General features: G+C 41.7%; 1 protein-coding gene and 1 non-coding gene across 4 annotated transcripts; both read left to right on the top strand.

Moving 5' to 3' along the window:
- Nucleotides 1-64534: 64534 nt before the first annotated feature.
- SLC28A3 (solute carrier family 28 member 3) lies at nucleotides 64535-123509 on the top strand. 3 transcript variants are annotated; one of them, XM_073880672.1, is made up of 19 exons: nucleotides 64594-64715; nucleotides 78649-78788; nucleotides 84456-84551; nucleotides 93627-93709; nucleotides 96290-96381; nucleotides 97192-97381; nucleotides 98472-98616; nucleotides 99864-99977; nucleotides 100570-100647; nucleotides 102748-102828; nucleotides 104480-104560; nucleotides 107017-107142; nucleotides 108756-108886; nucleotides 110038-110206; nucleotides 110622-110819; nucleotides 115011-115092; nucleotides 115776-115874; nucleotides 116117-116237; nucleotides 117323-123509. In XM_073880672.1, the coding sequence occupies exons 2-19, from the start codon at nucleotides 78786-78788 to the stop codon at nucleotides 117447-117449; spliced, it is 2016 nt and encodes a 671-aa protein (XP_073736773.1). In that variant the 5' UTR covers nucleotides 64594-64715; nucleotides 78649-78785; the 3' UTR covers nucleotides 117450-123509. The 3 variants fall into 3 exon arrangements, with proteins under 3 accessions (XP_025707434.1, XP_073736774.1, XP_073736773.1); XM_025851649.2 differs by lacking the exon at nucleotides 78649-78788 and having other exon boundaries at nucleotides 64535-64715; XM_073880673.1 differs by lacking the exons at nucleotides 78649-78788; nucleotides 110622-110819 and having other exon boundaries at nucleotides 64535-64715.
- Nucleotides 85798-85904, top strand: LOC112808592 (U6 spliceosomal RNA). The gene has a single exon (XR_003204399.1). It is a non-coding gene; the product is annotated as a U6 spliceosomal RNA (small nuclear RNA).
- Nucleotides 123510-144179: the final 20670 nt, after the last annotated feature.

Here is a 144179-nt window from a genome sequence, read left to right as displayed (position 1 = left end):
AAAATAAAAATTATACAACACTTGGTAGAAATGTGACCCAGGAGTTGTATACCTGGACAGTCTGTCCTTTGAGTATGATGCTAAGAGGCAAATCAGAGACTAAAATTCCTATAAGTCCTTCTTGAAAATATTACTAGGCAACAAATCCAACTCAATAAGAGAGGAACAAAAACTTAAAAAAAAAAAACCAGAAATGAAGAAACCTTGATTAAAAGAAAAATGGTGGTAGGCATTAGCCCATCTACTGAAACATCTAAGACCAAAGGACCCCCAGGTCATTGTGGTGATGGAATAGAATGTAAATCATTGGCCTTGACAATTTAAAAATCAATCAAATGAGCAAAGGGAATTCAGACAGGAGAAGTGGAAGAACACTTATTTACTTATCTGTCAGAGTAGGAAGTCAACTGCTCCATCCAAAATTGAAAACTGGACTTTAAAAAGCAAAAAGATGCCCAAACTTTTCATCATTTTCCCCCCCTAATTTCGGAGGAACTATTTTAGGAACTATTATCACCCGTGGTGAAGAAATGTGTGTCTGAACTTCAGTAGCTCCTGCAATCTTATTTCAGTTCATTCCTTCTGTCAAATTCAAATAAAATTGAATTTACTATATTTTTAAATATAGCTTTCATTTTTATAAAAATGCTTTCATCTATATAAAATTAGCTCTCTCTTTTTTCCTCTATGGATATATTTCCAAAGACACAAGTGAGAAGGAAAGAAAGAAAAAAAAAGGTTTGGGAAATGATGTGCACCTAATATAAATGAGGGTTACTCTTCATCAAGGGTTAGCAAACCACAGCCTGCTGGCCAAATCTGGTCCTAAATAAAGTTTTATTGAAATGGCCACACCTGTTCATTCATTTACCTTTTGTCAATGGCTGCTTTCCTGCTACAACTGCAGAATTCAATCATAGTGATAGAGACCAAAGGCAAAGATATTTACTACTCTAGACATTTGCAGAAAGCTTGGTGACTCCCACATAAGTGGTGGGATTTGGGGGTTTAGGGTGTTTGAGTTTTTACTTTCTTTTTATTATTTGTTATATTGCATAGAATTTTTAATGAATGTTATAATTTTTAATAAAGCAATGAACACACTTTCATATTTAAAAAAAGCGACCCTCCTCATGTGGGATTTAGACTAAGTGACCCTCTGGCTCACCTACAGCTTCACACACTCCTTTCTAGAGCAGCGCCTTCCTGCCCGAGAGGCTGGTGTTTCTGTGGAGAAGATTCAACACAAAGCTGGCTGTGGAAATCTGGGCCAGTTTGTCAGGTGCCTGTCTGAAAAAGGCAGTTGTGTCACTGACTTTGGCAAACAATTTGAGAACCCTATCTAAGGAAGAAGAGGATGAGTGGGGGAAGGCAGTGGGGGGAGAACATTTTTTCTTCTATTTAGCAGTTGCCAAAATCACAACCTTCAGCAAATATCACATAACTCATTAAAAGATTCCTCATTTACTGAAACTAAAATGGAAGTGGCCCAAGAATCAAAAGAAAAGAAAAGCTAATCACTCTTGCTTATGCATTTAAAATCTATTTCTCAACTGCATGTGAATTTTCCCATGTCCAAATAAAGGCCTTTTCTCAACAATTCAAGTTGGAAAATGTTTCAGAGTCCGCAGAATTCAAGGGATAGTCAGAGTCTGTGAAATACCTTCTGATGGATTTTAAGAGACCTTGTCATATCCACAGCTGTTAGAAGAAGAGGCTGCCCAAAGGCGTCCCCCACCATGAGCCCTTGCCCTTCAGTCTCTGGGCCACACTCTGCAGAGTCTATCTGCCAGGAAAACCTCTCTGACGATTTAAGCAGCCAAAGCAATCCCAGCAAGGGATGAACGCCCGTCCCTGTACTGTGTATCACTTCCCCCAGCATAAATTATTAATTAATTACAGAGCATTCCAAGGGCACAGAGGCATAATTCTGCAGGATGAGTTATCAGCCATTAGAAACAAGGAGAAAGATTAAGACCCATGAATTAAAGGTTTCATGATTCAAGATGTTTTCTGTCTTAAAATAATTAATAATGTTGATTTTATTCCCTATTGAATAAATGTACTTATTCCAAGAACAGTAAATCTCCCAAGTTCAATAGCAACCAGAATGAAAAGGTCTCCAACAGAAACCTTCTGCTTCCTTCCTGATTAGAAAGCAACTTTATTTTTTAGGGAAAGGAAAAATCTCTATTAAAGACTGTTTTTAATAAAGATGCTAACTGATCAACTAATTATATCTAAAAACAGAAATTGCAAAAATTTTTCTTCATGCTTCTTCAGGTTTCTTATATAATTAAAAGTTTAAAAATCAGCTTTTCTAGGTAAAAATTGAATTAGTTGAGCACAAAAGACAAGTTGAAGTTGTCTAAGAAAAATGCTTATAAGTTCTTGTCATGAATGAGAAAACTAGAAGATATTTTTTCCAAAAATTTTACAATTTTTGCTCAGATTTTACAGTTCCTCATTTTATTAGTAGTCATTCAGATGCTCGGTGAAATCTAGGAAATTCTCCCAAATACATAAAATTCTCTGCCCTGCCCTGCACCACTCCTCATCCCAACCCCCCCAAATCCCTCATTGACAAACAGCCCAGACCAACATGATAATTAATATTTTTAAAAAGAAAGAGTTGAGGGGCACCTGGCTGGTTCAGTTGATTAAGCATCTGACTCTTGATTTTGGCTCAGGTCATGATTTTATGGTCATGAGATAGAGTCCCACATCGGGCTCCAGGCTCAGCATAGAGTTGGGATTCTTTCTCTCCCTCTCCCTCTGTGTGCCCCCTCCTAAATAAATAAATAAATAATTTTTTTAAAAAAATAAAAAAAGAAAGTGTTGAAACTCAGATATGTTTCAAAATATCACCCCTCAACTGAACCACAAAATGCTGAGATCTAGTTAAGGAGGCCTCTGTCTAGAGGCACATTTCTCCATAAATGGGCAGGATAGATATCAGCCAAGACATTAAAAGCAATTCAAGAACATGCTCTCTCTCTCTCTCTAATAAATAAATAAAATCTTAAAAGAAAAAAAAAGGAGGTGCCTGGGTGGCTCCGTCAGTTAAGCATCTACATTCGGCTCAGGTCATGATTCCAGGGTCCTGGGATCAAGCTCCGCATTAGGCTCCCTGTTCAGCAGGCAGCCTGTTTCTCCCTCTCCCTCTGCCCCTCTCTGCTGCTTGTGCACTCTCTCTCTCTTTCTCTCTCTCTTTCAATAAGTAAATAAAATCTCTTTTTAAAAAAAGAGCAATTCAAAAACAATTCATGATTTTAGATCAGAAATCCAGTCCTGGGAAGTGGGAGAAATGTGTGAAAGGGGTCAAAAGTACAAACTTTCAGTTATAAAATAAATAGTCCTGGGGATCTAACGTACAGTGTGGTGAGTATAGTTAACAATTTGATATTACATATTTGAAAGTTAAGAGAGTAGATCTTAAGAGTTTTCGTCATAAGAAAAAATTATAACTTATTGTGGTGATCATTTCACAATATACACATATATCAAATCATTATGTTGTATGCATGAAATTAATATAATGTTATAGGTCAATTATACCTTAATTTAAAAAAAAAATCCAATTTAATTGTCAAAGCCCAAACATTCTATGTTCCATTAATCATTAAGTCAGACTAAAGCACTCCCAAAGAAAAAAGAGCCAACTGAGAGAGTGTCTGGAGTTTCAAATTATAGGGAAGGTCTAACATATTGAACTTTATTCTTTGCATGTCTAGACATATTTATTATATGCTGAACATTTTGAATGACACATTGTAGAGATTCTGGATTTTGTTGTATTCTTCTAAGAAATGTGACATTTTGTTCTAACAAACAGTTGAATTACTAACAGGTCATCTTGATCCTACTGAGTCTTAGGTTTTGGCTTTGTTAAGGCAGATATGTTTCATCTTTGTTCTCAATGCTATGGCATGTCCCTTATTCCTAGGACATAGTCCTTCCTCCTGAGGCAGGCCTTTCCAGAGTCTCAAATAAGCATCCAGCTCCACTTTGGCTGGATCAGAACTCCAATAGCTCTCTTGCATGGCAACTTTTCAAATCACTATCACCTCGCAGTCCTCTAGAAACTGTTCTCAGCTGACTGCAGAGTCTCATTCAGTGCATACACAACTACAGATCTGGCAAATAATCTGAAAGAAACCCTTACACAGATTTCTGGAGCTATTTCTCTTCAGCTTCCTTCTCTCTGGTACACAACTCTGCAAGTTCCAGCAGCCTTAGCAACTCCAACCTTCTACCTTAGTGTCCTTTCCCCAACCAGACTGCTGCTTTCTGCTTGGGCTCCACTTCCCTACAGTTTGGAAAATGCCTCAGGCAAAAAGTCAGCATGGAAGTGAACCTCACCTTGTGTGTTTCTCTTCCCTCAAGAACTGCAGCCATGGGATGCTTGGGACTAGTTGTTCATCTGTTGTGCCCAATTTTATAGCTGTTAATAGTAGAAAAATAAACCTGTTACTCTGTCTTGGCAAGAGCTGGAAGTTCTATGTATTTTAACACATCAATAATTTCCATTATTCTAAGAATAACAAAGACCTCTATAAGGTAAAATCATCAACACCAGTTTAAAGCCTGGGCTGGGAGTGAGAAAACCCAGTCACTCTCCCAGTTCCTTCTCTGCCTGGCTGTCATTTAAGCTCCCTAACCTTCAATTTTCAACTCTCTAAAACAAGCCAAGCTACATGATCACTGATGTCTCTTTTAGCTCTAGCACATGAAGGTCCTTCTAATCCCATTATGTAATTGGGTTAATGAGAAGTACTACTTCAGGGATTAAATCAGCAGTTCTTTGTAAAGCCCTCTCTGAAGCTCTTGGGCCACAGGAAACTCACTGGGGCTCCAAGCCCCCAGCAGTTCCTCCACACTTGAACGATGGTGCAGCGAGCTCCAGGTCAATACAGAGGGCAAGAGCCTGTGAGCCACACAGAGGAGCACAGCGTGATGGACCAAGTCAGACTTCAGGCCCCAACCGACCCAATGTCCAAACTCCTTACTTCACTTCTCTGAACCTGCCTCCTCATCTGTGAAATGGCTAAAATGATGCTACCTTGCAGGGCTATTCTGGGGATCAAATTAGATGAGGTATGTGTTTTGGTGTAACCCACAGAAGACTTTTTCCCTCTGATATTTAAAGATGCACAGTGGCCTCTAAGAAATGGCAACTCAAACATTAAGTTTTGAAATTTCTTCCCCACCACCCTATCTTGCCCATCCCCCTTGCACTTACTGCTATGAACACCACTACCCCGATGCTACAGGCATGGAGAGCAATCAGGGTCAGCAGCACCCTCTAAGGTGGCACCTCATCACCTATCCCCTTCCTTACAAAATACTCCAAATTTTTTCACCTTAAATGAAAAAAATTGGGAAGGCTTTGATCAATTAACGTTATCTCAAGAAGAGAATAGAATAATTTTTTTTAGATTTTGAGGATTGCAAAGGAAAAACATCTCAGCCGTGGTCTCGATGTTTCCACCTATCTACCCAAAATATTCTCAAAATGAAAGAAAGGCAGGGTTTCAGGTTCTAGGAGGAGGTCCCCCAAGCCACCCACAGAGCACCAACCCCGGAGGAGAATGACTGAGAACTGCTCCAGAGAACCCACTGAAGGGCACTCTGAACTGAGTGAGGCCCAGACTAAGTAAAATCGCCCTCCTCTGAAAGGCACCAGCTTGTACTGGGCAGAGCAGGTACCACAGGGTCAACTGGAAAAGGGGTTGGGGGGAGGGTAGCGGGATAAGACACAATCTGTTCATCAGTGCCTCCAAGTGGCAAGGAACAGCCACTACAGAGGGCTGACCAACCTGAAGATTTTTTCCCACCTGTGAACGGAAGTTTGGAGAAATTTCCTTTTAGACTGCAAAACTTTCGAAAGGTTCATGAATGATCCAGAAAGGAGAGGGGGGCCCCCAAGAGTGTGATAATAAGCTTTTTGCCAATCTAGTGGGTGGACATTGAGCTTATTTGTTCTATATCAGCTGCCACCTATTATGTGCCTGAAGACCAAAAACAAGTCTCAACACATACCACCTCAACAAATTATCATCATGAATAAGTGTGAGCTGAATTAAATAAAGATCCCTAGTACATATTATGGTGGCAAGACTTACTAGCCAAAATGACATCCACTAAAATGTAAGCTTTATAAAGATGGAATTTTTATTTGTTTTGTCCACTGCCGTATCCCCAGCATTTAGAACAATGTGTGCACAGGTTAACAAATATTGGTTGAATTGAAAGGTAAGTGAACTGAATGGAGGGAAGGACTTCTTATAATGTGTAACATGGCTGTCTCCCAATCCCTTTACTGTCCAATATATTTACTAGCAACTTGAGGAAAGACCTAGAAGGCCCCCCTTACCAAATTAGCCAACAACATCAAGGTAGGGAAAATAGTTGATTCATGGATGACTTGCATCAAAATACACCCCCCCAAAAAAAGGACTCAAGTTAGAAAACTGGAACTAACAGGATGAAGTGTAATTCAAAGAAATTCCTGCATATAGGCTGAAAAAAAAAATCAAATGTACAGTTTCAGGATGAAGAAGGCCTGGCCTCACAGCAGTCCCTAAGGAAAGGACTTGTAAGTTTTAATCAGCAGCAAGGCCTGTATCTGCAACATTGGACACTGTCAAAACACTCAGGCAGAGGCAGATGGCCCCGTTGGAAGAGAGTGTCCAGAACAAAGGCAACGTGGTGGAGTAGCTCTAGGGCGCCACGTATAGAAAGTCACATACATCTGGGGTATAACATGAGTTGTGTGAAGTGAGCCCAGAGAGAAATGGGCAAAACAATGAGTGGGGAATCTTGAAAAAGTATCATATGAGGGACAGTTAAAAACAAAAAATCTTGGGGCGCCTGGCTGGCTCAGTCAGTTAGGTGTCTGACTTTGGCTCAGGTCATGATCTCAGGGTCCTGGGATGGAGCCCCACACTGGGCTCCTTGCTCAGTGGGGATTCTGCTTCTTCCTTTGAACCACCCCCCACTCGTACTCTTTCTCTCTCTCTCTCTTTCTCAAATTAAATAAATAAATCAAATCAAATCAAATCAAATCTTAGGGGGAAAAAAAAAAGAAACTTGGGTTGGGTATAGAGAAGAAAATGCTCCTGGAGGGACAAGATGATTGTCTTCAAATACAGGGAGATGGCCTTGGTTCTGTGTACACCCAAAAGACAAAACCATGGCTAACAGAAATTATAAGGAGGCTTTAGAAGAGCTTCTCACAATCCAGAGCGGTTTGGAAATAGAATCAGCTGTCTTGGAAGTTGTGGCTCCTTACCACTGGAAGGAAAGAGAGGAGAATGAGGATTTGTATTTAGAGGGCCTGCTGTGTGCCAGACACTGGAATAGAAAATTTGTGTGATCTCATTTCTTCCTCACATTTGTCCTCTGAGATAAGCATTTATTATTAATACAGAATCCTTATATCTAGCATTCTCCCCTGTAGATGGGTGGTTAATTGAAAAAAAAAATAAGTTAAAGCAGAGAATCATAAAACATGGTACATACATACCATAAATATTTAATTCCAACTTAATACATATGTTTTTTCATTCCCCAATGCTTGTGTTGACCCAAGGCCTTTCTTTGAAGAAATCTACTGATTAGATCTACATGGTCTGTCGTTCATAAACTCTACCTCTGTGAGTTGATATTGATTTCCAGTTTCCATTTCTTTCAAGCAGAGCAAGAACTTAAACTCCCTTAAGAAGCAATCTGAATTGGAGAGTTTTTCCACATTTTTGTAACTTTCCCCAGGTCTTACAACCATCTCCTCTACACCTGATACTGAAGCCTTTTAACATATGATCCAGCAATTCCATTTCTGGCTGTCTAGCCAGAGTAAATGAAACCACTTGAAGAGATAACTGTATCCCCATATTTATTGCAGCATTACTCACAATAGCTAAGACATGGCAACAATCTGGGTCCATTGATGGATGAATGGATAAAGAGAATGAGATAGATGGACAGACAGGTAGATAGATAGCCAGAATGGAATATTATTCAGCCATAAAAAAGGGAAATTTTCCCATTTGTGACAACATGGATGAACTGTAAGGACATTATGTTGAGTGAAACAAATCAGACAAAGAAAGACAAACACTGTATGATATCACTCATATGCGGAATCTAAAAAAGTCAAACTCACAAAAGCAGAGAGTAGAATGGTGATTGCCAGGGAGCTGGGGTGGGGGGTGGGAGAAATGGGAAGATGTTGGTCAAAGTGTACAAACTTCCAGTTATAAAATGAATAAGTTCTGGAGATCTAATGTACAGCATGGTGACTACGGTTAATACCCTACAGTACATTTGAAAGTTGCTAAGAGAAGAGATCTTAAAATTTCTCAACACACACACCAAAAAAACCATAACTGAGTGAGATGATGTATGTTAATTAAACTTATTGTGGTAATTATTTCAAATGCATATATCAGATCTTCACACTGTACATCTTATGCTTACATGGTGTTATATGTCGGTTATAGCCCAATGAAGTTGGGGGTCAGGGGGAAGCCAGTTTTTTATCAGCTTGTCTGCTCCAAGTCTTTACATCACATTCAACCATTGCAGAGGAGATGGAAACACCTCTATTTCTTTTTGACATCCATATTTCATCAATTTTCATGGTGTTTGATTAAATTATGTGAGGATAATATGAAGGAAAGCTGGCATGGACAGGTTTGGGGGAGAACATGTCTGCCTGTGGGAGGGCCTGCCTCTCAAGCTGGATGTGTCCCTGGAGAGCTCCATGAGTGTCTCCAGCTGAGCATGCCATGGGCATCTGTCAGCCCAGGGAGTGGACAGAGAGTGGACAGGCTGGAGAGATGGTTAAATGGAGATCTGTTCAGCAAGCTTCTTCTCTGCCTTTCAGCGATGGAATGTTCTGGCTTCAGAGAAGGTAAGTAGTTCACCCAGGGTCAGACAGCTCATAAGTTTCTCATTTCAAGTCCACACTCTGGCCACTGGAGGATCCTGGAAGAGTCTGTGGGAATGCTGAATGCACAGCAGTGCTTCACCTGTCAAGGGACTCCAATACTGGGGAGAGGGGGGAACTGAATGATCTCCACAACCATGGTGCTGTATTTCAAACACCCCTGTCAGCGTCCCTCTGCGGCTGTACATTTAAGAAGATACTAGGACATAACCTCAAAAGCCTAGACCTCAAACTAAATGTAAAAAGACATTTTTGAGACAATTTTGGAGAAATTTGAGTATGGACTGGGAATTAGGTAACACCTAGAAGATATTATTAGTTTGTGATCATGGCATAGAAATTATGATGAAAATGCCCCATACAGGGGAGAAAGGATGAAATGCTTGGATTTTGCCTGAAAATATCTTATAAAAGACAAAGACCAAAAAAAATGACTAGGTAAAACAATATAGCAAAATCTTAACTGTTGAATCTAGATAATAGATACATAAGGACTCATTATACTATTTGCTTTACTTTTGTATATGTTTACATTTTTTTCCATAATAAAAAGAACTTAAAGTCTACAGCTGAAACACACACACCCCCCCCCCCCGCCCCGGGTTATGAGGTCAGAGCCAGAGGCCCTCCTGAGGGCCATCACCCTCTGTCACTGGAAAAGCCGGGACTGGAGGAAGGCCAGGCCTCACCAGGCACAGAATCGGCTTCCTGCCCGGGGAAGGTCCCACGGCATCTTGAGGATATGAATGCAGACAAACCTCAGCAGCTTTAAGAAGTGGATTTCAGGGCCAGGTCCTCCGCATGGAGCCATCACGTCCATAACCACACATTTCCCCCTGGAAGGAAATGAAAAGCATTCCTGGACATTGGACACCAGGCCCCCGTGGGCTCTCCTGGGAGCTTATTAAACTCCCACACTCCTGGGCTCCAACCCAGACCCACAGAACAACTAAGCAATAGCAGGGCTCCAGAATCTGGGTGCTTATTCATTTCCCCAGTGATCCTGGAGCAGCCTTGAACTGGGGGGCCCAGAACCTCCAAAGTGAATCAGCACACCAACCTCACCAAAGAGGAACTTGGCAGACAACGGTCTGGTAACCTGCCCAAGGACCTCATCCCTGCGACCTTCCCCTCTTCAAGTCTCCTGTGGAAGAAGCTGCCCCCCAGTCCCCTCAGAAAGAATGGGCCCTGGGGCTCTGGCTGGTAGGTAAAAGAAAAAAGCCAAGCTCTCCATGAAAGCCCGTCACTTCCTTAGGTTCTGGGGGACTCACACCGCCCTTGGCCTCCTTGCCCGGTTGATGCATCCTGGCTCTTTTGCTTGCCCATGCCTTAGGCACAAATCAGCCCCACATCTCTCTCTCTTGGATTCTTCTCCGCAGCACTAACCCCCTGCCTGCGGCTAAGGGGCTCTTAGTTGGGAGATGTTCTAATAGAAGACAGGGAGGAGCCAGGGGATATCTGTTACAGCCATTATTTTCCACTCAGAATACTATTTTACATCTTCACTTGAGGCCCATAAAAGCCTAGAGGGAGGAGCTCAGAAATCCGCAGTGGGGAGTTCATTAAAGAGGGGGCGGGCGGCCTTGAGCCGATCAAAGTGAAATACTGCCACCACGTGGCCGCTCCGGGTCATCACAGGCTCTCGCCCCCTTCCCCGGCGCCGTCTGCACCGGCGTGAGACCCAGGCGGCACGATGGAGCACATAGCCCTTCTCTTCTTCTTAAAACGATTTTATTTATATTAATGGAAATACACTCACATGGCGCAAAGCTCAGAGGGTCCACAGGCTCTACAATGGAACGTCAATCTCCCTACCCTTGGCCCCGGAGGCATGAATTATCTGAGCGTTCCTCGTGTCGCCTGCGGGAGGTGCTCTAAGCACACACACAGATACTCTCATTGTCTCTACACAATATGGGCACGTTTGCCCATTGTGTTCACTGCTGTATCCCGGGGCGCCGCAACACTGTAGATAAACACGGCCCGTCTGCAGCTTGATTTTTTTCACCTACTGTAGCTCACCCACAGTCCCTCTCTCTTGCAGTTGACAAAATACCATCTCTCACAAACACAACAGGAAAAACAGTAAATAATAGATCAGAGACATGATTTTAACCGAATGGCCATTCCTTCCCACAAAAAAATCAACGCAGACCACCCTGAGTGAAAGTCTTAGAAACTCCCTAGTCCAACCTCTTCTTACAGATGAGAAAACAGGGAAGGAATGGGCCTTCCTGAGATCACACAGTGCTGGCTTCGCTTCCTGGGCTCACATAGATTGTAGCCTGAATGCTTAGTTAGGGATCTGTACCTTGTCATTAACCCCCAAGCCTGCTGTCTCACCAGCACTGCTCCCTGACCCTGCCCTGAGGGACCTGTTCTCAAGTGCCTAGCTCTGTTCCTGCCAGCATTTCTCAGAAATCTGGGCTGATTCCACAGCACCCAAGGCCTACTGCTAAATGCTGCAATTCAAAGGACACTCTCTGGTCCTGAACAGCCCTGGACACAGGCCACGGGGTGAGCCAGACTGAATTATTTAGCCTCCGCTACTCTGAGAGCCCAGGTGGTCCTGCACTGTGAGAAATTTAGGCTTCACAGACCCAAAAAAGACCTTCTATGGGCCAAGTGGTGATTAATCCTGAAATGGGTGGCCAAGGGAACTAACAGAATCTCTCCCAGAGATCCTTACGGACCGTTACAAAAGAATGCTGTGTAGAATAATGAATCTGTAATACCATAAAACACAAGGTAGAACATCGTAAGAGACTCTGAGGACTGCCTTGAATTTGAAACTCTCCAACATGCACTGACTATATGTGCCACATTTCAAGCTGCTCTTAACATGCTAACTTGAAGATTATCAGACAAAATATTTACACTTACATTTCATGAGAAAGGAACCCAAATATTAGTTGTCTTTGCCTTGATTGATAGTTTCATAATTAACTGGGTACATTGCAAATTTTAACTTTTTGGCTTATTATACAATGAATCATTTTGAAATCGCCCAACAAATGATCCTTTTTTTTAATGATGTGCAATTAGAAGTAATGCTAGTTGGCAGTTGGTTTTAAGGAATCGATCGAATAATTGTTCTTTACGAAGATGGAAAGTGGAAAAGCCAGAATGTGTCGAGGAAGGAATGCGGGATCGTGGAATCTGGTATCTGAGAGATGTCTGGAAGCCTTGCACAACACCCTTTTTTATCATGGGGAAACCGAGGCACAGAGAGTTAAATGGCTTGCCCCCAGCCCCTCACTCATGTCACCACTCCACCACACACCCTCTCTTGGGGGTAGCAGCTGGGAGCACCCGCCCAGGATGGGGGGGCCTCTGGGTTCCCGTTCTCACTCAGCAGCTACCTGGCTGCAAAATCCCAAGACCCGGTCTACTCTCTCTAAGCTTCAGTTCCCCATCAGCAAAATGAGGACGCTGGACGACAGGGCATTTCTGATGTAACGTCTACCCCCCACACCTCCCTCCCAGGTTTGACCACCAGCCCCATCTCCAGTGATTTTTCTGCTCGCCTGGCTAATGAAGAGCTGAGAGCCCTCAGTGTCAGCTCCTATTCATCAGTGCCTAAAGGACGTGGGCTGAGGAAAGCAACTGGCAAATAGGAAATACAGGATGCTTTGGGAGGAACCCACTTTCTGGCACCAGAGGTATCCAGGGCCTCCGGCTTCCTTGGGGGAGCAGGTACTTAAAGGCACTGAGTCTTCCCCAAGGTCTGAACAGGCCCTGAATGACACCTGGGATCCTGCTTAAGGCAGGAAGCTGGTCCTGGCCGCCCACAGACTTTTGTCAGAGGTGGGATGGCCAGCTGGGAGGTGGAGAACAGAAAGAGAAGTGTGCCATCGAGCATGGGTATGCAGGGTGTGAGGGATGCGCTACCAGCCCCCACTCTGCTCCAAGCCCTATGCCCTAGCCAGGAGAGCACACCATTCAGGGGCGGGCAGGCAGCAACTTCTCCCTGCACAAAAGTGACTTCTGCTCCAGAGTTGCACATCCCAGGACTGTAGTTGCCCTTTCAAATGTGTCCAACCCAGAAAGGACACTTTCTTCCAACTTTGCACACAGAGGCCAGCAGTGGCCTCCCCCCTCTGGAGCCCTCCTTCCCCAAAACCCAGGACGTAACTCCCTCTGTCCTCCCTGCAGGCCCTGGAGGGAGCACATTCAGCACCAAGCATCTGCTGTCCCTTGCAGACTGTGCAAGGGTGGGGGCGCTCCTGCCCTTCTTGCAGACCTGGGCCAGTGCACTGACATGACAGCCTTGACTGGGAGACGTGTTTACTGCAGGTCCAGCAGCCCTTCCCTGTAGGAATGGTACCTGAGCTTGTTCCATAAATGGTCCTATATCCCATCCTTGGTTAGAGGATTCTAGTTGCATGATGCATAGAAAATTCGTTCAGTTGAACTCTACACTATTCGGACATCAGTGCCTCTGAACCCAGGTTTGGAGAGCAGGGGCTTCATTGAGCACACAGAGAATGAAGCAATCCGTGCCTGCTCTCTAACAAATGTGTGGGTTCTTTGGGGGGTTTCTTTGTTTGTTTGTTTGTTTTTAAGATTTTATTTATTTATTTGAGAGAGAGAGAGAGAGAGAGAGCACAGAGGGAGAATGAGAGGTAGAAGCAGACTCCTGCTGAGCGGGGAGCCCGACGGGGGACTCCATCCCAGGACCCTGGGATCATGACCTGAGCCGAAGGCAGACGCTTAACGACTGAGCCACCCAGGGGACCCCATATGTGTGTTTACTACACATCTACATGGGCAACATTTGATCTGAGTCCATGTCATGTCATCTACCTCTAACTACTGGCGCCTATCAAGATATGCCAAAAAAGAATATAATCCTTGTACATGACCACGCAAAGGGTCACATCTTCAACAGAAGAAAGATGGGGGGCCAGGAGAAGGTGGAGGGGCCCCAGGAAAACCCTGCTGCCCATAAGCCTGCAGATCTGGGGGGCAATTCTATTGGGTAAGAAACCCCCAAGATTTGAAGTTTCCAGGACTCCAGGAAAAATCAGTTATGTCTTACCCACACTTTCTGAATGCTTAAAAACTCCCCAGGGAGTACAGACTGTGAAAATGATGCCACTTCCTGCCTGTCCCTCTGGTTCATCCATCCAACACATGTACACATACAGAGTCACTACCAGGTGCCAGGCACAGGTGGAAGAACTGAGGATTCAGCAGTGAACAGAACAGACCGAGTCTGATGGATTCTACAGGGATGGTCCCAAGCATACCCTTAACTGCACTCCTCTACAATTCTGGCTACAGCGCAGGGCTCAGCGTCAGCATTGGACAATGTTGGTGCTCTACCCAGACCCACCCGACCCTTTGTACCATTTCTGTGCTCCCCGCCCTCCCCATGGGAGACCATTAACCAGTGACCATGGGAGGTGGGCTTTAAATCCCAGCTCCCTCATTTTCAGGTCTAGTTTTGCACATGGATGTCACTTCCCCTGCAGAGCTGGCCCCCAGACCAGGCTGAAGCCACCCCAGCAGGATTTGATGGGACCTCACTAGTCACATGGCTTCCTCCCTCCCCTGGCTTGCATCCTGGGTTCCTCACTGATCTTCCCAGGAGCACTTTCCTAATATGTCACTTTAGACACAAATCCTCATCTCTGGCCTGAGAGTCACTGAAGGCGTCGATCACAACCCCACGTGTGCTTACAGCAGATGCCCTCACCGGGTCACTGCCCAGCATTGCTGAGCACCATAAGCCCTGCGGGGTTTGAGCAGCACCCATTGAACGTGAGCCACACACTGTGCTCAGAGAAGTGGTGTCGGGTGTGAGGACGGGCTGCAGAGGCCCTCCTTCCTCCGACCCTCAGCCCTCTGTGCCTTTTACCCTCTCCCAGGGAAGTGCTTTAACCTGCTTGCTCATCTGTGTCACTTCCCATTCCCATTCCCACTTCCTTCAGTCTATCCTTGACAAAACTCACCCTGGAGGCCAAATCCTGCCTCCCAACTAGACTCAGAGCATCCCGACATGCTTTCGGGGAGGTTATAGTCCTCCCGAAGGGGTGAAAGCAGGAAGCCTTCATGTGGGAAGACCCTGAAAGTTGGGTGGGGTTTTTGTATGGACCCCCAGGGAAAACGAAGTCCCAGTGACGAGAAGTCAGGAGCAGGAAGGGACCGGGTGGGAGGGGGGGGGGGGGGAGGCCATGGCTTTGGCCCAGGAGGGCGCAGGGCCAGGAAGGGGTGCTGGGGGAGACAGAGAGAGGATGTGGGCCTGAACGTGCAGGACCTGGCGCACCGTGCACAGGGGAGTGGCTACCATCAGCAGGTGGCATGCAGGTGGTGATGGCAGGTGGAAGGAACCAGGGGTGGGTGGTGAGGGACAGACCTCTGAAAGAAAGGTTGTTGGGTGTGGAGGTTGATTCAGTCTGACAAGGGCAGGGAATCAGAGCCCTCGAAGAGAGCTGGGAGGATTTGAGCCCACGGATAATTGTAGCGTCACATGAGGGGGCCCTGGGGCTATGTGACCTCAGGCTTGTGGCTGCCATACCCTGAGCCTCCATTTCCTCCTCTGGAAAATGGAAATTACAATAATCCATACTGTGATGGTTCACTTTATGTGTCAGCTTGACTGAGCACAGAGTGCCCAAACATCTGGTCAAACATTTTTCTGGGTGTTTCTGCTAAGATGTTTTTAGATGAGGTTAACTTCTTTTTTTTTTTTTTTTTTAAGAGAAAGAGTGCAAGCGGGGGCAGAGGGGCAGAGTGAGAATCTTCAGCAGGCTCCATGCTCAGTGTGGAGCCAGACGTGGGGCTCAGTCTCACAAACGTGAGATCATGACCTGAGCCAAAATCAAGAGTCAGACACTTAAGTGACTGCACCACCGAGGCGCCCCAGAGATTAACATTTTAATAGAAGAGTAAAGCAGATCACACTCCCTAGTGTGGGTGGGCCTTGTCCAATCAGTTGAAGGCCTGCATAGAACAAAAAAGACCAACCCCTCCCCCATCCACCCAAGTAAGAAAAAATTCTCCAGGAGACTGACTTTGGACTTCATCTGCACTATAAGCTCTTCTGGGTCTCAAGTCCTCCAGCCCACACTGCAGATATGAACATGCCAGCCTCCATAATCACAAACCAATTCCTTGTAATGAATCTTTTTTTCTATATATACATTCCTATTGGTTCTATTTCTCTGGAGAACCTTAATACACATACTTCATAGCACTGTTGTACAAGTTAAGTGAAATTATACTTGCAAAAGGCTTAGAAGGATGCCTAGCACATACTAAGCATTAGTCTGAGGGGCATAGATATATGTAAATCAAGGTTATTCTTTATCTAGGAAGGGTGGTCATCATTTGAAAACCCCACATCAGGAATCCACAAAGCAGAGGTGTTCAATTAGAGATAATCAGAAGAGCAGCAATCACAAATACATACTCTTGTTAAAGAAAAACCATGCACCAAGCTTGTGAAAAGTAGAGGGATAATTGCTTCACATTTTATGTCATCCTGGAGCATTGCCCAGTAAGCCTGCCTGACCCTCACCTGACACCCCCAGGGGCTGTCACCGTGTATTTGGCTAACAATCCACAATAAGACTGCAGGCGGTTGTTAGGTCTGTCAGGTTAGAAGTTAACCTGCAGAAACTGGTAAGTTGTTCTGACATTATGACCTGGTAGAAAAGTGAGCCCCAAAGCTGTTGCAGTTTCCCCGGGCTCTAGAAAGTTACAAAGTCATATATCTAACCTGGCCGCCTGATTGGGCACCCATTTCCCTAAAGACCACAAATCCTTCCCCTTGAAATGCTCTGAGCCAGCACTTTGGTGTCCCTGCTGGTTCCCTCATTAAAGAATTAAATCAAATCTTGACGCCTGGTTTCTATCTATTTGTAGGAAAATTATGTTTATAACACTCCAGAGGAAGGCAGATCTGCACCAGGGGGTTCATGATTTCACACAAGATGCTTGAAATGTTTCCATGGATGAAAAAATGCTGGCAAGAAATGTGATTGTCACTGTGCTCCTCAACCTTTTTTTTTTTTGTCTTACTGTCCCCCTAAAGGAATGTTTTTAGACATTTTTTCCCCTGATCATCCCCTTCCTGTGAAACTTTTGTACAACGCATATAATTATATCTGTTTGTACACTGTGACCCTTTGGAGAGCCCCAAACCACTGTGATAGCTAATATCTTTTCATCCCCCCTGAAGGACCCATGTGCTCTCAATGGGGCAATACGGCCTCCAAGGGGGTGGATTTTAAGCTCTACCCTACCATCCATTTGATCTTAAGGAAGTGACTTCCTTTCTCGTAAGACAGTTGTGGGACACAGAGGTGGCAGGAGAGAGAAGGATCGCTGTTCCCCGATATATGTGTCTGGGCAGAGCAATTAGACTCTAACCCCCCTCCCGATCACCACTCCACTCCCTTATATATAGACACACCCACCTCGCTTTAGTGTTTTGGGTTTGGGGCTTTTTTGTTCATTTGGTAGGTTAGTAGGTTGGCTGGTTGGTTGGTCAGTTGGTTGGTTTTGGTCTTTCAGGTCACAGAGTCTTGAAGCTCCCCCTTTTCTTCTCTCTCCCTCTATTAAAAATATTGCTAACTACATATTATTTGCTATTTATTTCAATTTAATTCCATGCGCCTTATAAATGTGAAGCACAAATAACCAGCCCCTCCAGTCATGCAGCTTCTGTGGGCATCCCATTAACGCTTGCTGCGAGTGATCATTTCTGAGGGAGAGACCATTTCTGTCCCAGGAGAATATGCTAGAAAGACTAGAAGACTGACCAAAGCAATACTTCTACTCAATGCATCTCCTAGTATGATAGTGGTGGCTATAAAGTCACAGCCTGAGAGACAATCTTCACGGAGCTCACAGGTATTTCCCAGTCACGTGATTTGGTCCTTGAAATTTAACAGGCTCTCTCATTCCAGAGTCTGAGAACTCTGGCTTCCCCTGGCTGAGCAAAACAAGAGGCCCTGAGAGATTCAGGTCTGCTGCTCTGTGGAGACCCAGCCAGGGCCAAGATCTAAAGGTGATGCCATCCCGAGAAGGACCCTTTGCTGGGAATCCAAAAATGAGCCCAGGGTGACATCAGCCGAAGGAAGGAGGAGATGCAGGAGAGAACTCGCTTCTTACCCCCAGTCCCATGAAATCATCTCTTACTAGAGACTGAACCTCAAAAGTTTGGTTAAAAAAAAAACAAGGCAAGACTTTCCAACAGGCCATGAATCAATACTTACGCAACCAGAAAGGAATGAGAACAGGACTAGTATAGCCAACAGGGTGGTCTAAATGACACTGGAAGAGAAAACGTGGGGAGAAGTGTTTTTTCTTGAAGTTTCAAGCTAACCCAAGGAGTAAAGGACAAAGAAGTCAACCCTAGGCTCCTCAGACCAGCCTAGTTGGTTTTCTTCCCACTTCTTTGGTCCTTCCCACCCAGGTATCTTCCAAATGCTTTTGCGATGCATTTGTGCCTTTTTCTACATGATTGAATTTAAATAAGATCACTTTAATGCTGGGAATGAAACCCACCAGGAATCTACAAGCACATCAGCACAAAGAGGAAATTGAGATCAGATTTCCATCATCAGTAGAATTTTCCTCCTAAGTGTGAGCAAAAGAAAATACGCAATGAGGGAAAACTTACAACGACTCTCTGGGGTCAAATGAAATAAAATCTTCCTGATGTCCTAGAAAGAAATATTTTCTAAGTCATCTAGTGTAACAAAGTAAAATTAATCCTATGTATTTATTAAACTCACAAAGATGCACTGGATTTATCAGCACACTTTCCCTATGGTGCAATATGTTTTGTAAGCCTCCTCCTACTGCCACTGAAAAAAATGTATATTTTTAGGTCCAGCTTTAGGCTGAATACAGTCTAGGCTGTAGGCTTTAGGCTGAATACAGTTGATTCTTGTTATTCACGTAATTATGTTATAAATTCACTGTAAACCCTGAATTAGCGAGCGCTGAATCATTGTTTCTAGGGAAAATGCAGGGTTTGGTTCCTGTGAACCTCTGGTCACATTTTTGTCAACAGATCAATACATAGTTTCGTTTTGTGTGTGTTTCTGTTAAAGACGCCTTACTGGATATATATTGCTGGCCCATTACCAAGGGCGCTGTAACTCATGCCAGAACACAGCTTATCTAATGCACATATTCTCTCTGTAAGGTGCATCCCAGCCTTCTTGCCATAGGGAACACCAGAACACATTTCAGCACCCTGCTTGAAGGACTATTTTAAGTAGTGAAATCGCCAACAATAAGCACAAAAAAATGCAAAAAGAATGTGGCACGAGCTAGATTGCGAAAAGGACACTTATTTACACCACGAGGGCTAAAACAAGAAGGCAGTGTGGCACCTCATCCGACCTCAGCGGGAAACATGTGACTCAAACTTTGCTCCAATCTGCACATGTCCACAAATGACTGCAAAAGGCACCATGAGCACTGATTTTGGAGATTACAAATAAATTTTAGGAAACGGATTTGCATGCAGATCTGTGAATAATGAGATCAATTGTATTTCTGTCTTTAGCTCCTACTGCACAGATTACCGAAGCTGAATTTAGGGAGTCCTTCAAATTTATACAGACTTTACACCCAATAAAAGAACACTTTCAATTCCATTCAGACTTTCTGCTTGCAAGAGTTCAGTCCTCTTTTTGGCAGTGAAGAGGAACTGAATAGGGCCACCCCAAACTATGCCACTTTGGCAGATTGATTATTTTGAATTAAAGGTACTTGAGATACAGCTGGTACAAGGATACCGTGACCATCCTTTGTCCCCCTGAAAGCAGGAGCTAAATCTCTCATGTGAAAGGTACCCTCCCTGTCCCAGGAGAGTAGAAGGCATCCTCATCACCAGACATAGGAAATCCAGAGTCAAGAAGGTGTATCAACAAATCTTGTTACTTTTTCACCAATTTACTACCCCAAGCCCAAACCACTTTGTCTTGTCAATTCATCACAATAAATACAACAAATATATTGTCATAAAAGCTTCCTGCGTTAATCACTTCTTTGAGTCTCATATTTTTATGGGGTTCCCATTGTACAGAATTATGTTGTTCTCTTGTTAATCTGTTTTATGTCAATTTAACTATTCGACCAAAGAATTTAGGGAAGAAGAGAATACTTTTCTGCCCCGATAGCAGCCAATTATATCTGTTAGAAAGTTCCTCTTCCAGGAGTGCCTGGGTGGCTCAGCTGGTTAAGCTTCGGACTCTTGATTTTGGCTCAGGTCATGATCTCAGGGTCATGAGATCGAGCCCTGTGTTAGGCTCCATGCTCAGTAAGGATGGGGAGTCTGCTTAGGATTCTCTCTCTCCCTCTCCCTCTGCCCCTGCCCCCCCAAAATAAATAAATAAATCTTTTTTTTTTTTAAAAAGAAAGAAAGAAAAGTTTCTCCTCCCTTGGTAAGCCACAGAACCTCGTGGTTAAGAGTGGACTCTGGAGCCTGATGTCTGAATTTGAACCCAGACCCATCATTATAAGGCTTGGCCTTGGGCAACCCAACCTCATTAAGCTTCAATTTCCTTAATTTTAAAAGGGGAATGATAACAGTACCTACCTCACTGGGTTGTTATAACACTTAAATGCTACAATAAGTTTAAAGCACTTAGCCCCATGCCTGCCATGTTCATGAGTCCTCAGTAAGGGCATATTATATTGAGTTGAACAGAACACCCTTCCCACAGTAGTCACACAGAAGGTAATGTGTGAAGCACCACTTTCCTATGTTTTTCAGAGCCAGGAGCTGCATTGCCACTGTTAGAGAGAAAATAAAATAGTGTCCTTAAAAAGTTCGTTTTAACAGCATGTCCTCTTTAACTCTTCAAGTGGATTTAATCTCAGAAAAGGGGAAAAAACAAAAGATAGTCCATGAAACTTCTCCAGTGTTTTCCAGACCACAAGGTCTGCCTTGGCAAATGGTCCACCTCTCTGTAAAGTGAGGGTTTAACCAGTGATCTCCATGGACCAATCCTGGACAGTAATAATGTTCCAGCCCAGTCTGACTTGTGACTCTTTTCCCTTCTTTTTCCCGACACTCGAGCTAAAACAGTCTTCCCAACAACAATATTAGAAACAAGATTTCATAAGATGTTATTGTATCTTGAATCTTTGTTCACTGCTGTGGTTCTCAACCAGCAGTGATCTTGCTTCTGAGGGGACATTTAGCAGCAATGCCTGCAGATGTTTCTCATTGTCACAAAGTGGGGCAAGGGAGGTGCTATTGGCATCGAGTGGGGAGAGACCAGAGATGCTGCCAACATGCTACAAGGCACAGGACAGCCCCCACAACACAGAATTATCTAGCCCAAAGTGTTACTAGTGCTGAGGCAGAGAAAGCCCGGTTTCTCTTGAAAGCACAGTTCCCATGGCTGACTTGATCTCCCTTGGCATTGAGATCCAGGGGTGCGGGAGTGAAGGGGCTACCTGTTTTGCATGGTGTTCTGACTGTGACCTGTGATTTCCTGCCAACTTTGAGGGTATGTGATTGGTGGCATTACTGGCTAGTTACACTCCCACAGAGTTTAATCCTGTCCTAAACCTATGTTCCAGTGACCTGACTTTTTCCTAGGGTAAGATCCAATTGAGTGACTTTTTAAAATCTCAAAGTATAAGCTAGAAACACTTTGTGGATTTGGTTAAGTCACAGATCATCAATTTCAGTGGAGATAATCACATGGAATTACTTTATCCTGATAAGGAATTAGCATCTGGTGGGGGTAGAAATGTTGGTGGCTGGGACAGCTTTGAACTATGAACATCTGTCTCACCCCATTGCACTTACTCTTTCTGCCTTTGAGGAAAGCATAACTTAGATACCTAATGATACTTTTAAAGCCCAGAATTCTTTTCAGCTGATTGCCTTTCTTCTATTCCTTGATCCTCCTGCTCCTCAGAAACTTACAGAATCACCACGTGCTCTGACACCATTCCCTGGACTGTTTCTGACCAACTTGCAGTGAGCATAGTCTCTGAACACCCCACACCAAGCAACAATAATAAGACAAGAGTTTGTGCTTGAACATCACTGGCTGCTTCAGCAACACTGAAACCCATCAGGAAATTTCCCAAGAGGAAGAGATTTGGCACAAGGGTGTGTGAAGTAGTCTCACTCAGATGAACTCTTCCAGTCCAGGCTGAGTGAAGACCATTAGAAAAAAGAAAAGGAGAGAAGGGCTGGTGTGGCCCTTCAAGTGGACCCACACCTTACCAGGAGGCTGTTACAATGGGACACCAGTGGGAAGGCACCACCAGGGTTCTCCGATTCGCTCCTCAGATAGGCCTGCAAACAACAGTCTGGGATCACAATTTGGAATCACTCGTCCCATTTTTTTTGTTTTGTATTCATCATCTCATCAATAACAATGATAGAGATTATTATCCCCATCTTACGGACAAGGAAAATTGAGCTACAAATTCCATGTCTCACCCCAAGTCGATCACATGATTAATGCAGGCACCAGAGTGCAGTCCCCCACTCTCCTGACTGGCTGGCAAGACCATTACAGGAACACAAACAGACAAGAAAGAATTGCACCTCCTTTTCACCAACAAAACCATTTTTGATGGTATGTAATGGAAATGTCCCTGCTAAACTATATCCCCCCAATCCTGGCTTTAGTAATAATCTAGGCAAAGAAAAATTGGCTCCTTTACAAGTTATTGAATTCTTAATCTTAAGATTTGCTAAACTTTACATATAACCACAAAATAGAAGCTATAATACCCATTTTATAAGTGAGAAAACTGAGGTCTGAGGTAAACTGAGGTATACTCTTACTACATGATCAAGTGTAATCATGCTCCTTGGTATTGACTCAATGCAGTTGAAAACTTATGTCCGCACCAAAACCTCCACGTGGATATTTATAGCTGCTTTATTCATAATTGCCAATACTTACAAGTAGCCAAGATGTCCTTCAGTAGGTGAATAGGTTAATTCAGCACTAAAAACAAATGAGCTATTAAGTGTGAAAAGATATGAAGGAAACTTAAGCACATATTACTAAGTGAAAGAAGCCAACCTGAAAAGGCTGCATATGATTCCAACTGCATGATATTCTAGAAAAGGCAAAACTATGGAGATAGTAAAAACATTAGTGGTTTCCAAGGAGAGAGGGATGAATAGGCAGAATACAAAGGATTTTTAGGTCAGTGAAACTACTCCGTATGATACCATAATGGTGGATATTTGTCAATATACATTTGTCCAAACCCATAGAACATAAAACACCAAGAGTGAATCCTAATGTAAATTATAGACTTTGGGTGATAATGATGTGTCAATGTAGATTCATCATTTGTAACAAATGTGCCACTCTGGTGAGGGATGTATATAACGGGGAAGGCTCTGCATGTGTCGGGGCAGGTGATATATGGAAAAATCTCTGTACTTTCCACTCAATTTTGCTTTGAACCTAAAACTGTGCTAAAAATAAGGTCTATCTTCTTTAAAAAGGAAAAAAAAATTCAGCTCCTCTCAGATTCAGATATTGTTGCCCTGGGGGGCTCCCCTATCCCCCAGTAAGGGTCCCTATTACACCCATGTTTAGAAACCATTTGCTTAAGTGAACTACTGCCTGCCATTTAATAGCTCTGTGACCCTGTGACCTCGGGCAAATTCCTTCACCTCTGGCTTCAGTTTATTACCCATGAAATAAGGATAATCACTTCCTCATGAGATCCTGGGAAGGACTAAAGGAAGATTCAGTGTAGGAAAAATACCTGAACATTATAATTCCTTTCCGTATTTCTAAGAAGTTTGAGTTTGGTCTAAGGGCATTTAGGCACTCACCGAGAATATTAAGGAGGGGAATGAGTGATTAGATTAGTTTAGAAAAATCGTTGATTAAAAAAATCATTTAGGGGCGCCTGGGTGGCTCAGTTGGTTAAGCGACTGCCTTCGGCTCAGGTCATGATCCTGGAGTCCCGGGATCGAGTCCCGCATCGGGCTCCCTGCTCAGCAGGGAGTCTGCTTCTCCCTCTGACCCTCTTCCCTCTCGTGCTCTCTATCTCTCATTCTCTCTCAAATAAATAAATAAAATCTTTAAAAAAAAAAATCATTTAGTCAACAGTGTGAAGATGGATGGAAGAGTTTGTTGACAGCTTCTTGCAGTACTCAATGAAAGATAATTAAATCCGAGAGAGTGGGATGGACAGAGAAGGGATACACACATTCACAAAGAAGTCGGAGGTAGACTGGACAAACTTTGGGGATTCAAGAGCCCGTCTTGACCCCTGCCTTTCTTCACAGCCCACAGCTGCTCCAGTAGCACGTCCCGCCTTCTCTACCATGGGGTAACCAGACCGTCCAGGCTCTCCCACCTACGCTGTGACTACTACCATCTCCACTGCTCAGTCCCTGGTCTTGGAATATTATCATAGGCTTCTAGTGTTCTTCCTGCATCCAACCCCAAGCCATTCTCTATAAAGCAGCCAGAATGTTACTTAGAAACATAAATCAAATCTCTTTCACTCCTCACTTTAAAATCCTCTAGTCAGTTTCCATGACATTGAACAAAATAAAATTCTTTAACCTTGGCTTTTAGGATCAGGCTGATGTCTTCTCCTACTTCATTGGCGATTTCCCTTCCCCTCTCCGTGGCAGCTTTGTTTTCCACCAGTTGAATTCAAGCCCACATAAGAGTGTGTGCAGTTTTCTGTTCCCTCTGTCTAGCATGCTCTCCCTGCCTTCCATCTACCTACCCCCACCTGCCCACTCCACCCCCTCCATTCTTGCACCTCTTTTGTGCATCAACCTCTCCCATCCCCTTTCAGGCTAGGGAACATTTTCTTAATTATCTTTGCTTTCCCAACATCTTACTCAACATCTGACACATGGTAACCCTTCAGCAGTTATTTGTAAAATGAATGAATAAGTGAATGAATATTTCTCAGTTGAGGTTTTACTTCTTATTGAGCCAACCTTCCCTTTCTCATATATTTGCTTCCTGAATTATTCCCCCTGGCATTGCTTTAAACTCTATCTCCTCTCCTCATACTTGCAGTTGAGACCGGCTCACATTCAACATTCAGCTGTCCTCACATTGGACTAGACTATGCCCTCTAACCTCGGCTATCCAAACTTCTCTCCTTTTCACCACAGAATTTCTCTGAATTCTCTCACTTCCTCTTTCTTCCACTCTTGCCCAATTTTACCTCCCCAGGGCTCCCTTATATGCCCTCAGAAGCTATGTTTCCTCAAGGACAGTCAGAATCAATTCCATCGATGGCTATAAACACAGAGTGCTGTGTCCTACCTCAGATATAATGAATTGGCCTCTCTAGAGTGGAGATCAGAAAATACCGTTAAGCTTTGAACAACACAGATTTGAACTGCACAGGTTTACTTAAACACAGATTTTTTTTTCAGTAAGAACAGTACTATAAATGCATGATTTATGATTGCCTTATTATTTTTAATAACATTCTTTTCTCTAGCTTGCTTTATTGTAAGAATATAGTATGTAATATAGATAACATACAAAATATGTGTTAATCATCTGTTTATGCTATTAGCAAGGCTTCCAGTCAACAGCAGTCTATTCGTAGTTAAGTCTGAAAAGCCAAAAGTTATACTCGTATTTTTGACTATGCAGGGGATTTAAGGGTTTACTGTATGCATTTTTAACTTTCCAGATGATTCGGAAGAAAACCAGAATATGTCACCCCAAAATATGCCTCTTTGACATAAAAATTATTTTTAACTAAAGGCTATTGAGAACACAATTAATAAACACAGAAAAAGCTTCCCCATTTCTGCCTAAAGGGCAGGAAATAAATTCTCCTTCCACTGGAGATAGACATATATCAGCCCAGAGCTGGCACCAAAGGAATCTGCAAACAAACCTTGTTAAACTAACCCTTCTCTTCCCAGTTGAGAAAAGACAAACTATGTAGCCCTAGTTGAACTGCCCTTAGCCCAAACCCCTTTGTCTTGTCAGTGCTTCACAAATATATTGTTTCCTTGCCTAAAAGGTAAAAAGCTTCCTGCTCTAGTCACTTCCTGACATCTTCATTCTTTTATTAACATGTAAAAATTCAATAAAATGTTTATGCCTTTCTTCTGTTAATCTTTGTCAATTTAATTTTTAGCCCCAGCTAGGGACCCTAAGAGGATTGAGAAAGATTTATTCCTCTCCTATAATTCTTGAGTGCACCAACACTTAAGACTTCTAGTAAGCTATTTTTAATTTTTTTAAATAGTTAATACCCTCACAATGCAAAAAAATTCTAATAATGCCACAGGATTTTGGTGGCTTTCCACATGTAACTATAGAATTCCTACTATTTAATAAGATGACCAACAATCCAATAGAAAAATGGGCAAGAGACATGAAGAGGCATTTCTCAGAATTGCCAACAAGCATATGAAAAGATACACCTTCTTGACAAAATAAACATTCATATCTATATCTATATCCCCTCAGAATTCCTGCACTAAAATAAGCCAAGAATGCTCTCAGCCACATTGTTTGTGATATAAAGAAATGGAATGACTCAAATGTCCATCAACAGAAGACTAAATAAGTAAATGCTTATTTACTATATTGAGTCAAAGGAATACTATACAACAATGAAAATAAGTAAACCATAGCTCTAAGCTTCAACATAGATGAATCTTAGAAAATAATGTGGAGGGGATTGCCTGGCTGGTTCAGTCGGTAGAGCATGTGACTCTTGATTTTGGGGTTATGGGTTCAAGCCCCACACTGGATATAGAGATTACTTAAAAATAAAATCTTTTTAAAGAAAAAAGAAGAAAAGAGGGGTGCCTGGGTGGCTCAGTTGGTTAAGTGTCTGACTCTTGATCTCAGCTCAGGTCTTGATCTCTGGGTGGTGAGTTCAAGCCCTGCATTGGGCTCCATGCCCAGCTTAAAAAGAAAAGAAAGAAAAGAAAAGAAAAGAAAAAAGAAAAAGAATGTGGAGAGATGTAAGGGGGAAAGTAATTTTTTTCTACCCTTCTGAATTCTTAACTGAGACCCTCATGTAATTAAAGACAGATTTACAAGAGGAAAACAAACAGAAGTTTATTAACATATATAACTTCCCGGGGCACCTGGGTGGCTCAGTCAATTAAGCCTTGGACTTGGACTCAGGTCATGATTTTAGGGTTCTGGGATGGAGCCCCTAGTGGGGGGGGTCCATGCTCAGCAGGGAGTCTGCTTCTCCCTCTCCCTCTGCCCTTCCCCCGCTCATGCTCATGCTCTCTCCCTCTCTCTCAAATAAATACATAAAATATTTAAATATATATATATAACTTCCAACTATATGGGTAACTCTCCCAGAGATGGCCCAAGCCAGCACCTTAAATACCATCTTCAGCTAAAGACAAAAGAAAGACCCTGAGGAGGGAGGCAGTCATGGGTAGTTACCAGGAAAACATAGTAAACAATGAAGGTTTGCTATGCAAGTTTAAGTCAGTGCCTCCACCATTGACAAGAGTTCCTAGAGATTTAGTCTACAATATAGTAATTCAGTAATTCTCTACATTACTCACTGCTCATCATGATAAGAGCACTCTTTTTTTTAATTTTATTATGTTATGTTAATCACCACACATTACATCATTAGTTTTTGATATAGTGTTCCATGATTCATTGTTTGCCCATAACACCCATGCTCCATGCAGTACATGGGTTAGCCTGGTGATGGGTATTAAAGAGGGCACGTATTGAACGGAGCACTGGGTGTTATATGCAAACAATGAATCATGGAACACTACATCAAAAATAAAAAATTAAAAAAAAGGATTTATTCTTTCATATTCCTGTGAATTGCATTCCTTCCCTTTGAAGTCCCATACCCCTACCCCCTTCTCCTTAGCTCTGGATGACATATGAGCCTTATTTGCCTGACTGCCTGTGGGCCTCATATTCTTATAGAGCCACTGTACATACATAATTAAATTTAATTTTCTTCTGTTAACATGTCTCATGTTAGTTTAATTCTTAGACCAGCCAAAAAAAAAAAATTTAAGGGTAGAGGCATATTTTTCGTCCCTAATATCAGAGAATTCCAGACTGATTGGTTTAAAATTCCACTCCTATAGAGGCTGAAACTGTGATCAGGTTAGGTATTCTTGCTGTGGCTTAGCACAAATGACTCCATTTTAGGTACGTTGTTTCTTTTTAACAGATAGAAAAAGTAAAATTGGGATCTCACTTTTTTTTTTCTAAATGGTCATATGTTTTTCCAGCACCATGTCTTAAGTAAGTCGTCTTTTCCCTACTAATTTGATATGCCACCTTTTTCAAGTAATAAATTCCTGTATGTATCCAGATCTGATGAACCCATGCTTTCTCATCTGCGGGACCTCATCTACTATCAAGGGCAACTTGTATCCTTGGAACACAGAGCAAAGAAAGCTTGCATACCTTAGGTCCTCATTAGCTCATTAACATGGAGCTGCTAAGACAACTAGTAACAACTGCTTATAAACGTGAAGTGCAAAAGACATCTAGATATGGCCCAGCCTTCTCCAGGTCCAGTCTGTAACAATCAAAAAAGCCCTTCCCAGGTTGGGTTCCAGTCATTCGCAGCACAGCCTGATACCGGATTAACAAAGCATACCCTCTCCAGGCGACCAATTTGCTGCTGATTCTCAGGATTAACAGCATGTTAATCTATAAATGGGGATCTTGATCTCAACCTGGTGAGAACGGGACTTCACAGAATTCTGCTTTGAATCAGTTGTAATAGAACCTTTCCTGAGGTACCTCTACCCACAGGCGCATTTTCTCCTTCCCTTGCCATGTGACTTAGCCTTAGAACCAACCTGAAAATTTTTTTCTGATTACTTGGCAAATTTTGCTTTCAGTTAAGTTCTCTCACAATTAGTATTAAAATACTCTTCTTCACTGATGAAGGACGTGAATAACCTTGAGAATTCCAAGTGTGATATTAAGCATCTTGAGTATCATGGACTCCATCACACAGTTAGTGTGCCCCTACTATGTAGAAGGTGTTGTACCAGGAGCTATGGAAAAGATAAAAACAAACGTAATAGTTCCTTATTCCTCAAGGAGGTTATAACCCACCAGGTAGACAAGTAACAATAGTACAAATTATAATCATGATCATGATTATGATCATAATCATGATCATGCAGGGGTGAGAAGTTTGGCTGGGGAGTCTTTCTGTATAAACGTTAGCATGTGACTTAGTCTTTCTGGGTGCCCCTTTTCTCATCTGAAAAATGCAACAAACTCATACTTCTATTGTCAATGAGAGAAACAACTGAAACATCCATGTAGAGAGTATGCTACGGTGCCTGGTGCACTTGTGAGCACTCTCTCCAGGAACCGTCCTCAACATTCTGAAGTGCTATGGGAACACACTGAGGGACCCAATCATTACATCTTACGCATTCCAGGATGAATAGCTTTCACAAAATTAGAGGCTTAGAATTCAGGTAAAGGCAACAATTTGGAGAGAGAGGCTAGTTAGGTGCCTGAGGCATTCCCTGTTTCCCAAGATCAGTCTGCAAAGGGAGGAGAGGACCAGGGAGGATCGAGAAGAATGTAGTTAGGAAGTCAGCCGTGAATCTGCAGACAAGACTTAGCTCCTGGATCCAGCCAGAGAGCTCCACAACCAGCCTGTGCTAAGTAAGGACGAGCATTCTCTTTTTCCTATGTAACCTATTCCCTCTGGCACTTTATCTCTTGTACTTGAAACAGAAACATCTCCCAGGCTCTGCCAGTCACTACTCCTCCTTCCACGTGGATGATGCTAACCAGGTTCTCATTAGAAGACCATTTACTGTCTTTCCACTTTATTTCACTAAATACTAATATCCCCCTCCATCCCGACATAACAAACAAATCACTGTCACCTTGTTCTTCCAGCTGCATAAATTCTATTTTGCTTCCTCTTTGAGTGACAGAGGTTAAGAAAACACAATAAAAGTATGCCTTAATTATGCTATCAGAATGAAGCTTATCTAAGGTATTTATCAGGTCTACAGGGGTGGAAGAGAACAAACATGGGGGAAGCTGTGTTTCCAAAGATTTAAAGATGCATGAAATTCACATTTAATAAGAAACAGATGTACTGTAACTAACTGAATGAAAGTTTTTTGAAAACAACAGGCCCTAACTGGAACCTACCAAAAATGCCAAGTTTAAAGCTGAGGGTGACAGGAGCAAAAATAAAGATAAATGGCAGCTACCAGGGAAAAATAAAGTTCTGACATCACCTCTAACCAGGCCAGACAGGACCAGTATTTAGAACTCATTCAATTTGCTGAACCTAATCAAAACCAGAAGGTGGCCCTCGAACCACATCAACTCAGAGGGGATGGGTTCAGGGAGTCTACTCTCCATAGCAGCCACAGCAATTTATTTTAAAAGGTAAATCAGATCATGTCACACCCTCTAGGACCCTCCTCAGACCCTATTCATCTTTCTGACCTCACCTTCGATCCCGTTCTCCACAGCTCCACCACCCCGGCCAATCTGCAGATCTCCTGACAAACCACCACACTTTTGCGTAGGCTCAGTGCCCTGACCACTCTTCTGCCAGACACCTGCTTGCACCATTCTCAGTGAGGTTACCCCGTGAACACTGAAGCCAGCCCTCCTGCCCCTGGAGCCCCAATGTCCCCACTCTACTCCATTTTCCCATATCACTGATCACTATCTAGCATAATATAATGACCATATTTTATTATAGTTGTTCTTTCTTTTCTATCTGCACCTCTTAGAATGTAAGAACACAAAGACAAGGAATTTTGTTGCTCATTGGTTTACACCCAGAATAGTACATAGCATATAGTTGGTCCTCAATAAATATTGTGAGATGAATAAATGACATTTATACCAGTAAAAGTATTGCTGTTTGTTTCTAAATAAGAACCAAATTACAGTTGACCCTTGAACAATACAGGGGTTTGAGGTGCCGGCCCCTGCACAGTCAAAAATCCAAATATAACTTTCAACTCCCCAGAAACAACTACTAATAGCCTATTCAATAATAGGCTAATAGACCAAAAGCCTTACCCATGACATAAACAGTCAATGAACACATATTTTGTATGTTATATGTATTACATACTGTATTCCTATAATAAAGTAAGCTACAGAGAATATGTTATTAAGAAAATCATTAGGGGGCACCTGGGTGGCTCAGTTGGGTAAGCATCTACCTTTGGCTTAGGTCATGATCTCTGGGTCCTGGGATCGAGCTCCGCATCACTCTCCCTGCTCAGTGGGAAGCCTGCTTCTCCCTCCCCCTCTGCCTCTGCCATTCCCCCTGCTTGTGCTCTCTCACTCTCTCCCTCTATGTCTCAAATAAATAAATTTAATTTAATTAATTAATTAAAAGAAAATCATAAGGAATTAGTAGGTCACAAATCAGGCCTCAACAAGTACAAAAAGATTGCAATCACACCATATATATTTTCTCAGCACAATGTTATGAAACTTGAAGTCAACCACAAGAAAAAAATTGGAAAGACCACAAGTACATGGAAGTTAAGCAACATGCTACTAAACAATGAACAGGTCAACAAGGAAATCAAAGAAAAAATTAAAAAATATATGGAAACAAATGAAAATGAAAACCCAACGGTCCAAAACCTTTGGGATGCAGCAAAAGCGGTCCTAAGAGGAAAGTAGATAGCACTACAGACCTACCTGAAGAAGCAAGAAAAATCTCAAATAAACAGCCTAACCTTACACCTGAAGGAGTTAGAAAAAAAACAACCAATGAAGTCTAAAGCCAGCAGAAGGAAGGAAATAGTAAAGATCAGAGCAGAAGTAAATGATATGTAAACTAAAAAAAACAATAGAACAGATCAATGAAACTAGGAGATAATTCTTTGAAAAAATTAATAAAATTGATAACCCCCCTAGCCAGACTTATCAAAAAGAAAAGAGAAAGGACCCAAATAAATAAAATCACAAACGAGAAAGGAGAAATAACAACCAACACCACAGAAATACAAACAATTATAAGTGAATATTATGAAAAACTATATGCCAACAAATTGGACAAACTGGAAGAAATGGGTAAATTCCTAGAAACATTTAAATTACCAAAACTGAAACAGGAAGAAACAAAACTTGAACAGACCTTTAACCAACAAAGAAATTGAATCAGTAATAAAAAATTTCTCAACAAACAAAAGCCAGGGCCATATGGCTTCACAGGCAAATTTTAACATTTAAAGAAGAGTTAATATCTAATCTTCTCAAACTATTCCAAAAAATAAAAAAGGAAGGAAAACTTCCAAATTCATTCTACGAGGCCAGTATTACCCTGATACCAAAATCAGATAAAGATTCCACTGAAAAGGAGAACTACAGGCCAATATCCCTAATGAACATGCAAGCAAAAATTCTCAATAAAATGCTAGCAAACCAAATCCAACAGTGCATTATAAGAATCATTTGCCATGATCAAGTGGGATTTATTCCTGGGTTGCAAGAGTGGTTCAATATTCACAAATCAATCAACATCATACACCACGTTAATAGAAGAAAGGATAAGAACCATATGTTACTTTCAATAGATGCAGAAAAAGCATTTAACAAAGTACAATATCCATTCTCAACAAAGTAGGATAGAGGGTACCTATCTACCTCAACATAATAAAGACCATATACAAAACACCTACAGCTAATATCACCCTCATTGGGGAAAAACTGAGAGTTTTTCTTCTACAGTCAGGAATAAGACAGGGATGTCCAACCTCACAACCCATCTCACATTTACATAGTACTAGAAGTCCTAGCCTCAGCAATCAGACAACAAAGTGAAATAAAAGGCATCTAAATCAGCAAGGAAGAAGTAAAACTTTCACTGTTTGCATACATGATACTCTATATAGAGAATCCAAAAGACTCCACCAAAAAATTGCTAGAATTGAATCCAGTAAAGTCGCAGGATATAAAATCAATGTACAGAAATCTGTTGCATTTCTATACACCAATAATGAATCAGCAGAAAGAAAAGTCAAGGAATCAATCCCATTTACAACTGCACCAAAAACCATAAGATACCTAGGAATAAACCTAACCAAAGAGGTAAAAAACCTGTACTCTGAAAACTATAAAACACTGATGAAAGAAATTGAAGATGACACAAAGAAATGGAAAAACATTCAATACTCATGGATTGGAAGAACAAGTATTGTTAAAATGTCTATATTACCGAAAGCAATCTACACACTTAGTGCAATCCCAATCAAAAGACCAACAGCATTTTTCATAGATCTAGAACAAACAATCCTAAAATTTGTGTGGGATCACAAAAGACCCTGAATAGCCAAAGCAACCTTGAAAAAGAAAAGCAAAGTTGGAGGCATCACAATTCCAGACTTCAAGGTATATTACAAAACTGTAGGGATCAAGACAGTATGGTAGGGGTGCCTGGGTGGCTCAGTCCATTAAGCCTCGACTCCTGAGTTTGGCTCAGGTCATGATCTCAGGGACATGAGATCAAGCCCTGCACTGGGCCCCATCCTCAGCGTGGAGTCTGCTTGTTCCTCTCCCTCTGCTCCTCTCCCCACTCATTCTCTCTCTCTCTCTCTCTCTCTCTCTCTCTCTCTCTCTCTCTCTCAAATAAATAAATAAAATCTTTAAAAAAAAGTCTTCTAAAAAAAAATAAAAGGATGGTACTGGCACAAAAATAGACCCATAGACCAATGGAACTGAATAGAAAACCTAGAAATGAACCCACAACTCTGTGGTCAACTAATCTTTGACAAAGCAGGAAAGAATGTCCAATGGAAAAAAGACAGTCTCTTCAACAAATGGTGTTGGGAAAATTGGGCAGCCACACGCAGAAGAATGAAACTGGACCATTTCCTTGCACCACACACAAAAATAGACTCCAAATGGTTGAAAGACCTAAACGTGAGACAGGAGTCCATCCAAATCCTAAAGGAGAACACAGGCAGCAACCTCTTTGACCTCAGCCGCAGCAACTTCTTCCTAGAAACATCGCCAAAGGCAAGGGAAGCAAGGGCAAAAATGAACTATTGGGATTTCATCAAGATAAAAAGCTTTTGCACAGCAAAAGAAACAGTCCACAAAACCAAAAGGCAACCGACAGAATGGGAGAAGATATTTGCAAATGACATATCAGATAAAGGGCTAGTATCCAAAATCTATAAGAACTTATGAAACTCAACACCCAAAGAACAAATGATCCAATCAAGAAATGGGCAGAAGACATGAACATTTTTCAAAGAAGACATCCAAATGGCCAACAGACACATGAAAAAGTGCTCAACATCACTTGGCATCAGGGAAATCCAAATCAAAACCTCAATGAGATACCACTCACACCAGTCAGAATGGCTAGAATTAACAAGTCAGGGAACGACAGATGTTGGCGGGGATGCAGAGAAAGGGGAACCCTCCTACACTGTTGGTGGGAATGCAAGCTGGTGCAGCCACTCTGGAAAACAGTATGGAGGTTCCTCAAAAAGTTGAAAATAGAGCTACCATATGATCCAGCAATTGCACTACTGGGTATTTACTCCAAAGATACAAATGTAGGGATCCGAAGGGGTACGTGCACCCCAATGTTTATAGCAGCAATGTCCACAATAGCCAAACTGTGGAAAGAGCCAAGATGTCCATCGACAGATGAACGGATAAAGAAGATGTGGTATATATACACAATGGAATATTATGCAGCCATCAAAAGGAATGAAATCTTGCCATTTGCAACGACGTAGATGGAACTGGAGGGTATCATGCTGAGCAAAATAAGTCAGTCAGAAAAAGACATGTATCATATGACCTCACTGATAGGAGGAATTCTTAATCTCAGGAAACAAACTGAGGGTTGCTGGAGTGGTGGGGGATGGGAGGGATGGGGTGGCTGGGTGATAGACATTGTGGAGGGTATGTGCTATGGTGAGCACTGTGAACTGTGGAAGACTGTTGAATCACAGACCTGTACCTCTGAAACAAATAATACATTATATGTTTAAAAAAAAAGAAGAAGAAGAAGAAGAAGAAGATAGCAGGAAGGGAAGAATGAAGGGGGGGAAATCGGAGGGGGAGAAAAACCATGAGAGGCTATGGACTCTGAGAAACAAACTGAGGGTTCTAGAGGGGAGGGGGGTGGGGGGATGGGTTAGCCTGGTGATGGGTATTAAAGAGGGCATGTACTGCATGGAGCACTGGTTGTTATAGGCAAACAATGAATCATGGAACACTATATCAAAAACTAATGATGTATGGTGATGAACATAACATAATAATAAAAAAATAAATAAAAATAAAAATAAATGGCGCTGGAAAAACTAGTCAGTTACATGCAAAAGAATGAAACTAGATATCTTCCTTACACCGTACACAAAAACAAATTCAAAATGAATTAAACACCTAAATGTGAGACAGGGAACCATTAAAATCCTAGAGAACACAGGCAGTAACCTCTTTGACATCAGCCACAGCAACTTCTTACTAGATATGTCTCCTGAAGCAAGGGAAACAAAAGCAAGAATAAACTACTGGGACTTCATCAAAATAAAAAAAGTTCTGCACAGCAAAGGAAACAATCAACAAAACTAAAAGGCAACCTACAGAATGGGAGAAGATACTTTGCAAATGACGTTTCTGATAAAGAGTTAGTATCCAAAATGTATAAAGAACTTATAAAACTCAAACCCCAAAAACAAATAATCCAGTTTAAAAATTGGCAGAAGACATGAATAGACATTTTTCCAAAAAAGACACATAGATGGCCAACTGACACATGAAAAATGTTCAACATCACTCATCATCAGGGAAATACAAATCAAAACTACAATGAGATATTACCTCACACCTGTCAGAATGGCTAAAATCAGCAACACAAGAAACAACAGGATGTTGGCAAGGATGTGGAGAAAGAGGAACCCTTCTACACTGTTGGTAGGAATGCAAATTTGTGCAGCGACCCCGGAAAACAGGATAGAGATTCCTCAAAAAGTTAAAAACAGAACTGCCTTTACGATTCAGAAATTGCACTACTAGGTATTTACCCAAAGAATACAAAAATACTAATTCAAAAAGATAACATGCACCCGATGTTTATAGCAGCATTATCTATAATAGCCAAATTATGGAAAGAGCCCAAATGTCCAACAACTGATGAATGGATAAAGAAGATGTGGCATATATATACAATTGAATATTACTCAGCCATAAAAAAAGAATGAAATCTTGCCATTTGCAACAATGTGTAAGCTAGAGAGTATAATGCTAAGTAAAATAAGTCAGAGAAAGACAATACCATATTTCACTCATATGTGGAATTTAAGAAAGAAAACAGACGATCATGGGGTGGGGGGGAGAGGCAAACCAAGAAACAAATTCTTAACTACAGAGAACAAACTGATGGTTACCAGAGGGGAGGTAGGTGGGGGATGGGTTAGACAGGTGATGACGATTAAGACGTTCACTTGTTGTGATGAGCACCAGGTGATGTATGTAAGTGTTGGATCACTAAATTGTACACCTGAAACTAATATTACACTGTATGTTAACTAACTGAAATTTAAATAAATAAAAAAATGATAAAGAAGAGAAAGTACATTTACAGTACATTACTGTACTTTATTTACTGAAAGAAAATTCACATGTAAGTGGACCCATGCAGTCCAAACTCCCATTGTTCAAGGGTCAACTGTACATCCCTCATGTGTTCTCAACATGTTCAAAGCTGTAATTCAACATGTTTTAGAGTCTTATGTCCATACCTTCAAGTTTTGGGAGGAGAAGATAATGTTGTATTCCTTATTTGTTAAGAGGACAAGTTGAAGGGTTGGACCATAGCGTTCTTCAAAGCCAGTGGGGTGGGAGGGGCCATTTTGCCTGGTCTTTTCATTCAGTGTGTCAACAGCTTCTGTAAAGAAAGAGTATGTTTCTTAGGATAGTTAAAGGATTAGCAGACCAACCCCTTTCATTTTATAGACAAAGGAAACAAAGCCCCCAAATCAAGGGTATGCCTCACTATGGGAAAGGACCCAAATCAGTGTAAAGGCACTAGGAAATGGGAGAAGCTGCAGACAAAGTGGACAGACTGCAATGCATGCAAAATTGGCTTTTGGTCCAGTTAATTAAAAGACACAACTCATTGTAGGCAGCACTGGACAGGGAATGAATCACCCTGGTTGCCTACTTTTGTGTATTTGAGGAATGAGGGCCCTGAGCTTTGGGGTGAAAGAAGGAAAAGAAGTAGCAGGAAGATGAAGACTCCCACATATCCCTGTAGTTAGTTTTTTGGTGTGTGTGATATACCGATGTTTGAATACTTCGAAAAATAATTATAATTTAAGGTGGCAGATCTTTGCTATGTTCTGGCTTGTTTTATCCAAGATGGGAGTTAAGAATTAGAGATCAAAATGAAGTCATTGAAAAACACTTTTACTTCGGCAGCCAAGGTTGAGGTGTTTTGGCAGTGATCAGGGACAAGTAGTCAGCCACTTTTTATCAGAAAGGCCCCATTCCAGAGGCCTCTTGGCTATAGGAGAGCCATTGTGGTTTACATAATGAATATCACAGATAGATTTTTCATTTTTGAAATTAATAGGCTTGGTAATTAGCATAAGAGTTGTTAAAAGTGAGCTGTTTTAAACAAAGATTTTATTTATTTATTTGAGAGAGAGCCTGCATGTGTGCATGCGTGCGAGCAGGGGGAAGGGCAGAGTCCCTGCTGAGTGTGGAACCTGACACAGGGCTCAATCTCATGACCCTGAGATCATGACCTGAGCCAAAACCAAAGAGTCCATCGCCCATCTGACTGAACCACTCAGGCGCCCCAAAAGTGAGCTTTTTTGGGGGGAAATTAATGGTATTCATGATATGTGGATTGGTGCAAATATTTCAGAGACTCTACCCAATCAACAATAGCCCAAACAGAATAAAAGAATCCACGGAGATCTGTCACCTGTGATCTTAGGGACAATGCCCTGAGCTAAATCCTGTGGTGTCCCCCCATGATCTCAGTGTGCTGGTTACCTGATGCCAACCATCAGCCTAACAGAATCCTACCTTTAGAGCACAGTTTCTCAACCTTGGCACTGTTGCTATTTTGGCCCAGATAATTCTTTTTTGTTGAAGACTATCCTAAGCACTGTAGGATTTTTCGCAGCACCCCTGTACCCAACCCTCTCTTTTGATAAACAAAAACATCTCCAGATATTACCAAATATTCTTGAGGGAGCAAAATTGCTCTCAAGTACTGCTATTCAAGAGAATTTTCTGTGAGGATGAAAATGTTCTCTGTCTGCATGGGTCCAACACAGAAGCCATGGCTACATATGCCTTACTAACCTTTAAATGTGCTTAATGTGTCCAAGGAAGTGAATTTTTAGTTTTAGTTCATTTCAATTCATTCAAGTTAAAATCTGAATAGCCATGTGTGGCTAAAGATTACCACATTGGACAACACAGTTCTAGAATATATCATATCTGCCTTGAGCAAACACTTCATGAATAGTGGTGGCCAGAGTGTCCACAAAGAGAGAGAGCTGAGATTTTATTAAAGTGCCAACATAAGTTGTATGAACAGGGTTTATGGCAGCTTGCTACCGAATGTTTGTTTTATAGATTGAGAGGAAGAAAGAAAAAAATACTCCAACCAGATCTGTCCAGGGCAGTTTTCTTTCCCTGTTTTTAGAAATGGGTTTACCATTTATGTGACCTGTTTCCATCCAGCCACACCCTACATCATAATCAGAATCTTGCAGAGATTTTTTTCTTATACAAAGAAAAACGGAACAAAAGGAAATGAGCATAGGCTTTTTTGAGATTTGTTAGATCAGTTACTTAGAGATGAATCCTCATCTTGCTTTTCCCTCACATTCATAATTTTTTCAGCTCACATTTTATCTATTCTTTATTATCTAGTCTTGCAAAAAGTCTGTCCCCAAAGCAAAAAAGCTATGATCCAGCCTTTCATCTTTTATCAAAATAATCTTTCAACTTATTCAAATAACTACATTGGACAACTATAGGTATCAAACAGTATCTGGATAAAGATTCCGACCCCTCCAGTGGTAGAAATTGATGACTGGATATATTTGTAACGGTCATTTGTAAGTATTCTATGGTGGGGAAGGGGAAAAGCCAATAATGCAATGAATCATGTCTAGATAGGGATTATGACAATCCTCATATGGTGAATGAGACAAAACTGAGGTCCAAAAAGGTTAAATGACTTGTCCAGGACTGGAAAAATCACATCTATAAAATGTACTTGAACTTGGGTTTTCTGACCCCATATCCAGTGTTGCTGCTGCTTCTATTTTTAGACATAAGATGGGAACAAGAGAAATTATCTTTATGATTGGTTTTTAGAATGTGTACTTTCCTGCACCCTTAATAACTGGACTAAATCCAGAAATAACCTCATTTTAGAAATGGAATTATCATAACATGCAAAGTATGAAAGCAGTACTTTGTTGATTTTAGTATAATTAATCTATGAAAAAGTAATTTTTTAAATCCTAGCTAGCACTAGTTTTCAAACTTTGGTCTATGGGAAAATCACTTGTGCCATTTATTTAAAACACAGTGGGACATGAGCACCCTGACCATCTATTCTGCCTCTGAATGTCTAGGGCTAGGCCTGGTCATCTTTCTTTTTTCTTCTTTGTTAACAAAACATTTACACAATTCTGATGCAGCCCAAAGTTTGATAATTATTGTTCATATAGAGCATAGGAGACAAAGAGTAGTGAGATAGAAAGGAAGCGTGGAGTGATGAGTCCCAGAAACCAGAAGAACGTGCTTCAAAAAGTGGAATGGAGGTTGAGAGAGAAGAGATAAAATGGGAATTGACACTAAAAACACAGGCAACAAAAGCAAAAATAAACAAGTAAGGCTACCTCAAACAAAAAAGCTTCTGCAAAGCAAAAGAAAAAATCAACAGAATGAAGAGGCAACCTAAGGAATGGGAGAAAATATTTGTAAATCGTATTTCTGATAAGGGGTTAATATCTAAAATATATAAGAAACTCATACAACTTCTTAAAAATCTGATGAAAAATGGGCAAAGGACTTGAACAGACATTTTTCCAAAGAAGACATACAAATAGCCAATAGATACATGAAAAGGTGCTCAACATCATTTGTCATCAGGGAAATGCAGATCAGAACCACAGTGAGACATCACCTCACACCTGTTAGCATGACTATTATCAAAAAGATAACAGATAACAAGTGTTGGCAAGCATGTGGAGAAAAGGGAACCCTGTGTACTAGGGGGGGGGGGTTGTAAATTGGTGCAGCCACTATGGAAGCTCCTCAAAAAATTAAAAACAGGGGCACCTGGGTGGCTCAGTCGGTTAAACATCTGCCTTCTGCTCAGGTCATGATCTCAGGGTCCTGGCATCGAGCCCCGCATCTGGCTCTCTGCTCAGCAGGGAGCCTGCTTCTCCCTTTCCCTCTGCCACTCCTCCTTCTTGTGCTGTCTCTCTCTCACTCTGTCTCTCAAATAAATAAATAAAATCATTTAAAAAATTTAAAAGTGGAACTACCATATAACCCAGCAATCCTACTTGTGGGTGTATGTCCCAAGAAAAGGAAAACAACACCTTGAAGAGATACACCTGTGCCCCCATGCTCAATGCCCCATTGTTCACAATAGCCAAGACATGGAAACACCCTATGTGTCTTTCAACAGATGAATGGTCAAATAAAATGTGGTGTATGGATAGAAGGGGTATTATTCAGCCATAAGAAAATAAAAAGAAGAAAATCCCACCATTTATGACAACATGGATGAACCCTGAGGGCATTAGTAAAATAAGTCAGAGAAAGATAAATATGGTATGATATCACTTATGTGTGGAATCTAAAAAAGTTGATTTTATAGCAGCGAAGAGTAGGTTTGGTGATTGCCAAGGCTGAGGAAAGGTGAGGTTGGGGAAAGGTAAGATGTTAGTCAAAGTGTATAAACTTCCAGTTATAAGAGGAATATGTTTTGGAGATTTAATGTACTGCATGGTTACTATATTTAACAATACTGTATTGTATATTTGAAATTTGCAGAGATTAGATCTTAAATATTCTTACCATACACACAAAAAATTCTAACTATGTGAGGTGATGGATGTGTTAACTAACTTTATTGTGGTAATCATTTCACAATGTATATATATATCAAATCATCATGTAAATTTACACAAAGTTATATGTCAATTATATCTCAATAAAGCAGAGGTAAAAAGAATTTAATGAGAACCATGAACAACCTTTCAAATCCTTAAAAAAAAAAATAAAGGTGTAGGGTGCAGGAGTCAGCTCTAAATGCAGGCTATATCCCTTTCTTTGGATAATTTATTTAACCTCTCCTGCCCTGATTTCATCTACTGAGTGGGAATAATAATAAAAGAGTTGTTGTAAGAATTAAAATCATGAATATTGAGGGCCTGTCACAGAGTAAGAGGCCATTGCTTCTGTATTCCCAGCCTTAGAACAACACCTTGCTTGGTATATTGTTGGAGTTGACAAAAATTAATAAATGGATGGATGGATGGAGGAATGGATGAATGAATGAATGAATGAATGAACGAACGATCAATGGGAATGGTCCAGTAGAGAGGAATCTAAAATGTTCTACATAGTAAATCCCAATATACAAACGCAGGATTATAAACCATGCAGATCCTTGGATCCTCCCCCAGAGACATTTTCTTCTCTTGGCTACTTGACTCCACCCTCTCCTGGCTCCTCTCCTACCTCACTGCTGGCACCTGCTCAATCTCTTTTGAGCTCCTCCTCTGCTCAACCTCCTATGTCAGAACATCCCAGAGATTAGTCTTAGGAATCTTGTTCTTCTTTATCTATATACTAGTTGGTTTCATTGTGTTGTGGTTTTAAATACCAGTCGGGGGATCCATGAACTTGGATGGGGAAAATATCCTATTTTCATTGATCTGTAACTGAAATTTAATATTTTTTATATTCATGAATAAAGGAGCTAAGCACTAACTGCAGTTAACTGTGAATTTGTCACCAACAGAAATCACAAACATTTTCACATTAGAGTTGTTCCAGATATCTGAAGACATCATTTACTCTTTTATAACTTTGAAATTATGGTCATTAATTTCCCAGAGCTTGGGTTGTTAGTTTAACACATCTTCCTACTAGATCTGTTATTTAATATTAATACAGGAGCACATTATATTGCTCAACACAATTTTTAAAAACTTGTTTATATTTTAATATGGTTTCCTGTATAATCTTATGCATTTTACTTTATGCATGTAAAAACAACATTCTAAGAAAAAGTCTAGTCGCTTCACTAGATTCCAAAGGGGTCCATGGCATAAGGAAGGTGAACCACTCTTGATTTAAGTGGTAAGTCTTAAATTCCTATTTTCAGTTCTGAGTTGGCTCTAGCAGCAGCTTCATAAATTCAGTTGACCTTGACTCCTCCACAAGGGATGTCCAGTAGGCATCTCAACATCAGAAACAGAGAAATAAGCTCAGGGGCTCCACACTAGCTACCCTTCCAGTCTGCCCCTTGAATCGCTGGAACTCCAGGACCACCACCTCCAGAACAGCCCCTGAAATTCTCTAGTCAGTGAGCTTCAGGAAAAAATAACAAGCCAGGTATCCCCCAGAAAAGGCAAGTTGATTCTTATTTTGAAGAAAGGAGCACAGAAGGATTGAAATAGCTAGGATGAGCCTCTTCAGAAAATTTCCAAACTAGAAACTTCCCTTAGTAGTTGCTAGGGATGAATTCCGCAGCACCGCCCCCCCACCCGCCCACCCCAACCCAGAGTTAAAAATTCACATTGTCCATCCTTTTGAGATCTACCCTAGGGTGGGACAAATCAGGGTGAGTGGGGAAGAATGGAAGGTGAAAACAAACAGATCCTTTAAAATGGGTTTATCCACTCTCAGCCAGTAGGACTTACAAGGCATTCTCAAAGGATGTAAGGCATTATCATGGGTGAACGAGGAAGCGAACCTGGCATCTGGCCCTCCCCTCAGATCCACAAGGGAGGAGGCACTGGAAAGTGTAGAGATCATCTGTGGCTGCAATGGTGGTACAGAGAACAGAACTTCCTTTCCTGAAATGCTTTTCTTTGTGTAACTCAACAAGTGTGTGATGGCTCATATTCTGAATTAGACCCATGACCTTATTTGTATGTTTAGCCGTAAAGGTCAGTCTGGTATGGGATTAATTGTTGACCATGAGCTCATTTAACAAATATTTCATGAGGGGAAGGAAACTAACATTTACTGAGTATGTGTTCCATTCCAGGCACGATGCTGGGGGTTTTAAATGTGTGATATCATTTAATCCTCAATGAAATGTCGGATCTCTTGGGATTAATCCTGGACCATTGTCTCTTGTTCACTTTACATGTCTACATCCTGTCAACTCATGTTTCTACCTCCAGCTTGGCTTCTAAGGGCATATCTGAACTCACTCAAACTTCCCTCTCCACTTCTTTGCTCAGATCCCCTATGAGAACCCCAGACACTGCCAGGACTCTCCATGCCCTGCCCAGGTCTCCCCACCAAACTGCTAAATCTCTAAGATTGCTTACCTAAGTAAATGATAGCCAGATTACCTTTATAGGTTCCATATTTTTTCCACATTGACACTACCCCTTCCCCAAATGCTGGCCTGACTCTCAAAATCCATCCAACTGGTGTCCCAGCTTCCAGTCCGGCCTTTTCACACATCCATTCTCCCTCATTCAGAACCTCCCAGTGGCTTTTCATAGTTTCTTAGAACAGAATGCAGATGTCTTAAGGGGAAACCCCAGACTTTGGCTTTATTTTCTGCCACACTAGCCACAAAGGCCTTGCAGGTTCCAGATTCCATCCCATGTCAGGATCTTTACCTCCTCCACACCCAAATTAACCAACTAAACTCTCCCTCAAGATTCTGACTTGGGAAGCAAGCAATGCCACACACAGGTGAAAGAAAGCAGGAACGGGAACCTGTTTGGGGGGTTGATGTCAGTTTTAGTCACTGGAAGCACCTATGGGAGCCTCAGGTGGAGACATCCAATGGGCAGTTTCCAAATATGGGTGTGGAGCACCTGCCACCTGCACACTTGGACTTCATCTGTGTCCTTCCATCATTTCCTCCTACCCTCTCCCCACTGGTTCTTATGGGGTCATGGATTCTCAAGAATGATGAGAGCTCCAGACCCTTTCCCTAGGAAAACACATACGGACACTTGTAGAAGAGACACCTGTTCTCTCCCTGTGCGTCTCCTTTACTCTCATATGACTACCAACCCATCGGCTTTTACCCCACACCAAGCAATTCTGTGACACCAGCTGGGTGTCCTACAATTCAACTCAATTCTGACACCATCTATCTGGATGTAGCATCAGATCCCACAGGTTAAGGGCTCAGTCCCACAAGACCCCCTTCACCCCCCAGGCCCCCCAACACACACACACACTCCAGACACCAGTCACAAGTCCAAGTTGTCATCTGTGCTTCTGACCCATAGGCTCTAAATCAGAGGCTTCCACAAACCCCTCACCAGGTTAATTTGCTAGAAGGCTCATTGCGCTTAGGAAAACAGTTTACTTACTCTTTACCAGTTTATTAGGAAAGGGAAGGATAAAGGATACAGATGAACATCCAGAGAGAAGAGAGGCATAGAGCAAGGTCAGTGGGGTGCAGAGCGCCCTCCCTGCGCATGCTACTCTCCCTGCATGTCCGTGTTCACCAGCCCAGAAGCCTTCAGAACCCCATACTATTGAGATTTTTATGGAGGCATGATCGTTCGCATGACTGATCAATAACTCCATTTCCAGCCCCTCTCCCCTCTCTGCAGAATGGGAGTTGGAACTGAAGATTCCAAGCTTCTAATCATGGTCAGGTCTTTTTGGTGACCGGCCCCCATCCAGGAGCCATCCAGGGGCCCATCCAGAGTCACCTCAATAGAACAAAAGATGCCCCTAGTGCTCTTATCACTTAGGGTTTACCCGGGTTTTCAGGAGCTCTGTGCCAAGAACGCGGAACAAACCTCAACTGCATATTTTTTATTTAAGTCACAGTATCACAGCATGCATGCAAAATGTTTGGGTGATCTCAGTCGATCCTATGCATGAATCTTATCTGGAAAACTGAGTCACACACCCGTGGCAGAGTAAAAGGAAGCCCTAGGGACACTCCAAGGGTAGCCACAAAGGCAACTAAGAGGGAATGGCTGAAAGAGGAGGCCGGGGGAGGTGGGGGGCAAAGCGTGGGCAACTGCGGCCAGGGCGGGCCAGGACGGGCCAGGATCCAGCATCAGAACAAGCACTTGCAAGGGTTTACGGGCCTGCAAGGAGGAGTTGCTGCCAGCATCGGTGAAGATTCTGTAGTGTGATGAGTGAGGCACAGGGGACCAAAAAGTGACCCACAGATGACGTGGACTTAATGAGTGCAGACTTTTCTCCCAGCTGGGGTCTGATGAGATCGGAGGTCATTATTCACAGATTGCCACAGAGCCCCCTGCACGCACCATAACTGCCTCCCCCTGCAACAAATAACCAGTCATCACTATGTCTTTCAACAGTTCGAGCTCTCAGGAAATAAAGTCAGGTAATATGAGAATACTTTGAAGAAAGAGTAATGAAACAGACAGCAGTGAGTGGAGGAGAAAAGCAAAAGCTTTGGAGGGGTGGGAGTTACGGAGGGAATTTTTGACTCGGTCCGTGTGCGTGCATGACTATTTTTCCTTTAAAGACCAAACCCTGAGTTACCTGCTTTCCTACTCTACATGTGAAATCAGAAATTAACAAACATGCTGGGAGTGTCATTTGCACTTAAGAGGCAATTTACAAAGAAGAGATAGTGTCCTCTCAGCAAAGATAGTAGAAATGCATTTGGTTTACAAACTAATTGAAGGAGAAAAAAAACTCAGCTTCAAGATAGGCATGCACTTAAATAATCCACATCTGCAGTGAGGTTAAACCAACTGCGCACGTTCACAGCAAGGGTTATCATTGAAAGATTGATGATAAGGGAAGGAAACAATTTTGAAAAAAAAAAAAGAGAGAGCCTTGTTGTATAGGAGGGTGTGAAAACAGCCTTGTGTCTTGCTTCTTAGAATTCGTGCTTCCTGCATATACATTACTAATTCTTCCCAGAACCACAAGGAAGGGCCTTTCTTTCCTGCTATGTCTCTGAGGGACTCAAGTAAATGCTCTGGGCGTCTACATGGCAGGCCTTCCCTCCATACCTATCTCACGGTCTCATGGTTCCCTCTACACACAGGCCCACATGGAGGGAGTCTTAGGGCCTCAGGACAACTTCTTTCATCAAGGCTGCAAGATTTCTTTGCAGTTATAAAATCCTAGGAATCTTTTGTTGATTGATTTATAATCACTTATCATTCTATTCTTAATTCTGGGACCAAGAATTAGAGCCCTTCAATAGTCCTTAGCTTTGTGCTGAGCATGAGTCCGTGTGCCTTCCATATAAACTCACTCACCTTAATAACATGAGAAAAGAGAGACTGGCTGAGTCACTGTCCAAGATCACACAGCTAATAAGTAACAGAGCTGGAGCTGAGGCCAGGTAACCTGTTCTTAACCACCACCACCTCATTCTAACCTATATGCTTACCACACAGAAAATGCAAGAGTGAAATAAGAAACCACCATGTTCCCACCAGCCAGAACACTACTAACATTTAATCCAACTCATGCTATGACATTTCTTTTCTTTTTTTTATCTTCTGTAAGTGGTTCTTTATTCTTTATATAAATGAAAAAAGATATTTTAGTGTTAAATTGGAACAAATGCCTATTGCAATTGGACTAACAAAAAATCTAGAATTCAAATCCATACATTTGAATTGTTAACCAAACAATTACTAAATACCTGCCATATGCCAGGCATAATGCTACAGTTCTGGAATACGTGGCATCCAGTTCTGACATGGCGTTCCAGTTCTGGAATCGAGGCTTGCAGTGAACTTATAGTCTATTATTTCCTTTTTGACTAAGCCCATTATCTTCAAAAAGATTATAATAATACTATTACAAGAGACAATGTGTCCTTTCTATTAAGGTACAACACCCTAAGAGGGCAAATAACATGTAGAACATGATACCAAAGCAACAGGGTTAATTTTATTTCCTTTAAATTTTTTACTGTTATGTTAATCACCATACATTACATCATTAGTTCTTGATATAGTGTTCCATGATTCATTGTTTGCCTATAACACCCAGTGCTCCACGCAGAATGTGCCCTCTTTAATACCCATCACCAGGCTAATCCATCCCCCCACCCCCCTCCCCTCTAGAACCCTGTTTGTTTTTCAGAGTCCATCGTCTCTCATGGTTCACCTCCCCCTCCGATTTCCCCCCCTTCATTCTTCCCCTCCTGCTATCTTCTTCTTTTTTTTTTCCTTAACATATACTGCATTATTTGTTTCAGAGGTACAGATCTGTGATTCAACAGTCTTGCACAATTCACAGTGCTCACCATAGAACATACCCTCCCCAATGTCTATCACCAGCCACCCCATCCCTCCCTCCCACCCCCATTCCAGCAACCCTCAGTTTGTTTCCTGAGATTAAGAATTCCTCATATCAGTGAGGTCATATGATACATGTCTGTCTCTGATTGACATATTTCGCTCAGCATAACACCCTCCAGTTCCATCCACATCATTGCAAATGGCAAGATTTCATTCCTTTGATGGCTGCATAATATTCCATTGTATATATATACCACCTCTTCTTTATCCATTCATCTTTCGATGGACATCTTGGCTCTTTCCACAGTTTGGCTATTGTGGACATTGCTGCTATAAACATTGGGGTGCACGTACCCCTTCGGATCCCTACATTTGTATCTTTGGAGTAAATACCCAGTAGTGCAATTGTGGGATCAAATGGTAGCTCTATTTTCAACTTTTTGAGGAACCTCCATACTGTTTTCCAGAGTGGCTGCACCAGCTTGCATTCCCACCAACAGTGTAGGAGGGTTCCCCTTTCTCTGCATCCTTGCCAACATCTCTCGTTTCCTGACTTGTTAATTTTAGCCATTCTGACTGGTGTGAGGTGGTATCTCATTGGATTTCCCTGATGCCAAGTGATGTTGAGCACTTTTTCATGTGTCTGTTGGCCATTTGGATGTCTTCTTTGGAAAAATGTCTGTTCATGTCTTCTGCCCATTTCCTGATTGGATCATTTGTTCTTTGGGTGTTGAGTTTCATAAGTTCTTATAGATTTTGGATACTAGCCCTTTATCTGATATGTCATTTGCAAATATCTTCTCCCATTCTGTCAGTTGTTTTTTGGTTTTGTTGACTGTTTCTTTTGCTGTGCAAAAGCTTTTTATCTTGAAATCCCAATAGTTCATTTTTGCCCTGGCTTCCCTTGCCTTTGGCGATGTTTCTAGGAAGAAGTTGCTGCGGCTGAGGTCGAAAAGGTTGCTGCCTGTGTTCTCCTTTAGGATTTAGATGGACTCCTGTCTCACGTTTAGGTCTTTCAACCATTTAGGTCTATTTTTGTATGTGGTGTAAGGAAATGGTCCAGTTTCATTCTTCTGCATGTGGCTGTCCAGTTTTCCCAACACCATTCGTTGAAGAGACTGTCTTTTTTCCATTGGACATTCTTTCCTGCTCTGTCAAAGATTAGTTGACCATAGAGCTGAGGGTCCATTTTTGGGCTCTCTATTCTGTTCCATTGATCTATGTGTCTGTTTTTCTGCCAGTACCATACTGTCTTGATGATGACAGCTTTGTAATAGAGCTGGAAGTCCGAAATTGGGATGCTGCCAGCTTTGCTTTTCTTTTTCAACATTCCTCTGGCTATTCAGGGTCTTTTCTGGTTCCATACAAATTTTGGGATGATTTGTTCCATTTCTTTGAAAAAAGTGGATGGTATTTAGATGGGGATTGCATTGAATGTGTAGATTGCTCTAGGTAGCATTGACATCTTCACAATGTTGGTTCTTCCAATCCATGAGCATGGAACGTTTTTCCATCTCTTTGTGTCTTCCTTAATTTCTTTCCTGAGGATTTTATAGTTTTCTGAGTACAGATTCTTTGCCTCTTTGGTTAGATTTATTCCTAGGTATCTTATGGTTTCGGCTGCAATTGTAAATGGGATTGACTCCTTAATTTCTCTCTCTTCTGTCTTGTTGTTGGTGTAGAGAAATGCCAGATTTCTATGGGTTGATTTTATATCCTGCCACTTTACTGAATTCTTGTATGAGTTCTAGCATTTTTGGGGTGGAGTCTTTTGGGCTTTCCACATAAAGTATCATATCATCTGCAAACAGTGAGTTTGACTTCTTCTTTGCCGATTTGGATGCGTTTGATTTCTTTTTGTTGTCTGATTGCTGTGGCTAGGACTTCTAATACTATGTTGAATAGCAGTGGTGAGAGTGGACACCCCTGCCACATTCTTGACCTCAGGGGGAAAGCTCTCAGTTTTTCCCCATTGAGAATGATATTCGCTGTTGGTTTTTCATAGATGGCTTTTATGATATTGAGGTATGTACCCTCTATCCCTATACTCTGAAGAGTTTTGATCAAGAAAGGATGCTGTACTTTGTCAAATGCTTTTTCTGCATCTATTGAGAGGATCATATGATTCTTGTTCTTTCTTTTGTTAATGTATTGTATCACGTTGATTGATTTGCGGATGTTGAACCAATCTTGCAGCCCAGGTATAAATCCCACTTGGTCCTGGTGAATAATCCTTTTAATGGACTGTTGGATCCTATTGGCTAGTATTTTGGTGAGAGTTTTTGCATCCATGTTCATCAAGGATATTGGTCTGTAATTCTCCTTTTTGATGGGGTCTTTGTCTGGTTTGGGGATAAAGGTAATGCTGGCCTCATAAAATGAGTTTGGAAGTTTTCCTTCCATTTCTATTTTTTGGAACAGGTTCAGGAGAATAGGTATTGATTCTTCTTTAAATGTTTGGTAGAATTCCCCTGGGAAGCCATCTGGCCCTGGGCTTTTGTTTGTTGGGAGATTTTTGATGACTGCTTCAATTTCCTTCGTGGTTATAGGTCTGTTCAGGTTTTCTATTTCTTCCTGGTTCAGTTTTGGTAGTTGATACATCTCTAGGAATGCACCCATTTCTTCCAGGTTATCTAATTTGCTGGCATAGAGTTGCTCATAATATGTTCTTATAATTGTATTTCTTTGGTGTTGGTTGTGATCTCTCCTCTTTCATTCATGATTTTGTTGATTTGGGTCATTTCTCTTTTCTTTTTGATCAGTCTGGCCAGGGGTTTATCAATCTTGTTAATTCTTTCAAAGAACCAGCTCCTAGTTTCGTTGATCTGTTCTACTGTTCTTTTGTTTTCTAGTTCATTGATTTCTGCTCTGATCTTTATTATTTCTCTTCTCCTGCTGGGTTTCGGCTTTATTTGCTGTTTATTCTCCAGCTCCTTTAGGTGTAGGGTTAGGCTGTGTATTTGAGACCTTTCTTGTTTCTTGAGAAAGGTTGTATGCTATATACTTTCCTCTTAGGACCACCTTTGCTGCATCACAAAGATTTTGAACAGTTGTGTTTTCATTTTCATTGGTTTCCATGAATTTTTTTAATTCTTCTTTAATTTCCTGGTTGACCCATTCATTCTTTAGTAGGATGCTCTTTAGCCTCCATGTATTTGAGTTCTTTCCGACTTTCCTCTTGTGATTGAGCTCTAGCTTCAAAGCATTGTGGTTGAAAATATGCAGGGAATAATCCCAATCTTTTGGTACCAGTTGAGACCTGATTTGTGACCTAGGATGTGATCTATTCTGGAGAATGTTCCATGGGCACTAGAGAAGAATGTGTATTCTGTTGCTTTGGGATGGAATGTTCTGAATATGTCTGTGAAGTCCATTTGGTCCAGTGTGTCATTTAAAGTCTTTATTTCCTTGTTGATCTTTTGCTTAGATGATCTGTCCATTTTAGTGAGGGGGGTGTTAAAGTCCCCCACTATTATTGTATTGTTGTCAATGTGTTTCTTTGCTTTTGTTCTTAATTGCCTTATATAACTGGCTGCTCCCATGTTAGGGGCATAGATATTTACAATGTTGGATCTTCTTGTTGGATAGACCCTTAAGCAGGATATAGTGTCCTTCCTCATCTCTTATTATGGTCTTTGGTTTAAAATCTAATTTGTCTGATATAAGGATTGCCCCCCCAGCTTTCTTTTGGTGTCCATTAGCATGGTAAATGGTTTTCCACCCCCCCCTTTCAATCTGGGGGTGTCTTTGGGGCTAAAATGAGTCTCTTGCAGACAGCATATCAATGGGTCTTGTTTTTTAATCCAATCTGATAGCCTGTGTCTTTTGATGGAGGCATTTAGCCCATTTACATTCAGGGTAACTATTGAAAGATAGGAATTTAGTGCCATTGTATTGCCTGTAAGGTGACCGTTACTGCATATTGTCTGTGTTCCTTTCTGGTCTATGCTGCTTTTAGGCTCTCTCTTTGCTTAGAGGACCCCTTTCAATATTTCTTGGAGGGCTGGTTTCGTGTTTGCAAATTCCTTTAGTTTTTGTTTGCCCTGGAAGCTTTTATCTCTCTTTCTATTTTCAATGACAGCCTAGCTGGATATAGTATTCTTGGCTGCATATTTTTCTCGTTTAGTGCTCTAAAGATATCATGCCAGTCCTTTCTGGCCTGCCAGGTCTCTGTGGATAGGTCTGTTGCCAATCTAATGTTTCTACCATTATAGGTTACATATCTCTTCTCCCGAGCTGCTTTCAGGATTTTCTCTTTGTCTCTGAGACTCGTAAGTTTTACTATTAGATGTCGGGGTGTTGACCTTTTTTTATTGATTTTGAGAGGGGTTCTCTGTGCCTCCTGGATTTTGATGCCTGTTTCCTTCCCCACATTAGGGAAGTTCTCTGCTATAATTTGCTCCAATATACCTTCTGCCCCTCTCTCTGTTTCTTCTTCTTCTGGGATCCCAATTATTCTAATGTTGTTTCGTCTTATCGTATCACTTATCTCTCGAATTCTGCCCTTGTGATCCAGTAGTTGTTTATCTCTCTTTTTCTCAGCTTCTTAATTTTCCATCATTTGGTCTTCTATATTGCTGATTCTCTCTTCTGCTCACTTATCCTAGCAGTTTGTGCCCCCATTTTTGATGCACCTCATTAATAGCCTTTTTTATTTCACCTTGGTTAGATTTTAGTTCTTTTATTTCTCCAGAAAGGGTTTCTCTAATAACATCCATGCTTTTTTCACGACCAGTATCCTTAAAATCATGATTATGAACTCTAGGTCCGACATCGTACTAATGTCCGTATTGAGTAGGTCCCTGGCAGACAGTACTACCTCTTATTCTTTTTGTTGAGGTGATTTTTTTCCATCTTGTCATTTTGTCCAGAGAAGAATAGATGAATGAGAGAACAAAATGCTAACAGGGTAACAACATCCCCAGAAAATATACTCTAAACAAATCAGAAAAGACCTGAAACTAGGGGAAAAGAAAGGGAAAGAAAGAAAAAAGAAAGAGAAAAAAAACAGAAAAAGAAAAAGATAAAAACAAACAAAAACAGAACAAAACAAAAAAAAAACAGAATATGATCAAATATGATCAGGCTAGTGCATAGATCAGTGCCACACACTTGATTTTGGGTGTATTTTGGTCTGTTAGAAGAAAGTGCCTCCCAAAATTTTAAAGAAAGACTTATATATGTACAAAATAAGGGTTGATATGATGAAGGGATGGAATATGACTTTAAAGATGAAAATTATAAAAAATTTTATAAAAGGAATTGATAAGTTGTTTGAAAAAAGAAAGAAGAGGATTAAAAAAAAAAGAAAGAAAAGGGGGAGAGAATGTGATCAGGCAGGAGACTAGAACAAAGCCATACACTAGAGATTTAGGGTATATTTTGATCTGTTAGAAGAAACTGTATCTCAAAATTTTAAAGAGAGAACAACTTATATATATATGACAAAAATAAGGGTAAATACTATGAAGGGATAGAATATGACTCTAAAAATAAAAAATAAAAATGTTTTTTTTAAAAAGGAATTGAGAAGATGTTGTTTGAAAAAGGGAAAAAGACAAATTTTTAAAAAAGACAATTAAAAAAATTAACTTTGAAAGATTAAGAATCATGGTAAAAAAGCCATGAATTCTATGTGCAGTATTCCTCTAGCGCTGGAGTTCTGCCGTTCTCATTGATCACTAAACTTGGTCTTGGAGGGCTGTTCTTGCTGATCTTCTGGGGGAGGGGCCTGTTGCTGTGGTTCCCAAATATCTTTGCCGGAGGCTGAATTGTGCCACCCTTGTCATTTCCGGCTAAGTAATCTGCTCAGGTTTGCTCTCGGGAGCTTTTGTTCCCTGCAAGCTCTCGTCTCGGTACAGCTTTGGAGGACCAGGGTGAAAATGGCGGCCTCCCAATCTCCACCTGGAGGAGCCGAGAACTCGGGGCCCCGCTCCTCAGTGCGCCCCCAGAGAAAAGCAGTCAGTCACTCCCGTCTCCCCGGTCTCCGGCCGCACTCTCTGCTCACCCGGCCTGTGACCGAGCATTTCTATCTCTGGCACCAAACTTGGTGTGGAGTCTCCAAACCCAGCAGATCCCTGCGGTGCGCTCCCATGCCACTCCTCCCGGGGGAGGAAGGGGAGTCTCCCCAGATCTGCCGCTTGTTGGGTCCCTGCTGGAGGAGAGTGGCCCAACTGTGTCGCCGATCACAGTTTATGGCAACCCTGAGCTGAGAGCCTGTGCCTCGGCTCCGTCTCTGCAGCCAGCTTCCCCGCTCCGATACCTGGGAGCTCTGCCGCACTCAGGCACCCCCGGTCTTTCTTGACCCCGAGAGTCCTGTGACCACACTGTCCCGCGAGGGTTCCACCCCCCACTTAGCCACTGGAGCGATGTCCCTCAGCGGAGCCGACTTCCAAAAGGTCCGATTTTGTGCTCCGCGGCTCTAGCACTTGCCAGAAGCCGCCGACGGAGGCCCCCTCCCACGCCGTCTATCCTCCTGAATATCTCCTTCGGATTCACTTCTCCGCATGTCCTACCTTCCAGAAAGTGGTCGCTTTTCTGTTCAGAGAGTTGTTGCTATTCTTTCTTCGATCTCCTGTTGAGTTCGTAGGTGTTCAGAATGGTTTGATCCCTATTCAGCTGAATTCCTGGGATCAGACAAAATCCAGGTCTCCTACTCCTCCGCCATCTTGCTCCGCCCCATGACATTTCTTTTTTGAAGAATCAGAATTGTGCACACAGACAACTCTTGTCAAGGGCCCCTTCGCCCCTGGCCCATCCTTCCTCCTCATGTGCTCTGCAATTATTGCCATGAATGTAACTCATATTCTTCCGATCTGATTTGCTGTTGCCACGGGCAGTTACGGGTAAAATGGTCCCTTTACTGTCACCTGACTGCTGCCTATCTCCTGTTTAAGGAACACGACACTGCAACCCCCACACACACACTCCAAAAATCCCGCACTTGCATTACTTGCAGTAATGCACCCAAAATGCCATTATCAAACCAAAGACTGAGATAAAACTGAAGTACAGTGATTAATAGGGCTCCATCTAGAGAACAGGTTTTAACGCTCAGGCGAATTGTGTGGCAGAATATTCAGGCAGGACAGGGGAGGAGCAAGGAGTACTTCTACAAGATGCTTCAAGAGCTGGACTTCCGTCTCTGCCCCCCACTGACTCCCGCATCTCAGGCAACAGCAACTCCATTCAGGAGCTCAGGCAAAGTTCTCGGTATAATCTTCAGCTCTTTCTCCTGAATTCCATGTCCCATAGTTCAGGTCAGAGATCTTTGTTTTGTTCACTGAGGACTTCAAAGTGTCTAGAAGAGTGCCTAGCTCAGGGTAAGTGCTCAGTACATATTTGTGAGGGAGCTGGAGATGCCAAAGGCAGACAGGAAACAGTGGGGAAAAGCCCAAGTCTCTAAGGCAGACAGGCTGGGTTGGATTGTCTGGGCAAAACCCAACCTGCTGTGTAGTGTGGACACATATTACACATCCTTACATCAGGCCTCAACCACGCTGTTCAACAGCCCCAATGTTTCCCTGGCTCAAAACAGTCTTGGGCGGAGACAAGTGAATATACCCATTTTACAGGCTGTAGACATAAGCCTCACATTTTATAAAAGCAACCAATAGGGGCGCCTGGGTGGCTCAGTCATTGGGCGTCTGCCTTCGGCTCAGGTCGTGACCCCAGAGTCCTGGAATCGAGCCCCACATCGGGGTCCCTGCTCGGCGGGAAGCCTGCTTCTCCCTCTCTCACTCCCCCTGCTTGTGTTCCCTCTCTTGCTGTGTCTCTGTCAAATAAATGAATAAAATCTTTAAAAAAAAAAAAAAGCAACCAATATCCGTGCTGCTAACTTAGGATTTTTGAACAATTAAGATAATATGTGCCAAATATTAACTGCATGTCAGGTACTGTTGTAGGTGCTGGAGATGCATCATTGAGCAAAACAAAGATTTCTGCCGTCATGGAGCTTGCAGTCTAGCAGGGAAGCAGGCAACCAATGTAGTCAATAAGTACATTGTACTGTTTTAAAAGGGGCGAAGTGCAAGGAATTTTTATTCTGGAATAAGAATTACAATCATTAAAAAATCAAAGGATTTAAAAAACAAATATTTGTTCACTAAATCCTGGAAGGAGTAGAATCAGGGCAGTCCCCAGTTTTATTCTGGAAAATTTAAGAAAAATAAGGTCGGTGTGCTCTGCCCCTGAGCGGGAGAACCATCACATTTTATCTTATATACATTGTGCCCTGGGTTTTAGAGCATAGTCATGCTGAATACCACCTTCCTAACCTGGTCTGTGTCATCTTTCTCCCTCATATGCTGCCCATTTGATGCACCCTCCACTCTGCCCACCTCTTGTCCAGGCTCATGATCAGGAACCTGAGGATCAGAGCACTTGAGTGACTCACTCAGGGCCTACAGGTGAGCTAATGACGGGAGAACCTGGAGCCCAGGTCCTGACACGTTTATAGGTCCCCAAATTATCCCGTCAGAAGTGTAGAATCTCATGGGCTGGACTGGGGTGGGTGAAGGGAGAGAGGAGAGCCAGAGGTATAGATAGTTCTTTTGGCTACAGTATTCATTTATTCAGGAAATAATTATTTATAATAAAATAAAATAACTTATTGAGCACTGTATGGTCCAGCCCTGGTCCAACATTTCACAAATATTCTTATTAGATCCTCACAAAACCCTAAGAAGTCTAGGGAACCGAGGCTCTGAGATGTCACATAAATTGCTCAAGAGCCCAACCTAGAAGTGAGGGAATTGGGACTAGACCCCAGCAGTCTCGTTTCAGAGCTCTTGAGAAAAAAAGAAACCAAAACATACATGTGCAAAAAGAGAAGTGATAATATAGACTTCATATTATCCCACATCAGAGGCTCATAATAGCAGGTGGACCCACTTTAAAAAAATGGTAGAGGGCACCTGGGTGTTTCGGTCGGCTAAGCGCCCGAGTCCTGATTGCGGCTCAAGTCATGATGGGGGGGAGGAGGGGCAAGGAGGAGTGTCTTGAGATTGAGCCTCGCATTGGGCTATGTGCTAAGCATGGAGTCTGCTTGAGATTCTCTCCTTCTCCCTCCGCCCCTCCCCTGCTTGCACTGTCTCTAATTAAAAGAAGAAAGAAAGAAAAAGAAAAAAAGGGTAGGCCCATTTGCATTAAAATTGGCCTGATCTCCTTATTCTATTTCGTGGTTCCCTGTACCAGTATGTCATCTGTGTGTAGAGACTTTGGCTCCATACAATGTCCATCGTCTCACCAAGTATCCACCAAATAATTTAATGCCAACCAATCATCCTTCCTCAAGGGGTCTCCAAATCACACCTTTTCAATCTTATCATTCCTCTTATATTTACTGCTTGCCGTATAGCTCCTCATCAACTGGGCTATTTGATCACCTTGAAATGCAATCCCTGCCAAACAATATAAATGTTTACTTTTCCCCTTAACTACTTTCACAGTAAGGAATTAATCCTGCTTAAGCGACCACAAATATGAGAGGTGTTTTCTAGAGTTTTCTTTTTTTAAAAATCATTATGGACTCGTGAATTTTCATATACTTGATGTCTTTCCACTATGAACATTGTTCTTTTTGGTGTTAAAATCACCTTGAGTTGGACTCTTTTTGATGCCCTTTTCAGATCACTCCTTTAGATACAAACTCAGGCTTAAAATCTTCCTTGTTTCCAGACATTTCTGCAAAGAAGACATCCAAATGGCCAACAGACACATGAAAAAGTGCTCAACTTCACTCGGCATCAGGGAAATCCAAATCAAAACCTCAATGAGATATCACCTCACACCAGTCAGAATGGCTAAAATTAACAAGTCAGGAAACGACAGATGTTGGCGGGGGTGCGGAGAAAGGGGAACCCTCCTACACTGTTGGTGGGAATGCAAGCTGGTGCAGTCACTCTGGAAAACAGTATGGAGGCTCCTCAAAAAGTTGAAAATAGAGCTACCCTATGACCCAGCAATATGTCAGTCATTCAGAAAACATCTCTTTTTTTTAACTTTTTACTCCAATATCATCTCAAACGTATAGAGAAGTTGCAAGAATAACATAAACTCCCATAACTTCATCAGATTCACCATGAACACATTGCCTCATTTGTTTTTTTTTAATTTTCTCTCATACTCATATACGTTTATATGTCATTGCTTTTTTCCCTAAGCCATTCAGGAATAAATTACGGACATCACATCCTTCTATTCCTAAATATCCAATGTCTACTTAAGGACATTCTCTTCTATACCACAGTGTAGTTATGAAGATGAAGAAATTTAACATTGATACATTGCTGCGACCAAAATTCAAATTTGGTCAACTTGCCCCTATATTGTCCTTTATAAAAAACATTGCCCTTGGTCTAGGATCCACCCCAGGATGATGTCTTGCATTTATTCATCCTGTATCTTTGGTATCCTATAATCTGAAAGGGTCTCTCTGCCTTCATTGCCTTCTATGACCTTAACAATTTTAAAGAATACAGGCCAGTTATTATGTAAAATATCCTTTGATTGGTTCTAACGTCTTTATTATTGGATTCAAGATACGCATTAAGTGCAGGAGTACCACGGAAGTGATCTGTCCTCCTCTGTGCATCATATCAGGAGGCACGTGATGTTGCTTTGTCCCATCCTTGGTGACCATTTCGTTAAGATGGCATCTCTCAGGTTTCACAGTTATAGGGACACCTGGGTGGCTCAGTTAGTTAAGCAACTGCCTTCAGCTCAGGTCATGATCCTGGAGTCCTGGGATCGAGTCCCGCATCAGGCTCCCTGCTCAGCAGGGAGTCTGCTTCTCCCTCGGACCCTCCCCCCTCTCATGCTCTCTATCTCATTCCCTCTCTCAAATAAATAAATAAAATCTTAAAAAAAAAAATAAAAAAAATAAAAATTCTTGAGGTTTCACAGTTATAAAGTTTCCATATTATGAATGCTCTTCTCATCAAAAATTTCCAGCTAAGTTTAGCGCCTGTTCATGATTCTTGCCATGATAGTCATGAAATGATGAAGAAAACAAATTTGGGTGTTCCCTTTTCCAGAAATTACAATTTTTCCCCCCACTTACAGCCTTATTTAGCTGACCATCCAAAACCACCCACCATTCCCTCATGAGCTGTGTCCTGTTTTCTCATCCATGAAAAGGGACAATGAGTGTTTCCCACAACATAATGACCAGCACCATGGCGCTCAGGAAATGATGCCTAAGTGTTCAGACCTTGGGCTGGGCCCATGGACCCTGAAATCACGGAAGATCCCACCTGAGCCCATCAGAAGAACACAGCTACCACTATTGCTAAGCACTCTTGTGGGTAAGAACTGGGGGGAATTTATAGCCAGGCCTAGGCCAGAATGAAGCTTTTCTGCAGACCATTCACACAGCAGTCTTCTTCGCTGAATTAAGAAAATAAAGGGGAAGGTTTTTATCTCTGGGAATCTCATTTTCTCAGCCTCAAGAATGGGCTTCCTGGAAAGCCTTTGTTCCTCCACGAGGATCATGTTGCCATCACCATAAGCCAGAACAAAATCCATGCTTTTTCTTCACTCCCTTTGTTCACCTTATTTAACTAGGTGTGACAGTAACCTACCCAGCCTACCAGATACTTCCAGAGCCCTAGAAGTCCACTCTGGGTTGCCTTCTGGGAAGCGGCTGGCAGGTTTCCCTTGAAATCTGGAGTGTGTACACTCCTACTACCCAGCATCCACCACTTTCCCAGCAATACTTCATTTAACCCCCACAGCAGGGCTGCTATAAGATCAGTGCCACTATAAACCTCATTTCGCAGAGAACAGCAGATGTATAGAGAGGTGACTGGTTAAGTAACTTGCCTGAGGTTCCAGCTAGTTAGTGTTCCTCAGAGGCAAAGCCTGGATTGGAAGCTGAGCCCAATCCAGAACCTGTACTCTTCACTCCTACATTATACTGGTCCAAAATAAACTCAGAGATTGTTCTTGGCAGGGCCAGAGTTAGGGTGAGCTGAGCAAGGTGCCTAGGGAGCCAAGTTTAAGAAGATCCTCACTCTCAGGTGCTGATCTTGCATTTGCACGGCACTGAGATGCGTGGCCCCTTAAAATTTGCACCCGAGGCTCTTTGTCTACCTCACCCTCCGACCAGCCCTGGTTCTCAGGGAGGGCTAGTCAGTGTGAACTGATCTCCCTAACGACTCACTGTGGGACTCACACATATCTCTAGGCTCCCGGGAATGTAGGGACTTCAGTTTTCTTCCTTTGATCAATGGACAAGCTATTCAGCCCCTAGCCTACTCTGTTCGAGAGGCCTGAAGAGAGAGCAGAGACGAAGATGGGTACAGCCCTTCCTAGAGGTTGCAACCCATTGGTTCCATGGGTTCATTTCCCATGGAACCAATATGGCAAGCCAATACTTGGGCCTTCTTATGAATCCCCTCAACTAGCACTGGCACATTGTTTTGAGGATTGCAAAGTACACAGATGGATGAAACTCTGCTGTCATGACAACCCCATCATTTTTCCATTTTATTCACCTTTTTGCATTTAGCTTGGTGGTGGTTTGCTTTCCCCCCTGACAGAATGAGCACTTCTGGGTATTAACTCAGTTGTGCTTCCCCTAGGCTGTGTTTCTTTCCAGAACTTGGAGCTCTCGATAGGACTAGGTTTCAGAGGCATGGGCTCAAATTAGACTTTGCCACTTATGTTCTTGGAAAAAGTCAACTTGTCTCCCTGAGCCTCAGGTGTTTCATCTGTGAAATGGGGATGTTAATACCTCATTTGCAGAGTTGTTGTGAGGATAAAATGGACACAAAATTAAGTACTTAAAAGGCACAAGGCAGTGCTCCACAGACTAGTTCTCTCCCCTTCTTTATTGGCCCACCCTTGGACCAAGATCATCCTTTCCAGGATTCTAACTAAAGTAGTGCAAACAGGGACGCCTGGCTGACTCAGTCAGTAGAACATGTGACTCTTGATCTCTGGGTCATGAATTCAAGCCCCTAGGCTGGGCACAGAGATAGCATGGGGCACCTGGGTGACTCAGTCTGTTAAGCATCCAACTCTTGGTTCCTGCTCAGGTCATGATCTCAGGGTCCTGGGATCGAGTCCCACGTTGGCTCCCCACTCAACACAGAGTCTGCTTGTCCCTCTCCTTCTGCTCCTCTCCCTGCTCACACACACGCTCTCTCTCTCAAGTAAATAAATAAATAAAATCTTTTTGAAAATAAATAAACAAAAATTAAAACAATAAAGTGATACCGACTGCCAAGCCATCTTAAATCACAGTTAGGTATTACTCAGCCTACAGATCCTCTGACCCATCTTTTTTTTTTTTTTTTAAAGATTTTATTTATTTATTTATTTGAGAGAGAGAGAATGAGAGACAGAGAGCACGAGAGGGAAGAGGGTCAGAGGGAGAAGCAGACCCCCCCGCTGAGCAGGGAGCCCGATGCGGGACTCGATCCCGGGACTCCAGGACCATGACCTGAGCTGAAGGCAGTTGCTCAACCAACTGAGCCACCCAGGCGCCCTGACCCATCTTTGACTATGGGAAGTGCGCTGGCTGGCCTCTCCTAGTACAGTGGGAGTATTGAAAAGCAAAAGGCTTTTTTGTTGGAAAACATCCCAAAGTATTTCTTATTTCAAATACATTTTATCGTGGGTTTTTTTCTCTTGAATGATCTGAATAGAGTTGGTTAATTAGATTAAGCTTTGTAAGCATCCCAGGATTACATTTTTGGTTTATTAAACTACAAGATTTATAAACAAATGTTCATCTGTAATACGTGAAATGTTCCTTGGGGGAAAACAGCAAGGAACAGATAAAACTCATGCTATTACATATAATACAGTGTTCTTAACATGGGACAGATATTATACATAATTTTTAAAAATTCATTTTACTCTTTTTGGAAACACTGTCACCAAAAAAAAAAAAACAGAGTGACCTTTCTGTAGAATTACATGCACAAGGCATGACCTTTGTCATGTATCTAAATTTTTTTTACTTTCATATTTTTAATAAATTTGGAGGGACTTGGGGTTTTTTTCAATTTTTTTTCTTTAATAAGCTTGAGTTTTCAGTCTTCATAAGCCAATTCTTGGGGAATGGAATATAGAAACTATTTGATTAAAAATCCCAGTGATTAGTTGCTACACAACGGCTTCAAAGTTTAAAATTGAGTTTGAGGAACACTGCAATAAAAATAGCTCAGACTCTTCTGAGTGAAGGGACTATTCCTTTGGTCTTGGCACAAGCTATTCCTTACAAATAATGATTCTGCATGACTAGGGAAGGACTTAAAATGTAGTCCTGTAAAGTTGAAAGGGTCTTTTACCTCATTTTCTGATCACAATTTCTACTCCAAATTGGGTAAAATGAGCACAACTTCTACCAAGGTACCCATCGTTTTAAGCAATAGTCCCATAAATCAAGTTAATTCTTACACTGCAGAGAAAGTCTGAATTTTCATTAGTTCTTAAAGCTCTTAACTACAGGTTTCAGATAGATAACATTTTGATTTAAAACTTCTCTGTAACTGACCATCACTTTTGCATTTTAGCATCATTGTTGTATATATAATTTATTCTATTTAGGTCTCCATTTTTCCTTTTCACTGATGTAGGTGGAGAATGGAAGGGGCAAGTCACTGTGTCTTTTAATCAACACTATAGAGTGTTCTTGCTTGCACAGTGACATGTTCTCAAATATGCTTGCACTCTTCAAACTTAAGTTTGAAAACAGCCTAGGGGCGGAGAAAACACTGGGTTGTGCCTTGTAAAAGGTTCATATAAGAGTATTTGCAGGAATGTCAGGTATGTGAGTCAAGCTTCCTGCACTTATAACCACAAATGGCAGAATAAAGGGTTTTTGTTCTTTGGGGGTTTTTTTGTTTTTGTTTTTTTCCCTCCAGAGAGTAAGAATCTTCCATAACCTTTAACTAGATTGAGTCTTGAGTTCATGATGGTTTTGATATCTGGTTGCAGGAACTGGTTTCTTCCAACATTTTACAAAGAAAGCTCCCCACATTATCTGCTTTGTGCTTATCTGCACCTCTCTTGATCACTTCCAATTGGACTTTTTGCCTTTCATAACATGGCGGCTACTTATTACAACATATCACAATTATGGGGAATAACTGATAAAAGAAAAATCCCAAGTCTCCCATTTATCAAGTTACGCATTTATTTATTACGCAATAAAGAGCAAACGCATAAAGAAAGCTCTGAGGGTGTTGTTAAATGGTGAAGACTTGGAACAGGGGTCCAGGAGCACACAGTGAGAAGTCAGAGATCACCTTTCCCACCACCAATATGGTGGGGCTTTGAGGAGAGAATGACCTGACTGCCAGTCCAGCGAGGGCACTGTGCCTTCCTGTGTAAGTGTAACATATCACTTGCTCAGCCATAGGTGTACCTGGCCCCAGGGAGAAAGAATATCCCTAAAACACATGCAAACTACTGTTTAGAGATCATCATGCTTTTTCTTGTTGAACATTTTAAGGTAAGTATAACAACAAATTTACTATGTGCCCAGGACTATTCCATGTGTTTTAAGTGTACTAACACACTTCATCATCTCAATCATATAGTGTAAAATGGGAACTATTATCCCCATTTTTTAGATGAAGTATTGAGGCACAGAGAACACAGTACCTTGCCCAGATTCACATGGCTAGTAAGTCAGGGGTCAGCACACATTTTCCATAAAGAGCCAGGTAGTGAATATTTTTGATTTTCAGACACCAGTCTCTGTCACAATTACCCAACCCTGCCCTTGTGCACCAACAGCAGCCGTAAATGATACATAAATGGATAGGCATGTTCATGTTCCAACAAAATTTTATTGATGGACACTGAAATTTGAACTTCATATAGTTTGCATGTGTCACGAAATATCTGTTCTTTTGATTTTTTCCAACCATTTAAAAATCTAAAAATGATTCTTAGCTCTTAGGCTGTATGTATAAAAATAAGCAGCTTGGGGCGCCAGGGTGGCACAGTTTGTAAAGCAACTAACTCTTGGTGACGCTGGGTTTCGGCTCAGGTTGGGATCTCAGGGTTGTGAGATCGAGCCCCACATAGGGTACCATGCTCAGCGGGGAGGCTGTTTGAGATTCTCCTTCTCCCTTGGCACCTCCTTCCCACCCGCCGTGCATATGCTTTTGCTCTCTCTCTCTCTTTTTGAATCTCTCTAAAATAAATAAATAAACCTTTAAAAAATAAACAGTTGGCTGGGGTTTAGCTCTTGAGCCATAGTTTGCTGCAGTAAGTGGTAGAGCCAGAATTTGAACCCAGGCCACGTGTTTCCAGTGAGCTCTTAATCATTATATAGTCTATATCATGATAATAGTAAATCATGCTCTTTATAAAACTCAGCAAAGTCTGAAAGAGAAAATAAGAACCCCCATAAAACCACAACCCAGAAATAACCATTAGTAATATTTGATATTGTCTTCCATTCTTTTAGCTACTGTATGATGCAGTATTCCATTTATTAATTCTAGCTTTTCACTTATCATAAGCATGTTTCACATTTCCACAGAGGTCCACAATTGTAGCTCATTTGAAATGTACTAAGGGAAACTGCTATTTTGAAGGAATCCTATAGCTAATAATTTCCTAAAGAATCCTTTTATTAAGTGAGCCGTTGGTCACATTCCATTTATCTGCTGCATATTTGCACTTCTAGGAGTTGGATTTTTAAAAGCAATCCAGTCTGCAGTCAGGGATGTAGTAAAAAGGCTGCGGAATCATCTAGACATGAATTTGACTTCTCACCGTCTCTTTACTAGCCAAATGACCCTGAGCAAACTATTAACTTTACCACACCTCTGTTTTTGTTTGTACTGAAGAGAAACCAAGACCACGATATACAAAGTACTGAGCGTGGGCCTAGCACAGAATAGTGGTCAGTTGGTAGCAACCAGTCCTTACATTCCTTGCTTCCCGTCCATTCCTAGTCCCCACCACCACCCACAGGAAACAGATTATTTCCCTCCTGACCATTGAGAAAGAACCCGTTCTATTCTGTGCACTGCAAGAGTTTTCCTGAGTAAAAATGGGCCAGCAATCCTAGGGCTCATCAGGAAGATTAATGAGATGGGTGGATCCGAAAGTCTCCCCGCCTTCCACCTATGACTCTTGTTCCGCCCCCAACAGACTCACCTTGGTAAATGCAATCCCTGCCCAGGTTCCCACAAACAGCAGGTGGCATTCTGACATCAGCAGAGGCTGTGATCCTCTTCAGAGCCACCGAGGAACCTCTAGAGCAGACATCTGAAAAGAATTCAGAGCCCAGCCAATTCCATGAGCAGCAACGACGTTGTAGAGCTGGAGAGTATGACAGCCCCCCTGGCTGAGGGTTACAGCAACACCGGCTTCCAGGTGAGCCGACGTCTTTATCTTGTGTTTAAGACCAAATCAAGGGAAATAATGTTCTTTCTAACCACCCTGGCAAGTTTCTGAAGGAAAGCAGCAGTTATTGAAACGCAATAAGATTTTCTCAGGAAACTCTTTAAACCTATTTTTTCCTTCTTGGGTTCTTCTCGGGCTGACAAACCTGAAAAGTCTCGTTTAATCAAACTTGTTTTGATCCCTGACTTGCCCTGTCACTTAGAAACAAGACTATCTTCTCTGGCTTTTGTTTTGGGCTCGCAGGCCCTGCAGTATTTTCCAAAGAGCTGATAAAACAGAGAGAATGGGGAGAATCCAGATCCTGGATGTAGTGAGCACCGGAGGGGTTCCTTCTCTTACACCAGGTCCCAAAGTCCCTGTCCAGTGGTGGCCTGGGTGCCCGCCCCAGTGCAGCCAGGTTATGCAAACCAGTCTCATGTAATCAACTAAAACTCACTGAGTGATTAATGCCTCTGACCTCGGGGCTGGGTGCTACAGAGACCTGGAAGGAGTCCTGTCCCAGGGAAACACTGGGCTGTTCTGACTGGCTCTGAGATGGGGATTTTTCAGAGATGTCCTTAGCTGTGTTTACTTCTTTAAGCTGACACAAAAGCCCACACATACAGCAACCTCTTGGGATTCAGGGTTACCAAACGGCCAAAGAAACTTTTAAACACTAGCCAAGAAAGGAACAAGGAAGGTAAAAGGACTTTGGCACAAGTCCTAAGTCTTCCACCCACAAATTACTGTAACTTCCTTGAGCTTCAGTTCAGTTGTCTATACAGTAGTCACAGTGATCTTCATCTCATAGGTTATAAGTGTAAGGGAAGAAAAGTCTTGTCCTCTACCCTCTTAGATTCAGCATCTGAGGACTGTGAATTAAACTGGGAAATAGCAGATTAACCAGAGAAAGGCATACAAATTTTATTAATATTTTTAATGTTATGTTCATGCAACTTCACAGAAAAGAAGTGAAAAATTCAAAGAAGCTGTAAGACTCAGGGGCTTAAATACCATTTTAACAAAAAGCAAAAAATTGTGGAGAAGTGATCAGACAAAAAAAAAAGAGAGAGAGAGATTGGGCTTTTAGGGCAAATAGGCTGTTGGAAAGTGACCAGGAAATATATAGGAGAAACTAATGGAAGACAGGTTTGATATGAGGTTTATGCAGTCTTAACCCAGTACCATCTCTGTGTCCAGTGACAAGAGTCGTTGTCCTCTTTCTGTTATGGGAGACGGGACACCTGCATAGGGAAAATCATGTCCTGTTTCTAGACAGAGAGAGGAAGACCGAAGAGCTCTTTCTGGGTCTGCTTTTTCTCAATTGCTTTCAGCTCAAAATAACTCTCATGCTAAAGTGGTATATTTTGGGGTGGCATATCCTGATTCCCTTCTTAAGGGTTAAATGAGAAAAAAAAGCATAATGCCAAGGGCCTTTTATGGTTCAAGAGAATGGAAGGGATAGAATGGGATAGAGTCAAAGTGAGTATGACAGCAAGACAAAGATGTCTGCAATGGAGGGGGGGGTCCATGTCACCAGCAACTGGCAGCCCAGTCAATGAGAAGGATACACATCCACCAAAGGTAGCCCTGTTTTCTATCCCTCATTCTCTTCTATCAAAACAAAGCATCTCCAGTGCTCAAACCCAGCAGAATACCACACACCAACACCAACATGGCAGTGACCAGGTTATTTCTTCCAACGCTTGCTATTTGACAAGAATTTCCAGAGACACGTTTCCTCAGCAAAACCATTGACTCCCCCCCCACCTGCCGATAAGACCACTACTGGAAAGGGATACCAGTTCAAGAAGGGATAATACACTATTCTTGCCCTCCAGGAGCAAAGCAGGCAGAAACCAATAAGCAATTGTAAGATGATATAAAACAAAAACAAAATAACAATGCTAGAAGTTGGCACCAAGTGCATTGTAAATACATATGCAAGTGGAGTTGGGCTGACCTAGGAGTCTCTCAGTTAGGGCTTAAAGGATGGGCAGGGATTTCCCAGTTGAACAGGGAGGGGTATCAGCAGAGCACTGCAAGCAAAGAAAACTGTCTGCACGGGCCCAGGAGCCTGAAAGAACACGTGTGCTCAGGATAGAGAAGACGAGGAGCTGGAGCTGGAGAGTAGGGATGGGGGCAGGCTGGCCCCAGATCACACGGCCTCCATGTGTGCTAAGTCACTGGGAAAGAGGATTTACACTATCAAGTTATTAAAGTTATTAAAGTACTCTACTAGCCCTGCTGAGGGTGGACAAAATGGAAAGAGATTTGTGTGTGCCTGGGACCGCATTTAGGAAGGTAGGATGATAATCATGGTGGAAACCAGCGCTGGGCAGAAATACCAATACTGGTAGTAGGCCCCCTTGGCCATGGAATTAGCATTGAGTCAGGGTGAGGTAAGAGCTGCTCTGGTTATTAATATTTCCATTTTCTTCTCTGTACAGTAGGATGATAATATCATATCTTGGAGTTGAGAGAATTAAATGAGGTAATATATGTTAGAAAAAAGTACGTAATATCTGTTTTTAAAAACTGTGTTGTCTTAGTTTGTTCAGGCCATTATAACAAAATACCACAGACTGGGCGGCATATACGTAGAAATTTATTTCTCATCGTTCTGGAGCCTGGAAGTCCAAAATGGTGGCCCCAGCAGATTCGGTGTCTGGTGAAGACCCACTTCCTCATGGACAGCTGTCTTCTTGTTGTGTCCTCACATGGCAGAAGGTGTCTTTTATAAGGACACTAATCACCTCAAAGGCTCCACCACCTAATACTGTCACCTTGGGCATTAGATTTTCCAAACAGGAATTTTGGGGGGGGGGGTGGCAGGAACACATTCAGACCATAGCAAGTGCCTAGCACATAGTATGAACATAAGAATAATAGGTCCTGGTGCTGGGGCAGGTTAAAGACTGACAAGTCAACATTTCTAGCTTGAGAGCTCAACCTAGAAGTGATTCCCTTTATGTGGACAGGAAATCCAGAAGTCGGGTTGGAGCAAGGAAGACCGTGAGTTCATTTTGAGGCCTGTTGGATGAAATTAAGGTGATTCCCTACCCCTAGATGAAGATGAAGAGGAGGCAGGAAGCTCTAGGCATGCACACACCTGGAGTCTGGAAGGGGACATCATGCATTTGGGGGCCGTTAGCACAGCCATGAGCTAGTGGTGTGAATGAGACCAGCAGGAGGGAAACCTAGGAAGACCCAGTGCTTATGGAGTTGGGAAGTTGGAGCAATCAGAGAATGAAGCAGAGAGGCCATGGGGAGAGAAAGAGGAGCAGCATCAGGAGAGGGAAGCGTCTGGGGAAGCCAAGGGAAAGGAGAACTACAAGGTCAGCAGCAAAGACAAGTTCATTTGATTTGCCAACCAAGAGGTCACTGGTGACCGGAGGTGGGGATGGGGGACAGTTTGTGTTATGAGTGGGAGCTGAGAAAGGGGAAAATAAGGGAAGAGAAGATATTCCTTCCGCTGGTGGAGAGCAGAGCATCAAAGAGAGAGACAGGCTCAGGGGAGGCAAGATTGGGGCTGTAGACAGGGGGCTTTTTTATTCAAAAAAAATTTTTCATTGTGAAATATAACATGCAGAAAAACACACAAAATCAAGACAACCTATTATAAAGTGCCATCTATGTCAAGAAACAAGACATCGCCATCCCTCAGCTCAGACACCCCAATCCTGCACATCTGCCACAACTGCCCCTCACCCCGAGGGGTGACAATGATCCCAACTTTATAGTAATTACTTCCCTGCTTTGCTTTATATTTTAACATAATTATGAATCCCCAAGCACTGCTTTTGCCTGCTTTTAAATTTTATATAAACAGAAAATTACATGAAAATTCTTTCCTATTTTAAAACATTTATATGGAATTGGGCAAGAGGAATCATTTTGTATCTGACTTCTTTTGCTCGGTTTTGTATTTCTGAGACTCAGCCATGCTGTTTGCATGTAACTGGAGTTCATTCATCCAATTTCATTGATATACAGTATTCTCCATAAACATTGCACTATTTATCTATTTTACTATTGGTGGACATTTATGTCATTAAGCTTGGAGCTTTTAGGAGCTTCTACAAACAAATGCAGCTACAAATACTCTCAGACATGTCTCCTGATGCATATTTAACAAATTTGTTTGGCGTTATATTTAGGAGTGGAATTGCTAGATCATTGGGAATGCATATATATTTTCAACTTTAGTGATAATGCCAAATTGGTTTCCCAAGTGGTTTTACCAATTTACACTTCCATCCACAGAATGTGAGTTCCTTTTACTCCAGAGCCTCACCAATATTTATCTGGCTTTTTAATTTCAGTGATTCTGGTAGATGTAGTGTAACGTCGAGGTTTCATTTTCATTTAACTTTGTTATTGGCCACTAGATGCCAACTTTATGAAATACTTGTTCAAGTCTTTTGCCCATTTTCTCTACTGGATTTTGTCTTTTTCCTACTGATTTGGAAAGAGTTCTTTAAATGTTCTGAATACAAGCCCTTTTTCAGTTATATGCTTTCCAAATGCCTTCTACCACTCTTAAGCTGTCTTTCATTCTTTACTAGTTGGATGCACAAAGGGTAATTATATTGTGGTCCCATTTATCAAGTGTTTCTGTTTTATATATCCTGTTTAAGACAACTTTTTCTGCCCTGCAAGATCATAAAGACCCTCCCATATTTTCCAAAAGCTCATTGCTGTCTTCTACCCTGAGGACTCTAGTCCCCCTGAAATGAGATCTTATGTATAGTGTAAAGTGGTCATCAAGTTTTTGTTTTTCTACACAGGTATCCAATTATTTCAGCAGCACTTAAAAAAAAAAAATCTTTTCCCCACTTGACAAATACCGTATTTATCAAGTGTCCATATTTAGGGTAAGTCTTTTCAGAATAGGGCAATTGAAAGATTTTTCCAAACTCCAAGTTGGGGGAAGGATCCAAAGAAGAGGGAGAGTGGAAAGTTGACAGCAAGAGAGGTCAGATAAAGTTCAGAATTCCTAAGGGTGAACATTCAGGCAATTTGTGAAGGAATACTTTTACTAAAGGGTGTTCCTTAGAAACCCAGCCGAAGTTGCCTGCTGCCTATGAGTCAGCACCGATTTTACCACCAGTGGCCCTCAGAGCCACAGAGCCCATGCTCGCTCTGACGTCAGTGAGCTGGGACCCACTTATGTGAGATCCGAGACAGGACTAGATGGGAAATGTGCCTCCACTCTACACAGAGAAAAGCTGACCTACTCCTTAAATTGCCTGGTGAGCCAGTCCAGTTTGAAGAGTTTTTTCAATGGAGGTCAAAATTTGGGAGGTCATCTAAGTGCAAGAATATTTGGCACAGATCATTTGAATAGAGAGGTTCAGAGATTGGAAGCAATTATGCAAAGTAAAGAGGAAGAGCAGTTTCTCTTTAACCCCCGAGGGAGGGCCGCATGAATGACACCAGGTGGTTGAGTAGGTTTCCACTAACTCAACTCCAGACAAGCTTAGCCAGAACTATCATCAAGATGCTTCTCTCCTCCACAAGTGAATTAAAATACAGAAAACACATGACAATAATTGCTTTTGTGAAGGAAATAAAAAAAAAAATTCTCTCTCTTTTCCTTAAATCAGATCATACCTAGATTTGTTTCTAACAACCTAGATGGCTAGAACCCAAGGCACTTCCATGACATCTCAAAGGGGAAGGATTTAGGGATTTCGTTTTTTACTTTACTCCACAGTCCCTTACTTTATTTACATATTTTTTTCACAGTCTCTTAATTTAAAATGAAGGTGGTAGCACCTACTGACCCATTTCATCCAGACATTGTTGATGTTGATGAGAAGCTGGCCCTGGATGTTAGCTGAACTGTCATTGGTCAAACTGAAAATAATCAGAAGTGGGAGCATTTGGAATTTTACATAGAACAGATTATTGTGAGCAGGAGCCCCAAGTCTCCATCAGGCTACAGAAGTTTGGAATTCTGTCTTCAGACTGCAGATTTAGGCACACATAGTACAGTATGATTTTCATTCAAAGCCAGGATCTGGATTCAGAGGCAACTAATTCTACTCCACACGTGGGCTAAGGTGTTTGACCCAGAAGCCGCTTACAGCCTTGGCATGCCTAATTGTTCTTTCTTTTTCCTGGAAAGGAAATTTAAAAAAAAAGAGAGAGAGAGAGAGAGAAAAGAAAAGAAAGAGAAAGATGGTTTGCGTGTCTTGGTCTTATTTCTTCTGGAAGTAAATAAAGACAGAGGTTTCTTAGGAAAATGCTATGAGTCACAGGGTTAAAGAGCCTCCTGTGGGTGTTCAGGAACAAAGTACATGATGACCAGGAATGGTTCCATTGGGAAGCAGGGAAATGTACCTGTACATGTCTCCATGTTCCTTACAATCTCCTGGTTCTGTAAATTCAAAGCTTTGTTTGCTTTCCCTCCAAGAGTCAAAACTCTTTGACATAAAGCGTGTCATTTATTGAGTCAACAAAAATTTATTGACACTGTGCCAGGCATTACACAAAAAGCTGGAAACAGCTACTATTTGGTTAAAATTAGTTAACAATGGCAAATCAGCACAACATAGTTTGTAAAAAGTGCTATTCATGACATGAGAAGGTGGTCTCACCTAGATTGGGAGGTGGGGAATATTTCCCAAATGTTCGCAATGAATACTTACAGGCTTCCTTGCTTTCATTCATTCATTCATTCAACAAAAATATATATATTTAAATATATATAATATATATTTTATATATAATAATTTAATATTAAATAATTAAATATTTAATAATTTTTATATAATAACTTATATAATAATATATATTTTTAAAATATTTATTTATTTATTTGAGAGAGAGAGCACTGGGGGTAGGGAGGGTCAGAGGGAGAGACAGAGAGAGAGAGAATCTCAAACAGACCCCCTCCTGTGTGTAGAGCCCCACATGGGGCTCAATCTCACAACCTTGAGATCATGACCTGAACTGAAATCAAGAGTCAGATGCTTAATTGACTGAGCCACCCAGGCGCCCCTCAACAAATATATATTGAGCACCTACTCAGTAGATGCTAAGCAGAAGGAAATACCCAGTAGGGCACAAATAATTCCCTAAGTTACGATGTCAAAAACTGTTTTTTTCCATATCACACTATGTGGAGAAGCCGAGGCCCTGAATGGGAAAGTATGAGATGCATGTGCAGGCGGACAGAAAAAGTGGTAAAGAGAAAACCAGACAGGATGAGAGGCCAGCTCTGATTCACCTCAAGGCTCTTCGCTGATTTCAAAACCTTGGTCCCAAAAATCTAAGACCAGTGATAAGTTTAGGTTTAAAACATAATAAAAAATAAATAAATAAAATAAAATAAAATTCTCATCCTGGGTGTAGGGAGGGGCAGAGGGAGAGACGGAGAGAGAGAGAGAATCCTGGTCACTTACAATCACCTGAAAAAAATAAAAATAAAAAATAAAATTGAGTTTCTGTACTCTGTGGACTCAGGAACATTCCAGAATAAACCATCCAGCCAGATTATAAGGAGTGGTAATCAAAGTAATGGTATAAACTCCTCCATGAAACATGGTCAGAAAACAGCCCATGAATGTGAGGCAAGGCTTTCTGCACCATGAGAAAGTGTCAGTCATAGATTAAAAGGGGCCAAGACAAGCATATTTTCTCCCCTCTGGACTATCTAGTTGCCTTACTCCCTCCACCTGCTCAACTTTGGGACCATGGCATAGTTCCAGACAGCACAATCTATAAAGTTGTACAGCTGTCCCCCCTCTCCTGTGGGTCCTATTTCCCTGTCAGTGTCCCTCCCTTTGAATTATATTACTTTACAACTTTTCTAGCTTTTAAATAATTTTTACTTTTCTAATTCAAATTACTGCATCCTAGTTTCTCCTCCATCTGAGTCCATTGGTTTAGAAACATTTGCAACATTTGTTGGTTAGAAGGCACTGATCTAACTTGCCCAGGAAGGTCTGAAATAAAAATTACTTAATTGAGGGCCAGACCCATGCAGATAGAGCAGGTGGGAGCAAAGGTCCTGGTCCATGGTATGTTGGGTCCATCAAGGAAGGGAGAGAGAGAGAAAGACACACACAAAAGCAACAAGAGACATTCCAGGAGCCAGCAAAATTAGGCTTCCTGTTGACCCACAGGGCTACTTCCTCATTCCTCCTCAGAGCATGAGGTCTTGAGGTCAGAGACGAGGGAAGAAAGAAGTAGGAGGGGAAGAATTTAAAAGGCACAGGTGGAATAAGAGGTGGTCTGTAATGGCCCAAGAACTGACTGTACTGCATGTGACTTTGACCTTGGCTGGAGATAACAAGGGGCCCCTTCTTAAGGAGGAGGTGGAGAGGGAAGAAAGGAATGAGCTTTCAAGAAAAGCCACACTGGGGTGGGGTGTGGGGTTAAAAGTCACATACTGAATCATCATGAGGAGGGCAAAACATAGGTTCTTTGGGTGAAGAGTTGAGGCTTCAGAGCCAGACTGCCAGGCCTACCATTTAGGCAAGTATCTAACTTCTATATTTATTTCCCATTCCAAAAATAGGTTCTAATACCCTACATCATAGGAGTATGGGGAGATTAGTAGAAAGCACTAGAACCTAGCAAATGCTCAAGTATCAGCAACCATTAACCAAACCATTTAGTTGGGGATGCTATTCTGGTGCAGGGGCCAAACCAAACTTTGAAATCCAGGTGTGAAGTCTGCTTCTTCGTATAGCCGATACTAGAATCTACTGATGGGAAACTATGGAAGACACCAACAGGCAACTTTCAATTTCTTTTTAAAGATTATATTTATTTATTTGACAGAGAGAGACAGCGAGAGAGGGAATACAAGTGGGGGGTTGGGAGACCGCAGGGAGCCCGATTCGGGGCTCGACCTCAGGACCCTGGGGACCATGACCTGAGCCGAAGGCAGCCACTAACAACTGAGCCATCCAGGGGCCCCTACTTCCAATTGTTTTAATGTCAACCAAATGTGAACCACAAGCCCCCTTGGGTCCCTGCCAGACTGAGAGACCTTGGCTCCCAGCACCTATGTCTCTTCAAAAGGACTTTATAAAGTTATTTTTCAAATATTTTGGTTCATTCAGATCCATTTCTTATTTAGTCAAATGCATCTCTAAAAAAAAAATTATAGGCTCCAAATTTTTTCCATGTGTTTCTAATTAATCTACACTCATTTAGTCAGTGCTCTTTGGAAAGATGTGCTTGATAACAAAAGTGATTTTAGGAATTGTCAAAAAGCAACGTTTTTCCAAATGTAAGCAAATTCAAATGTGTAGGGCACACTGATGTATTCTCTTTAATGCCTCACTATCAACTGTTCTGGCATGAAATAGTCTGATTCAAGGTTAAGACTAATACTTAGGAAGTGACCATGATTTCCCAAAACAGCACAAGAGTAAGGCAGGACTGGGAAACCAAGGCTTCATCCTGGAGGTGATTCAGGCTTTGGCATCAAATGCATTTTCATTAAAAAAAAGAGAGAGATCTATTATCACCCTTGATCCCTTTAGACAGACTGGAGATTTGCCTACTAAAAACAAATCAGAGAAGGAAATGAGAAAAAGAAGAATTTTAGTTTCAACTGATAGAGTCAAAGGGATTATATCCTTGTTTCTTTATTTTTTTTCTCAACTGTAAGAAGACGTTTAGCTGTTAAGAACATTTCTGTTTCCCCCATGACTAAAGGGGTTGCATCTTTGGAATTTCAGACACAGCTAGGTTTATTCTAATTAATCTGTAAAAGATTACAATGTGTAGGAGTTGAACTTTTTCACTTTATCATGACTACAGTAAAATAATTAATTGTGTAACTTATGGTTGACAGCTTCTTTTCTAAATTCCCTGACACCAGTGACCATATATTCAGTGCTCAGCAACAGCATTCTCTAGCCCATAGTAGATGCACAAAAAAAAAAAATATTTGTTAGAGGACTGAATAAGAATGCCTAAGACAGAATCCCAAGGAACTGTATGTAGCATTAAAGGTTGAGTAGAGAGGCTGATAGAGTACAGGAGAGGGAGAAGTCTGGGTGGGAGGAGGAAACTAGCAAGGTGTGATATCACAGAAGCCCGGGAGGAGGGTATTTTAAGGAGGAAGTGGCCCATTGTGTATGATGAAAACTGGATTTAAGGACATGAAAACCATCCATGACTTTGGCAAGGGTGATTTCCATGGAGTGGTAGGAGTGGAAGCCATATTGGAATGGGTCAAAGACCAAATGAATCAAGAAAATGGAACATTAGTCCATTTGAGCTACTACAACAAAACACCACAGGCTGGGCAGCTTATAAACAGCAGACATTTATTTCTCACAGTTCTGAAGGCTAGAAGTCCCAGATCAAGACATCAGCATGGTTGCATTCTAGGGCCCTCTTCCTGGTTCATAGCCAATGCCTTCTCCCTATGTCCTCATACGGTGGAAGTGGTTACAATCTCTGTGGGTCCTCTCTTGTAAGGGCACTACTCCCATTCCTGAGGGCTCCACCCTCATGACTTAAGCACCTCATCTCCTAATACCCTCATCTTTGGGGATTGGAATTTCAACATGATGAGTTATGGGGGGAGACAAACATTGACCATAGCAACCTGTAAGTTCAGACGGAAGACTGGTTTTTAACAGGAGGAGAAAAGATGTTTATCTATGAATTCTTGGTTTCACAGCAATAAAAAATTGATAAAGTTGCAAATATCAGAGAAGCAAGGGAAGGAAGGAAGTATAATAGTGTGGAGGGAAATGCAGAGCATTGTGTCTGGACCAGTAAGTAAGGAGTTCAGGCATTATCATATTATTGCTCTAAGGATAGCTTGTCCAAGCTGAAATCACACATTATCCAACACAAACTAAGAGATGCACCAGGTGGAAGATGGACAGGGAAGACTTCTACCCACACCTGAGAGGGAAAGAGCACGTTCCATTCCACAGACCAAGAGGAAGTAGAACTGCTTGTTTGAAATGGGTGTGAAAGATGCAAAAGAACCCTCATTATGTTGAGTTAATATATACAAGTAGAGAAAAATTTGGTATCTGTTGCAAATACCTCCAAATATAATTTACAACCATGGCACTGAAATTAAGGTAGTTTATAAGAACTTGCCACTGGACCTTGTTGGTTTTTTTTTTTCTTGTTCTTTGAAGTGTTGATAAAGATGCATATACACTATCACAAATTAATTTTAATATTTTAATAACTAGATTTCAATACAAGTGATTCCCTTTTAGTATTATATATTTAATTTTATGTATTTTAAAACATTCTGAAAGGAGTCCATAGGCTGCACCAACTGTCCTGCTCTGGGACACTTCCCCAAAGTTGCACGTAGCTTCAATCAGAGTGACAAAATTTAATCATAGCCACAGGGAGTTTAGAAATGTACCTTTATTTTGGGAAATCTTGGGCCCCGCTAAAATTCAGAGCCCTATATTTAAAGGAAATAGAGAAGGGGCGCCTGGAAGGTTCAGTCGGTTGGGTGCCCTACTCTTGATTTCAGTTCAGGTCATGATCTCAGGGTCATGAGCCCTATGTCAGGCTTCCTGCTGGGCGTGGAGTCTGCTTGGGATTCTCTCTCCCTCTCCCTCTGCCCCTCCCCCCTGTGCTCTCACTCTCTCGCGCTCTCTCTCTCTCTCTTTAAAAAGAATGGGGAAAACGGAAATAGAGAAGAATAGATATTAGGGACAACTAGCAGTCTTGGCCACAATCTATTTTTCTGTTGGGGTTATAGAATTCAACACATGTTAATCATATCATATTATTTATTATTTTGGTCTTCATTATCCTTACTCTTGTCCATTTGATTTGTCATAGACTGAAAGAGTTATATCAATCTCTTTCTAGATGTGTTTCTAGGTTTCTCCCTCAGTTTCCTCTATGTTAATCTATGCCATTTGTACACAGAGAGTCACGCTTGTCAGAGCATGAGATTGTACTCTGATCATTGTTTCTTTTGGAACACATTAATTGCTTTTTTTAATCTTGTATTCAGCCATGACCACTGCATGTTTTATCTTTCTGAGTCACTGAGTCATTTCCAGGACAGATCCTCCTCAATTTATAATGAGGTTACGCCCCAATAAACCAATCATAAGTTGAAAGTATTGTATGTCAAGAATGCATTTCATATACCTAATCTACCAAACATCATAGCTTAGCCTAGCCTACCTTAAATGTGCTCAGGACACTTACATTAGCCTACAGTTGGGCAAAATCATCTAACACAAAGCCTATTGTATAACAAAGTGTCGAATAGCTCATGTAATGTACTGAGTACTGTGAAGTGAAAAACAATGGTTGGATGGGTACAGAACAGATTGTAAGCATATCAGTTGTTGACCCTAGTGATCTCATGGCCGACTGAGCAAGGTCCAGCATCACACACGAAGATCATACTCCATATCGCCAGCCCAAGAAGAGGTCAAAATTCAAAATTCAAAGTACAGTTTATACTAAATGCACAATACTTTCACAACGTCATCAAATTGAAAGACAGCAGGAGATGTGAGTGTATGGTTGTGTCTGGTATTCCCTCTAATTCAATCAAACCCATTGATCTGTCAGATGGGCTTATTTGTTCTCAGCTCCTCTCAGCATATTTTATGTTGTGCTTTGTAAAAATCTTTTCACTGCACGTTCGCATATTTTTCAATTTTTGTCTGGTTTCTTCTGAAGACATTTTCTGTTTTAATAGTTCCTTTTATAATGAGTTTAAGATTATAAGTAATCACAAAATTAATACATTTTCTAACTTCTGTTATTTTCTTTCCTTCTCTTTCACCACTTGATTTTAGCTGAATATATATTTTAGCATTTACCTTTCTCTCTTAAACACTGCTGCTTATAATCTCTTTCAGCTTCCAGAAATTAAAAGATAAGAAAATTGGCATACTCACTCTACCTTCTACCTTTTCTGTCTCTTCTCCTTCAAGTAAGTTTTCTGAGTATCTTTTCTACATTGTCAGGGGTTAAAATATTTGTAATTTGTTCTGGAATCTTAATCCCTGGATTAAGGTTTTAATTTATTAAACAGATTCAAAACATACTATCATTCCTCTTGCCATAATTTCTCATTAATCTTTTGTTTGGCTGAAGTTCTTCCTCTAGTAGTTTCTCCAAGAAAATCATGGAAACCATATTCTATGAGTACTTGCAAGCTTCAATTTATTTTTATAAATCTAATCATTATAAACCTTCCTCTGATTTTTCTCACTGGATATAGAACCATGCCTTTCCTTACATTCCTATACTTAGGGTTTCCATTTGCCCCTGGTTTACAAAGATCACAAGGGGAGAATGTTACCAGTGTCTTGTGGTCCTGTCTCCTCACACCCAATTCTAAGCTCCTTTCAGAGCATTCAGAGATGACAGAGAATTGTTCCAGGGAAGTGTGATGATGAAACATAGGCTGGCCAGGTCGTCTCCTTAACCCAGTCCACAACCCCACACAGGCCCATAAGAAAAACAGGACCATCTCAGGGAGGAACGGTCTAGCTAGCACCCATGAACTACATTAGGATTCCGTAAACCTGAGACTTGAGGCAGAAGGCCACCTGAGCCAAAAGGGTCACGTGCAAGAGGCAAAGAGCAAAGGCTTCTGGGATACCGCCTTTGAAAATTCAATCCTTCCGAGGCAAAGCCCAGGCAATTTAGAGGAAACATTATAGAGAAAATGGCCTTAAAATTTGTAGACTTTTAAATGTACAAAATAAATAAAGAGGGAGACATTCCCAAACAATGCGAAAGGATCAGATTCACCAAACAGATATTGACTCTTCCATGCCAAATTTCAACCACAGAGAACAAAGTGACTATAAATGCCTGAAAGCCAGCGAGTAAGTAGCAAACTCAACCATAAAATTAACATAAACGTCAACTGACAAAAGTCAATTACTATACATGGCACTAGGTAGGTAATGAATGCTATACTCCTATCCAGTGGTGAACACGGCCTCAAGAAATTAAGCCTGGACATGAACCCAGAAATGACGATGGGACCCAGCCTTTTATCATAATGCAGCACCAATTAATATAGATAATTTGCCAATATTCCTGAAAGCAGTCATCCTAAGATTCATGGTGAGCCACTTCTTTTGATCTAATTGTTGCATTTTGGAATTTTAAGTCACTATTTGAAACAGTTGTTCCAATCTTGTCCCATTCCATGTCCATAGAAATGGACGTAGAAAGGTTAAATTGATCACTTGAAGCTTAAAAAAAATGGAGGTATATTTCTGACAACCTCATTTAGGCATCTAAGGCTTAGAATGTTAGAACATATAGTAACCTTCTTGGAGAAGTAGAGAAAGCAGTCCTGTACCATTTGTCTCTCCTCCAAAATAGTTGTAGAGACACTATTTTAGCTGCACTCTTAACGAGCTCAACAGCCCCCAGGAATATCTTTCCGTTGCAAAACAGTTACCAAGCCCTTCCACACCTGCCATTGTGTTACGCACGTGGTATTCAGCAGAGAACAGGGGACAGAGAATCTGTCTTCTCAGCTTAGAGACTCGGGGTATAATATAGATTGATACAAATTTACACAGTTCCAAGTTTTCCAAATGACATCATAGTCCCATTTTTGCCACAGGTCTTGGGACTTGGACATCCATCGCAATTTTTCAGGCATCACTCCTCAGAATATATCCCACTGACTTTTTCTCAAAAGATTGCTTTAAAGACGTACAGAAATGGGGCGCCTGGGTGGCTCAGTTAGTTAGGCGACTGCCTTTGGCTCAGGTCATGATCCCAGGGTCCCGGAATAGAGTCCCACATTGGGCTCCCAGCTCTTTGGGGAGTCTGCTTCTCCCTCTGGCCCTCTCCCCTGTCATGCTGTTTCTCTCACTCTAATAAAAAAATAAAATCTTAAAAAAAAAAGGTGTACAGAAATGTGAAGATAGAGAGGTAGAAGGATACATACATACATACATACATAGACAGACAGATAGACACATACACACATAAGAAAATAAGCAACTATGATCACCAATCTAAATCTGTTCTAGTGATATAAAGCCTTCCAGCCAAGGTAGATTAGCAAACACTTCACAAAACTTGCTGTGAAATGTCAAGCTCTAGAACCAGGTAAAGATCTTCATTGCGACTCTTCAGAGTCCTTATCAACATCGTATTTGCCTGATGGGCCATTCCCATCTGTCATAAAGTGACATCATTTTTGTCCCATCAAAGGTCAGGACAAAAGTCTCTCCAGGGGCGAAGGTGTTCATTCTCGCCCCAGGCTCAAGCCCATTAATGCTCTCTTGGCAAGACCAGTCATGCAGCCAGAGCGCACCAGGCCAGAGCAGTTTCTGTAAGGAAGATTGAAGAAAGGCTCCCCGGCACAGGGAAACAGTCTGCAGCAGAGAAACCCCAACCACAAAAACTGAGAAATGGAAGCCACATGGTAGAATCAGGGCCACCGTGGGAGGGAGAGACCAAGTAAGCAGAGCAGACACGGTTGCAAGAGAAAGCGCCAGACTAATCATGGAGACAAGACTTGTCCACAAATGCAGGAGGGCCCCCTCCTGCTATCAAAGGAGAGCATCTACTTAAAACCAGTCTGTAGGGTGGGAGGCCCACTACCCTGTTTGAGAAATGACCAAAGCCTCAATATAGTTGAAAAGTGGCCATAAGCATTCTAGGAATCTTTCAGCACTTCTGCCATTACTATCTGGCTGGTGTTTTGTTTTTCTTGTTTTTGTTTTTTTTTTGAGTGTACACAATGTAACACAATGATACACACTGTTACACTAGTTTCAGGTGTACAACATAGGGATTCTGCAAGTTTCTGTACCATGCTATGCTCCCAAGTGTAGCTATCACCTGTTGCCGTACAACGCTATTATAATACCACTGACCCTATGCTGTACCCTTCACCTGTGACTTATTCATTCCATAACTGGAAGCCTATGTCTTCCCCTCCTCTTCAGGTGTTTCATCCATCCCCCCACCCTCTCCCCTCTGGCATCTGGCAGTTTGTTCTCTGTATTTATGGGTCTGATTCTGCTTTTTGTTTATTTATTTATTTGTGGGGTTTTTTGATTCCACATATAAATGAAATCATACAGTATTTGTCTTTCTCTGCCTGACTTATTTCACTAGCATAATACCCTCTAGGTCCATCCATGTTGTCCCAAATGGCACAATTTCATCCTTTTCTATGGCTGTGTGATATTCCATTCGCTATCAGTATAGACCCTATCTTCTTTATCTATTCATCTATTGATGGACACTTAGCTGCTTCCATGTCTTGGCTATTGTGAATAATGCTGCAGTAAAGATGGAGGTGCATGTGTCTTCTTGAGTTTTTGTTTTCTTCAGATAAATATCCAGAGGTGGAATTGATGGATCTTATGGTAGTTCTGTTTTTAATTTTTTGAGGAACTTCTATACTGTCTTCCAGAGCGGCTGCACCAATTTGCATTCCCACCAACAGTACACAAGGGTTCCTTTTTCTCCACATTCTTGCCAACACTTCTTATGTCTTGTCTTTTTTATTCTAGCCATTCTGACTGGTCTTTTAATATCTAGAGTTCAAATCAGGTCTTCTTGTTAGAAGGGGAATTTAATCTGAAAGTGTACTGCTATCTTTTTAGATATCCCTGAGGCCAAAGTGTCCTGGCCCAAGGTCCAAATGCTACAGGCCTGGTACAGTTTGGGTTGGACAGTAAGTTCAGGTCCCATCCCAGTTATTCTGGTTGTATAACCTGAGTCACGCAATCCGCTTAGCTTTGCCTTAGTTTCTTCATCTGTCAAAATGGAGAATGCAGGACTTTAAAGAGTTTAATCCTGTGTCTTGTAACTACTACATAGTATGTCAATGCAGGTGCAAAGAAAAGCAAAAACCAAAAGTAACAAGGGAGAAGCTTATTTCCAGCAGATAAAAGGCAGGACGTGGGTAGTACAGAACTGGAGTGGAAGCACCTGCTCAAGGTTTGCAGAGCCCCAAGTGCCCTGCAACTCACCCCTCTGACATCCCCAGGATGGGGCCCTGGCATTCATGGCCCAGCTGGAACCATCCACACAAAAAGGCAGCAGGACATAGGGGAAAAATGAAAGGAACAAGGAGCACCAGCCATCCCTTAAGGGACATTCCCAAGCTGCCCCACTTAGGGCACCACATCTATTTATATTTCGATTGGCCAGAATCTAGTTAGTGGAAATGCAGCCTCTTTTCGGGGTGGCTATACGTTCAGCTATAATTCTGTAGAAGGGAAATACCACAAATAGATGGGGGGAATGGTTTCAGTAATTTCTTATGTTTTAGAAATTGTACGGTCTAGAAACTGAATGAAAGGAATACATTAAGAAAGAAAGAAAGGAGAAAGAAAGAAGGAAAGAAAGAAAGAGAGAGAGAAAGAAAGAAAGAAAGAAAGAAAGAAAGAAAGAAAGAAAGAAAGAAAGAAAAAGAAAGAAAGAAAGAAAGAAAGAAAGAAAGAAAGAAAGAAAGAAAGAAAGAAAGAAAGAAAGAAAGAAAGAAAGAAAGAGAACCTCTGTTTATCTGTACTCTCTGCAACACCCACTGGGGATCTGTAGTTGCTTGAGCAGCATGGAAAGTGCAGGATCGAAGCCCAGGCACAAGGGACTCCAGGCTCAATAATCTGCCCTTCGGAGGATCTCAAGCCAGAACTGAGTACACCCAGCAAATAACACTAACTAGAGAAATTAAGTGGCTGCTTAGAAATACTCATACACAACACCACAACATTGTCACCCACTCAGTAGAGTGACAAGCTTGCATTTAGAACACAATATTGGTTGTAGTTCAGTGTCCTAAGGTATGTAGTCATCTGTATTAATGTATCTACTTAATATGAATTGCTAAATAGATGTAAAGAAACAAGGAGCTAAGGAGTAATTATGGACCACCATTTCAGGCCCTAGGACTCCAATTTGAAAAGAAGTGATAAAATAAAGCCAAGCAATGTCTCAAGGGTTATTTTTCCAGCACCAATCAACACCCACAATACCCCCATTATTCCTGTTGGAAAATCCTCCAATGGGAAACATTGTTCTTCCTGAACATGTTAAAAAGCCAAGGTGTACACTCTACTAGGGGTAAAATAATCCCATTACATGTTACAAAATACGTCCAGAAATGCCCTTGTCACCACTTCCACCTACTTTGCCCTACCCCCAAAACACACACACACACACACACACACACACACACACACACACACATATCCCTTCCTCTTCCTTGAACTTAAAAAAGGCAGGCCCCTTCCTTGTGCTCCACAAGTTTCAGATTCTGCCACCAGGTGGCAGGAATAATCAAGAATTAGCAGGAATTACCAAGAAGGTTGGGCCGCTCCTCCTGGAACCAGAAAATGTCAGGATTCTGGAAGAGATCACAAGAACACGCAATCGAAACTGTAGTATAGATGGGCAGACTGGGACTGATAAGATGTGACCTACCCAGCATCACACATGTAATTAGGGGCCCCAAAGACCAGCCCCCTCATTTACCTGTGTCTTGTATTTCCACCAACTCATGCTGAGTTTTATTTTTAACTTTTTGTTAGGGAAATTTTCAGCGTCCGTGAAAGTGAGATTCGTAAAATGAGTCCCTAAGTGGCCACCAGACAGCTTCTGCAACTAGCAACACTTTGTCATCTTTCCATACTGTACACAGCGCCCCCTACTGTATTTGTTACCAAATACTCAGATGTACCACATGGCCACACCCGTTAATGCAACATTAAAATCATTGTGGTTCATTCATCCAACAAAGAACTGTTAGCATCTCCTAAGTGTGGAGGACTGTGCTAAAGTAAGATATACAGCCGTAACCAAAAGGTCAGTATGGTAACAAGGCTTTCATGCATAAATCATGCGTGTGCTGGAAGTTAGATTTTATTCATGCTTTATACGCTCTCGTGTTTCGATAGATAGAAAATGCAACCCAGGTCAGAACTGTCATTCTTTTATAGCTCCTTGGGGCCAGTCGGAGATCTAAAGTTAAAATCAAAGTCATACACTTGTTCTTTCAAAGACAAGGTCACAGCTGACAGGCCTAGCAGTGAACATTTCCTAAAAAGCTATAGGGACCTACCTGACACGGTTTATCTATCTTGTTGCCTTACTTGGAATGAAGTAACTGAGGAAGGCAAGTTCGGATGAGATGGGAGAAAGACTGGACCCCCCCCCCCCGCCGGCCCTCACGAAAGGTAAAAGAGAAATGAGCCAGGTGTCTGTCACATCTCGGAACAGCCGCTCAGGGGCGAGGACATTCCTCCAAGAATACAGCTTACTCACTTCCTTAAAGTAAAATCACCACAGCCTGACAAAAGAAGGCATTTTTCTTATTCTCATTACTACCAGAGGTTGCTTTAAACTAAACAAAACACATTTTAGCATCTCAAAATCCAACAACTAAGAAGAAAACTATCTGGCCTACATTTCACTTTATTTTATACATTGGAAGCCTGTGTTATGTGACACACCCTAGTCTCAACTCTGCTTATTATAAAGTCACATGACTTAGACGGGGGCGCCTGGTCCTCCTCTCTCTCTTTCTCAGGCTGGACCACACCATTCCCTCTATCAGAGCAGAGCAAAACAGAAATCATCTGTCTCCTTCTGAGCCCAAGATTCACTGGTTCTTTCTTTATTCAGCTGACGCATCTGAACACCTCATCTTTGCCGCCCCATCCCTCAAAAGTCTTCTAGGTCCCGTTTCTTGAAATAACATTTGGGTTTTTTGGTTCTGAAATTGTATTTTTGCAATCTGTACTTTTTTCTTAGAATGAAGATGACTTTGACGAAAGCCAGAACACATCTGGAAACAACTCACTAAGGTGTAGAGTTGTGCAGAACAGAGAACACAAAGCCGCCAAGCAGGTACTCCGGTGATGCTTGAGTGAATCTATTACCATGGTAACCGCTGTGCAACAGGGATTGAGAGCTGTGGGGACAGAAAGCGGGCGCTCCGCTGGCACTCATAGGAATGAATTAAATGGTAATTAGGATGTGTAAGGCAGAGTCGTGAAGAAAACACACATGCTCAAACAAAGAAATCTTGTGTTGATACACCTGTCCCGAGAGTTTTCCGCTGGGGAGAGTACGTAGGCTTTCTCTGGACACTTCACTAGTACAGATTCCAAGCTCCATCCTAAAGCAAAAAGCACTGGCTTAAACCAAAGCGTCTCAATTTTAAAGCAAGTGAGGCAGATGAAGAAGGTTCTAAGATATGGTTCTAAAACTGTCCATCATGCCCTAGGGTTCCCCAGGGACACCTAAGTTTACAGCAGACTGAGGCACTCTGTCACAAGGCCACTTTTATTTTTTTATATATATATTTAATTCTGGGCAGGAGATCATTTGAAGAAAGCCTTCTGCTGCTAAAAATCCAGCAGATTATCCATGTAGACCATCCTTTTTTTTTTTTTTTTTTTTTTGGTAATTCTGGGTGCCGACTATCAAGCCATTTATTGGAGGGAGTTATTCTCATGATAAAAAGAATAACTTGTTTGAAATAGAAAATGTGATAAATTATTGTAGCAAACTTTGGAAGATAAAAAAAAATTACCTATATAATTCCAGAAAAAAATCAGTGCCTAACATCTTAAAATATGGCCTTTTAAGGCAAATATACACCCACGTGCCCATGTCATGGGCCATGTACGTTCATCGACTGCAACAAATGTACCGCTCTGGTAGAAGACGGTGCTAATGGGAGAAGCTACGCATGAGCTGGGGCAGTAGGTACATGGGAAATTTCTACTTTCCCCTCAGTTTTGCTGGGAACCTGCAACTGCTCTTTAAAAAATGAAGTCTTTTTTTTTATTGTTTCAAAAAACAATCAAAAACAAAAAAAAATTAAATACTTTACTGTTATAAATAAGAATATAAAGAACAAGGAGGAGCCACTGGATTTGGCAACAATGGTCCTTGGATGACCTTGGCAGCAGTCATCTCAGTAGAAGTCTGAGTGAGTAGGATGTGAGGGTCACTAAAAGTAAAGGCAATTCTTTCAAGTGGTTTGTGTGTGAAGGGAAGGAGGGAGGGTAGATGTCCCATGACTATGGGGTCAAGAAGATTCTGTTGTTGTTATTGTCAGTTTTGGTTTGTTTAAAGATGGAGACAGGTACTTGCTTTGGCAGCACATATACTAAAACTGGAACGACAGAAAGAAGATTAGCATGGCCCCCGGACAAGGATGACATGCCTATTTGTGAAGCATTCCCTATTTTTAAAACCAAAAAACATAAGCCAGTTAAAAAATGGGCAGAAGGCATGAATAGACATTTCTTCAAAGAAGACATCCAGATGGCCAACAGACCCATGAGAAGATGCTCAACATCACTCAGCATCAGGGAAATGCAAATCAAAACCACAATGAAATATTACCGCATACCTGTCAGAATGGCCAAAATCAAAAACACAAGAAACGACAAGTGTTGGCAAAGATGGGGAGAAATAATGAATCGTTGAACACTACATCAAAAACTAATGATGTGCTATATGCTGGCTAACTGAACTAAATAAATAAATAAGTTAATTAATTAATTAATAATTAATTAAATTTCTTAAAGAAGATGGGGAGAAAAAGGAACCTTCGTGCACTGTTAGTGGGAATGCAAACTGGTGCAGCCACTGTGGACAAGAATATGGAGGTTCTTCAAAACTTTAAAAAATAGAACTACCCTGTCCGCTGGGTATTTACCCAAAGAATACAAAGGGATACATGAACCCTTATGTTTATTGCAGCATTATCTACAATAGCCAAACTATGGAAGCAGTCCAAGTATCCATCGATAGATGAATGGATAAAGAAGAGGTGATATATATATATATATATATATAGGAATATTATTGGGCTATAAAAAAGAATGAAATCTTGCAATTTGCAACAACATGGATGGATCTAGAGAGTATAATGCCAACTGGAATAAGTCAGTCGGAGAAAGATAAATACTATATGATCTCACTCATATGTGGAATTTAAGAAACAAAACAAATGAAGAAGAAAAGAGATAAACCGAAAAACAGACTTAACTATAGAGAGGTGGTTACCAGAGGGGAGGTGGATGGGGGGGTGGGTGAACTAGGGGAAGGGGGATTAAGAGCACACTCATATGATGAGCACTGAGTCATGTAGAGAATTGTTGAAGACTATATTGTACACCTGAAATTAATATAAAACTGTATGTTAATTTTATTAAAATTAAAAATTTTTAAAGAAAAAAGTGTACCAATCTGATAGGTAAAAACAAACAAACAAACAAATAAATAAAGATGGGAACTATTTGGGGGTGGAAAAAGAACAGTTAATGCCAGACATTCCATAGGCAGTAGGTAACTTCAAATTTCACTGTAAGAAAATAATAATTATGATTATTTAAATAAAATATTTGTCAAACTTTAACATATTGGCTAAGCTAGGTGTTAGATGGGAATGAAATGAATAAGGCTCCTGTATACCCCTGTCCTCAGCAGCTGCAGCTTGGACTCCACTGGCCTCTTTTTCTATTACCCTCCACCTTCCTAATTCCTTGGATCCAGCCCAGAAAATGAAGGTAGTCTAAATGAAACATGTAATGGAATTTGGCATCAAAGGACTATATGATCTTTGAGAATCCTTTTAGCTCAGAGACATGCTTATGACTTAATTTATTTTATTTTATTATTATTTTTAGAGCGGGGGTTGGCTAAAGGGAGAGAGAGAATCTTAAGCAGGCTCCACGCCCAGTGCAGAGCCCAATGCAGGGGTCAGTCTCACAACCCGAGCCAAAATTAAGAGTCAGACACTTAACAGACTGAGCTACCCAGGTGCCCCGCTTATGACTTATTTCTGAGTTCTAGCAAAGTACAGAGAATCACTGGCTACCTGGGATATGACAGAAAATATAAACTGAGATATGGCATTATCCCTCTTAGAGCACGTTCAAAACTGCTCCACCTCTGCATACTTCCTTGCCACCCTCCCTTGCCATGCTTACAATAGCTGGACCTATTTGAAACATTATTGCAAAATGTTGGATGGATATTTAAAAGTTTGAACAGCACATAGAAAGATAGCCCAGGTATATACTTCACTCCATTAATTAGAGCAAGGGCTCACTGAGAAAGGGAAATACATCCAAACTTTAGCCCACTGATAGAAGGACCCTAGTTCTCAAGGGAAAGTTTATCAGCTCTTGAAGATACTGGGCTCGTGCTCACATCTGCAGACCAAGCCTTGGGCTGCCAGGAAAATAAGCCAGCTTTGGTCTCAGTCCTTTGGAAACCAGGGCTGGCAGAGTATAAAAGGAGATTTAGGTGTAGGGTTAGATTGTGTATTTGGGACCTTTCTTGTTTCTTAAGAAAAGCTTGTATTGCTATATACTTTCCTCTTAGGACCGCCTTTGCTGCATCCCAAAGATTTTGAACAGTTGTGTTCTCATTTTCATTGGTTTCCATGAATTTTTTTAATTCTTCTTTAATTTCCTGGTTGACCCATTCATTCTTTAGTAGGATATTCTTTAGCGTCCATGTATTTGAGTTCTTTCCGACTTTCCTCTTATGACTGAGTTCTAGTTTCAAAGCATTGTGGTCCGAAAATATGCAGGGAATGATCCCAGTCTTTTGGTACCGGTTGAAACCTGATTTGTGACCTAGGATGTGATCTATTCTGGAGAATGTTCCATGGGCACTAGAGAAGAATGTGTATTCCGTTGCTTTGGGATGGAATGTTCTGAATATATCTGTGAAGTCCATTTGGTCCAGTGTGTCATTTAAAGTCTTTATTTCCTTGTTGATCTTTTGCTTAGATGATCTGTCCATTTCAGTGAGGGGGGTGTTAAAGTTCCCTACTATTATTGTATTGTTGTCAATGTGTTTCTTTGATTTTGTTATTAATTGGCTTATATAATTGGCTGCTACCATGTTAGGGGCAGAGATATATAAAATTGTTAGATCTTCTTGTTGGATAGACTCTTTAAGTAGGATATAGTGTCCTTCCTCATCTCTTATTATAGTCTTTGGTTTAAAATCTAATTTGTCTAATATAAGGAGTGCCACCCCAGCTTTCTTATGATATCTATTAGCATGGTAAATGACTTTCCTCCCCCTCACGTTAAATCCGGAGGTGTCTTTGGGTCTAAAATGAGTCTCTTGCAGACAGCATATTGATGGGTCTTGTTTTTTTATTCAATCTGATACCCTGTGTCTTTTGATTGGGGCATTTAGCCCATTTAAATTCAGGGTAACTATTGAAAGATATGAATTTAGTGCCATTGTATTGCCTGTAAGGTGACTGTTAATGTATATTGTCTCTGTTCCTTTCTGGTCTATGTTACTTTTAGTCTATCTCTTTGCTTAGAGGACCCCTTTCAATATTTCTTGGAGGGCTGGTTTGGTATTTGCAAATTCTTTTAGTTTTTGTTTCTCCTGGAAGCTTTTTATCTCTCCTTCTATTTTCAGTGACAGCCTAGCTGGATATAGTATTCTTGGCTGCATATTTTTCTCCTTTAGTGCTCTGAATATATCATGCCAGTCCTTTCTGTCCTGCCAGGTCTCTGTGGATGGGTGTGCTGCCAATCTAATGTTTCTACCGTTGTAGTTCACAGACCTCTTGTCCCAAGCTGCTTTCAGGATTTTCTCTTTTTCTCTGAGACTTGTTTTACTATTAGATGTTGGGATGTTGACCTATTTTTATTGATTCTGAGGGGAGTTCTCTGTGCCTCCTGGATTTTGATGCCTGTTTCCTCCCCCAAATTAGGGAAGTTCTCCGCTATAATTTGTTCCAATATACCTTCTGCCCCTCTCTCTCTTTCTTCTTCTTCTGGGGCCCCAGTTATTCTAATATTGTTTCATCTTATGGTACCACTTATCTCTCAAATTCTCCCCTTGTGATCCAGTAGTTGTTTATCTCTCTTTTTCTCAGCTTCTTTATTCTCCATCATTTGGTCTTCTATATCACTAATTCTCTCTTCCTAGCAGTTAGAGCCTCCATTTTTTTTATTGCACCTCATTAATAGTCTTTTTTATTTTGAGTTGGTTAGAGTTTAGTTCTTTTATTTCTCCAGAAAGGGATTCTCTAGGATCTTCCATGCTTTTTTCAAGCCCAGCTAGTATTTTTATAATCGTCATTTTGTTCAGTTTTTTCTTTCTTTCTTTCTTTCTTTATTTGAGAGAGAGAGAGTAAGCAGGAGCAGGGGGAGGGGCAGAGGGAGAAGAAGGCTCCCCGATGAGCAGGGAGCCCAATGAGGGACTCGATCCCAGGACCCTGGGATCATGACGTGAGCTGAAGGCAGATGCTTAACTGACTGAGCCACCCAGGTGCCCTATAATCATCATTTTGAACTCTAGTTCCGACATCTTACTAATGTCTATATTGATTGGGTCCCTGGCAGTCGGTACTGCCTCTTGTTCTTTTTTTTTTGAGGTGAATTTTTCCATTTTGTCATTTTGTCCAGAGAAGAATAGATGCCTAAACCCAGCAGGAGAAGAGAAATAATAAAGATCAGAGCAGAAATCAATGAACTAGAAACCAAAAGAACAATAGAACAAATCAACAAAATGAGGAGCTGGTTCTTTGAAAGAATTAATAAGATTGATAAACCCCTGGCCAGATTTATCAAAAAGAAAAGAGAAAGGACCCAAATAAAGAAAATCATGAATGAAAGAGGAGAGATCACAACCAACACCAAAGAAATACAAACAATTATAAGAACATATTATGAGCAACTCTATGCCAGCAAATTAGATAACCTGGAAGAAATGGATGCATTCCTAGAAATGTATCAACTACCAAAACTGAACCAGGAAGAAATAGAAAACCTGAACAGACGTATAACCACTAAGGAAATTGAAGCAGTCATCAAAAATCTCCCAACAAACAAGAGCCCAGGACCAGATGGCTTCTCAGGGGAATTCAACCAAACATTTAAAGATGAATTAATACCTATTCTTCTGAAACGGTTCCAAAAAATAGAAATGGAAGGAAAACTTCCAAACTCATTTTATGAGGCCAGCATTACCTTGATCCCCAAACCAGACAAAGACCCCATCAAAAAGGAGAATTACGGACCAATATCCCTGATGAACATGGATGTAAAAATTCTCACCAAAATCCTAGCCAATAGGATCCAACAGTACATTAAAAAGATTATTCACCAGGACCAAGTGGGATTTATTCCTGGGCTGCAAGGTTGGTTCAACAACTTCAAATCAATCAATGTGATACAATACATTAATAAAAGAAAGAACAAGAACCATATGATCCTCTCAATAGATGCAGAAAAGCATTTGACAAAGTACACCACCCTTTCTTGATTAAAACTCTTCCCAGTGTAGGGATAGAGGCTACATACCTCAATATCATAAAAGCCATCTATGAAAACCCACAGTGAGTATCCATTCTCAATGGGGAAAAACTGAGAGCTTCCCCCCTGAGGTCAGGAACACAGCAGGGATGTCCACTATCACCACTGCTATTCAACATAGTATTAGAAGTCCTAGCCACAGCAATCAGACAACAAAAAGAAATCAAAGGCATCCAAATTGGCAAAGAAGAAGTCAAATTCTCACTGTTTGCAGATGATATGGTACTTTATGTGGAAAACACAAAAGACTCCACCCCAAAACTGCTAGAACTCATACAGGAATTCAGTAATGTCGCAGGATATAAAATCAACCCATAGAAATCAGTGGCATTTCTATACACCAACAACAAGGCAGAAGAGAGAGAAATTAAGGAGTCGATCCCATTTACAATTGTGCTCAAAACCATAAGATATATCTAGGAATAAATCTAACCAAAGAGGCAAAGAATCTGTACTGAGAAAACTATAAAATACTCATGAAAGAAATTAAGGAAGACACAAAGAGATGGAAAAACGTTCCATGCTCATGGATTGGAAGAACAAACATTGTGAAGAGGTCAATGCTACCTAGAGCAATCTACACATTCAATGCAATCCCCATCAAAATACCATCAACGTTTTTCAAAGAAATGGAACAAATAAACCTAAAATTTGTATGGAACCAGAAAAGACTCTGAATAGCCAGAGGAATGTTGAAAAAGAAAAGCAAAGCTGGTGGCATCACAATTCCAGACTTCAAGCTCTATTATAAAGCTGTCATCATCAAGACAGTATGGTACTAGCACAAAAACAGACACATAGATCAATGGAACAGAATAGAGAGTCCAGAAATGGACCCTCAACTCTATGGTCAACTAATCTTTGACAAAGCAGGAAAGAATGTCCAATGGAAAAAAGAGTCTCTTCAACAAATGGTGTTGGGAAAATTGTGCAGCCACATGCAGAAGAATGAAACTGGACCATTTCCTTACACCACACACAAAAATAGACTCCAAATGGATGAAAGACCTAAATGGGAGACAGGAGTCCATCAAAATCCTAAAGGAGAACACAGGCAGCAACCTCTTCGACTTCAGCTGCAGCAACTTCTTCCTAGAAACATCGCCAAAGGCAAGGGAAGCAAGGGCAAAAATGAACTCTTGGGATTTCAAGATAAAAAGCTTTTGCACAGCAAAGGAAATAGCCAACAAAACCAAAAGACAACTGACAGAATGGGAGAAGATATTTGCAAATGACATATCAGATAAAGGGCTAGTATCCAAAACCTATAAAGAACTTATCAAACTCAACACCCAAAGAACAAAGAATTGAATCAAGAAATGGGCAGAAGACATGAATGGACATTTCTGCAAAGAAGATATCTAAATGGCCAACAGACACATGAAAAAGTGCTCAACATCGCTTGGCATCAGGGAAATCCAAATCAAAACCTCAATGAGATACCACCTCACACCAGTCAGAATGGCTAAAATTAACAGGTCAGGAAATGACAGATGTTGCCGGGGATGCAGAAAAGGGGAACTCTCCTACACTGTTGGTGGGAATGCAAGCTGGTGCAGCCACTCTGGAAAACAGAATGAAGGTTCCTCAAAAAGTTGAAAATGGAGCTACCCTATGACCAGCAATTGCACTACTGGGTATTTACCCCAAAGATACAAATGTAGTGATCCGAAGGGGTACATATACCCCAATATTTATAGCAAAATGTCCACAATAGCCAAACTATGGAAAGAGCCCAGATGTCCATCAACAGATGAATGGATAAAGATGTGATACACACACACACACTCACACACACACACACACACACACACACACACACACACTGGAATATTATGCAGCCATCAAAAAAAAAAACCAAAATCTTGCCATTTGGAACAATGTGGATGGAACTAGAGAGTATTATGATAAGCTAAATAAGTCCATCAGAGAAAGACAATTATCATATGATCTCACTGATATGAGGAATTGGAGAAATAAGACAGGATCACAGGGGAAGGGAGGGAAAAAGGAAACAAGATGAAACCAGAGAGGGAGACAAACCATAAGAGACTCTTAATCTCAGGAAACAAACTAAGGGTTGCTGGAGTGGAGGGGGGTGGGAGGGATGGGGTGGCTGGGTGATGGACACTGGGGAGGGTATGTGCTACGGTGAGCGCTGTGAATTGTGTAAGACTGATGAATCACAGACCTGTACCCCTGAAACAAATAATACATTATATGTTAATAAAATATTAAAATGCTAAAAAAGGAGATTTATGCAGCCTCTGATATTAAGTTCATTTAGCTCATGCCTGAAAACAGCAGGGGTTGAATGACTGCAGTACAGACAGAAGCAAAAAGTAGAGATATAAGCCTATTCCCTAAAGAAAAAGAGGAAACCCCAAAAGCTCTTTTGGAAGAAAAAGGAGAGAGAAGTGTGATCCTGGACTTTTTGTGATAAAGGGGAAAATGTCTGCAGAAGTAGATAATAGGAGCTATCTTCTAGCATAATAATTTTAAAAGAGCTTTTGTCAGTCCTTTGCCAAAATTCTGAGCAAAAGAGATGAGGGTCCATTATGCCCCAGATTCTCATTATTCCATTTCTGCTGCAACGTTTGATTTCCAGGACGAAGAGCAAGTCACCATTGAGCAGGATTCTTTAAGAAACAAAGAAGATGAGGAGGATGATCCAGAGACACATCAAAAAGGGTACAGGCTTAAACCAGAGAAGTAACCATACTGACCTCCTATTTGGTTTTGCCACTTTGTTTTATCCTCATCTAATTTTAAACATTTATTATTATCATTTATTATCTATTACCACCACTACCACCAATCCCCTTTCCCTACTACCGACCCAACACCATTTTCAGAAAAATTAATGCTCTATGATAATCACCGTGGTAAATTCAAACTGCTGATGTCTTGGGAACCCAATATCCAAGACAGTCTTCTAATTAAAGGCATAAATTACCAACTAATTGCTCCAGTCCATGCAAAAGTAGTTAATTCATCTTCTCAATGTCAATCAATAAGCAATTGATTTCTCAAAACCCAATCCACATTAAGTCCCAACAAACTTGCTCTTACATTGTAGTATCCTGAAGGTATTCCAAGTCCTTATTGCCCCATGAGGTAAGAGAGGCAAATTGTTTTCTTTATTTTTTGGACGAGAGAAATGAAGCTCAGAGAAGTGACCTACTCAAGGTTAGTCAGCTAGCGAGGAACAAAGCTAATTTAACAATTTCAGCTTCTGATTCTTAGTCCAAGATTGTCTGGTGTGTCATAACACTCAAGTATTTGTCAAGTTTCTGAATGCCCATTTAAATTTTATTTAAATTTCTATGTCTCCGAGGAACTTTGTTTTTATGCATCAGAAGGTATCTCTGGAGTTGGTGAGAATTAGGATTAAAAGCTCTTGTCACAATCCAAAATACTCACTGCCTCAGAAACCTGAGCTTAGTCCCATCTTTCATTTTACTTTATGGATCTCTGACCCCAAGGGCTGAGAAATTCTCTTGGGTGGGCAGAGGTACTCAGGTTTCCCCTAATGTTAATGGGATAGAAGCAATCACCAGGAGGACAGAAGTGGTCTAGTCAAGATAACCAAATGGCTGAAGCCTCTATTTTGAGCTACTTTACTTTATGCAGGGTGAGATTGATGTCTTGGACCACATACATTCTGTGCAATTAAAGAATCTGATGAATCCAACCTAAAGTACATGAATGTGCTCAATTCAATGTTGCCCTCCACCTCTGCCACTTTGAAACACTATCAGAAATTGAAGATGATGGATCATCAACCTTTCCTAAATTCAACCATGAAAACTTAGTCTTTACTGAATTTTTATTTCCTCCATATCTTCTGGATCAGTATTTCTAATTCACTAACAGACATAACACCAAAGTTTTCATAAAGTAAGACTCATCATTACTATGTGTGATATGCTCTCATACATCCTAGTCTTTCTTATTAAAGAAGGGTGTCCCGCACTGTGCTCTTCATAATCCACTGATGGGTCCCAACCCACAGTGGTAGAATACTATTCCAGATAAGCAACACACACTACCACTTCATTTATCTGGTAATTCAACAAATGCCCATCAAGCAGCCTCATCTCCAAGGGTCCTAGTGCAACCAGGCTCACATCTGTTCTCCAGGAAGTTAGCCAGTCAAGACTTCATCACAAAATATGATCAAAGAAGACAGTAGGAGTAAAGCACAGAGGAATGCCTCTGTCCGAGGAGATGCAAGGTGTTGTAGGAGTGAGGGGCTTGGGCTCCATTCTGAAACTTGCAGGGGTTGCCAAGACTTGGACACACAGGAATAGCTGCTGCGAGGTGGAGAAGTGGAGGGGAGGTCCCAGCTCAGGGTTGAGTCCTTTGAGATCCTGGAGATGAGGAATCTCCTCTAGGGACTAGAAATGGCAATGATTAAATGTGTGAATAAATTCCTTCCTCCAGTGGGAGAAGAGGTCTCCATTAGAAGGGGCACTGAGGAAAGAGGTGAGTGCAGGGAAGCCAGATTGCAGGGCAGGAATGGAGGGAACCAGGAGCACTCCAGGAAAAGTAGAGGACAGCCACTGTGTGTATGGCCCTGAGGCCCCTCCAAACTCACTCACTGATGGACACCGTCCTCCCCAGCAGAAGTGATTGGACGCATATATTGTTCACTCACTACCCACCACCCCCTAACAAAGCTCTGGACAGAAACAAAGGCATGCCAACAATGCCAGAACTTTCTGGAAAGCTATATTACAACCTGCTGGCTGGCAGCTCTGAAATCCACAAAATCCTTCTTTATATTTCAAGCACCCAGTGAAGTCTGTCAGTCTCCCACTAAAACATACGGTAAGCCAGCACAGGGAACAACCTGCTTACTCAAACTTTGTGAGACCAGAAGGGTTTCTAAAATCAACATTTCATAACTGTGGCTTAAAAGCTATCAGAGGCCCTCAGAGTCCAGTGAGAAACACTCTCATCTTATGATTTATTTTCGGCTTTTGTTTAGTTACCAGCTCCCCTGCTCTGTTTCCAGAAGCACGTTTTCTGCATTTCTGTAAGCCCTCAGGGCTTGGCACATCCATGCAGCAAAAGTTGATGCAAGCCATGGCTGCTTGTAGTCATAAATGAGATGAGTATCCCATTTCTATTTTGTAGGACATACACTTCGCCAATTTGTTCGTTTGCTTGCTTGATTTACAAAGCCTCATCTAGCTCAGTGTGTCAGTTTATTTCATGTTTTTGATGTTTACTTCTGCCTGCGTTTTTGCTTTTGTGTTGTTACAGGTATCTGGAAAGGAAGTATGATACAGTTTGTGATTTTTATAAGAAACACAAAACCACCCTTTGGTACATCATCTGGGGCATCTTACTACTAGGTAAATAATGAAAGGAAGGATGGATGCCAGTGTCTTTTTTTGAGAATCCCCCAAATATTAGTTTTCTGTAGAAAGAAAATAAATCTTTCTAATCTTTCTGTTCCCCCGGACTTCGGTGAATCCAAAGAAGCAGAGAGGATAATCAAGAAGTCCCAAGTGGTGGGTCTCGACTGGTGTTGCCTATGCAGATTGTTTCCCTGTTCGGTTTATGCAGCCAGCAGCTAATTATTTAGGTTCCCTACTCTTACGGCCTTTGTTTTTGTAATGGATTTAAGGGTTGGTTAATGCAAATCCAGGTAACTAGAAAACATGGTGATACTCACCAGGTGGGAACCTAATTGCAGGGGGCAATCTAAGCAATTCACACTTCATGCAAATACAATGTGAGCAGGAGCCTAGGGTCATGTAGGCTATTCCTCTTGCCTATCTTTGCTGATGAGCAGGTCCCCTCTATTGACTCCCTCCAAAGCAAATGATTCCACAGCCCATTTTGAAGAACACTCCTGTCTATAAAATGTGAACCCTCACACCCAAGTCCACTGATATTAATTGAGGATCACTGCACCTCCAAGGTCAGTGGCTTGGTTGGTGCTCAGATAGCTGAAACAGGGAACAGCAGGGTTGAAAGCTTCCTCTGTACTGGGCCAGCTAGTATTCTAGGCTTTTCAGGCCATGCAGCGAATGCCACACAACTCTGCATTCAGTGGCTTCTTGACTGAACCTCCCCTTGGCTGAGCCATGTCAGTGCTGGAGGCTGGTCGGCAGCTTGGTGCGGGTGATGTTCCATGTCTGTGCTCACTTTCTCAACAGGTTACCTGGCGATGGTGATTGCAGCTTGTGTGCTAAACTTTCAGAGAGCCCTTCCCCTTTTTGTGATCACCGTGGCCGCCATCTTCTTTGTGGTCTGGGATTACTTTATGGCCAAATATGAGCATCGAATCGATGAGTGCCTGTCTCCTGTCAAAAGGCTCCTAAACAGCCATTGGTTCTGGATGAAGTGGTAAATGCACCCAGTCCTCTTGTTGCTTTTGAGAGGGATGTTAGTCTTTTCCAACACTGTTCCAAAAACATATTCTGAAATTGCTCCCTCATTTATGGTCTCTTGAAACTAGAAATAACTGAGTTATAATGCCTGTCATAATGCCTTCATTTTACAAACAGGAAATCAAGGCCTAGATAGGGCAATGACTCATTCAAGATATGTTCAAACGTCCCTACAAACTGCTTTAATTTCAAGTGCCACTAAATGATAAAATGTTGTCCAAATGATGGGACAGTTCTGACTTGGGGAGGCAGCTTTCTGCTCTGGGCCTGAAGCTGGCCTCTCTGAGAGGAAGACCCTGTGAATTATTAAAGCCGCCTCTTTCCTATAGGACCCCATATCCTGTGAGTGACCACTCAGGGCTTTTCCCTCAGCCTCTTTCTGTGGGACCTCCTCTTCCTCCAGGTGGCCCTAGTGGATTGGACACAGGACAGGTTCTCCCCAGAATGGCTCACAGGGGATGTACCAGGAAAGTTCACAAATCCTTGACCTAATAACACAGGATTGTGCAATCCCAACACAGCATGCCTTCTGGCTCTGCCCTCCCAAGCTGTGAGTCAAACTTGTCATGCCTACTGGATCCGCCAAGGAGTCAGAACCCATCCTGAAGTCCAACTTAGCTCTCTGAGGCTCAACTGAAGTCCCCCATCTTCAGAGAACACATTTCAAGTTCTCCCCTAAAGGGAAGAAAAGTAAAATCTCTCCCGTTTCCTAAAACGGAAGTGAGGACTCCCAGCAGATCTCTCAAAGAAATCACCAGACTTCCCTCTCTAAAGCATCCTTTCTCATCTCTGAACCCTTTGGTATGTCCTTGAACCAGCGAAGAGCCCAAGAATTATAGAATGTGCTTAAGGCAGTGCTTAATTTTTTTTTTTTTGGCTATTTGCCTTTATAGCCACAACCAAAGAGGGTCTGTGCAATCTCTAGAAGCATAACTTGCCATGGTATGCTACTCTTAATAAATTTTTTGTTTGCTAGTTTAAGCCTGCTCCAGATTTTCAGGTTAGCATCACAAATGATGCTGATGCCTCCTTTCTGATTCTCTTAGGGTGATTTGGAGCTTACTGATCCTGGGAGTTATTTTGTGGCTGATCTTTGACACTGCCAAATTGGGTCAACAGCAGCTGATTTCCTTCGGTGGGCTCGTAATGTACATTATCCTGATATTTCTATTTTCCAAGTATCCAACCAAAGTAAGTGTGAAATCAATCCATTTCAGCTTTTCCCCTCTTTTTTTCCCCCTCATGTCTAAATTGCATAAAATAATGAGTGTGAGAGAATTCCACTGTTACTCAGTATTTGTCTTACCTTGCTATGCTATATTAAGTGGCTAGGGTGCCTTTCTTCCGGAGCTTTCTTAGTACTAGTACTCTCTCATTTTTCATTCTCAGTAATTTGCCAGTTACACCACCAGTGAGGTGTTCTCTCCTGCCAAGTCCAATTTCTACTCACGTACCCCACCTCGCTCTGTCAAACACACACAAAAAAATTTATCTATTTTGATCCTGGTTTCCCCAGGCCAGTAAATAACCTAGTATTCTACCACTGGACTCTGCAGTTGATCAAATTGCTATTTGCAAGTTAGGTTATTTTACTGCAAAAATCTGTCCTTAAACAGTTTTGTTCCCACTGAATTCAATTCTCATTCTCATTCTGTCAGCCTGTAACCCATTAAATGGGCAAGAATTCGGAGACATCGAAGCTTTCACTCACAACTCAGAATGGCAAACTCCAGAAGATTTTACTGGCTTTCTAAAAGGTTGACCCAAGAAAAACAAGTCACCTAACAGGATCCAAAGTGCTTTCCCATCTCGGGTCAGCATCTTCACTGGTTTCTATGCCTCCGATCCCACAGTTCTTTGCAGCCCACTCATCTCCGCACCAAAAATGAAAGCAGATGATTGTCCATTCCTGCTGCACTCCCTGGCTCTCCATTAGAGTTAATTGGCTCCTTTTACAGTGAAATGAGAGCCCCTCAACAGGGTGGAATTTCACTTAATTCACTTACAAATTGTCAGATTAACAAATCTTGGGCACACAGAGAGAAGCCATGTTCTGCCTTTCCATTTTCCAGACAGAGGAAATAATTATATGTCTCTAACATTTACAGCACAATGAAGAGGACCAGATCCTTCTTCCTTTAATGGCCCCTCTAAGACTATTCTTTGTGTCAAAGTTATTTTATCATGATATAATGGTTACCTACTCTCCAGGGACTGAAGACTTCAAACTCGGGATTTGAAAGAGGGAATGCAGCCCTGAGATCTGGGGTCATGATTCTATCAGGGATTCTCTGCTCACGACTGCTTTGGCCTCCCAAAGAAGGTGGATCATAGGCCACGTGTGAGAAGTTTCCAAGGAAATAGTGACCCTCTGGGTGTGTATGCTGAGCTTAGCATTCATTTTCTAGTAAGTTCTATCTCTTCATCTTTCCACATAGGTTTACTGGAGGCCTGTCTTCTGGGGAATTGGGTTACAGTTTCTTCTCGGTCTCTTAATCCTAAGGACTGACCCTGGATTTATGGCTTTCAATTGGTTGGGCCAACAAGTTCAGGTAAGTTGGGTTCAAATGAACATCTTCCTTATAAGTGCTTCTGACATTTGGATATAATCCTCAAGACATGTCAGAAATAGGTTTCTTCATCTGCATGAGTTGACCCATATTTTTGTTTGTGTAAACATGTTAATCTGTCTAGTTTATTAATATTACAGTTGTCCCTCCCCCATATCATCCACTGCATCACTCCCCTATCCCGACTGTCCCTTTCGTCCTGCCCCAGAGGTGTCACACTTCTAAGATGGTTCCACAAACAGAGAAACGGGCTTTCTTTGTATCGAGTGCTAACTAGCACCACCTGTGTGCCATCTAGGGCTTTGCTGGAACAAACTGACAGACCTGGCTCCTTCTCAAGCATCCTGGAGTCAGACTGAATGTCACAAATGACAAGAAATCTGTATGCGGGTATAGTTCAAAAATATTTTTCCACGCCATCCACTGGAGCAGGGAAGCCTACAAAAATTTACCTGCCATGTCTAACCAGCAAGTTTGCTGGGCTCCCCCTCTGCAGAGCCTGGGAGGTCCTGTGGACTCTAAACACCAACTCCATGGTTGTAATGATCGTCTGTTTTTCCTTTCTTTAACTCAGACCTTCTTGGAATACACTAACGCTGGTGCTGAATTTGTCTTTGGTGAGACATACGCAGACCACTTCTTTGCATTTAAGGTAAAACCAAATCCCCTTTCAAAGTACTTACTTCCTTTTCAGTACCTTCTGTGTCTTTGTAGATATTCTGATAGAAACTGACCAGAAACCAGATATACACTTGCCAGGCATGCCCTAGGTGGATAGCACATCCCTCCCTTTTTGCATTTATCGGATTTTATCTGAAGTTAGTACAATGCAAACATTTTACTTTGTTGCCATAGCATGGAGGGAAACATCTAGAGGAAGTCAGAAATATACAAATACTTTTGAGGGGGTCTCCTAGCATTGCCTGAGGTATGTCTGAAAAATCATACGGGACAATAGTATCTGAGGCATCAGGGAAAGGAACATTCGGTAGCTGGCAATGAGGAGGCATATGGACTGATGGCTTCCAGGCCCAGGATCAGTGACAGCTCTGTGCTCAGGGCCCCCTCCATCTCCCAGAAGGAGTCAGCTCTTCATCCACATGAGCCTCTCTTCTTCCAGAGCCATCTCCATGCTACCTTTCCTGTCTTTCCTTCAGCACAGCGGGTCTGGAGGCTGGGCCTTCTCCCAACCAAAGGAGGGACATTATGCTCCGGGGGAAAGGCAAGCTGGCCTCCCTGCACTCCCACAAGCCCCAGGAAGCTCACTTTCCCCCGTGAAGACCCTACAAATACTTGTTGATGAGGCAGAAAAATGAATTCGGCTTTTCCTTCAGCATTCTCTTTTTGTGGTGTTATTGTTCATACACTTCTAACTTGTTTTCTCACTTAGGGACTCTGAATTTACCTCCAAACCACCCCAGCTTCAGCTGGGTCAACGTTTATGCTGAATCTTTTTTTTAATTGCTCTTTTTTTTTTTTTTCAAAAAAAAAAAAACTGCTGATTTGATGCTTTGGTGCCAAGATGACTAAACCAGCTCCAAAAGGTCAAGTGTTTACAAACTGAGATAGAAATATGCTCATATCACGAACTGAACCCAGAACTGGGAAAAAGAAAGTCACAAGGAAGGCATAACTTGCTGCCCAGACTGCACCAGTGTCTTTAGACATTTCCTACCCACCCTCCTCCCTCTTCCCCAGAGCGGGGGGCCTCCATCCTTTCTGGCAAAGCAGAATCCCTGTGGGAACATTCAAGAGATAAGCTCCTTTAATTCCCCGAAGCTTTCAGGAAGGCTCTGCTTGCCCATTAAAGCCAATAAAAGCACATAAGTGACTGAGCTCTGAATAATGGCACAAAATGTCTTTTAATATACATTATTAATAGATTTTTCTAAATTAGATCCTGTACAAATTGTCCTCGGTCATTCTATGCCTCTGGTGGCAGCCTGTCCCTGGTCATTTAGCTGGGGAACAGAGGGGAAGGGTACAGATGGGTAGGGGTGTGGAGGGACCCAGCCCACAGCAATGTGTGTTCCCTGCAGGGTAGAAACTGTTCACTGTGGAAACACAGGCTGCCTCAAAGGCACCCAAATAGCATCAGGGAAACAGGATCCAGAAAAAGACAACTCTGGTATCACAGAAGCAAACTAGTTTCCCAAGTTTATTTATTTATTTTTTTTTAGTGATTAAAAACAATCTTTAAGTAAAATAATTATATTTTAAAAGCTAAACGAATGGGTGCTTACTTTATGAGAGGCAGTGTGGGTAAGCACCTACCGTGCCATATCTGATCGGTGCAGCCTCTATAAATAAGGATCTGAGAGGCTCCTCACACTCAGTTTTGACCAGGATCCTCTGCTAATGAGGTTGTTTAATATCAGAACTTCAAGAATATCTGTCAGTGGCCTTCAGTTTGTTGATCTAGTTATTACGAATTCCCCTGACACTGCATTCCTTCTCTGAGAAGCCACAGTAAGAAAAGCTCATCATTTCAGAGAAACAAAAAATGTCAAGTTTCCTATGAAATATACTCAAGTTTATCCAGAGCAAGTTCAAAGGAGAGACGGTAAAGGGGGGGGGGGGCGGGCGCTGCCTGATTAAAGTGTCATTTAGTTAAAAATGACATCGCTGATGATTTTGATGATGGTTTCGGCGGGGATAAGGAGGCAGAAAAGAGACCTGATCTGAACTCTACTAATCCTACCGAGGCCAACATCAGCCCATGACTGCTTTCATGCCCCCACCTCACCCCCAGGTCCTGCCAATTGTGATTTTCTTCAGCACCGTAATGTCCATGCTCTACTACCTTGGATTGATGCAGTGGATCATTAGAAAGGTACTGGTACTTGGGGCGCCTGGGTGGCTCAGTCAGTTAAGCATCTGCCTTCGGCTCAGGTCATGGTCTTGGGGTCCTGGGATCGAGCCCTGCATCAGGCTCCCTGCTCAGCTGGGAGTCTGCTTCTCCTTCTCCCTTTCTTTCTGCCCCTCCCTCCTGCTTGTGCTTTCTCTCTAATAAATAAATAAAATATTAAAAAAAAGAAAGGTACTGGGACTTGAAGGGATTGGGTGACAGGTGTACAGCAATTATTTCAGGGACAAAGTCTTAAATGCCTTTTATCCGGGTTTTCCCAAAGTGCCTTTCTGTTTGTAGCAAGATTCGTCACCACCTCCTCTTCCACCCCAAGTTATTAGACCCCAACCAAAAAAAAACCTACATGGAGCCCTAGAGGCAATTTTACCTCAGGGACTTCTAACGGGGCTTTGACTCGCAGTCAGTGGTTCCTGGCTATCTTCATAAAACCTTAGTAATTACTTCTTTAACCAAAGAATTGACTCCAGCAAAGCAGGCACCTGTGGGGAGCACAGCATCCTTCCTTCGTCCTGGTTGTCTTCCCTGTGCCTTTTACAGAGTCCCTGCTTCTCCCCGGGACGTTGCAAAAGTGGAGATTCTTGATCTAGGAGTTGCTAGAGGATCGAAGCAAGAAGGGGAAGCTGCTTTGCGTTTCTGAGGGAGTTTGATAAGCATACACAAACTTAGGGGGAGAAAAGGTCCAAAAAGTTCATCTCATTCCTGCCACCCCAGCAACTGTCAGTTCTACTACACTCGTGTTAAATCGGAACATGAGGAAATGTTTGAGTTAGTTCAAATGCACACAAGCCGAGCAGTGCAGACAGAGTTTGGGCATAGCCATAGCCCTCCTTTGATCCCTGTAAATACATACGAGAAAGGGAGGGAGGTAAGAAGGGAGGTAAGGGAGAGAAAGAAACCAGAACACCAGCAAAATTCACAATTTCATCCAAAGTGTGCCAGGGTCCATATTTTTCTGATTGTTGACTTGAACATTCAGCATTCCTGTGCTCACGTCTAAGCAGAAAGGAAGGAGAGAATGCAACAGGAGGTCCCCATCCTGAAGTGGGCACCACAGTCTCTAGTTGGAAGGGCCAGTGCAGAAGTGGGACCATAAACCATGTTCATTTGAGAATTTAGTAAAAAAGGCCAAACCTCAGCTACATCTCACTGCTTATTAGCTGGGTGATCTTAGACAAAATAACTAAATGGTTCTGTGCCTTGGATGCCTTTTCTATAAAATGGCTATGATTATAGGACCTCCCTCAAAGGGTTATTATGATAATTCAATGCGTTACCTGGATCAAGAGCATAAAACTGTTCTTGGAATGCAGTAAAGCTTGTCATGACTGTTAGCAATTATTATAATTTATTACTCTTATACAATGTTTCAATAGACAATTGTTTGTATATTGAATGTATGAATTCAAAGTATATACAATGATTCAGCCTTACCATTCACATAGGAGGACTGGATGGGTCCGCTCTGTAGACTAGGTAACATACACTCACATTTAGCACCATCACTGGCCTGCCCACAGTGGTGGAAGGCATTTTCCTCCAAAGATTTTCATCCCTACTTTGAAGTGTTGTGTATACAAATAGCTCTTCACTGACTTTGTCCCTTTTCCCCTTTTAGGTTGGATGGGTAATGCTCGTTACTATGGGATCATCTCCTATTGAATCCGTAGTTGCTGCTGGCAATATATTTGTTGGACAGGTAAGTTGTAATCTCAAAAAAACAAAACAAAACACCTGTTGAAATGGATATGCTTCCTAGAAAGTAGAATAAGAAATATAATGGTATTATTGTTTTTTAGTGTCAGGGGTAGGGTATCAAAATAAGGAAACCCCAGCATTGACAATGTCCAGATTCCAGAGAGAGAAAAAGAGTGTACGAGAGAGATCCCTTCCGAGTGTCCCAGCACACTAGTGTCAAATTTGGGTTCTTGAAAGTTCACAGAGAGGAGGAAAGATGGAATCATTCTATCAAAGCACTGGGCTTTTCCTGTATCGATTCTCAACCAGTCTTTTCTGAGTTGACTGAATTGTTGAGGTCTCTGACCCGCCCTCCAGAGGCTAGCAGGTCACCCACTCAAATGGAGTTCACCACTTGTCTTGAAGCTGCGAAGATGTGACAGGCAGCCTCACTTTCCATGGTATAAGGCTTGTGGTAATGAAAGAGGCCAGGAAAGACTTTCCACCAATGCCCCTGCAGCTGTATGAATACTTGAGCTTATTCTCAACTTGTCTGAACTGGCCAATAGTCTGTCTTAGCTGGGCCTGAAGAAAAATGCTGATGAGCAAAAGCATTTTCATCTTTCTGATCCATCATGCAGATAAGTGCTTTGCCTGAAGCCTATTTAAGCAAGGAAATATGATGCCAAGGGGTGTCCTTCAAAACAGCAGTGTTCCTAAGGGGTGGATAGGGAAGAAATGGTAATCATCCTCATCATTCAGAATAGGTAGCTTCAGGCAAAATGGAATCACACACCCAGGAAACAACGTGTGAATTCTTGCCAGCACCACTACCCAAGGAAAGTGGATTTGAAACAAAATTCAAGTCACCCAGAGAAACACACGGCTCCAAATCCAAGGCTTACAACTGCTCCGGGCAGGCTGAGCCTTATTGGTAAGCCCAGCTTGCAAGCCTGGAGTATATAGTCTTTAGGGCAGGGCCCATACTTCCTTCCCTAGGAGTTGAAATTATTATAATTATAGTCATAAAATCTCTCAGGACTAATTAGAACACCATCTCGACGTGATTACTCCTACCTGCGGGGTAAGAGGGCTTATGTACTGAGTTTCTATTTAGTCCATGAAGTGAAGCTCAACACATTCAATCTTATAGAACAATTACAAATAATGAGGGGAAAATTGTAAAATTGCACACATGCTTCTGTGGTGCTCAATTTGATACTTAATATGCTAAAAGTACAGCTATTATTTATGGAGAGCCCCACGTTGCAAGCTGCCTGTCCTCCTTAATGGGATTCGAGCCCTCACAACGACACTCTAATTCCTTTCCACCCGAGGGGAAGAGTGGGGTGTCTGATTCCCAATTAGGAAAGTGCCTGTGGGCACCTGTCCTTGTTACTGCTGGTATTTTTTTATACTTGCATCTCTCTGTCCTTGTGGTGTAAGCGAAGAGGTACATGGTCTGTCAAGAAGAAGCTGGAAGATGGGAAATCACCAGTTCACAAGGCCAGGGCAGCTACTTGGGCAATAGTGTTCCAACCTTAGAAAAGAATACCTGGCCATCAGACTCCAATCCTAAACTGGTGGGGACCTTATATGAGCTGGCCTTGCAAATTTTGCAAACTTTACACATGACTCCATATGCACACTGACGTAGAGTTCAATGACCCAGACATCGATGGTGTGTGTTCTCAAATGAATATGCATCAGAACCACCTGGAAGGCTTGTTCAAACACGATTGTGGGTCCCATTCCCAGAGTTTCTGAATCAGTAAGTCTGAGAATTTGCACGTCTGTCAAGTTCCCAGGTGATGCTGGTGGAGCTGTCTGTGGTTCACACTTAGAAATACTGCTTTTAAGTCCAACTCTTGGTTTTGGCTCAGCTTGTGATCTCAGGGTGGTGGGACTGAGCCCCGCATCAGGCTCTATGTTTGTTGTGGAGTCTGCTTGAGATTCTCTCTCCCTCTCCCTCTGCCTCTCTTGCTTATGTGTGTGCACTCTCTCTCTCTCTCTCTGGAATAAATAAATAAATCTTTAAAAAGAAGGAAAGAAAAACTGCTTTAGAAAATGGAATCTTGGGGCACCTGGGTGGCTCAGTCAGGTGGGCATACAACTCTTGGTCTCAGCTCAGATCTTTTTTTTTTTTAAGATTTTATTTATTTATTTGACAGAGAGAGAGATAGTGAAAGCAGGAACACAAGCAGGGGGAGTGGGAGAGGGAGAAGCAGGCTTCCCGTGGAGCAGGGAGCCCGATGCGGGGCTCCATCCCAGGACCCTGGGGTCATGACCTGAGCCAAAAGCAGACGCTCAACGACTGAGCCACCCAGGCGCCCCTCAGCTCAGGTCTTGATCTCAGGATTATGAGTTCGAGCCCCTCATTGGGTTCCACTTAAAAAAAAAAAAGGAATCTTGAGTAGATTGGCACACCCTCCTAAGATCTACAGGGGAACGTTTAATCTGGTCTCACTTTGTTTCCAGACAGAGTCTCCACTGCTAGTCCGACCATACTTACCACACATCACCAAGTCTGAACTCCACGCAGTCATGACCGCTGGGTTCTCGACCATTGCTGGAAGCGTGTTAGGTGCATACATTTCTTTTGGGGTAAGAATGTTTGAAGATAAATTTATGGAAAATTCAACCTCTTCTTTCTTTGTTGTTGTTATTTCCCTGTCATTTCTTTACCACTGCTGCCGGAGAAGGAGGCCAAAAAAGTCCTTCACGCTTCCTTTGGCATTTGTGTGGAGTGACCCTGAGGAGCTTTGTGGCTTCACTTTTAAATCCCTGACACCTAAATGTGAATTATATCCACCTATGGCAGAATGAAACCATATTATGAGGTTACTTCGGCCAAACATTGAAATATGTAAAACAAAACAAAACAAAAAAAAACCCCACTATTACAGTCACTAGTAAAGGCAGCCAAGACCAGCGGTCAGCAAAGTATGGCTCATGGGTCAAACTAAATGGCTTCCCCTTTTTGGTAACTAAAGTTTTACTGGAAACCAGCTACTTCTACTCATTTATCTATGGTAGCTTTCATGCTACAGAGTTGGGTAGTTGTGGCCTGAAAAAGCCAAAAATGTTTACTCTCTGGCCCTTCACAGAAAAAGTTTTTTGACCTGTGGCTTAGAGCAGCGGTTCTCAAATCTTCCTGCACATTAGAATCATCCAGGAACTTTTACAAACCCTAATGCCCAGGCCCATACCACAGAATAATTAAACCAGAACCTCTTGGGGTGAGACCCAAGCATCACTATTTTTTAAAAAACTCCTCCTGTACATTCTAATGTACAACCCCGTTGGAGAGTGGGTTGTCTGTGGCCCAGGGCTGCAGACCATTGTAACTGATGCTCGTGCCCCCAGCACAGAGCTTATAAGCCACACATATGAGGCAACCCCCAGTGGAGAAATGGAAGAACGCACAGCTGTGAGTTTCATCCCTCCGCTGCATCTGGGCCTTAGAGAGCCAACCAATAGGAAGAGGGAAGAGTAAAAGGGTGACAGAGATCTCAGGAATAGTAGCTTGTCTGGATCCGCAGATGGTCCACTCCGCCACCACCGTAGGAATTCTGCCTACAGAAATGTGCTGCCTGGAATGGGAGTGGGGAGGGAGATGCAGATACTGGCATTCTGAAAATACAGGGAAGAGAATCCTGAAACAAAATAAGGATGTGGGGAGGAAAGGGAAAAGAGTTTAAGTAGGCCCACAGTGAGGGAAACAGAAATCACTTACAGATTAAAGGGACGCTGGATAAATGAATATTATATAAAGACACCACAGATTTCAGGAGAGCGAAAGGAAGACAGAGGGGTGTATCCGTGCCTGCACCCCCAGATATTTCCCCTGTCTAAACTGATGATGTGATGAAATATGGGCTTTAGGGACTATTTAAACATTCAAAAGGTCCACAGAGAGGTAGAGGAATCTGAAAGTTCTTACACAGGATTAATTCTCTTCTGAAATGATTAGATTTTGGTTTGGGGCTTCTCCCCAAAGGATGTGGTCAATTAACACCAATTCCTCCCTTCTCCCTCTGACTCTCAAGGTGATGCCGGCTTGGCTCACTGAGTGCTTCCTAGCCTCCGAAGAAACACTTTTCTGGCATAGGGTTCAATTCTGCCCTTCTCTTCCCTTGTAAGGCTTTTGGGCCATTCATCCTGAACACAACAGAAAAGCCAAACCTCAGTTGACCTTCTTTCTCCTGAAATCACAGGTTCCACCCTCCCACCTGTTAACCGCCTCAGTCATGTCTGCACCTGCGTCATTGGCCGTGGCTAAACTCTTTTGGCCTGAGACAGAAACACCTAAAATAACCCTCAAAAATGCCATGAAAATGGAAAGTGGGTAAGTGGGACACCTAATTCATACAAGCTGGGGAGTTGCCTGGGCGGGGTGGAGCGTCCAAATACAAAGCACAGCAGAAATTTGATCATTGGAGAGCACAGTGAATCACGGTAGTAAGGTGAATTTAATTTCCCAGTGACTATTAGACTTCACGAGACTTCCAAAAAAAAAAAAATCCCTTTTCGATATTTGAAAAGCTTCCTAAATACTTGAATGTCAATACATTTCCTTAATGGTTCGTTGTAGATATTTCATTTAAAATACAGTATAGTGCTTATTGAGCCCTGATTTATGACCATTAGAGAGCCATGGGACAACCATTTCTGGAAGTCTCTTATATAATAGGGAGAATGTAGGTGTGATAAAGGTATCTTTAACCCCTCATCAATTCATTTTCTTTTGCCCTGTGCAAAAGAAAGAAAAAAAGAGTGAAAAAAATGAAGGGGTTTAGGGTAGTCAAAAGAATCTAATTCAATAACAGAATCCATCAATGAGCATGTTGCTGAGATTTATCCCTTGTTTGTATGTAGGTACAGTCAGTGAAAAGCAAGTTGTCAAAGAATGCATGTATGGAATATGTGTGATTCCACTTACAAAGTTAAGCAAATGTGTAAACCTACACAACATATCATTTAGGCATACACTCACATAGGAAAAATGAAAAGAAAAGAAATGATAAGCAACTTCTAGGGAGCAGGTACCTCTGAGATTGAAGAGAAGATGAGATTAAGGAAGAGGGGGTACTCAAAGGTGACGGTGACATTCCATTTCTTAAATGAGGTGATAGATAGTCAAGCCTTCTTTGAATTATTAGTTCTTACACCATGAATATTTTATAAATATTTTCTGCTAGCTACCTTAATATAATTTTTAAAACCTATAATATTTTTATCATTTCCCAAATTTTTCATTATTGATCCCCCCCAATTAACAGAGTAGCATTAACAGTTAGACACCCATATGCCCATCATCTACACTCAGCAATTATAAATGCCATCCTGATTTCATGGAATTTAGGTATTTTGACCAAGGCATGAGCCTGAGAGTTTGTGTCTCTAACCAATGAGCTCTGATTATGCCATTTCTACATCTGTGATGTCCATCCACTGACAACACCTTGATAATTCTGGAATTGCTGTTTTTTGATAAAGTGATTCAAGGAACTTCCTAGAAGCCGCAACACAGGGAGCATCCTCATCCATCTCCCTGGTGGCAAACATAGCTGTGAATCTGATTGCCTTCCTGTCCCTGTTGTCTTTTGTGAATGCAGCCCTGTCCTGGTTTGGAAACATGTTTGACTACCCACAGCTGAGTTTTGAGGTATAATTCCATCATGTCTCTCCTTATTTTGTTTCTGCCTATCTTTGTTTAAAAATAAAACGGGTTTGTGAATTGCCTTCCCTAACACCTGTAGTCTACTCTTACACAATGCAGTGTATAAGAAACACTTATCATGTTTCTCCCATCTTCCCACCACTGCCCCTCACCACACCCCAGTCTCCTACCACCCTCCAGGAGAGAATGACTGACCTCACACCAGGTATCCATGTCACTTCAAATGATCCAAAGCCAACCTTGACTCCTAATGGATAGAGATGGGCAAGGCAATGTGAGGGGATTTCTATGCTTTAAAGGAGACACAGAGGGGTTGGGAAAAATCTTGTCACAAGGGTTAGGCAGAGGAACTGGAAGCAAATCACCACTCTAATAAAGTATCTGTTTTGGGGTTTTGTAGGTAATATGCTCCTACATCTTCATGCCCTTTTCCTTCATGATGGGAGTAGACTGGCAAGACAGCTTTATGGTTGCCAAACTCATAGGCTATAAGACATTTTTCAATGAATTTGTGGCTTATGAACACCTCTCAAAATTGATCAGTTTAAGGAAGGAGGCTGGACCCAAATTTGTGGATGGTGTGCAGCAATATATGTCGGTGAGTAAATACACTGATTTCAGAATACACTTCTTTATCCCATATATACATTCATCAAATAGTCACTGGTGCTTCTGTGTGCAGGTCAGGCACTTGGGGATACATCAAAGAACAAAACAGAACAAATATCCCTGATCTCATGGAACCATAGTGAACATAGCACCTCATAATTTCCATTATGTTGAATTAATCCGCATGCGTGTGTCTGTGTGTGTGTCAACACAACTAATCCTTACTACTGTGATCGTTTACTTTTGAGAGCTGTGGATCCAAACCTAGAGTCCTATAAGCTGGGACTGGAATCAATCAATCAACAATATTTGCTACATGCCTTCTATGTGCAATGCACCTATGCACTGAGGCCATAGCATTGAACAAATGATGAGGCCGGCCCTCATGGGCTCATTGTCTAATAATCTTGAAGGTCTCTTCATTCCAGCTTTAGAAATTCTATGAACTCTGAGAAACTTCCCAAAGGCAAGATAGTGCCTGGACATCCTAAAGAAATAGGGAGACACAGTTGCTCCTCTCCAAGTGGGTGAGGTAAGAGAAGAGCTTGGGTTATGGTCCGAACTTCTGAAACTATCTCAGCACTTCAGGTCAATAGGCTCCAAGGAGATGTTCATGTCCGCTTGGTCTTGAATCGGATAAGGAACTCAGGTAGAGCCAAGACTTAGGTCATATTTTACAGCCAAGTCTCCAGCTTTTCTTCTCCTGAAAAACAGAATTATCACACACATGGAAACTCTCAGGGAAATGGTGAACATTTTGGACCATGACCATTATTCACTGAAACAAGCCATTTATAATAAATGTCCTAGGCATGTATGTGGCTTAAAAAGGAAAGGGGAGGAAAAGCATGCTGCCCAAGGTTCTAATTAAGATTGCCTACCACTGAACACCACCACCATCTCTCCCAGTCTCCTGAAGACCAAACATGCAAACTTACTCCCATATATTCTACAAATATAACAGCATACTCCAGGAGAGCACTGTTTTGTATTTTATGGTCAGGGGCGTTTGACCCACACATCTGATAACAGTGGCTCTGTAGGTCTCCTGTTTCTCAAATGTTTATTCTTCAACTGGCCATGCGGTGGAGCTTGGCCAAATGTCTTCATTGTTTGGATGCCACCACAAACCAGTTTGCTTCCCTGCCAAAAGTAAACAATGGGCTAAATTAAGTGAATTGCTTTCCATCCCCAACTGCCAGTTGCCAGGAGAAAGTAGTTTTGTTAAAGAGCAAAGCAAGCTCACGATCCTGGCAGTGCTGAGCAGGTTTGTGAACAGTTATTACGAGAATAGACAGAACAGGAGGGCTGACTTGGGTTGGGGGTGAGCCCAACCAGAGGCAGACCCACAGAGGATATTTGGAAACAGGAGCCCAAGAGCTTCTACTACTGTTGAGTCATAATGGCAAAAGCATTTTGTTTTTCCCAATTTCTTACTTCCAGTCAACAAAATGGGGATGAGTCCCTACAATTTTTGTTTACCAACCAACAAGTGGTGGGGGTGCCACAGCGTCTCCCAGAAAAGGCACCACATGACCGAAGCATAAGATCTGGGTCTATGAGGCCAAACCCAGTGTTATCCAGGTCAGAATATGTATGTAGCATGTTGCCCGCAGAATGAGCTCTTCGCTACTCCGTGATCTTTTCTTTCTTAGCATAAAAGTAATACTTGGCATGTTTGTTTGTTTACATTTAATGTATACATACCATGGTCCAGAATTCAAAAGGTATAAAAAGGCAAGAGGGAAAAGTAAGTCATCCTCCCTATTTCTCTGCCACTCAGCTCTTTTTCCTGTACCATTATTAAGCTCTTAACCTTGCTGTTTGCACGTAATAACACATCTCAGATGCCTTTCCCCATCGGTGTCTGTAAAATAGTATTCTCTGGTATGAACATACCATTATGTATTTTAACCAGTCTCTTATTGATGGACACTGTTACCAATTTTCTGCCGTTGGAAGCAGTGCTACGAAGACTGTCCTTATACATATAGCATCTTTGCTCAGGTGCTAGGAGAGCTGTATGATGTAGTATTCATTTCCCAGAGCAGTGGAGCTCTTTCCATCATGTAATCTTGCACATGTATGGGAAAAGGCAAAGCAGTATCATTTCAGCCTCCTTTTCCTCTTATTATAAAACCCTACATGGCCACATCTGTGTAACCCCTTCCTGCAGATCCCCAGAAACAGGAAAGACATATCTCAAGCACTTTGTGCCATCTCCCTCCCCACGGTCTCTTAATAAGCCTGCCTGTTTTTGAAGCCAATTGAACTAAATGAAAAGCACTAGAGAGAGCAGGGAATGAGGATGAGCTTTTCCAGAAACAGCAGACTGCTCAAATACATGAAATTTTTTTCCTGCCTGCTATATGCACACTGATTGAAAATATCAACAAAGGCATTCTAAGAAAACCATGAAAGAGAAGAGGGGCCTTATAATCAACAAGAAAATTTACCATGGCCACTTGAGTCTTGGATGTGAGCTTTTAAAAAATCCAGTTAGTTGGGGGATAAAAAGGAACCACTACTTTTGAATGTAGTATTTTCCTGGTTTGTTCTTTAAACCAAATCATAGATTTTTCAGGGTTTTGGAAAAGAAAATTATTGCCTCAATTGTGTGGGTGCCTTTGCCAGATTGGGTGAGTTTCTGGTGAACCACAAAGTCTACTAAATCTTCTGAGTGTCCTGTGATCGGTCCCTCAACCTGAGAAAGAATTATCTGGTCTGAGCAACACCTCTTGGCTGTCAGAGTAGAGCCAGAGGGCCATGCTCATCCTTCTACAACTTCACCTCCCATCTTCCTACTGCCCATGAAAGGACTATTACTCATTCTCCCACTGCTAAGCAAGACACCTAATACTCCTATGGGATGGTTAGATCCATGGACCAAAGAAAGGCAAACACACACCACAGCCAGAATGAAAGGAACCCTCTATGATGCCCTATGAGTTTCCTTTTTACTAATATAGTGCCTTTTCACTGAAGTATAATTTATGCACAAAAAAGGCCCTTTTTGGTGTATATACAAGTTGTGACAAATATATCACCTGTGTAACTTCATCCACAGTGAATATATAGACCATGTCTATCACACCTAGAATATTTCTCTCATGGCCAGCTGCAGTCAACAATACCCCTGCCCACTCCCTCATTCCCAGACAGCCTGATCTTTCGTTCATTATCAATTACTTTTGCTTGTAAAATTTCATGCAAATGGACTCACTTAGCGTTCATGTTGTTGCATGCATTAGTTATTTTCCTTCTTACTGCAGAGTAGTATTCTATTTTACAGATATCCATAATTTGTTTATCAATTTGTCTGTCAAAGGACATTTGGGTTGTTTCCAGCTTGTAGCTATTATGAGTATAGCTGCCATAAATACTCACGGACGTACGTTTTTATTTCTCCTGGGAAAACTCCAAAGAGTGTTATTGCTGGCTGATACAGCCTGTATCTATAAACTTGATAAGAAACTGCCAAGTATGTTTGTACTTTATAAACAGGCTGTGTCTCTTTACAGTCCCACCAACAATGTACAAGAATTCCAGTTGCTCCACAGCCTTGTCAACACTTGGTATTGTCCATTTTTTAGCCATTTTCACGGATGTGTAGTGGTATGTTATTGTTTTGATTTGCATTTTCCTGGTGACGAATGATGTTGAACACCTCCTCATGTGCTTGTTGGGCCATTTACATGTCTTTTGTGAAATCTCTTTAGCCATTTTTTATTGGGTGTTTTTCTTCTTATTGTTAAATTATAACAGCTCTTTACACATTCTCAATAAGTCTTTTGTCAAACAAATGTGATGTGAGTAGTTTCTGGGAGCAATCTGATATCCTCAGTAGGCTAGCCATGTGCCTGGCACATTATAGCAAGTGGCCATGAGTATTAGGAGTTATCATTGGGCAGAAAGTAGCATTTGTAGAGGCTAAGACTCCCGATTCCAAATCCTTTGTAGAGAGTCTCTGAATCCACACAGACCCTTTCCCTCTTTCAAATTCAAGGGGAACTGGGAAAAAAAAAAAAGTCTAGGAAGCAACAGGTGTTTGACACCATGCGCTGCACATTTACTTGTCAATATTGATTCCATTGTCATAAAAGGAAGCCTAGTTAGGGTGTCAGATTAACTAAGCTGAGTCACACCATGTTTACCTCTGTGTGTTTATGCTTTTTTGCAGGCTCGTTCTGAGACTATTGCCACCTATGCTCTCTGTGGCTTTGCTAATTTCGGTTCCCTAGGAATAGTGATCGGTGGACTCAGTAAGTGAAAAGAATATTCTTCAACAATGTATGTGACATAAACATACTTTCGATCTCCATCTTGTTCTGTAACAGTATTAGTGTCGGGGTAAAATGTCCTGTGACAGTAGTAAATCCTCTGGGGTCTATTTTTTATCCCTGCTCTGCAATATAGTTTTCCTATGTAACCCAAGCTAACCTTGATGACACATAGGTTTCACGTTGCATGCCAATTCCAGTGGATTTATAATGGCCACCTGGAGAAGGATTCTGAGGCCCAGGGCAGTGGGAAAATGCTGTGATTAATTAGTGATGTCTGCCACAGGCATAGAAGTAGATGGTGATGATGAGTTGTGGATGTTTGGATCTCACCTTGAAATCCATTTGCCTTGCTATGCCCTCCAGACACTGTGGTAAAACTTAGAATAAAACATAGGACTTGCTTCTTCTGTAGAAAATGGAAGCTTCTGGGCGTTCTGGTGTGGACAAATTTCTTCCCTCCCTCCCCCACCAGAGAACTTCTCTAGATGTGGAGCTCATCACAAAGCTCTTGAATCTTGACTTTCCCAGTTAATTTGGAAAAAAAAAAAAAAGAAATGTCACCCACCTGAGATGCCCAGCCCCATAACAATTCTCAGAGGCTGGGAATTTGGGATTCCCAATCAATGACCTCAACATTAATCTCCTATTTCCATGTCTCCCAGCATCCATGGCTCCTTCCAGAAAGCACGATATCGCCTCAGGGGCAATGAGAGCACTGATCGCGGGGACTGTCGCCTGCTTCATGACAGCCTGCATTGCAGGTACTACATGCCCATCTTTTGTGTCCTGTGTCCTGGAGCCCACAGAATGGCAGCTCTCAGGGGGGCCATGCCCCCACCCTGCGGATGCAGCATCTGCTGCTGCCAGAAGCTGAGATGCAGACCTGCTGCTGAGCATATTATAAAGTGAAATGTGCAGAGCATGGTGGAGAAGCTAAGAACAGAAGGAGGGCTCAGTAACGCTGTTAATTAATAAAATGGATGGCACTCTATTTCACTTCCAGGGATACTCTCCAGCACCCCCGTAGACATCAACTGCCATCACGTTTTAGAGAATGCCTTCAACTCCAGTCCACCTGCAAACACAACCAATGTGGTATCTTGTTGTCAAACTCTATTGAACAGGTATTGTATTCTTGAGTCTGACTTCTTCATATCCATTATTAATAAACAAATTAGGCCTAAAGACCCCATCCACTTATTTCTATAACTTTATAACTCTGTGTTCAAAAATAAGAACTTGTGGGGCACCTGGGTGGCTCAGTCAGTTGAGCCTCTGACTCTTGATTTCGGCTCAGGTCATGATCTCAAGGTCATGAGATTGAGCCCCTCATCAGGTTCCTTGCTCAACGGGAAATCTGCTTGTCCCTCTCCCTCTGCCCCTCCCCCCACTCACACTCACACACTCTCCCTCTCTCAAATAAATAAGTCAGTCTTTTAAAAAGAGAAAAATGAGAACTTGTGCAACAATTCTAAACCACCTTTCCACTTGACTTTTCTCAGCTGAGACTAGGAACTATAATACTAGTGAGTGCTGTGCAAACATTTCTTATGCCACCAGCTTTGTGATAGGCCCTTTGCATGAATTAGCTCATTTAAACCTTCCCTGAAACCACCGTATAACTTAAGAACTATTGCTCTTTTTAGTGTTCAATAAAATCGGGCCTTGAGAAGGCTATACCACTGTCCCAAGCAGAATGAATGTAGGCACAATCGAGATACAAAATGGAGGTCTTTCTGCCCAGAGAGTCCATGCCCTTAACTAGTACCCAAGCACTAGGTAGTTGGTACTGTGTCTCTGTCAAGGGCATCAAGCAGTGCAGCTGGCCTGACAACATGGCAATAGTGACAGTGTTGGGCTACACTGCATGAGGGGCCACTAGTGACCCATACTGGCCACTGCCACCCTGTACAGTTTCTATCTGCAAAATCAATATCCCTACCCCGTTTGCCCTTCTTAATGTGCATGTGTTTTATGAGGATTGATTCTTGGTTTATTCTGGAAGAAAGAGGGGGAGTCCTTGAGGCCAGACAGAATTTGAGAGTCAAAACTAATTCTCTGGAGCCTCTGTACTTAACCCACCCTAACCTGAAAGTGAGGGAGGAAATCAGCTTCCCACCCTATGCTATTTTTAATGTGTCTCCTCCTGCTCATCTACTGTTTCTGTCTTCGAAGGCTCAACTAACTGTTTTATTCTGCTTTCCACCAGCACTATTGTCAACGGCCCTGGTGAGGTCATCCCAGGAGGGAACCACAGCTTGCCTTCTTTAAAGGGCTGCTGCATGTTATTGTTGCCACCAATGCTGAACTGCAGCTGGATCTCTAAGGCATTTTGAGTTCAGCTACTTCTCTGATGGAACTCCAGGAACTCTGCTTTGGCAAGGAAAAAACAACAACACCACCATTCTTCATGGGTGGATATTTCTATCATGGAGTCAGCTTTAACTGGGAAGAGGAAAAACAGCAGTGAACTCTTCAGATCTCCAGCATCGTACTCCCCTCCTTCTTCCCTCCCTTCTGTAAACCCTTCCCCACTGAGAACTGCTATGATATCTCAAGATGAGCTATTGTCTCCAGTCCCAAAGATGTTTCCTGACCTTAGAATTTTATGACATTTTACCAGAATGTAGGTCTAAATGATGGCTCACAACAATGGGGTTATGGCTCAGCCACACCCAGAGTGACTCACTACTAAAACATCTCAGGGGAGGTCACTACATTCACCCTGGCTGACCGGAAGTAGCCAGAACTTGAATCTCACATGGACAAGGATCAGTCATTTATCACCCACTCATTGCCTGCCCTGAGGAAGTCCTACAGAAATCAAGAGCCCTTTAGAACATTTAGACCATTCTAAAACCAGGTTTTAAATCCTGTATGCCTAGAGAGTTATGCCAGTCATCTTACCCTAAATTTTGCTGCAATAAGAAATAAGCCAAAAACCTTGGTGACTTACAATTTATTTTTCCCTTACACCTTATGCTTATTGAGGGTCAATTTTGGCTGTATTTCATGTTGTCTTCACTTCCAGGACCCAGGCTAAAGAAGCAGCCACTATGTGACGTATGTCGGGAGAGGGGGAGAAAAATGGTAGCTCTCAAAACCTCTGCTAGGAAGGACCCTTCACTTCACTACATTCCATTACCCAAAGCTAAGCATATGATAAGCACAATGTCAATGGCTATGGATGAATTGAGTATTTTGAAGAAATGACATGATATACTACATGGATGCATGATAACCCTGTCTCCCTTCAAGGAGTCAACCTGTCCTATCACAGAAAGCCTACTCATGTGTAAATTTGGTTATGTTTGTGGTGACAGGACTGGAAAATTGTACTACTTTTTGGTCAAAAAGTCACTTAAGGACCTTTTGAGGAAGAAGAGTCCTGGTTGAGATCTGAAACCTTCCACTGATACTTCCATTGTCCAGGAAAGCATCAGCATCAAAGCTGCTTACTGGGTATCAAAACTTCTGAGATTTAATGTGTGTCAAAAGAAAATTCCAGAGACAATGGCAGGGTGCTCTTTAATGAAATGCTCATCACCAATTCTCATAATAGGCCAAAGACCGCATTGTGTGAGAAAACACAAACACCAATGACTGAGTCAAAAGGTGATTCACAAGAAAGAAAAAAATGTGAAAACGGTTTTGGAATGCCTTAAGTAATTTATTTTAGTTATGCTTTTCTTGTTCATGCACAATTTTTTGAAATGTATATGTAAATAGCTGATTTGTGTGTGCGTGTGTGTGTGTGTGTGTGTGTGTGTGTGGCAGCAGAGGTGAAGGATGAAATGCCCAAAGGACCCCTTATTTCTTTTTTTTAAATATTTTTATTTATTTATTTGACAGAGAGAGACACAGTGAGAGAGGGAACACAAGCGGGGTGGGGGAGAGGGAGAACCATGCTTCCCGTTGAGCAGGGAGCCCGATGCGGAGCTCGATCCCAGGACCCTGGGATCACGACCTAAGCTGAAGGCAGATGCTTAACGACTGAGCCACCCAGGTGCCCCATGGACCCCTTATCTCTAAAGTACAATATACTAGGATATTTCTAACTGTTGATCATTTGTATCAAATTTTTCTTGGAATTCATGTGCCCTTTCAGTATTTAGACTTTATTTTAGGAAAGTATATTTACATGTCTTTTCCCTCTGTCCTCTGTGTTCTTTGTGTCAACCTTCATAAAAGCCCGTGACAACAGTACGTCAAGGGTGCCAGTTATTCATATGTTGGTTCTCTTTGGTCTACTGTGGCTATTATCTTTCTAACTCGTTTTTCTCTTTTTTTAATTATTTGCATTTTTCTATTTTGTTTTATTCCTGAGACTCTAAGAGAATTTCTGTGCTATTTCTAGTGTGCTTCTCTGGCCAATTAATTTTCAAATTCTGTCTGTTGCGATTACTGTTCTTTGGATGTTTGTAGCTCTTCTCTGAGCTCCTTTATTTCAAGGAAAACTTAATAATTACTGTACTGTTTTTTACATTTTTTCTTTTTTCAACTGCAGAAAGTAACCATTTGTAATAAAAAGTGACACACACACACTTTCTTCAAACATATATATAAGAATGTGGAGGATTTGTTGCTTCTACAGAACTAGAATGAGTCTATTTAAATATCACATACAACTTCTTTTCCACTTGGCAACATACCTTGGACATTTCCACCAAGTCATTATATATAGTTCTGACTCTGTCCTTCCCTTCCCACTAGTATGTGTATGTGTTTGTGGGGTGGCGGGCGGGCGGGTATGATTCCACATAAATGAGATAATACATATGCTGGGAGAGGGAGGGAGTTAAACATCGTATATTCTTTCTACTTGCTTCCCTCCTCTTTCCTGTCCCTGGCCCACCACATATAGGTAACCCAGGTTAAATAACCTAACATAGAGCTTTCTGTACTTTTCTTTCATGCAGGGGTCATGTTTTAAACATATCCTATTGAGGATTACTATAGTTGTTTTACCATACTGGGATATTCTGTATGACTCACATTTCTCTGAAGTTTATTTTTCTTCTATAACAATACTTTGTGGATATTCAAGTCCACTGGCAAAACTTTATTTTTTTCAAAAGCTTCATAACAGTCCATGACATATTATGTATATGTATTAACCATTCTTCTAAGGAAAAGCATCCACTTTGGGGGATTTTGTTTTGGTTTTGGCTACTTTGAACAATACCTGCCCACTTACTTCACGCACTAGTGGCTTTATTCTATGGCAGGGCTATCTGACAGAAATATAATGCAAGTCACATGTGATTTAAAATTCTCTAGTCACCACTTTAAAAAAGTAAAAAGAGGGGCGCCTGGGTGGCTCAGTTGTTGGGCGTCTGCCTTCAGCTCAGGAGCCCCACATAGGGCTCCCTGCTCCGTGGGAAGCCTGTTTCTCCCTCTCCCACTCCCCCTGCTTGTGTTCCCTCTCTTGCTGTGTCTCTCTCTGTCAAATAAATAAATAAAATCTTTAAAATAAAATAAAATAAAAAATATAAAAAGAAACTGGTAACATTAATTTTAATAATACGTTTGACCCAATATATCCATGATATTATCATTTCAATGAATTATTTTATATTCTTTTTATTGAACTAAACCTTTAAAATCTAGTATATATTTCATACTTGGAGCATATCTTAAGACACTATATTTTCATCTGCAATACTTGATTTGTATTTAGATTTCATAAAATTTACTGTTGCAAAGTAAATTCACATGCCCAAATTGTTCCAAACACACTGAAAAGCTTTCCAATAACTGAAATGAGTATCAGTTTTTAAATTAAAATTTTAGTTCCTCAGTTGCACATATGAAATAGTTCCATATTTTAATTATTAGTAGCTACTGTATCAGACAGTGCAATTCTATAAGGTGGTTTCCTAGGTGAACTGAAGTGTGTATATTTGGTATTAATATATGTTGCCAGATTGCATCTTGGAGAAATATTGTCTTAATTTTTTAATTTTTTTTAATTTTCTTAATTTTTTTAATTTTTAAATGTTGTCTTAATTTTTACCTGCTTTGTGATACAATCTAATCTTTCCAACATGTTTTATTCATCCACCTCTGTGTGTATATGTGATATTTCTTTTCAAATGCAACATATTCACATAAATCCCATGCTGATTTCTTTTTTAATATTTTCCATCCTTGAACCGAGGAGGGCATATCATTCTTGAGCCATCTGAGAAAGAATAGTAAGGGTACGGACCGGACGAATGAGCTGGTGATCACTTTGGGCTTCTTGCGTCCAGAAACCTTACCAATCCCCTGTGAATGTTGAATGGCTTTGGATGACTGAAAGTTTCCCTCCTCCCAGTGAAACCACTTAGTGGAGTTTTGGGCACATGGTGATGTCTCCACGCTTCTTTAGCAAACATAAAAGCTGGAGGGCCATTTGCTCCCCTCAGTTTATCCTACACCCACCTACCCACAGTCTTCTGAGGTGGCAAAGATGGGGTGTCTGTGTGCTTCCTATATGTTTGTTTAATTGCTGTCTCAGGTCACTCAGTGCTGACAGCATGTTGCTGTGAATCTACGCACCCTGAGCTTGTTTCAAGACAGGGCGGTGACATCTCTTTTGAAGAATTCTGCACTCTTGTCTAGTCTGCCCGGGAAATCTGAAGCCCCCATACTTCTCTCTCTGTCATCTTCACACCAGTACAGTTTCCACTAGTCTGAAGGACGTTTTTTAAACACAGTATTATGGGTCCAGATATGAATGTTTCCTATTTTTAATCAAGATGAAAGTTTGCTTTGCTGCTTCTTATTCTCTTTGTTGTTTTCCACTGCCTTGCAAAAATGGCATTTCTGTCACCAATCCAGAAGCAATGATTATAAACAAATTCTCTGACCCTGCAGAGGCCTTATGGTCTCAGCAAAGAATAGACTATAGTCCTGGGGTATGGAGAATTTACTTTGATTTTTTTTTTTATTTATTTCATTGGTAAAACCGGCACACCCAAGCAGTTAGATCTGAGTGAGAAAATCCCTCTAACTATACAGATTACCAACAATCATTCATTTTGCAAGTGCTCCCAAATAATTGTTTTAATATTTCTGTAGTTTAATTAGGCCGGTAGGCCCCTGTGAAGATCTTAAGGTGTGCACTTGCCCAGTGAAGCTGACTTACAATTACAGAACAATTCCCAAACCAGGCATGCTTGTAAAGAAGGTATTGAAGGACACAGTGTGCCAGGAAGGATTAAACTACCCTCCATGTACAGGAAGCAGGGATGGGGGAGGCAATCATTCACATTTTAAACAGGCAGGAGCACAGGACTTAAGAAGAAATGTCTGGTCCATGTGCACCATATGGTGCTAATGAACCAGATGGTCCTGAGAAAAGCTACTTTTTACAGCCTGTTACTTAATTTTAAAAATTGCTGTAAGCTCGAGCAGGAAGGAAAGTATACAGGTACCCATTCTTTTTCTGGATCTAAAGACAGCATAAGCTTAGGGTAATTATGTTTTCTTTTCTATTACAAAGGCCATGTGACTGACCTCTGGATGTACAGTGAGTCATATCAACCCCAGTCCTTAGTGGACTACCTGGCATTTTCATTTCAAGGGACTCCAGAAAGTAAACAACAAATCTGCATCAAGCCAGCCCCTCTTACCCATTATGGCTTTTGCAAAATAGGAGGACAAATTTCTGATAGGAGGGATACAGCCTGTAATCATACAACAGAGAAAAGCATTTAAATGACAACCTTGGAAAGTTGTCCTCTGGCAACCACTTTGCCATGAGACACTGGGATTAGGGAAAAATTAATGTCTTGCACCCTATGTTACATGCAGAATCAGCCCTCCATCTTCCATATGCTGAGCATGCTTCCAGTCGTTTCCATAAAATAAGAGAATTGTAGAGTCCTAGGTCATCCAGAAATGCTTCCATCTCCTCTAGACAACCCCACCCCCACCCCAGTCACATAGAGCTACCAAACTCATAGATTACTATGGCTAAAAGCAGAGTTGGGGACAGTATTCCCTGGTCTACTCTGAATCCCTTCAACTGCAGAGTATCTACCTCATTCCATAATTGTTTGCCCCTATGTCTGTCTGACCAGTGGACTACTAATTCCTATGTATCTCTAGTACCTAGCACCTGGCATCTAGTACACATTCAGGAAATATTTGTTCAGTCCATGAATAAATGAATATTGCAAAATGGCTCACCTCCACATAAGCAGGAACAGTTAATTGGATCACTGTTAAAAACTTCTTAAAGTCTCATCAAAAATGCATATTCCTAATAAAAATTGTAAGTAATACGCCAGTGTATAACTGAGAAATTGGAAATCTTCCTCCCACCCCTCTCTATGCCCCATAATCAGCCACAGTTAACACTTTGCTGTCACTGCTAAGTTTTCTCTTTATATAATAAACCACAGTGAGTTATAGCGAACCGAAGTGGATGAGTCTTCTTTCAAGCCGGATGCCTGAATCACTTTCACATTCCATTTCTTGGCAACATGGGGCACATGGTTTTGCCTGTCTTCTAACACTGTGTTCTACAATGATTAAAAAACCAAGTTCAGGAGTTTGGCCTTCGGATACTCTGCATGGCTAGTCTGCAATTTAGTAGTGTGTTCTATGTTGAAGCTAAATGGAATCATTAAGAGCATCCTAATACCCAACATAAATAGTTGCATTTTAAGTAACCAGATTCCTTCTGCTTAAATGAGCAATTGTTGTGCTATTGGATCTGGAAAAGCTCTTAGAGAAAATGGAAAACAACAAGCCAGTTGCTACTTCTGATGGGGTTGGAAGTATTGTTTCAGCAGCTAGGATTCCAGCTCTGGAGCTGAGCTGCCAGGGTTCAAACCCTGGCCCCAGATGCTAGTTCTATTACCTGAGAAATTTATATAACTCTCTCTGCCTCATTTTCCCCATCTGTAAAATGCAAATAAACCTATCTCCTCCCCCATATTTTTGTAAGAATTAAAGGAGTTAAATCATGTAAAGCACTTAAAAGAACACCTCACTTGGGGCGCCTGGGTGGCTCAGTCTCTTGATTTCGGCTCAGGTCATGGTCTCAGAGTCGTGAGATCAAACCCAGCATCAGGCTCTGTGCTCAGTGGGGAGTCTGCTTGAGATTCTCTCTCTCCCTCTCCCTCTGCTCTCCCCCACTCACACATGTGCTCTCTCTCTCTCTCTCTCTAAAATAAATAAATCTTAAAAAAATAAATAAAATGTATAAGAAATGTAAAAAACACATTAAAGTTTGAAAGAACTGTAGGAAAGCCTGATGAGCATGCAAGGTGAACCCTGATCAGACCATAACAGATTTTGGCTCCAACAGCTTGCAAGGTACAGAAGCATCCATTAGCTGAAACTTTTGTTACTTGGGAGCTATAATAAATTGAATCCCATTGACGGGAAAGGTTGGCCAGTTCTTAAAAGCACTTGTGCAAAACAAAGACTCTAATTCTCATTAGAATTCACCCATCAGAATCCAACCTGACCTTTCTGAGAAGGACATCACAAAGAGTTAAGAATTATTTGCTCCCTTTGACCATCCATTCATCAATGTCTGGCCATAGAAACAGGTTATTCAGAAAATGAGGGTTTCTGTGTCTCCTTAAACCAAACAGAAGGAAACAATATGTTCTTGGGGACTCAGGAGAGGTCCTCTGGTGGCAATCTGACCTGACTGCTGTTTCCATAGTAACAGACTCCAGCCAGCGTTCTCAAACAAGCATCACGTGCTCCCAGGAAGCTGCAGCTGGACGCTCAAGAAAGTTCTTTCTCAAAAGCTACTGAAGTATTCAGAAAGAATTCAATCAAATTCCACCTGAAATTGGCAGGGGGTTGGTCATCTAGATGACCTGAAAATAAAATTAATTTCTTTAAATGTTTTCTCCTCATTCTGAGTAGGAATACCAGGAATATGCTTGGGGGGGCGGATTTTATTCAGGTTAGAAGTTTTTACAAGTGTCTCTGCTCAGGTGCATAGGACAGACACTGTCGGGACAGCCACAGTGAGGCACAGGGCAGAGATTCAGATAGTTTACACATGGGCCTGGAAGGACAAAGCAGAGATTCTGGTTCTGGAGGTGGGTTCCTCTATCAGCCACTGCAGCTAATTGGAAAAGGCACTCAACAGGCATTTTTGCCTCTATCCCTTCTCATAATAGCTTTCATCAGATGCTTTATTGCAAAAGTAATCAATCATATTTGTTTTAGAAAAATATTCATAATCTTAAGAAAAAATAAAAACTTTACCCATATCACAAAAATATAACAAGTGCTAATAATCTGTGGTTATAGCCATTCAGTGTCTATGTGTATAATACTTTTAAAATGAGATCACTATTGTGATTTATTTTGAGGCCAGCTTTTCCCCCCTTAATATATGGTGAACATTTTTGCAAGTTGTTAAATATTCTTCTATCTCATCATTTTTAAATAGCTGCAGAGCATTCCATTATACGACTGTACCATAATTTAATCTACCTCCTATGGTTGGCCATTTTTCATGATTAGTAACACATTTGCAATAACCATTCTTGTAGTCAAATCTTGGCACAAATTCACAGTGGCTGCCTTGCAAGACATTCAAAAATGCTACAGACACATAGAGATTTATGTCCCAACAGAATGCTTTCCATCTTATGCTAAGCCTCAAGGCAAAGCCAAATGATCAGTCTTTGAATGGACTATATATTTCCAGTACAAAGCTAGACTACCTGTAATCAAAATCCCAGATTCTGCTAGCAATCGAGAAGGTAGTTAAAACATGAAAGCAAGCCTGTGCTTGTCAGGATTTCATACACTAGTCACTGGTACCCACTTTGTGAAAGCTGTTAGTAAGTGACATACCAGGTTATCTTTATGTGATTAAAGATGAATTTTCTAGTCCCGAAGTTGGAACTGAAAGTCATTTCTCTGTTTCTTCAGTGGGCTTTTATGAAATGGAACTGCTGAAACTTAAGCCATATACGTTTAAAATTTTGAAAGATACTGACAGACTGCCCTCCATGGAGATTAAATTGATTGATATTCTCACCAGCCAAACACAATGTAGTGTTTTATTAAACTTTTGGACTTTTGCACGATGCAAAAGAAAATGGCATCTTGGTGTTGGTTGAATTTACATTGTTTTTGTTAAATGAGGCTGAGTATCTCTGTTGAGTAGGCTTTCTTTTCCTCTGACATTTGTAGGTGTTCTTTATCTATTAGGGAGCATAACCTCTTGTCTGTGATATGAATTGTCTGTGATATTTCCCCAATACTGTCATTTGTATTTTTACTTTTTTGTGGTACTTTTTACCATGCAAAACCATGTCCCAACATCATTTATTGAATGCTGTTCATTTATATTTTCCCCATATATTTGAGATGCCACTTTTACCACATAACAAAGCTCTATATATTGAGGAGTATGTGGACTTTCTGTTCAGTTCCATTGATCTATCTACTCCAGTGAGGATCAATTGTTTGATCTTGAAGGGGATCAAAGTATGCTACCCCAAAAGATGCCACTTCAGTATAAGGACTGTTTCAAGCTGAAAGCAATTAGCTCTCCATCCTCCCCCTTGCTCTCTAAAAGCAGGGCATTAACTACCATTTGTAAAGGTGTCTCTCTGCCCTGTACCAGAAGAGGAGCACAACTCAATTACTGAAGATGGCTCTTATCAGTGGGAAAGGCAATAACTTGAGTCTGTGTAATCTTCCTGAATAATTCTTTTCTTCCATTAGTTCCCCCACATATTTACTTTCCACAACGCACTGCCCCTAGAAGCACAATTTACTGCCAATTTCCTTCCCACAATTTATTCCCTTCCTTTATCTACTTACTTCACAATTGATCACTCTTTGTTAAAATGGTATAATCCCAGGTCAAACCACTTCTTTGGGTTTTCACATCTTTCTTCTGAATCCCCCGCAGGCAGAAGAAATAAACTGTTTCTCTTGTTAATCTCTCTCTTACAAGTTTAATTCATGGGCTCCAGCCACAGAACCTAAGAGGGTAAAGGAAAAGATGTTTCCCTCCCCTACAATCTCTAAAATGGAGATTATAATACCTATCCCAGAGAATTAGCCTGAAGATTTAAATGAATGTGGAATGTCTGTCCCATAGCAAACTCAATGAATTTCAGTAATGATGATGAAGGGAAGAAAAATATTGCCTACTTCACTCTTGTACAAAGAAAAGTAGATACCCAGAGAGTTTGCACATTACAGTAGTCCAAAGAGTAGCTTTCCATTATACTTTGAACTAAAGACTCCTTTACATGTGGAAAATGATATTACCAATGACCTTGATGGTAGGTTTGAGATGATTTTAGTGAATTTTTCACTCACCCAGTTTAAAGGGAATCTCAAGGGCTGTTACTCTCCCCGCCCCCCAACCAGGGAACTGACCTGCCAAGGCACAATGTCCAATAAGACCAGATTTGAATTCTAGTTCAACCACTTATCTCTGTGACTCCATTTCCTTATCATTAAAGGATACTTTTACCTCCTTCTCATTCTGACAAATAACGAGAAAGTCATTTAAATAAAGTGGCTACCACTGTGCTCGTTGTTATGTTCAATAAACGGTAGTTCGTTTTGTTGTTACCATTATGTTCTTGGTCTAATCATTAAAGATGATGGCTTTGGGTGGCTGATGGCTTTGGGTGGATGAAAGGAGTGGAATAATACCAGAATTGGAAGAAAAGAAAGGAGAAAATAATAATCATGATATTAAAATCAAAGTTATTCCAAAAAATAAGGTGTGTTGATTGAGGGAAAGTTTGTTGTATGTTTGAAAAATTTTTTATACTAAAATGTTGGGAAAAACCCAAGGCTACCATCCCTCTCTCCTTCTAATCCTAATTTTACCATAACCCCCCACAAACACTCAAAGGCAAAGGATGATAGAGTCTCCTTGTGTCTGGATATTTCACATAGAGTGAAGAACTTGTAATTCCCCTCCAGGCCTAAATTTCAAGCTGTCTTTATGAATGTGTTTTGCTCCCTTCCCCTAAGACTCATACTTCTTATTTCCTGCTGGCCCAACTGACAGCTCCAATTTACACACATCTGCCACCAATATAGCTCATGCTCCCAAATCCCTCCCACCCCCCCCACACCTTATTTCTCTCAGGTCCCCAACTCCCAGAGTCCAAACAGCTTTGCACCCAGGAAACTGCAGAGAGGAAGAAGTCAGGGCCTGGGACCAACACCCTGTTTCCAGGGCACTTGGAACGCCAAAATCAACTGTGGCTTCCTCCTGGTGCTATGACACAGGTGACCCTTTAGAGTCACCAGCCCGGAAACAGACAGACACAGATCAGTGTGTACTGGTAGCCATGGGGAGGAGGAACTTAAGGGTGCTTTCTCCAAGCCCATTGGTGCCTGGCCTGCCAGGTGCCCAGGAGCTGCACGCAAGTGCTAAAAGGCCCCTCCTCAAATCATTAACATTTAGGCAGGAATTCTATTGTGTTTGATTGGTCTGACGGTCCAGCTTCACAAAAGAGATGGGGGGCGGGGAGGAGAACTGCTGGTCCCTTTAGAAATCTAGAAAATTAAGTATGTAAAGCAAACTCTACATTTTTAAATGACTTGTTCTTGTTCTTTTTCAAAGGAAAGTTTTATTAACTCATTTAGAAATGTTTAACTTCAGACCCTCAGCATCCTCTAGCCCAGTATTTATCCAAATGCTGTCCCCAAGCTCCTGGCTCAGAATCTCTGGGGGTGGGTCCCAGGTATCTGCAGTTTTAACAGTGTCCCTAAAGTCCTATGCACGCTCAAGTTTGAAAGATACTGCTGTCGTGGAGCTCTGTAATTTTACCATCGCCCGGCAAGGTGACAATCCTAGTGAGCAGCACCCAAAATCTTTGCTCTATTCGGAATCCTTTTGTCTTGTTCTTCATCCCTATTGCACCCCAAGAACCACGCTGCTTGAAAGATATTTGTCTGCCAAACAAATTGCATGTAATGATTTCCCCCCGCTTTTATCAAAGATTTATATAACCCCCAACCTGATTGGCAGAGAGGAGCATTGAGAGAGAGAGCCTCTCTCTCTCTCTCTCTGTCTTTCATGAATAAATAAATAAAATCTTAAAAAAAATTCACTTCATATCAAAGAAAACTGATCTTCCTTTACAGCCATTCAGTGCAGCTGAATGCATATTGATCATTAGGCTTTCAGAGATAAAAAGAATAACCCGAGCTCACCGGCGCTACCTCTGCAGCCACTTTGTCATCTGAGCATCTTAAAGCAGGATCCACAGAAACTGTTAAGGAACTCCACTGCATCAAAGAGCCGGTTCTGAGATTCTGAAACATGTCAAACAGAAACAGTAACAAGATCTACGGGCCTTCTAAGGAATGTAACCTTATTTATTCCTTCATTTACTTATAACTCCCCCTCCCCCAGAAGGAGACAATTTAAAGTGATTCATAAAGATCCATTAAGTAATCTAAATTGCAAATAGATCTACCTGCCACAGCCTCCTACTTGTTTCCCAAATAGCTCATGGCCCCTTCCTCATTTTTAGCTACAATACATGGCTAACGACATTCCCAGCTGTCTTTACAGATTGGTGAAGTCATGTACTAAGGTATGTTGAGGATGGCAGAGAAACATATTAGAAGTCTGGGTTCCTGATGATCATGGAGCTGCCATTCCAAACTTGGACTGCCTACCTAGAATTTTACCAAAGAGAAAATGAAGCTTCTATCTTGGTTAAGTCACTGGTATTTTGGGTTTTCCATTCCTCAGAGCCAAACCTAATTTTTACTACTAATATAAATGGGGGTAGGAGTGGGGGATAGAAACATACTAAGAGTCAGAAATAAACTTAACACAAAAATATATACCACAAAGTCTTTATATTTACTATGAATGAGTTGCAAATTTAGCTTCAGGCTTATAGTGGTTAATGTGACAGTAAAACTTTAAGGACACAATTCTCAGTGTCGTAAGGTTTGTTTTTATAATGGTCCAGGAGAAACACAACTGTTCCTGATGTTGTGAACAAATTAATTTATCCTAAGAGTCTTCGTAAAGAGGACATCCATCATGTAATGTAATTAACAACAGGGCAACAACTTCCTTATGGGAGAAACAATGTGTTTCATGATGTTCTTCAATACAGGCTGGGAGAATCAAAGTGTAGATAATTTGAAATCACCCTGTGTACAGGTTTATGTAGTCTACTAGATTGAATGCTCCCTTTCCCATTCCCCACAAACACTAGCTAGGTAGGACTTAGAGAAGTAACTCGTGGGATGACAAGAAGGGGCTTTAAAAAGCCAAGTTCTTATACACTTAATCCAGATCCAAGTTGTCTATCACCAGCACCACCAATGAGAAATGCGCAGAACTGATAGGTCCTCCCTTTCACACATACCCCATTCGGTCTTTATTATTGAATTATTTTCTCCTTCAACACATCCTTAAAGTTATATACATTTAAATTGTATAGGCTATGTAAAACCTATTAAAAATTCTGTGTGTGTGTGTGAGTGTGTGTGTGAGTGTACCGGGGGAGAAACTCAACCTGTGTTTTTTCTACTTCTAGTCCCTGCAGATCTCTGAATATACAATGCAGGTAGATAGTAAAATTCAGCTACGTAAGGTACTCATCTACCTATAAAGCACAGGCACCAAAAATATAGATATTTAACTTATGGGTCGTGTGTCCCAACTGTGAACACAAAGTGGTGAACGTCAGCAATTTCTATCTCCTAAAGGAAACCAAAATGGTCCCCAACACACCACCGCTTTGCCAGGGGCAGCAAGACAGTCACCCCCAAAGCCACGGGGCTCCATTTTCAAAATCTCTGATGGATCCTCATGCCTGCTGTATTGATTCGACAGCCTTCCAAGCAGGATCCTGCCCTCCAAAGACTTGCTCGTCAAATGTGGGCCTCTTTCTGGATTTATCCTGTTGAAGGAATGATTTGGTGAGGGCAGTGTGTGGGCAATGAGTGATGAATATGTGCTACCTCAACCGGATGGTTATAGACTTTGCATCCAATGGGGTCCCTTTATATTTTATGGCTAGGTTTTGTTCATATATGCTCCTGATAGCCCAACACTGACTTTGAGAAAAGAAGGGTGCATTGTTTTTTGCTTGGTTGGGTTTTACTCGGAGCATTACTTATTTTCGTGCTACACATACTGCACTTCCATTGGGAAAGCAGACTGATGAGCGCCTATCTGCAGGATACTCAGTCATTCCAAGGAACTCAAGTCCCACCGACACAGAACACAAAATGAAGTCCTCTGTATCCTTTAGAGAGAATGACTGCACTTCTTTTATTCCTACCTTTATTTTAAATTAACTGTCCAATTCACCTAGCAACAGGCCAAAACCTCAAAACTTGATCACACGGGTCTAGTTTCCCCAATGGTCCAAAGCCAGCCTTTTAATTTATATATTGAATTTACAAATAAATTCATTTCCCACAAATGGAATCTCTAATTAGGATCAGCTTCATCTGAAACCATGCAGCAAATGAGAAAATGAGAGGATCCAAGAACAGTATTAACAGCAACTGCAAGGAACTCCTTAATCTATGTGCCTAAAGTCACTCTTCTCTTCCGTTTAGGAAATAGACAATCTTCGCCCGCAGTTAGCAATAATATCAACAGCATGCACAGCATACATCATAATAGTAATAATGATAACTTTTAAAAAATGTCAACCAAGGGCGCCTGGGTGGCTCAGTTGGTTAAGCGACTGCCTTCAGCTCAGGTCATGATCCTGGAGTCCTGGGATCGAGTCCCACATCGGGCTCCCTGCTGAGCGGGGAGTTGGCTTCTCCCTCTGACCCTCTTCCCTCTCGTGCTTTCTATCTCTCATTCTCTCTCTCTCAAATAAATAAATAAAATCTTAAAAAAAATGTCAACCAACATCTGGGGAGATGCAAAAATGCTTTCATTTGCATTATCATCTCCCTTGATCTCACATCTGCTTTGTGTGCAGGAAAGTAGGTGTTTTTAATTCATTTCACAGACACTGGACGGAGGGGTTCGTAGTGGGGACATGTGCTACTTATGTTTGGGTCTCAGTTCTTCCTTGCATCAACTGAGTGACCTTGGACAAGTTACTTAGTGTCTCTGAATCTCTGTAAAGCTACAAAATGAGGATAAAAATAGTACCTACCACAGACAGCTGCTGTGATATGTGGTAAAAGACACGTGGCAAGCCCTGGTAAAATACTGTAGCTGTTAGTTGAGTACAGAGGGGTGGGGGTGGGAGTTTCCCAAAGGTGAACAGTTTGATCTGAAGAACCAGGAAGAACCTGGCCTCTCAACTCCAGATCTGGGACTTGCCTGGCGCCCGAATAGATTTAGGAGCAGAACGAAGATCAGATATTTCCAACACTTAGCTTTTCTCCATTTCTGCCATCCCATCAGCTTCACAAGCACTCCTAAAGAATGAAAGGAATACTGGCTCTCTTTGGGATCTGGAATGCAATGCAAATATTTGATGACCAAGAAAAGAGTCTATAAATAACGGACAGAACCCACAGAATTGTGCTGTCCATTCCAGAGCCTAGAAATGCCTGTCATAAATGGCTTCTCCACCCTGGGCTCAGCCTAGAGGAGCCTGGGCTTAGGGGACAATGCGCAACGCTGAAGTCCACATCTGGCCACAAGGGGGCAGCATGTCCCCAGCAAGGATTCTCCAGCCCACTCTTCACTCAGGAGCAAATCTTCGCTCAAATTCAAACCTCACACTGGAGCAAGTCAGGGGGGGAAAGGGACACTGACTGATGTCCTAGGCCCAAGATGACGGACTGAACGATTCTAACTCACATTAGCCCTCACCGCAAATTAGTGCCCAAACTTCTGCAAATGCCATGCATGAGTCTAAATGTTCAGCAAGGAATCAAGACAGGAAAATGGGCATCTCAACAATCTTCATCCACAAAAAGGAACCTCAAGGTGACCATAAACTTATTCCAATACAAATGACTACTTCTGTTTCCATGAATCCTAATTTTCAAATGTATAAAGGAACTGAGAAACTTTAGGTGTCAGGAGCACCCTCCAGAATTTCTAGAACCCTCTGGTTACAGTATTTTCTTTCTTTCTTTCTTTTTTCTTTTTTTTGAAGATTTTATTTATTTATTTGACAGAGAGAGACACAGCGAGAGAGGGAACACAAGCAGGGGGAGTGGGAGAGGGAGAAGCAGGCTTCCCGCGGAGCAGGGAGCCTGATGTGGGGCTCGATCCCAGGACCCTGGGACCATGACCTGAGCTGAAGGCAGACACTTAACGACTGAGCCACCCAAGCACCCTAGAGTATTTTCTTATAAAGATGAAAATAGCTCAAAAAGAAGAGTCAAATCTAAATGATTTCCATATAACCCAATTACTATACCCATTTTAATACCTGGATTTTCCTACCAACCTATTTCTGAGCTATCCTCTCTTTTACTCCTTACAAAAGTGAGTGTTTGTGTATTATAGAATAATTTAAATAACAGCCTAACGATATACAAGGTTGTACAGAGACTCATGTTGTTTTAGGCATATGACTCTAGCTGGGAGATTATCCACTTTAATGCCCTCATTTTCCCAAGGAAGAAACTAGTATTGCCAGAAGTTAATACATTTGCCTAAGACAACACAGAAAGTTCATTCAGAACTGAGACCAGAACTTTTGTTCCCTGACTTTCAGCATAGTTTGGACTAATTTTGATTCTTTTACTTAACAGTGTCAAGAAAGTCATGATTTTTCTCTACCCTGTAGAATACAAAACCACTCTCAAGTAAAGCAACAAGGAGAGAATCTGTGTGATTCTAGCAGTTCAGCAGGCTCTGTATTAGAAATTCAATAGTGGTTAGGACAAAACTATCTGAGGAGCATTGTAATTATTACAATAGTAATTCCCCCCCCCAAAAAAAGCCCTAACAGATGACCCAGGGTTAAGTCTCTCTAGAACCTGAAAAAGAACCTGCCATGTCATGGCCATTCAGCTGTAATATGAAATTGAATAAAATGCAGACAGGAGGAACAAAATGGTGCTCTCTGGACTCTGGAGACCCTGAGCCCTGTCTTACAAGGTGTGACTCTAAAGTAATGTGTGTGATTTTAAAAGAAACACAACCAGAGCTTTCTAAGTGAGCCCTGTGTCCTCTAAGCAGTCACTTTAGCTCTTTTAACTCTTCTTGGGGACTTGCCTTCGGAGAGTCAGCGTGTTCTGCAAAATATCTACCGTGGCATGAATCCTGGTGGTGTGAGGGTGGAGGGTGAAAATTTCCAGAGTCAGCTCAGGACAAAGGTGGATGGTCAAGGTAGAAAAATAACATTTGGGGATAAAACTGAGTTGCATATAGTCACTGAGTTGCTTTCCACTGTGGTTCATCTAGTGGAAAAGATTCACCTTCATGGATGCAGCCAGGAAAAAACCTTAAGGCTTATGTGCCTTATTGATTTCAAAACAAAGGCCTCTTAATTCCAGTTCTTAATCATTTTACATCTGTTTATAAGTTACTCGTGCTCACTTCGGCAGCACGTATACTAAAATTTATAAGTTACTCTTCTGCCTCCCAACTCATGTTTAAGTTCCTCTAAGGGAAAGGCCACTTAGTAGATTGAATCATATGAAATTGCTGCCATTTGACCATATTCGACCTACAAAAATCATATGGTTCAAGCTAACACATTTGACATCTTAATATTTTAGCAGAGTGGCTAACAGAATTCAACAGTGTTAATTAATATTACCGTGCTGAGATGAAAATCCCGAATGTCAATATTGAATTGCCAACGAATGTACCAGTACATGACACTAACCAGCCTTGCAAGAGGTAACCATCAGTTTTCTCCCTTGGTAGTACTTTTTTTTTTTTTTAAGATTTTATTTATTTATTAGAGAGAGAGAGAGCACGAGTGGTGGGGGGAAGAGAGAGGAAGAAGCAGACTCCCTGCTGAGCAGGGAGCCCGACATGGGGCTCAATTTCAAGACCCTAAGATCCGGACATGAGCCGAAGGCAGACACAACCAACTGAGCCACCCAGGCGCCCCTCCCTTGGTAGTTCTACTTTTCATGCCTTTAGGGGTTTTTTCATGAACTAATTTAAAGAGCACATCTTAAAGTTGAAAAAGTCGGCCAAGCACACCAACAAACAGCCTTTCCCAAACCGAGCTGTTCTGTAAGAAACATCAGTCTTATCCTAAGTCATAATCTATAAATAACAGCCATAATCGAAGGCAGGTTTGTCGACTTGGTACCTCCATGTGTACCCGACTCGGCTACACAGGCCAGATGATCTGATTTGAACACAATCAATTTCACTAAGGAACAGAGTACACCCTGGGCCATCCCACCTCCCTCCACAGGGCAGATGTGACCCTGCAAATCATGTTTGAAGTCATTGTGCTACAAGTCATCTTTCCTCTCCGGTTCTTCCAGGCTCCATTTCTGGCTTTCTTTCTCCTTATCCTAGATTTACCATCAAAATATGACTAGACAAGCCACTCTGTTCTTCACTCATTTGAGTATGCAAGGAGGTATCATTCAGTACCTCTCTCCTGCCAGAGACAAAGGACTCATTGGTTATAGCATAGAGCCTTCTGGGCATTATTTCAGCATAAAATGCCATTTCACATTTGAGTGGTCAACTATGTGCCATCTCTCTGCCTCTTACAGAAGACTCCTCTCAGGAAACGCTTTGATTAAGGAAAAATGTCACTGATAAAACCTGGCCCTGAGCAACTGACCAGGTGATCAACAAAGCTATCAAGATCCTATGCAGAAGAGGTGCTTCCCATCTAGAACCAAGCAGGCCCTGAGCAGAGGCAGGCTGGCCTCACAGCCCAGACGTTGGTGGGCATGACCTGTGCCTCCATCCCAACCATCCCCACTCCTCAAAAGTCATCAGTAGGAACTCACTCTGCACATTCAATTATACTGTAACCAATTTTAAATTGTCTACCTGTGCCTCAAAGTGAAAATAGTGGGGCTATGTAGTTGCAGGATTATGATCTCTGTTGGGGTCTTCCTGCTAATCACAGGCAGTTCAAGTCCTTTGTATCAGCCCACAAGCAACTGATTTGAACTGGCTTCCAGGGTCCTTTCCATTATCGTTTCTTGCTTGTTCTTCTTCTTAACGATCTTTTGTGATTACAAAAGCCGTATCTTTTCAATATTAAAAAATTAGATCACTTTGCAAAACCTACGTATATGAAATCATCACGTTGTACACCTTAAACGTATACAATGTTATATCTCAATTATACCTCAGTAAAGCTGGGGGATATTAGAAAATGTCAATATAAAAAAAGGAAAACTAAAACATTATGTTCTTATTCCCCAAGATTATCACAGTTAACACCTATGTGTGTGTCCTTCCAAATTTCCTTATGCACATTTATATGTATCGTTTATATATCACCCGTATACACATTGACACGTAATCATTCATCTTCTCATGTTTATGAATTTTCCTCTAATCTAATACCTTTCAAATCCCTGCCCCTGGCATTGTACTCCGAATGTGTATTATTGCTAGTTTAGCTACACCAGCATCCAATCCAGGACCATGTGTTATATTGGGTTGTTATGTAATCTTACATTTCTTTTCATCTAGAACACTCATCTCTTACTGCACATCACGGAGCTGTTGAAGAGAGCAAGCCAGTTGCCAAGGTAAAGTGCTATCCTCTGGATTCCTCTGGATTTATCTGCCTTTTTGCTTCCTTAGGCTATACGTCATTAATCATGTCCTCCCACCCCCATATTCCCTATAAACTGGAAATTTGGTCCAAAGGATTAGATTAAAGCATTTTCTGGCTAGAATCCATCAGAGAAGTAGTATACTTCATATTGTGCTGCATTGGGAGACACGTAACCCTTGGTTGCCCACCATCAACGATGCAAGGATTACCCAGTGGATGAGGGGCTTAATCCATCCAACCAGGAAGTGACTTTTAGAGTGCTATTTTGGCAAATTATCTTCCAGACTCTAAACCTTTCTAGCCAATATCGTGATCCCAAAACCATACCCTAAGGAGAGAAGAACAAACTGAACTAGTTTGAAACCAACAGCCAGGGAGGAGTAGGTACGTGAGGTAGAGCAGGTGAAAGGCAAGATTTCTGCTTCGTGCTCAGAGCTGATAGGAGGGTGATTGCGGCATTTACCCTGCCTCCATTGTCCAAAGTAATTGATAGACGTTAATGCAACTTGCCTTAAGCTCACAAGCCCCAGGACGTGGCTGATACAACAGAGGTGGTGAAGTCAGCCCCACCAGCCCCGCGTGTTGTGTAATTGGTTTCCTGAAGAGTTCTGCACAGGAGATCATCCAGGATTCTGGTTCCCCTTTGCACACTCATTAGTCAACATGAAAATGCAAGGCTCACACGTGCAAGTTCTTCCAAAACAAGATCTGAATTTAATCCCCCCAAGAGGGGCCTGATCCAAGTACCTGTTTCGGCTGCAGTCTCATGGGCTGGACATAGTCACTGCAACTAGGCAACAGCAGAGGGACCCCATCCCATCTCCCCACCTGCCTACTTCTAGTTCCAGTCTCCATCCTGGGGGCAATAACTGTGACAATGACCCCATTCAGTGAGACTGTTGAACTGTGGTGGCTAAGTTCACTGCTAGAGAGGGGACATCAAATGGGGCCCTCTCCTGGGTACACAGACCATCAGCACCTACCACCACGGGAAGCAAGGGCCAGGGACCCAAAGGCGATCGGATGGTCTTGTGAGCCACGCACAGTACATATCGTACTACTTGCTTTTTCAAGATGAAGGTGGTACAATATTTAAGACAGCCAGAAAAACCTGAATTTGTCAATCCTATAAGCAAGTACAACTGGAGGGCCTCAGAAAGAAGATGTCTCTGAAGATGTTTGCCTCTGTGCCCCTGAGCAAAACATTCACACAATAGCTCAGAGCCAAGGTGGCTCCAACTGAGACTACCAGGATGGCCTAATTTCTAGAATAATAACAAAGATGTGCAATTAACCTGGATAAAGCAAAGTGGCCCAGGATGAGAGAGGGGGGAGAAAATAAATACCACCTGTCCCAGAGGCCAGGTACATGGGCATGTGCTCAGGCGTGTGCACGCACGCACACACACACACACACACACACACACACACACACACACACACACAAAGCCAGAATTTGGCCTCAAGCAACTATAATAGATTAAGACAGTCTAGTTCAACTGAAACTCTTTGGGCATCTCCAGGAAATGTCCCCATCTTCCCTACCATCTAGAAAGAAGGCTTGCTCGGTCTCCTGGAACTACTTCGTGAGCATCCAGCCTACAGTGGCTTTCTGACTGTTCAGAGCTAACGGGGAGCTCTCTGCAAGGCTAGTGGATGAACAGGCTTGGGTCAAACGGAAACTCAGTAAGTTCTGTCTAAATGATCCAACCAGGTAAATGTCCTCCTAATGGACATCAAGTTGAAAATTAAAAGGAACAAGAAGAGCACAGCACTTAGAAAAAATGGGTCCTACAGGCTGTCATACCTGCTGCTTCAACCCTGGGAAGGCTCCCCTAGTCTCTGCTTTCAGTCCAAGCTTGTACAACCAATTCAGCTGGAAACATGCCTGCCGCCTTGCCAACAACCCTCATTAGCTGCCTCTGACCTGTGGAAAAGCTGAAAATAGAACCTTGAGCCATTTTCTCTGCAGCTCAACTCTAAATATTAGCAGCATCCTCGTTACGCCATTGTTTTAAAGTGCTTGTCCCTTTTTGCCTTTTTGGACACCCCCGACCACCATATTACTTTTCTTTAGGAAAAAGCTTTTTATCTGAAGGGTGAAGTGCTTTCTTTTTATTTGCTTTCTCCTTATGTAGCTAGGGATGCTATTTTTCTTCTTGATGGCTTTTATACTTGGTTAAAATCACCTGGAAAAATCAATAGGGAAGAATAGAGTATTTCCTTAGTTACCCATTAGCCACAGTAACTAAAGTCCACAGAAATCCATTTCCCATTTCCTATTAAAATTTTATAAGCATTTAAAATATTCACTTGGATGCTGTGTGTTTTTCTTTTGCATCTCAACTGAGCTGCTTTTCTACCCTGAGGTCTAAAGCCTGGCTGATTGTTCTCAGTGGCTTTACTCAAAATAAAATCTTTTTTACTAATAAGTAAACACCCAATTCTGTTCATTAAACCAGTGACCTTTGCATTTTCTGACACGGTTCTCCTCCTAAGCTGGAGCCAATCCTTGACAACGCTTCAGTTGATGAGCACGCACACATTAAACTGTCTGCCCCACGGTGTATTTTTCTCCCTGATTTAGAAGGAATCTCTGCATTCGAGGTTGGGCTCCCTACAAATCATAACCAAAGTTCACCTGAGCTTGCCTTTCCCAGGTTTAAAGCTGATAAAATCGCCACTCTGGCACACCAGTGGAACAGAATTGCTCCAGGCCCCCAATATCACTCTCCAGATCCTTGTCCTAAAGGGACCTAACCCCAACTGGGCTGAACACATCTTGTAAATCCTTAGAGGCTCTCAAAAATCAGACCTCTCAGAGATCTTTTTTTTTTAAGATTTATATATTTATGTATTTATTTGAGAGAGAGAGAGAGAGAACATGAGCAGGGTGAGGGGCAGAGGGAGAAGCAGGCTCTCTGCTGAGCAGGGAGCCCAATACAGGGCTCTGTCCCAGGACTCCGGGATCATAACCTGAGCCAAAAGCAGACGCTTAACCGAGCCACCCAGGCGCCCCTTGGGATCTTATTTAAAACACAGATGCCTACACTGGGACTTATATGTAAGTGATGAATCACTAAATTCTATACCTGAAACCAATTTTACCATATATGTTGACTAACTAGAATTTAAATAAAAACTTGAAAAAAAACACACACACACAAAGAGTCCCTAAGCCCCCCAAAATAAGGCCAGGGGACCATGACAGTTGTCTAATGAGGAGTTTACGTCTTATAAAGTCAAAAATGTGAATTTCACCATGAAAAGTGTGAACATAAGTTTCCTTCAGGAAACAAAATACAACAAAAAACCCCCACAGATCCCCAGGCCCCACCTCCAACAGACTCTAATCCAGGAGGTGTTAGAGGGCTCCATGAATCTGCAATTTCAACAAACTCCTGTCCCCATCTCAGGTAAAGCGACCCTGAAACTCACTTTGACAAAGCAGTGACCTCTGACACTGTTCATCTCAATGCCTTTTGATCAATGCTGTGTTCATTTATTCAACAAATAGTGACTTATCATGGGTAGGATGTCACTGAAGGGGCCGACAGATTTCACATGGGCCCCTACCCTCAAGAAATTTACAGTCTAGTGGGAGAAATGAGACATGAACATACATAACTATCTAGGGGAGTAAGAGATTTATCATGAGAGAGGATCAGAGTTCAGGGGAAGAAGAGGTAACATTGAGGGACGGGATGGGGCATGACTTTATGGAAGGGTGACATAGGCATTATACCTGAAGTAATGTGTAGTATTTGGGAACATGGAGATAGCAAAGAGGAGACATTTTGAAACCACAGCAGGTGTGAGCAATGGCAGAGTGGGGAGGCGTGAGATCCGTTTGGTGAAGAGCCGGCCATTTAATTGACTAGGAGCAATGGGCATAGGAAGGCACAGAGAAGGAAATGAGCTTCTAGAAGAGGGTTGTGGCCAATCCTGGAGGGCTTTGAATGCCACGGTGACAAGGAAGAGCTTGGGATATATCTGGCAAAGGGGTGGGCTATGAGCAGAGGTGTAAGTAAACCTCAAGCTGCCCTAAGCAAGTAGCAACATGGCGACCCTGGGCATTTGCCCAGTGAGGTGGGAAGAAAGTGCACTGAGCTCTTCTCCGTAAGGATCCCTCAGCCCTGCAGTCCAGCCAGGACCCTCATATGTTATTCCTAAGAATAAGATGTCCAATGTAAGCTCATCGCTTGCCTTGCACTAACCTATTAATGTTCACAAAGGGCTAGAGCTTTTATCAGTGGATTTTATCCACCACAGAGCCTGTAAATGCACCTTAAGATGGAAGGATGAGAAAAAATGTTGAGTGAGAGTGTGCCATGCTCTCTCACTTTTATCCTCTTGAGAAAACTGCTACTTCTCCAGTGAGGCTGCAACACACACACACACACACACACACACACACACACACACACACACACACAGAGTCAAAACTTAGGGGAGCCTGAGCTATTCTCTGCTAGCAAGCTAAAAATAAAAACACAGTGGTATTGAGACTAGACTTTCCCTGACAATATTTCCTATATCTGGTTTGATGAATTCACTTTATTTATGTATATAGCACTTTGTAGATTTACATAACAGGTTGCAAATTCTCTGATATATGCCCAGGGAAAAGCTTGACCATACCTATTAAATGTATCATGCTTTCTGCAGTCAAAATAGTTCTACCTCCCACACACCACTCCCCACCTCTGATAGTGGTCCTCCACTCAGGGGCTGACCGGCCATCTGCATATCAAAAGACTCTGTGAAAATCCATAATTAGAAGGCTAATGCCTCTGAATGCACTTCAGAATCATCAACAGCATAAATTATGTGAGCAAATTATATCAATATATTCAGCTGCCACCCTATTTTTCACCTTTTGTATTCCTAATCAGAAATACAAAACAACATGTGCACAAGAAAAATGAACTACAATCAGAAGCAGGGACCCAGAAGAAGCAGATGGACGTTAGGATTACTGGCCCAAGTGATGGGTCACTTCTCCAGGAAATCTAATCAGAGGCGAGAATAACATGTACTTTTCCAGGAAGGGGGAGGGAAGGAGAGTTTTTTCCCTGCTTGCTTTGTGACAGCAACACAACCGTTAGCAAGTTGCAATTTGTCTCTTGTGACCTTTTCGCACATCTAATATTATGAAGAACCATTACACAAGGAGTTAAGAATATAGCGCCTGCCACCCTACCCTCCACTGGTTTTCCTCCTGATGGGGGGATATGCCAACAAATTAAAGAGATGTATTAGCTGCCTAGTCCTGCAGCCTCACTGGCCTATGCCTTGTGTAACCGGGTAATTGTGGATCATGCTTTAGGAGAAGCCCAGAAGAATGATCTGAATGCTTGCGTCACCTCTGTATGAATGCACTGGGACATAGACTCCAATCAAGCTTTCTGGCAACTGTATCTTTCTGCCAGAGTTTCGATACACTGTGATGTTTCTCTACAACCTAATGAAGAACTGGCAGAAAATAACAACTCCTCAGCGTAAACTGGATCCAGTGAAGATAGGAGAAAGATGCTTCCTGCTCTGACTCTGTGAAACATAACCATTTGTCATTCCTCTTCCAATCCCATTCATGAATTGTTACCACGGTGCTGCGGCCATCCTGGGGCAGCTCCAGCACAGGTGCAAGTGTAGGAGGACCAAAGCAGAATATGGGGCTGTGGTTCACAGTATTTGTATTGGATCCTCGAAAGTCGCTCTGAGAGCAAAGCTCCGATGTTCTCACCTTACCCGCAACAACAACAAAATGGTAATCACGTGCAGAATGTGTTAACTAACCTTATGGTGGTAAACATTTCACAATATATATGTGCGTCAGATCATTGTACAATTTAAACTTACACAATGTTGTATATCGATTATATCTCAATAAAACTGGAATAAAAAATTTTAATTAAAAATGGAATGTGGGGCGCCTGGGTGGCTCAATCAGTTAAGCATCTGTCTTCGGCTCAGGTCATGATCCCAGGGCCCTGGGACGGAGTCCCACATCAGGCTCCAGGCTCAGTGGGGACCCTGCTTCTCCCTCTCCCTCTGCCCCTCACCCCCCTCTAGTGCTCTCTCTCACTCTCTGTCAAATAAATAAATAAAATCTTAAAAAAAAATCCATTATCTGATATGAATAAAAATATATATATATATTTTTAAATGGAATGTGGACCCTCCACAAGTCAATGCTGGCCTCTGTGGAGACCCAGAATTAGCTGCTGGCCAAGATTGGCAGGACGGGGGCAGGGATAGGGGATCTTTAGCAGGAGATCAATTTGCAAGCTGGTTCTTGCTAGAAGGACATCAAAGATCTGCAAAAACAGTCCTTGTTTTTTCCCTCTGGAGTACCTGGGATGTGTGCCAAGGCTGCTGGCCCTGACCGTCTCCCTCAGGCATAGCATAAATGCTCATGGAAGTAACCTACACATATACACACACACACTCACACATATGCATACTACCACTGGCGGGAAGGGCTAGAAGCGTGGCTAGAAGGATGCTCTGAACATGCTTCCATCCTGCAGCCCTCAGATTTCCAAATCCTGGGGCAAAGGGTCTAGAACTCTGCTCTTCAGGATGGTAGTCACTAGTCATGTGAGCTGAGCACTTGACATGGGGTGAGATCCAAACTGAGATCTGAGCTGGGCTTTAAGTGTAAAATACACATAAAACTTAGAGGACTTAGCATGAAAAACAACGAATTAAAATCTCATTAATAATTTTTACATGACTAAATGTTGACACGAGAATGTGCTGAATTGTATTGGGTACTTATTGCTAGTGTGACAAATAGCTACTAAATTTAGTGGCTTAAAACAACACAAATTTATTATCTTACAGTCTGGGAGGTCAAAAGTCCGAAATGGGTCTCATGGAACTAAAATCAAGGTGTCAGCAGGACTGTGTTCCTTCTGGAGGCTCTAGGGAAAATTGTTTCCTTGCCTTCAGAAGCCACCCACATTCTTCAGCTCACAGCCCCCTTTCTCCATCTTCATAGCCACTGGAAATGTTCCACCTGTCTGACCTTCTTATGTAGTAACATCTTCCTCTGACCACAGCCAGGAAAGGCTTTCAGCTTTTAAGGATCCATGTGATTAGATCAGGCCTGGATAATCCAGACTAATCCAGACCTCTCCATCTCTTAATTTAATCATACCTGACAAGGCCTTTTTGTCATACCACCGGTTGCATAAATGAGGATGTGGACATCTTTGGAGGCCATTATTCTGCCTACCACATGGATATGTTACATTAAATACAATATATTCTTAAAATCAATTTTGCCCATTTGTTTTCATCTTTTTAACGTGTCTACTAGAAAAATTTTAAATTACATATGGGGTTTGCATTGTGCTACTGTAGGGCCTTTGAATCACTGATACTCACTATACAGACCAGTTTCAGGTGCTGAGATCCTCTTTA

Source organism: Callorhinus ursinus, unplaced genomic scaffold (genome assembly GCF_003265705.2).
Source record: "Callorhinus ursinus isolate GAN/ISIS: 27379988/994484 unplaced genomic scaffold, GSC_fseal_2.0 scaffold39, whole genome shotgun sequence".
Lineage (NCBI taxonomy): Eukaryota > Metazoa > Chordata > Mammalia > Carnivora > Otariidae > Callorhinus > Callorhinus ursinus.
Note: the sequence above shows the minus strand (reverse complement) of the source record. Positions and strands in the feature narration are given on the sequence as shown.

What these genes read in the sequence shown, in the direction of transcription:
- SLC28A3 (XM_025851649.2), top strand. Translation starts at nt 64,638, where the DNA reads ATGAGCAGCAACGACGTTGTAGAGCTGGAGAGTATGACAGCCCCCCTG. An exon ending in ACCACTTCTTTGCATTTAAG is followed by an intron (nt 100,648 to 102,747) that starts GTAAAACCAAAT and finishes CCTCACCCCCAG; the next exon opens with GTCCTGCCAATTGTGATTTT. An exon ending in GCAATATATTTGTTGGACAG is followed by an intron (nt 104,561 to 107,016) that starts GTAAGTTGTAAT and finishes CTTTGTTTCCAG; the next exon opens with ACAGAGTCTCCACTGCTAGT.